Source organism: Mytilus trossulus, chromosome 7 (genome assembly GCF_036588685.1).
Source record: "Mytilus trossulus isolate FHL-02 chromosome 7, PNRI_Mtr1.1.1.hap1, whole genome shotgun sequence".
In the NCBI taxonomy this organism is placed as follows: Eukaryota; Metazoa; Mollusca; class Bivalvia; order Mytilida; family Mytilidae; genus Mytilus; species Mytilus trossulus.
Window position 1 is genome coordinate 49,244,501 of NC_086379.1, and position 144,179 is coordinate 49,388,679.

Consider the following 144,179-nt stretch of genomic DNA (forward strand, 5'->3'; position numbering starts at 1 on the left):
AATTATGGGGGGAGGAAATCACTGTACATAACAAAGGGTAATAATTATGGGGGGAGGAAATCACTGTACATAACAAAAGATAATAATTATGTGGGGAGGAAATCACTGTATATAACAAGATATAATAATTATTGGGGGAGGAAATCACTGTACATAACAAAAGATAATAATTCTGGGGGGAGGAAATTACTGTTTATAACAAGAGATAATAATTATTGGGGGAGGAAATCACTGTACATAACAAGGGGTAATAATTATTGTGGGACGAAATCACACTGTACATATCAAAGGGTAATCATTATGGGGGGAGGAAATCACTGTACATAACAAAGGGTAATTATTATGGGGGGTGGGGAAATCTCTGTTCATAACAAAAGATGATAATTAGGGAGAGGAAATCACTGTACATAATAAAAGATAATAATAATGGTGGGAGGAAATCACTGTACATAACAAAAATTAATAATTATGGTAGAAGGAAATCACTGTACATAAAAAAGGTAATGATAATTAGGGGAAGGAAATCACTGTACATAATAAAAAATAATAATAATGGGGGGAGGAAATCACTGTACATAACAAAAGATAATAATTATGGGGGGAGGAAATCACTGTACATAATAAAAGATAATAACTATGTTGAAAGATAACTGTACATAAAAAAGGTAATGATTATGGGGGGAGGAAATCACTATACATAATAAAAGATAATAATTATGTGAGGAGGAAATCACTGTACATAATAAAAGATAATAATTATGTGGGGAGGAAATCACTGTACATAATAAAAGATAATAACTATTTTGGGAGGAAATCACTGTACATAACAAAAGATAATAATTATGGGGAGAGGCAATCACTGTACATACCAAAAGATATTAATTATGGGGGGAGGATATCATTGTAATTGTTATTTCACCATTCGATATTTACCAATCTGTATCTACAGCATTTTAGAAAGATTTCATAAAGGATTATATGTAAAGGATTTTGATATTTGACCGGGTCATTTTGTTGAAATTAAACAACCTGATATTTTGATCCACTGATATAAAAGTTTGGTCTCGTCATACTTACATTTTCTTTTAAAGAATGGCAGAGATATATTCATTGTTGACGTAGATGCTCTAACAGATAGAGTATTAAGTGAAGTGATAGAAAATGGACTTTTAAAAGACATGCAACCGACCATCATTGTCAATTTCTAGATGTAAGTCAAGATATGAAGCTGACTTAACTGTATCTGTAGTATCCTGTATCTCCAATTCGATGGGATAGATGCGTTCCACATAGTCACCAAATTTTGAATTGTTTAGTGAAAGAACGTCATCTATATAGCGGAAAGTAGAGTTAAAGGATATTGCTAACTTCTTATCTTTCTTCCTAAGAAGTTCCTGCATGAAGTCAGCCTCATAATAATAAAGAAACAAGTCAGCAAGAAGAGGGGCACAGTTTGTTCCCATTGGGATGCCGACAGTCTGTTAAAAAACACGTCCTCCGAACGTAACAAATATGTTGTCAATCAAGAAACCAAGCATCTTGATAATATCGGTTTCAGATAATTTTTTGTTTGAATCAGAGTGATTCTTTACAAAGTAGGATTTATCCCTCCCTAAGACAAGATACTTGAAACTACGTTGGCCATTCTTTTTTATGAAGCAAAGTAATACCAACTCTTTTAATTTGTCTTAAGTTTGGAATGTGGAATACTTGTGTAAAGAGTAGAGAAGTCAAATGTTTTAATACTGTTACAAGATGAAAGAGAGTTAGATTGTATGTACTCTAAAAGATCTTTGGAATTTTTAAGTATCCACATCTGATTCACGCCACCTCTAGAATAGGCAGTTTCACAATAACTTTGAAGCCCGTCTTTGATTGCTGATAAAATGGATGTTAATAATTTAGAAAGAGGTTTTGTGGAGCACTTGGAAGACCCAGCAATATACCGCTGTTTGTAAGGACACTTATGTAGTTTAGGTATCCAATACAGTGATGGAAGATCCAGTTCTTCAACTTTGGTTGAAATATCAAAGGAACAAAGAACAGACCCATGATTATCCAGGATTTCCTCTTTGGTAAGTGTCGTGAGGGTATATGTTGAGTTTCCAAGTGAATTGTCTATACCTAATTCGTTTATCAAGCAATTAATGCATAGATTGAAAATAAACTGACAACGCCATGGCTAAAAAAAAAAGACAAGCGGACAAATAATATTAAGGAAGACCCAACAAAGAAAACTAAAAACTAAAGACATTTAGGATAATGCAAGTCCAAGACTTTTCAAACCAGTTCGCAATGGAAAAGATGAAAAAGAGAAAAAAAACTTTCCTTGCAAACAAAGGTCTCGATGGCGTCAACTTGGGCATTATCCTTCATCATATAGATGTGGAGAAAAAGGCTTACAAAGCATGATGAAACATTTGAAATATCTCGTTTTTATACGTCCGTCAAAGACGGGACGTATTATGGTATACAAATGTCCGGTGTCCGTCCTTCCGTCTGTCTGTCTGTCTGTCCGGCGTAAACATGTCGTACCGTAACTTGAGAACGACTTATCCAAATTAAATGAAACTTAATATAGTTGTTTCTTATGAAGGTCAAATGATCTGTATCTCATTCGCACAAAACTTTATTCATTACGCTTTCAAAGCTTCATTTTCTGTTCAATTTATGTTTGGAAACCACTGTTACAAACCCTCATTCAAACCAATACAAACTTACAGATATCATTTAGGATAATGCAAGTCCAAGACTTTTCAAACCAGTTCGCAATGGAAAAGATGAAAAAGAGAAAAAAAAACTTTCCTTGCAAACAAAGGTCTCGATGGCGTCAACTTCGGCATTATCCTTCATCATATATTTGTTCAATCGAAAAGACCGCCTTATGTTAAAAATCAGACTGCGATCGGACCACCCGGGATCACCCAGAGTTTTTGAAGGGACTCTTGTTGCTTAGTTTTTAGTTTTCTATGTTGGGTCTTCCTTAATATTATTTGTTTGCTTGTCTTTTTTTTTAGCCATGGCGTTGTCAGTTTATTTTCAATCTATGAGTTTAACTGTCCCTCTTGTATATCCCTGCATTACAGTACCAAAACAATTACATGCTATGTCTACATAATGTGCGATGATTAAAATATGGTACACAAATCTGTAAAACAATACCAATAATCTATATATGAAGTAACTTGATCACTTTTTGTTATGCTAATACATGCTTTTTTTTATTTTGTAGCTACTGTTTCAATAATTGTCGTATCTGCATTAGCTTTCTTATTGATTGCTGCTGTATTAGTTTCCATAGCTGTTTGCTACAGGAGAAAGAAAACAAGAAATTTGCAAACTTTTGATATCCAGCAAAATCAAATTATTGCTGAACACAATGTTTCTTCAGTCTATACCGAAGTAATGAAAAACGATATGACAGACGTTAGAATCATTAAGACAAAAGAAGACAAAGATGAAAACAAGACTATCAATCTTAAAACTGCAGCCTCCATTGATCAAGATAACAAATATGAATCAATATCAACCAATCGCAACTCAATTGAACATATTTATGAATCAGAATCTATACCCTCCAATCAATATGAATCATTAACAAAACAAATGGAATTAGATAAACATACCTACGCATCTACAGAACATGCATTACCACAAGACATTAACACTTCAGTTGAACAGGAATATGAAGGTTGCAACAATTATGAATCATTATCAACCAATCGAAACTCAGTTGAACATACGTACGAATCAGAAAGAATCCGCGCCAACCAATATGAACCATTAACACACAAACCGGAACTTGAAGAACATACCTATGATTCACCAGAACTTGCATCACATACATCGACGGAATCGGACGTCAACCAATACCAGTCCCTTACCAAACCTCTTGAATCGGATACCCACGTGTAAATGTGTCAACTGTTCCATACAGTGAAGAGTTATAAATGCAACAGAGTTTTGCCAGTTCATCATTAGCTTAACATGATTGTTAAGTTAGTTTAGAAGTAACTTACTGCTAGGTGAAAATCGTATTTATTTTTAAATTGGTATCATGATTGTATTCTTTCTTTAACATACTAATATATTCTTATGATAAAGATTTCAACTTTGATTTTTTTTTATAACGAAATGTTTAGCGGAATTTGCAATATGCTAGCACACGAGGTTCACTAAGCAATTATCATCTGGGAGTCATGTGATAAAAATTGGATAGATAATTTTACAGTGAGCTTTTCTGAACTTATTACTAAATCAATTCAATCCCCACTCATGATCTGGTATATTGGGAAACAATCAGCTTTCCCATGGCTACGAGGTGGTAGGTTTGAGCATCATAAGAAAGTACCGTGAAGGAAAACATTAATGCTTATCTATGAGTAATGCATTGGTCTTCTTCTTTATATTAATAATATAGGGTTATTGCATAAATATTGGGGAATCTTGTCCCAAGTCGAATTTGATATTGCATGAGCTTGCAGTGCAATATTTGTTCTACGACGGACAATATTCTCCAATATTCCAGCAATGACCCTTTTATGTTATAGCAATATAATATTTGAAAGAAAAAAATTGTTTAAACTAAGATTTTGTCGTTAATCACGTCATGAATTTTGAAGATTTATTGCACGCTAAGTTTTGGTTACTTTCTGTGGGAAATATTATATTGCTATGCAATAATATCATTTATATCTTACATATAGTTTTAAAGTTTGACAACTGCAACTTCGAAAAAATATTTAACTCTAATAAATGTTAATTAAAAAATACATTATCATTCAATCATGTAAATAGTTTTTTAGTTTAAATGCAGATTTACCTTATAGTCAATCTTTCATTTACATTGTACATATTGTATATGCATTTGAGATATAAACACACAGCAATCAATATGTCAATGGCATTTTTTAACCTGACCAATATGGTATATAGGAACATGTACATTTTGAAAGAAAGATAATCGGTTGAATTGGAGACTTTTGGGTATTGGATCAGCAAAACAAATGCCTTACTAGTAACTGCTGGGCATTCAATTGAAGATTTAATTCCACTGAATTATTTATTTAGATGTTTAACCTTTTCAATCAATAAAGACGCCCTGTCTATATCGCAAGTCGTGCACTATGTTATTATTATCATGTAATGCACACTGGTTTCACATCCATGGTTTCTCATCTGTACATCAGTTTTAAATACTTGTACATGAGAGTTGGTCACAACAGTACACTACATATACTAGTTCACTACATTGAATAGCATAAAATGCGTCTGTTTAGCTATTGGGCGACAACCAATCCTTATTAAAAAAAAGCAAAAGTGTAGTGACAGGCGGGGGATGGTACAAATTGTTCAACTACATTTCTTTTTAATCAAGATATATTAGTTTTAGGGGAGTCACGGAATGTGAGACATATCTTTGGTGCTATTGAAAATTAAGGAAGTTTGTGGAACATGTAGTTTTAAAATTGCCACTCTATGGTCATGATGTTATTGAAAACAGATTATTTGTTTTTGTAAATAGTAAATAATATATAATGATTTTTCCTCCTAAGATTAAGAAAATTTATATTGATTTGGAAAACTGAGATAATGACATGGAATGTGCTGGACAAAAGGATACCTTCGGTTCAATCAAAGAGTGGTCATAATGGTTTTTAAGTTGCATCAGAAGTCCTTCGGGACAATATTTCTATTTTTCATTCAACACTGGGGTGATTCTAGAAAATAAATATTTTTGACGGGTGCTAACTGTAAGAAAAAGAAGACTTTACCAAGACACGATTTAATATTAACATCATGCCTAAACAATGCAGGATTATGCAAGAAATGTATAAAAAAGTAATAATAAAAAATGTGGCTGCACTTAATGAATAAGCTGCATTTTTAACAGGACTGGTGTGACATTAATATTTCATCAGCCAAAAATCCCTCTTTTTACTGAAATCAAATGTTCCACAAAGGCTGTTTAAACTTACTCACATTTTAATATTGCAATATTTGAGTTTTTGTCATAAAGTTGAGAACGGAAATGGGAAATACATATAAATAGGTAAATAACAGAATTAATAATATTGTCATAATCTATTTTATTCAATATATATATTCCTAGCCTAAAATATTGATAATAAAACCCACGTTCTTCATCATGAGTTGTATGTTCTCATCTAATATCTTCTTTTGTGTAAAAAATTATGTTTTATTAATGGGAACGTAATGGAGTTTAGATAAATTGTTGTGTACACTGAAAAGTGACAACACACCGAGTTTACCTGAATTAAAGTAATATCAACAATTTTGCAGAAGCCACAAGTTTTATATACAGCATCATAGGTTTACAAATTTAAAGACCCTTCAAAATGTAAAAAAAAAGCTAAAGTGTAATGTTTATACATGTGTGAATATTTGTTTAAAACTTTATGTAAATGTATTAATAATGATGATGATATCGTACAATTTTCACATGTGCTTTTGAAGATTAAACGTTGTAAAAGTAGTTTTAGGTTATTTCAGAATTGGTAAAAACTGTCCTCGTTACTTTTCATACATCATACTCCACAAGAAGTACTGATTGTTCAGTCAATTACAAAGTTGTTCAAAAGACTGCCGTCTTCATACTCATCACCAATTGAATATTCATACATTGGTCGAATAATACACCCTATGTTGTACTTTCCACATGGTTACAAAACGTTAAAACAGACTACATGATGAATCAATTTGGTAATTCATGTTCAATGCACAATTCTGAAAACACACGTATTCAAAGGCATGAGTGCATGTTTAATCAAATCAAATACATTTGTGCACTAACAATATTAAAATTATTTGTAAATTGCTCGAAACAATTGCCTGAATTTACATTATTGGAAAATTAGATGTTTAAACTTCACATAACAAAAGGTATTCAGAATTGTACTTTCAAACATGTCTCAGACATTTAATAAGTTTGAATGATAAGAATTACGACACAACATTTTTCACTAAAAATATAACGATACGTATGATCGAGTGTTTGGTTGTGAGATTTCCCATTTCTTTTCATTCGAAGGACGTTCGGTGAATTTGAGTATCCTAAAGTGAAGATTAAGAAACTGAACGTTGATTTCATATACATATTGCAGGTCAAGGTCAAATACAAACTAAACGACCTTTGCATTCTAGTTCTTTTATAGATATATTATTCCATGTTACAAATTCCTATAGCCTATATAGGATGTTTACAGACAGTATGCTCTACTAATTGTTTTAAAGATTGTCAGACTGATTCCGACCAATGTAACAAATATGTATAAAATTACAAAAAAAACAACGGAGCAACGGCACATCAAACTATACTAAATCTGATCACGACTAACTAGGAAAACAGGACAACACAGTATTTGATCATACTAAGTACGCTCTATGCTTTAGAATCAGTAATAGATCATGACATCTTATATAATCTTATAGAAATTAAAAAATCATACTCCAATTTTCAAATTTTGTTTTGGAATCCTATGTATTGCGTCATGACAATGCATATCACTATTGTTGAGCAACAGCTTCTTTTACCAATATTTATATTAGCTAAACATCAATAATAAACTTCAGACAATATATACGGATCTTTGTTTTTTGTTTTATACACGTCTTATACAGATTAACTCTACGTTGTTGTGAAAAATGTACTACTCAAACTGGAGAAAAGTCAAGTGTTCGACTCCTTAGTCTGCTTGTCAACTTACTAGGACTAGTATTTATATTATCTTAGTTGTATACATTTTCTGTAATAAAAAAAAACCATCTGTCTAAATCAAGCTCTTTCCATGAGCTGTTAACTCACGAGCTAACATAATAAATATTGTCCTTTTATGTTAACTAGGTCTTATATATATTTATAATTTTGTTTTCTCGCATATTCCATGTATAGTCATGACGATATGCACGTTTTAGTTGCGCAGATATCATTGCATTCTGTTGTTTCATTTTGATATTTGTCCACAAATTGAACCATTAAAATATCTTTCAACTTCAGAAACATAATTTTCCCAATAAAAATCTTGTATTAATGGAAATGTTTTCAATGTATTGCATATTTCTAGTGAAGGCCTTATTCATGAAACTACCATTTTGAATTATAGCATGTATACACTCTTATAAATCATGGTTTTATTTGGTCTCTGGTTTAGCTGCTTATTTTGCAATTATATCACATGTCCGTATTTATATTTATTTTTATATAGAGGATGGTCTCGTGCTCCACATATTCGTACTTGTTGATTTATTTAAATAATAAATATTTGAAAATCATGACTTAACATTAAAAAATCAGTACTATGACTAGGACTTAAACATGTACGTATTAAGTTACTAAAATAAACCCTGATGAGGAAACTTCGACGGATATGTCATGCATAGTGAACTATTGTTGTTTTTAAAACACACCTTAATATAAGAGATACGTCTTAAGAACGTACTTTTATTTCGTTAAATATGATGTTTGTCTGGAATTATAACTATAGTATAATATTTATCTTGTGAACTATAGATTATTCTGTTGAATCTGTCTTTTTTAACCAATGACCTTTTAAATTTTGGAGAAAAAGTTTACAACTTGTAATTAGAATACAAACGAACATGGGAGATACTAGTGATGAAAGTGATACCAATGACGGTAAGATTATAACTTAAGGAAAATCCAAGTACTATGACTAAAACTTATACATCTACGTATAAAGTTACTAAAAATAAACACCGATGTGGAAACTTCGACGGACATGTCATGCATAGTGAACTATTGTTGTTTTAACATATCTAACTAAATACATGAACATACATGTTCTTCTTTTTTGTCAAATACATTGTTTGTGGAATTTTAGGTACTGTGTAATATTTATCTTGTGGACCCTAGGTTATTCTGTTTAATCTGTCTTTTTGAACCAATTAAATATTTAAATTTTGGAGGAAAAGTTAACAACTTGTTAGTAGATTACAAACGACCATGGGAGATACTAGTGATGAAAGTGATGCCAATGACGGTAAGATTATAACTAAAGGAATATATACAGTATTGTTTGTCAAGTTGATGATATATATCATATGCGATTTCAAATTGACTGCATTTCAATAATTCGATTGATTGATTGTTTGTTGCTGAGTGTGTTTCCACAATTTGTTGTCAATTAAAAATAGTGCAATGTTTTCTAGGTTTAGTAAAAGTAAAAGAAAAATAATTTTCGACTCATGAATTTATTAAAATGAAAAACATCTTCATTAAAGAAACATTATTTTGCAAAATATACATTCCTCAAATGAACACAGATTCCAAATTCTCGAATTGATTATAACATATGTGACTAAAACATAAGAAGATCATGGTAATCAGTAGGACACGCAGAATCTACGTTGTGATAAAACAAAAAAAATGATGTTCCTTAGCTGATCGCAGTTGTAGTCTAAAACTGCCTTGTATCATTGAGTGACTTTCATATACTTTTTCAACATTGTACTTGTTTGGCTTTATAAATATTTTGATATGAGCGTCACTGATGAGTCTTGTGTAGACGAAACGCGCGTCTGGCGTACTAAATTGTAATCCTGGTACCTTAGATAACTATTTACACCACTTGGTCGATGCCACTGCTGGTTGACGTTTCGTCCCCGAGGGTATCACCAGCCCAGTAGTCAACACCTCGATAACCTGATACCTTTAACAACTATTATGTCTTGAACATACAATTTTAGTCTAGTGACATATTACTTTTGGCGAGAAATTCAAAATGATATCAATCATCGGAATTCAACTCAAAGATGATATATTGGAATGTTGCTTTCTTTGTCTTATTTAAGATAAACATTTAACATTTAACATTTTGTAACGTACGTGTACAGATGTACAAATGTACATCACAACACTGAAAAAAGTAAAATCACAAAAATTCCGAACTCCGATATTCAATCGGAAAGTCCCTAATCACATGGCAAAATCAAATGACAAAACACATCAAACGAATGGACGACAACTGTCATATTCCTGACTTGGTACAGGCATTATTAAAATTGAGGATTGAACCTTGTTTTATAGCGCTTAAGCTCTCACTTTTAAAACAGTCTCATCTAATTCCGTTATATGTACAACGATGCGGGAACAAAACAGACATAATAAATAAAATAGTCAAAATATGGGTACAGCAGTCATCGCCGTGTTACAATTTTAAAACAAACAATTTACACAAAGCACATACTCATCTATCAAATTAAAAACATATTCATTGGTTCTCTGGCTGTATTTGGAAACATTGGTAGAATGGAAAATGAAGAATAGAAAAAAAATCTTTGACCTTAAACAACGAATTTCTTTACTTGAACAATTTGAAACTAAAACAATACTAATTAAAAAGTGATTTTGTTTTGAATACTGATGACAAAGACAAACATGTATTCAGTTATAAAAATAAACAATACTCGCGGATAAGGAAGCTGTTGCGGATACTAACGTTATGTATAATGACTGGTTTTTATTTTGTCAATCCTTAACTTCATCATTATCATATACATACGACTTGTAAACGTTTTCTTTCGTAAGATAATTGTTGATCTAGAAATAAAATATAAACATGTATTTCAGTTTGCAATAGATATATTTTAATATTTGATTTAATTTTCAACACAATTCGTTATCCTTTTTTACGCGTTAAATGAGAGATACCAGCAAAGATAGGGGGGACTTTACAATATACAACTTGATTGATAATTTCCTGTCAAATAGTCACATCTTTACGTCAAAACAATTATTCAACTAAATGTTAATTCAATGGTCAATAGATAACGGAAAATGAATCAAATAGATAGCAACCCGACCAAAGAGCAGAACACAGCTGAAGGCCACCTATGGGTTTTTAACACTGTTAAAAATCCCGCATCCGAAAATTTGGCTTTCAGTTGGCCCTAAGCAAATGTGTACCTGTTAAATGAAAATGGACTTTACTCTAAACTTCAAAACATTTAAACGAACTAAAACTGAAAACCATACAAGGCTAACACATTTTAACACAGGCCGGATGCTCCTAAAAGTACAGCGGGGTTAAACATGTTTTGTTATATCTCATACTCCATATATCTCTAGCCAAAGTAGAAAAACAAACATACAGAATATTCACAGTTACAGTTAATTTAAAACAAGTGCGTACATGAATAACCTGAACGAATAACATGTATAACAAGTTGATTTATATTTCTGACGTTGAAAGAATGATAATTTTTTTTTTACCAGTATATGATATCGAAAAAACACTGATAAAATGATGTTTCAGTCAAGTACGCTGTCACATACACGACAGACTCGAACAAGCTGAAACATGTAAACAATAACATGAAGCTGTATAATGGAACATATAATACAACCGGACTTTAAATTTCAATAACCGAAATTATACCATCTAATGTTTTCAAAATTGTATCATGGTTTTGTTGTATATGGTCTTCGAAAAGAAAACGATAGAGATTAGGACCTTTTAAAGTATTCTTTAATATGTTGGATTGTCCCCTTTCAGATTGAGAATCCTGGAAACAAGTCAGATTTGTTTAACACTGCTGACATCTAAACTTAACTAGGTTGCTAAAGTAATAACAATATTGTTGGACCGATAAAAGAGATAGAGGTGTCTGGCTTATCTATATGAAGCTTAACTTTTTGCATAAATTACCTTTAGTCAAGCTGTTCAATTATTATGATTATTTTAAAATCTCCTTTTATTGATGTACGACTTTAAAAGTTTCTATAACAAATAAAAACATGGAATGATTCATTCAAATTCTCAGAAAGATCCCTGTGAAATTAATTCCTTCAGATTTAAAAACTAATATTAAAGAAATAATCATTTCGCACATATAGATAACATCAAAACATAATAGTTCGTAATCTGGTATTCCAGAACGCTTCCAAATATCAGACAATCTTTGACTTATTTTGCGTCCATATCCAGAAAATGTTATTCCGTCAATATGTTTGTTTGCCTTTAATGTAATACACCACCAATGTAATGTACATCCATCGTTTCAAAAAAAATCAAGTCTAACTGTTTCAGATGACCGTGATTGAGATAGTACGTAGAACGTTATGTGTATAGCCCGAAAACGATTATTTGACTGGGTCTTATGAACATTCTTTTTTAAAAGTAAACAAACACAATTATATTAATTTTTCTATTTTAACATGTTTTAACAGAAACAGATGTGATAAAACAGATTTTTCTTATGTTTTGAATAATTTTTCGGGGTATCGTAAATTATTCTATACTTTTGTTGAAAACTCTTGGCAACTTCGCTCGACGTCGTAATGCCGTGGTTTTTAACAAAAGCTATCATTAATGGTAAAATTAACGGAGCAACGCAAATCAATCCATAAGATATAAAAACCTTAAACCTATAAGACGGTAAAAAAGGTACGCCACACATTGAAAGTGGATGATTAACAATAGGAAATAAATATTTACTTTATGCATCCTGCATTTTCTTTTCCTTTTTCAGATGAGTCATATAGTTATGCTGGTTGCTACGAGAACAACCGCAGTCAGAGGTTATTAAAAGATGGACCTCAGCATCGCAAAAAAATGTCTGCAGACATATGTTATGAACTTTGTAAAAAAAGAGTAATTCGAAACAGCTTTAATTATTTTGGAACACAGGTGAGTAAATTATGAGTAAGATTATAATACAATACTGACTGATGTACCAATATTTTCACATTTTACTTTATACATGTATGTCGTTTTGTTTTGTTCATGCATTGTCAATATACTTGATTTTTTTGCGATTGTCATACAAGTAAGAGCCAGCTATGAAACCGTGTGTAATCCACAATTTTCCTTCTAAAAATTGCCTATACCAATTCAGGAATATGATCTTTGTTAATCAGTCGATTGATGTGTTCGACATTTTGAATTTGTCATTTGATTAGAGTCTTTCCGTTTTGAATTTTCCTCGGATTTCGCTAGTTTGATTATGAAGTTCATACTTGTTTCTCCTTTCTCGTTTATATATCGATTAGCCCGTTACTTTTCCCGTTTAAATGGTTTTACACTAGTAATTGTTGGTGCCCTTTATAGCTTGCTGTCCGGTGTGAGCCAAGGCTCCGTGTTGAAGGCCGTACCTTCACCATTAATGGTACAGTCCTTGGATGGCGTAAACCTCCCACTAACACCATACATCATTACACCATACGTCATACACCATTACACCATACACCTGGTACCATTACACCATACACGTTACAATTTTGCACCATACACCTTACACATTACACCATACACCATTCCCCATTCTATCTACCTACACAATCCGAAATTACTCATAACGCAATTAAATTTCAAATATTAGGATTATTATTATTGTTTATGTTTACAATCCGAAAAATTAGAATAAAAAGAACTTCGTTTTCAACCAATGAATTGTTGGTATTTCAACCAAAGATGAAGAACTGGATCTTCCATCACTGTATTGGATACCTAAACTTCATAAGTGTCCTTACAAACAACGGTATGTTGCTGGGTCTTCCAAGTGCACCACGAAACCCCTTTCTAAATTATTAACATTATTTTTATCAGCCATCAAAGACGGGCTTCAAAGTTATTGTGAAACTGCCTATTCTAGAGGTGGCGTGAATCAGATGTGGATACTTAAAAATTCCAAAGACCTTTTAGAGTACATACAATCTAACTCTCTTTCATCTTGTAACAGTATTAAAACATTTGACTTTTCTACTCTTTACACAAGTATTCCACATTCCAAACTAAAAGAAAAATTAAAAGAGTTGGTATAACTTTGCTTCATAAAAAAAATTGGCAAACGTAGATACAAGTATCTTGTCTTAGGGAGGGATAAATCCTACTTTGTAAAGAATCATTCTGATTCAAACAAAAAATTCTCTGAAACCGATATTATCAAGATGCTTGATTTCTTGATTGACAACACATTTGTTACGTTCGGACGTTTTTCAACAGACTGTCGGCATCCCAATGGGAAAAAACTGTGCCCCTCTACTTGCTGACTTGTTTCTTTATTATTATGAGGCTGAATTCATGCAGGAACTTCTTAGGAAGAAAGATAAGAAGTTAGCAATATCCTTTAACTCTACTTTCCGCTATATGGATGACGTTCTTTCACTGAACAATTCAAAATTTGGTGACTATGTGGATCGCATCTATCCCATCGAATTGGAGATAAAGGATACTACATATACAGTTAAGTCGGCTTCATATCTTGACTTACATTTAGAAATTGACAATGAGGGTCGGTTGAAGACAAAACTTTACGACAAAAGAGATGATTTCAGCTTTCTAATTGTGAACTTTCCATTTCTAAGTAGCAACATTCCAGCAGCACCTGCATACGGGGTATTTATCTCCCAATTGATACGATATTCCCGTGCTTGCATTTCCTATCAGGATTTTCTTGATAGAGGGTTACTGCTTACAAGGAAGCTATTAAACCAAGAGTTCCAAATGGTGAAGTTGAAATCATCCCTTCGTAAATTTTACGGATGCCATCACGAGTTGGTTGACCGTTATGGAATAACCGTTTCACAAATGATATCGGATATGTTCCTTACGTCGTAACTACCATCCCCTTCCCTTTCATGAATTTGACAGACCGAATTAGACTATTTACCGGATTGTAATCACATAAGCAACACGACGGGTGACGCATGTGAAACAGGATCGGCTTACCCTTCCGGAGCATCTGAGATCACCCCTAGTTTTCGGTGGGGTTCGTGTTGTTTATTCTTTAGTTTTCTATGTTGTGTTATGTGTACTATTGTTTTTCTGTTTGTATTTTTCATTTTTAGTTATGGCGTTGTCAGCTTGTTTTAGATTTACGAGTTTGACTGTCCCTTTGGTATCTTTCGTCCCTCTTTTTGTACACCGTTCATTCACACCATTCCCAATCGCATGTTACACAATCACACCATTCCTCATACACCATTACACCATTTCCCTTACACCATACACCATAGCACCATACACCTTACACCATTGTACCATATGCCATACACCATTACACCATACACGTTCTTTTTTGGGAAGCCTACACTATCCAAGGGGTGTTCATGTAGTAGACATGTTGAAATAACAGTAAAAGTTGAAATAAAGACATGCAAACCTTTTCATCTTTTATATATGTTGTTATATGTACACGTGTGTTTTGTTTGACCTAATTGGTTGATACATGTTTTGATATCGGTGTATTGATCTGTCCTACGATTATATGATTGGTCTTAGTAATGAAATTTTCTTTGAAGAATGAACGTGATTGCTATTGTGGAGAAGTGGCAGATATTGAGCTCTTCAACAAAGGCGGGTATAAACATAACAAGTCCGAATGCAACAGCACTTGCAGGGGAAATGACGATGAAAAATGTGGTAGTAAATACAGTGTGTCCTTATACAACCTAAAGGGTATGAATACAAAACTTTTATTATGTTCTCTTTTTAATCTAAGATGAGCCGATTTTGTACATTGATGAAAGTTTTCAATAATTTTTACCAGACCATAGGTAAAAATAACATGTAGGTTTTATGGTTATAAGAAAAATATAAGAACTAACTTACAAATTATTTGTAAGACTAAGGTGACATGCATTATAACAAATATTTAAAAAAACAAACTACTAGAAAAACATTGATCCCTTTGATATTCAGAGCGTTGAATTGAACTGCCATTGACAAGTACTTACAAAACATTTTATTTAGAATAGCATTGTGTAGTTAATAAATTTCTTTGTACATACTAACAAAACATTTAGATGTGATTTGTAGGTAATGAGAATGAAAAATACAACTAATACATAACATATTTTCCTTGCTTCAAAATCTGGCATTAATTGTTGCAAATATACTAAGTACCAGTGATTGTAGACGATTGAATTGTGAAAATAAGCGTCGGCCCTTAAAATTCATAGAATGCAGAAAGTATATAATCAAAATTCGCTACACAATTTGCGAATAATGTGTTTTGAGATTAGATAAATATTTGTGACTAAAGCATTGTTGCGACCTTATTCTATTTTTGCACCCGTTCTTTATTTTGATGATTTGGCTATCATTTACCGGTAAGAAACCATAATGTTACCTCTAACTGTTCTATTTTTATTTAAGAATAACTCTTCTCTTTCTAAAATCTTAAAATGACAATTACACCAAAGTTACACAAAATCAATTTATTAAAGTCATCTTCGAGTGCAAAACTTGTGGTATTAACCAACACGATTTCTTGAGAAAGACAAATATTAGATTGATTTTTTACATTGCCTATACTGATTTCCCCAGCAGTTTTTTTTTTCATTTTTTAGTTGCTTTCTCCATCCCGAAATTGGTTGATAATGATCGTTGTAAGTTTGTGTTGCTTCTGGTATTTTTGTTTGTAGAACATGTATCCTAGTTCGTCTTTGGATATAATAAATCGACATCTGCTGTATCTGGTGTTACTCTTATTCCTTCTTACATATTTTTTAAGCTTCATTTAAAATGATTTTTTTTTAAATTCCTGTGAACGCTTGACAGATCATGCAGCAATACAAGGACCACAAGTTAAATAATTGAACTTTCATAATCGACAGAAAATCGTTCATCTGAAGTAAATGTTTTACCAAGTGTTAACGTGCAAGCCACATATTGTTCATTGGTGAAAATAGCTAATAAAGATTAACAACAAAAACCTATAAACGCTCTGTGTATAAAGTGCAAATCACAAACTAGGAGACTACAATAGCTTTTTATGGTGTTTGATTCGAGTCTTTCTTTGAAAATAAATTTGATATAAATTGCCTATCAACAACGAAGATAATGGGAAGCAGAATATAAGGACACGTTATCGTATGTTATCTGTTGAGCAAATCAATCATTTGCCGTTTCGCTCTTTGTTCGTAGTGATTATTTTTACACGTTGGGCAAGATTTATTCGTATGTTTGATTAATTCATTTTCGACAGTATGAGATTGTGTTATATTATTTTAAACATAAAGTCCTTTTTGTATTGAATTGATTGAAAAAAAGGTTGGTTACCATGGTTACATAAAAATATTTTTACCGTATAAAATAAATAAAACAACAACAGATACTGAAAATCAAATAATAGGTGAAGATTACATATCATATATATATATATATGCGAAAGCAAATTTACAGATCTAACATTGTTGGGTTGATGTTTAGACGAGTTGTATATATATATATCTTTTGGAAAATGTTGTTTGTGCTGTTTTTAGACCATTCTACAACGAAATTTGTTTGACATGCACACGTATAAAAATTGCGGTTTTTATCCAACGCAGTCATAGGTTTGAACGTAGTTTTCAATTTAGACTCGTGTATATATATATATATATATATATAAAACTTGCCATTATTAGCTGCTATAAACATATGCACTTCGTTTTCCTCACTTAAATCGAAAATTTATGAATACATATTCTATTTTAATCCAAAGCTTGAAACAAAGCAATCCCCTCATTACTAATTACGACATCATTTTTTCGTGTTTGCATTACAAATATACTCTCATCATCTATATCCATGTTGAGACTTCAAATGCATATGAAGTTTTTACGGTAATCACGAAAAACAAATAAAGTAACTCACGCAGTCTTGATGCACATGTAGTAGTGATGTTGCCATTGATTTTGTTTACCTTCAACTGTCCTGTATTTGCATCTAATTTTTAAGTTGAGCTCCTGTTCCACGGGACCAACATATACGATTCTGTAGATAACTTTTACCTACCAAACAATTTACAGACTTAATGAAAATATATCTTATCCCACATTTTTACTTGTTTGCTTTTTTCAATTTTTGTGACATTTTAAACAATATTTGAAGTAAGATATAAGCTTCTATTGAACAGTACATGCTGCGGCCTCAGGTCAGTTTAATATTTTACAGGAGTGTTATCGGTTTATATCAATAATGGAATTTGTATGTAGCATAATCTTTGTTTGAATATTTACTGTTGAACAATAAATATGTGATGTTAAATTTTTGTTTTTATACAAAGGGAACGGGACAACAACAGAAGAATTTCCAACTAGTTCAGCAAGCAATGTTTCACTGGCAGGTACGAGTTATATATCTTATAGGCGTTTTTGTTTTGTTATTTTTGTAATCTCGTTTAAAGAAATATACACATGAAAAAGTATTGCAACACCTTAATTTTTCAAAACTTGAAAATTCGGCCTCTTTTTTACTGGATGATATATAATAAGATATTTGTATAATATTATTGAAACATAGTTTATGATAACATTGGCATTGAAACAAACCAAAAAAAATTGAAAAAAAATAATTAATATAACCACAATTTTAATAACAAAATGAAGTGTTGTTTGTACAAAAAACTGCATTTTACAACTTTAACTGTAGTCGATCTTTACAATATCAGACATTTCAAAATTAATCTTCAGATGACTGTTCACAGTTATCAAAGGTACCAGTATTCACATCATGGTTGATCGTTATACGCCAAAGAATTAGTACTTTGTGCGCAGCCTCCATTCAAACGGAAAACCGAATCTTAACGTCTTCTGATTCCTGCCAAAAATCGACTAGTTTGTTGCTAAGGTAGCAGCAACCATTTCTGATGAAGGGCATTGTTTATTTCATGATGTGTTTGAACTGGGGTGTCCTTTCGCGCACTTTCCGCCCAATAGTGTCCCATATATGCTCGATATGGTTCAAATCTGGACTACGATCCGTCCAAGGAAGATGACCCGAATTCCATTGGAACAATGAATCTTCCTTCACGATGCTAATTTTCAACTTTAGCGAGCTCTGCACTACATTGGATACGGAAAACTGTGTGTTTGTTCGTATGTAAAGGTCTCCGAAATGGTCTTATCGCACGATAACCAGTAGCGATGAGTCGATCTCGAACAGTTCTTGCTAAAAGGCTCCAGCTGTATGCCCACCACTCTTTTTTTTTGGGGGGGGGGATTGTATTGTATGCAATAGGTTTCCTTCTGACCAACCTTTTTTACGCTTGATTTTCTCTAGCAAATGGTAAAGGGGGTCTTCCTTATCTCGGAAGGTCTTTAACATCGTTTAGTGCCATTTTTTATTCTCAAAACGACTTATTTTGGAATGGTGATGACCAACAATACGTGCAGTTGTTACAGCGACATCCCTGCTTCTCTCATGCTGATAATCTGTCATCTTGCTGCAGTTAAGAGTTGTCGAGGACCCATTACAAGGTGTCAATCACATAACTTTAAAAACTTCGTTTTTTAAAGTGTTGAAAACAATGAGGATGAAAACATCTGTTTTGCTGTTTACGGGTACAGTAGCTGCATGTGTTGATAAAAACTTACCGAGTCGATATTTATTGATTAAACTCAGGTGATTCTTAAATAATGTTTAAGTAGTTCTATTTTACCAAATTATATCACAAAAAAAAATAAAAAGTGTTTTTTCAATTTCAATTTCAATTTGGTGTTGCAATACTTTTTTCCATGTGTATACATTCATGTTTCTACATGATATGAACTGTCTTTCAAAAAAACACACAGAAAAACAGGACAAACAGATAAAACCTAGTACTAACACCCACAAAACCAAGATACACCAATACAAACAAAACGCTCATAAACGAAAATGAAAATATTAAAAAAGCAAGTATTACTCAAGGCGCATCATGTTCATTAACACCAATGACACCATACATCATGTTTACATCAATACTGATGTTGTTGCATAAATACGCTCATCGTGCTCCGTTAAAATTTCTGATTTACATGTTGGAATATGTTATGTAAATTGGCGGGTATTGGATATTAATTTCTACTGTTTCTTCCTTTTAACTAAGTGTATATTTTGTAACTTTATACTTTATAGGTATTGGAATTGGTGTCGCTTGTCTAATCCTTATTGTTATGTGCTGTGTCATTATATTGAGAAGAAGGTATATACATGTTCAAATGATATTTTCTTCTTTTGTCAAATACATATTTCAGAGATCACAAATAAAACAAATCTTCGAACGGATGTTTTCTCAATTTTATACCAGTAGTTGATATATTACTACCAAAATAAATTTCTCAAATACGTGACTTCCAGGTAGTCAAAGTGGTTGAGAACTTTATGGAAAGGTTCAAACTGCGAGCCATTTATCTCCATATAATTGATTTTCGTCTATAAAATCAACTGTCGTATTTTATTCAGTTATAATACGCTACTAACATCACATCACATCACATATACACCTTTTTGTACACCATAGCACAACATTATTGGTTAAAGTTATAATCTCATTATCAACACAAAATATCAAACTCAAGGAACTTGAATAACTTAAAATACTTAATATTTACTTTGTAACTTGCAACATTTGTAGCATTGAATATCATTAAGACTTGGTACTTTTTTGTCAAATGTCCCTTTACTATGTTTTCAACAATTACATGTAGCAATAAATAACTAATTGACTATAAGAAATCATATACATTAGTTAACTTAATTGTCTAAGATTTATCTGGACTTTTGACAGGTGCCTTAGTTTCGACCATATTTTATAAGAAAGTGATCAGCCTGTTCAAAACCATGTTCACATGTGTTTATTAACATGCATCACAGCTAAACATAGATGTAAGGATTTTGTAAGATTGTTCCAAGTGTTGAACAGATATTGTACAATTTAAGTAAATGTTTAACATTACATTTATCAATACTTATCTATACGTCTTATTTGTTCAGGTTTCTTGGAAAACAGAATACGGAAAGATCAAATACATATCGAAATGCCGCAGATATGAGCGTTACTAGTAACCAAAATGAACAAAGACAAGGAAATTCGTTTTCTTACACTGAATTAATAGTTTATAATCAAAACCATGCGTATGATGTGCTCCAGAATGAGACAAATGACACAATAAATGGTAAAGCAGATGTATTGGATAATGCAGAAGACGCTCAAGAGTCCAATGACAATTATACTGTATTAGTAGTACCAGAAGACCAAAACTCTACACTCGCGACAAACACTACTGGGTTTATTGAAAATACATCAGATAACAAAGCTTCAAACAAAACTACCCCTACAATTGGTGCTTATGCTATTCTAGACCCGACAGAAACAGGCTTTGACAGAACCAAACCAGAACAAGAACTCAAAGCTGATTCATATGCTGTTCTTGACCCTGCTGAGACTGGATTTGACCGGACGAAAGACAAAGATGAAGTACCGATTCAATTAGTAATTAGAGGCGCGCATTCAATTACCATGAAAACCAAAATTGAATCAATTGAAAATAAAGCAGATAAGAAAGCTTCGAAAAAGACTAACATTGGTATCGTTCCTTATGCCATTCTTGACCCGGATGCAACAGACTTTAACAGAACAAAACCAGAACCAAAAGTAAATGATGATTCTTATACTGTCCTTGACCCAGCTGAGACTGGATTTGACCGGACAAAATACAGAGACGACATGCCTTCTCAGTCTGTAAACATCAAAACCTCGGGTAAATCTATACATGGACATGACATTCAGAATGAAATAACAAATGGTGAAGGAAATCATAGCCTGAATATGGATGGTCAATATGACCATTTGAATCAAGTATTCAGACCAAAAGATGACAACGAACATACGTACAGTCATTCCGTTGATGAGGTTTATGATATAACAAATCAAAATCGCACACCAAGGACAGACGATTCATTAAATGCTTACGATTATCTTATTGATTCTAAGACTCCAGTTGACAACAACGACAAGACTGCTGTGAACAATAGATAAGGCTGTTATGGGCAACCATAATATGCTACTTTTGTACTTTTTTGGCAATGATGGATGATTTTTACATGTACTTGTTAACTGATGATTTATTTGACAATTTATTTATTTTGAAATTAAAAGACCGATGAAGTTCAGACTTTTGTGTATTGCAACAAAAAGTAAATATTCTTATATAAGAATTTGTGTTATATACCCGTCCTGATTATAAAAAAACTAATAATCAGGCAATGATATCCAATCATCATCCAATTAATTTGAAATAATAATTATTGGTAAACGAACTATTGAAACAATATCAAAATTATATTCTGCAGTAGAATAATAGAGATAAACACATTTCCTACACGGAATATATAAATTTTTAACTGAAGTTCATTTTTCCGTTTCATGTTGCAATAAAACTACTATTACAGTATAAGAAAACGGTAATTGCACACAGGCAGAAGATTAGAATCTTTAACTGCATTTTATCAAACTCACATCATGTGGATACCTACCACAGACGCGCGTTTTGTCTACAAAGTATTTATAATTCTCATACCAGCCTATTCATGAAGGACAAAAATAACGTACGGCATAGAAGAGTTTGATATTATACCACGCGTTGCGAGATTTATACAATATCTATCTCTGACATTCTGTTTTTCAATTTTCGTACACACGAGGTTACATATTCATACATTTAAAACGAAGATATATCGTGGTAGAATGAGTTTCTATAATGATTGTTGATATATATGAAAGCGTTTGATCTGTCTATTTCAATGAACTGTAAAAAGATACTTTGCATTACTGGGTTTGTATCATTTATACAAATAAAGGAAGACATCATGCCTGTTCCATTTATTCCATTGAACAAACGTTTTCAAAAGACATTTTCGGAAAAGAAAATCGGGGACTTCCGGTGTCATGTGTTGCGTATGATCTGCTGCAAACTCTTCCGAAGCACCTGAAGTTTCACCTGATTTTTGGTTGAGTCCATGAAGCTCATTCTACTTGTTTTCTTTTGTTTCTCGTAAACTGTTGTTTGTTGTTGTTTTTTGATGTTTGTCATGGCATTGTAATTTTGTGTTAACAGCGCAAGATTACTTTACCCTGATCCATTGGATGGATAGTAATGATTTGAAGTCTAGAATTACACTAAAGTTAAAACAATAATCATTATACATTTATAGTTTAAATAGGTTGCGCTTTATAAATGCAGTTGTTTCACAAAACATGCATCTTCTGGGGAGGTATACAATATTCATATTTTGTTTTGTTTACGTACAGGTTCCCAGATATGATCTCATTGTTTCACCTCATCAAATTGTATTATAGAAATTTTATCAATATGAATAAAAACAAAATTATAGACCAGCTTTGAAACACACCAAAGATGAGAGTACAGTTTAAGTTAAAACCCTTAAAAGTTCTTAGCATAAACATGTTTAAAATATCCTGCGCTGCCCTATATTTTAAATTTGGACATATATAATGGTGCATACTAGCTTTCCATTCTAGGATTTGATTTTTTTCGAAACGTAAAATTTAATAGCAAAAGTATTAAAGTATTAGCTGTAAAAGAAGTTTTTTTGAGAAACTAAATTGTTTTTATTTACAGAAATGCAATGTACAATTAACATTGGTTAATTTAATGGAAAAAGCAAGGTAAAATAACTATAGTATTAACCATTTGTTAACTGTTATCGAATAGTCATGTCATTTTCAACCACGGCACATGTTTCCCTTGTCGATCCCCAATTTCATTCTCTGCTCTTCGATTTTTAAATCGCCATTTATACTGTTTACCTTTCTGAAGAACCCGAGATCATTCTCATTCTAAAAGGGATTTGTGTTACTCTTCTTTTAACTTTGAAAGTAATTTTGTGCTTTTTAAAGAGGTAAGGCCAATTTGCCGGCAATTTGTTTCATTCGATAAGATAGGTAAATCATGTTTTAAATAGCCCGATAAATGCTAATTATAGTACATGAAAATACGTCACATCATCTATTTTCATACTTTGAACAGGTATTCCTACAAAAACAAGGCCAACCCTATTGATTTTTAATATTGATTTTATTTTATTATTAACATCCTTTATACAAGGTGCCATACCACGTAACTTTGCAAGGAGCCAAATGATATATCGAACAAATTCAAATCGTGATTTTCTCATACTGATTACATGTTTATCTGTATATTTGTCTTAAGTTTGTCTTTGTCTTTTAAGTTTTTATCGTTTATAAGGTAAGATAATACATTTATATATTTTAACCGGAGAACATCTTACATCAGTTGATCATAGATCACCCTGTGTTACTAACACATGTTATATTGACTTTTCTGTCATTTTAACAAATCGACCCTTCGTTTTGATACAGATGCAACAGCTTCTTGATGTTTTACCTACAATCACGATTTGTAGTGTAACTGATCTGTTCTGTTGTGTTGTTTTATTTTCTGATGACAAAGGTACCGGTGTAGGGACGGTGGTAAAAAGTTAAGTTCTAGTATCTAAACAATTTGTAAATTGGCGACAAAATTGTTGTTAACTGCATTTGTTACATATAATACCATGTTCAAAAAAGGTTCGGAACAATTGTTTTTTGTTGTTGTGAAACTTGTATACAAATGCCTTATTTTAAGTTGTGTGTATATTACACCCGCAACATCTAGGCTTCATGTCTATATAATTAATTCTCGTGTTATTGGTTATGTACAGGCACTTACATTAGTTTGACGGCAGTTGTCCCTTGAAAATATTTTTTTTATGTAATAAATGTATTTACACATGAATAGAAAATAAGTCAAGAGTATGGACAGTCATAGGATTGCACACAATAAGCGATACATTATTTTTTCTTTGATACACGTAAAATGATATACTAGTAAATTATATAGTCAAAATGAACCAGAATGACTCCATGAATTAAGCAAACATCCGAAAAATATGATAGAAACATTAAAATTTAATATAACAACACAAAAATGCAAATATCCTGAGCGAGATTCGAACACTTTCTTCAAAACCATTGTTTATTAGTAGTTATGTGCTCTACTGATAGAACTACGGCGATGCTTATCATTATATCACTTATTAGGAAGCTATATCAGTACAATTTATTGATGTTACATTTTTTTCTTTAAAAAGTTGTTTTTTATGTAATAAAGACACACTAAACCAATTTCATTTTTGAAGGAAAAATTAGTTCGAATAACAACAAGCATAACTTTTTTATGGTTTGAAATGTCCTTATCGGGGACTTCCCTGTTTTTTTACATATTGGACTTTCTTCCTATTGTAGGGTTAAATTAACTATTGATCATACATATCATAATAGTGATATGTAAATCGAGATATTGATCAAAAAGCATTTTTATTTTTTGTTTTTATAGTAAATTCCATTCTGTCGGCACTTTTTGAAATTGCCCTTCTGTGAAAAAAATCCCCGACAAATTGGCCCTACCTCTTTTTCAATGTGTTGTTTTTATTGGTAAATCTTGCGTCTTTTATTCGTCAAATTGTGTGCTAAACATGTCACTTTTTATGTAGGTTTACGAACAAACTCGACATATATACCAGGATTGAAATTTTATGTTTACGCCAGATGCGCGTTTCGTCTACAAAAGACTCATCAGCGACGCTTGAATTAACAAATATTGGAAGGGCCAAAACAAAGTACGACCTTGAAGAGCATTGATGATATTGCAGAGTAGGCTAACATATAATTCATTTACAATTCCGCTGTTGTAGAATGCTTAATAACTTGGTATTACTAAAAGCGTATTCCACAACAGTTACACTACGAGGCTAAGGGCATACAGGACAGTTTTGATCCCGTATTTACAGTCTTATGAACATTTCCATCTAGAATATGTTTTGCCTGATTAAATCAAATATGCAAAAAAACATATACCTTCATGTGTTACTTTTTTAGTTAAATCAGGTCGAAATTTTGTACATTTGCTCAAAATTCGAATTTGTGGCCGTATTTGTCATGTTTGTATATGTTCTTTTTAAAGAAAGACATAACATTTTTCGTATTAAAAGATAAACACAAACTGCTAGTTGTTAAATAATTTGTAAATTCTGTATTTTATAAGTATCGTAAACATTTATGCTTTTTTTTATTCAGAAATAACTCATATTTATCAAATGGTCATATATTGAGAAAAAAAAACGTAATTTTTTGTTGTATATTTATAAAAAAAAAAAAAAAATGCACTATTTACAATTGTGTAAAATTTGGTCCAAATAATCTCCCTGCTAAATGAAACAAAATGTCGTTTAAAAAATTGGGGGTCCTTGCACTCGTTTTCAAATTAAATCAGTTTAAATGATAAAAATCAGTCGAAAAATGCATCTTTTCCCGATATTTGTCACAGTTTTACGTCGTGAAAATAACAGTTTACGTTAGCAACGTCATTATATCCCCTGTTACTGTATCGTATGCCCTTAAATTTCATTAACAAATATTAAAAGATAATGACTGCAAAACATGTTTACATGGCGTTTTTAACCTCCATCGAAGAATCTAAACGCTTTATACATTGTAACAACCTGGTCAAACAATGATAAATAAAAAAAAAATTATCAACAAGGTATTTCTCCAGTTCTGTTTATTTTAAACAAAACAAATAACAAAGTGGACAAAATGAATAAACCACTCATTGATCAAGTTCAATGATTAAAATAAATGAGAACAAACAGTTGTCTTATTGGCACTCACACCACATCTTCCTATATCTATAAACAACAACGTACGAATGATATTACATGTACTAAGAATGTACTACATGAGTACATGTTTAGTCACCGAAATTAACACGGATGAGGAAGACGTGGCGGATACATTTTATACAATGACTTCACTTGTTTTGTTTTAAAGTTTGGAAGTATTCCACGTCCTGCATATATTTTTGAACGTTTGTTTTTCTTTCAAAAAATGTTTGTCAGTATAGAAATTATGCTATCATTTGTTTATTGATGAACAGCATTTAGTTCTTTTCATCTTATATTATTATAAAAAAATTAAAGAAACAAATATGTTCCATCAGGACAAATAAGTGAAATAGAATTTATATCAATGTGACATTCTGGATGGCAGATAATAGTAATGGTAAGCTGAATATCTAAATTAATTTTTATCCCAAAGGCGTTAAGTTGTTTTCATTCATTGTGTATATGTTAATTTCTCATATAATTAAACTAATATTAGGCATTAAAATGTCCCTACTATTATCATGATTATTGAATGAATACGTACTATAATTTTTAAAAAAAATGAATATTTATTGTTTTGTGTAATTCAGAACGTAGACACACGAGCTGATACTCGGCGTTCCTTTGTGAATAAGATAATAATCAATTATGATAGAGCTGTTTTGACTGCATTTCTTGCTTTCATACAGGTGCACTAGCATTAATTTAGACTTGTTTCTCATGTACACAAAAAAAGGTTGAATTTTCCTTCCAAAAGCAACTAAAACACAGCCCAAAAACTTAGTGTTTTATCGTCATGGACACTCAAAAAGACATGACTCGTGTAATACTTTTAATACATTCAATATTATCTTTAAATGTAAGATGGTTGTTTTTCATAAGCGCTAAAGTGTTCTTTTTGTGAACTTTCAGATAAGTTTTATAAGTTCGTCGGTTGCTATAAAAACGATGGTAGAGACAGGTTACTAAGTGATGACCTCGGTAAAGACAATGAAATGTCTCAACTATTATGTTTTAAATCTTGTACATTTGGAGAAAGACGTGGCCGGTTTAATCATTTTGGAACACAGGTAACGATATTTAGACATGATTATAACAGCTTTTAAGTTTCTTAATTTTTACAAAACCAAAACAGAACAAAAAAATAAAGATAAAATAAACAACATCAAGATGTCTGTCAAGTTTATTTACAAGTACAATTTATTATAATGTATTACATACTGGTGACTAATTGTAAAAAACACCTGTCTATTGTCGTTTGATTGGTCACTGTTCAATTAAACACACATGATACGATGCTTTTTGTCCACAATTTGCTTTTGGTCCGCTTTTGCTTTTTGTCAGATAATTTTGCATTTTGTCCGATAATTTAGCTTTTTGTCCGATAATTTTGCTTTTTGTCCGTTACTTTTGTTTTTTGTCCGTTGCTTTTTGTCCGTTTTGCTTTTTGTCCGACACTTTTGCTGTTTGTTCGTTGCTTTTGTCCGTTTTGCCTTTTGACCGATAATTTTGCTTTTTGTCCGTTGCTTTTGGTCCGTTTTGATTTTTGTCTGCTGATTTTGCTTTATGTTTGGCTTAAATGTGTATATTTTTGAAGGTTATATTTTGAACTTCGAAAAATCATCATTAGGATATCTTATTTAAAAAAAAAAGAATCTGATTACCTCGCCTACCAACCACGATGGCAAACATTACTGAAATTGATCATACGGGGTAAAATGTAAGTTTTGTCTATTATTTTGTAAACCATTAAACAGAGAGAACATCTGCAGGATGTTGAGCTCTACCAATTGTCAAAATTATCAGATGACGTCCAAACATTTGTTTCCATTCTCTAACTATAGTTCGCCCAAACCCAATGTTATGAAACTTAAATACAATGCTTATTACCACATAACCCAGATCAAGCTTCAATTGCGTCACTTTTACTTTTTTAGAGTTATGCCCTGTTGGTAATGTAAACACTGCTGATTTTTTTTTATATCCGTTCTTTAACTGTAATTTTCCTTAAAAATGGTATGAAGCTTATATATGTGAGTATACCACAAAACACAGGTCAAGTTTGAATTTTTCGTAGCCTCATTTTATACTGACTTTATCGTTTGTGTTTTCTTACTTTATATAAAAAAGAAGATCAGGTATGATTGCGAAAAGACAAACCTCCGCATGAGATTAAATGACACAGAAATTAACAAATATATGTCACTATCCGGTCTATAACAATCAGCAAAGCCCTCATCGCATAGTCAGCCCCGAAATGACAATGTAAAACAATTCAAACGAGAAAAACTAACGGCCTCATACACAATGCTTATTACAACTGAAGTAAGATCAAGTACAAAAGTGTGCACTAAAATGACTAACTGTTTTGCCTGCTATCTTGAAAATTATAATAGATACAGGAAAACTTTATGTTGATCAGCAAGATCGGTTCTACAACAGAGGATCGAAAAATACCCGAGGGATAGTTTAATTTTTAAATTGTTATTTGGATGGAGAGTTGTCTCATTGGCACTCACACCACATCTTCCTATATCTAATCATAGATTGAAAATAAAATGACAACTCCATGGCTAAAAATAAAAAGACAAACAGACAAAAAATAGTACAGAAGACACAACAAAAAACTAAAGACTGAGAAACACGAAAACCACTCAAACCTGGGGGTGATCGCAGGTGCTCCGATAGGATTAAGTAGATCCTGCTCCACATGTGGCACCCGTCGTGTTGCTTATGTTATTACACATCCGGTAAATAGTCTAATTCGGTAGGTCACATACGTAAAAAGGGAAGGGTATTGTGGTTACGACAAAAGGAACATATTCGATATCATCTGTGAAACTGTTATCTCATAACGGTCAATTAACTCGTGATGGCGTCCGTAAAATTAACGAAGGGACAATTTCAACTCCACCCTTTGGAACCCTTGATTAAATAGCTTCTTTGTGAGAAGCATTCCTATATCAAGGAAATCATGATAGAAACTACAAGCCTAGGAATATCGTATCAATTAGGAGACATATACTCTGTATGCAGGCGCTGCTGGAATGTTGCTAAATAGAAATGGAAAGTTCCCAATTAGTAAGTTGAAATCTTTAGTTTTCAACCGACCCTCATTGTCAATTTATAGATGTATGTCAATATATGAGGCAGACTTAACTGTATCTGTAGTATCCTGTTTTCTCTTGTTCGATGGGATAGATTCGTTCAACATAGTCACCAAATTTTGTATTTTTTAGTGAGAGAACATCATCTAATGTATATAGCGAATCATAAAGTTAAAGGATATTGCTAATAATAACTTTCTTCCTAAGAAGTTCCTGTATGAGGTCAGCCTCATAATAATAAAAAAACAATTCGGCAGGAAAAGGGGCACAATTAGTTCCTATTGGAATTCAGACAGTCTGTTGAGAAACACGTCCTCAAAATGTAACAAATATGTTATTGATTAAGAAATCAAGCACCTTGATAATGTCAGTTTTAGAGAATTTTTTGTTTGAATCAGAGTGATTCTTTACAAAGTAGGATTTATCTCTCCCCAAGACAAGATACTTGTATCTAATTTCGCCATTATTTTTAATGAAACAAAGTTATACATGTACCAACTTTTTTCAATTTATCGTTTAGTTTGTAATGGGGAATACTTGTGTAAAGTGTAGAAAAAGTTATATTTTTTACTACTATTGCAAGATGAGAGAGTCTTAGATTGTATGTATTTCTAAAGATATTTGGATTTTTTTAGTATCAACATCGAACTTGCGCCACCTCAGGAATAGGCAGTTTCACAATAACTTTGGGGCCTGGGTTTAATTGCTGATAAAATATATGCTAATAGTTTAGAAAGAGGTTTCATGAAACATTTGGAAGACCCAACAATATTCCGATGTTTGTAAGGACACTTATGTAGTTTAGGTATCCGCTAAAGTGTTACCTCTTCATCTTTGGTTGAAATCCAAAGGACCATAGAACCTATAAATATCCAGGATTTTCTTTTTGGCAAGTTCTTGAGGGTATAAATGTAGTGTCTTTCGCATTCTTGGATTGTAAATAATAAGAGAACCTAAGTTCCAATGTTTAATCTTTGTAGCAAAATTTGAAGCAAACATGCTGATAACTAAATTGTGATTTTTCATTTAAAAGAACAATTTTTAAGAATTGAACTTAAAAGTATTTTGATTATTTTTTGAAAGCGTAGATTTTATTTGTTCGAATGTTTTTAGGGGAGATATCTCTGATAAAGTGCATTTTCTGAAAGAATCTACATAAATTGTTGCTATGCTGAATTTAAGCAACAACAAAAAAAAAACACTCGGTGACCCTATTGTATCTATTAATATTCTCAAAGCATTTTCTAAAAGCCATCTTCTCGCATTTAGTTTAGCTTCTGTTCATATCACATAATGCTTTTTTCTCCGTATAATCCATACAAATTGAGTCATTTTGTCACAATCTGTAGCTTGCGAAAATGCTCGTTGTCCTATCACATTTATTAAATTTATTAAATGTTTTGAACATTTTACAGTATATACTACGTTTTTTCAAGTTTTATCATTTTTGTCGAGCCTTCGACTGTAGTTGAAAAAGCAAAGACATAGCGATCCTACATTCCGTCGTCGTCGTCGGTGGCTTTCACAAACATTCACTTTGTGGTTAAAGTTTTTGAAATATTAACAATTTTCTCAAACTATACTGGATTTCTACCAAACTTAGAAGGTGTTTATGATCATAAGATAATATCCAGAAGTAAATTTTGTAAAAAATTAAATCCATTTTTGCCGTATTTTACTTTTAAATGGACTTAGATTTTCTGCCATTAATCATCACATTCACTCTGTTGTTAAAGTTTTTAAAATTTTAATAACTTTCTTATACTATTTTTAGTTTGTACAAAACTTGGACAGAAACTTTTTATGATCAAAAGCTAGTGTCTAGAAGTTAAAATTTTGTACCTGTGTATCTGTATTTTACTAATAAATGGAAAGTTGTCTCATTGGCACTCGCACCACATCTTCCTATATCTATTAGTTTTTCTTCCAGTTAACATTGTAGTTAAAGCTTTTAAAACATGTTTAACAGTCATAAACTATTCTGTATTTTAACCAAACTTGGACAAAAGCTTCTTACAATTAAAAGATAGAACAAAAGGTATATTTTTATTGATTTTTTTTCATTTTTGGTTGAGCCTTCGATTAACTTCAGAAGTAGGCGAGACACTTGGTTCCATGGAACCCTTACGAACTTTTAATCTAAACTCCCATACCACCTTAAAGAAGATTTTCACCTATTGTTTTTAGTTTTGTTATATATTTGATTTTTTCTCATTTTTGTTGAGCCTGCGATTAACTGCAGAATTAGGCGATACACTGGGCTCCGCGGAACCCTTACGAATTTTTTGTGTATACTCCCATACCACCTTAAAGAAGATTTTCACCTAATGTCGAATACTTTTTCGCTTGATATATTTTTGGAACAGATGTGAAGTTCAGGGTTGTTTGGACGGACGTAATTCGAGTTCGAACGTTATCTAACTCAAGTATGACTTTTTTCTTGCTTTTACTTTCTACATGTTAAGTTTAGCAGATGTCATGATTGTCACGCCCTTTTTGTTAATAGTTATCAAAGGTACCAGGATTATAATTTAGTACGCAAGACGCGCGTTTCGTCTACATAAGACTCACCAGTGACGCTCAAATAAAAAATATGTATAAACCCAAACAAGTACAAAGTTGAAGAGCATTGAGGATTTTAAGATACTTCAATACACAGCAGACTATATGCCAGGTCTTTCTGATAACTAGTGACAGACAATTTAGAGGGTAATTTAAGGAGGCTTTTCCAAGGATGCAATTGCTTGTAGACTGTATATTTATCCTCTACAGTAGACCACATAATTCACAAATTTCTCAAAGGGATATTTTATTGATAGACCATTTCAATGGAGATATAAGTAACAAACGCCGAGAAGGATCGATGCATTTGTCTTAAACATCTCTGATATTGATTCCGCGTGGCTTTCAAATTCACACGAGTATTCAAAGATGTGCATGGTAAAACCTTTGGGGCTATATCAATTTCATGGAAATTAACAAAGAGCATGGCTACCTTTCCTAGGTAATGCTCTAATGGCTGTCCGGCGTAAAAAAAATATCTGTTAACCAATAAAATATCTTATGTGTACCAAAAGCCGTCAGCGATGGCCACACAGACAATTTGGTACCTAAGTGGACCAAAGTCAAACTGTTCGCGGGATCCATTTAAACATCTAGTGTTGTCACTACATGTTCATGTGCTGTAGAGATTTTGTTGCAACCCAAAAACGCGTTGTCTACTGTAACTGAAAAATTTCGGGAAGATAAATCTTGAGTCACGAGGAACTTTTTTATCCCAGGCTCTTAATGCGTTAGTTTCAGAGATAGAAGCCAAAATCTACATTTTACCACAATATTCTATTTTTAGACATGGCGGCCATCTTGATATTTAAGCGGGGTCATCGGATAATTTTTGAAACTAGATACCCGTAGGATGATTTGTCATGTTTGCTTTAAATTTGCCATTAGTTTCAGATTTTCTAAAAATTAACGACGACGACGGATGCCAAGACATGAGAAAAACACACTTAGCCCTCTGGTCCAGGTGTTTTAAAAAGGCAAAACGGACAAAAAGCAACGGACAAAGAGTAAAAATGTCGGACAAAAAGCAAAATTATCGGACAAAAAAGCAAAACGGACAAAAAGCAAGGGACAAAGAGCAAAAGTGTCTGACAAAATACAAAATTATCGCACAAATAGCGAAACGGACAAAAGCAACGGACAAAAAGCAAAAATATCGGACAAAAAGCAAAATTATTAGACAAAAAGCAAAAGCGGACATAACGAAAATTGCGGACAAAAATACAAACCTGACAAAACGGCATGCTACATATAAACATATCTGTTCATTGTGTAATTATTTTTAAAAAAGTGCATTTAACCGAAGAAAATGTTGAAAGTTGATTTTGACTGCTAATAACCTCACGTTAATAGTCCATTTTCATTTCATCGACTTTTTACTTCGAAATTAATAATTTTCAAAAAATTACGTTATATGTGGTAGAACATCCTTGTTCTCGGTCAATAGTTATGAAAGGTATCTGGATTATAATTTTATACGCCAGACGCGCGTTTCGTCTACACAAGACTCACCAGTGACGTAAATCCAATTGATGTCTCTTTGTCTAAACTAACTAAAGAAATTTTAACCATTTCTTAATATTTTGGTTTGCCATTTATGTCGTCTGGTATTTTAAATACCGATCATGACCTATTCCCTGCCTGTTTTGCTTAGTGTGAATTCGCTTTGATATCAGACATGTCACGGTTTTTATTATCTAACATTCATGTATTTGGATATGATGTTGTATTGAATTTGTACTTCGGATAGGAAATTGTTAAACGTCTTATCGTTTGTAGTTGTAGTTCTCTATGTGTATGTAAACGTTTAGATAATTAATCATACAGATTATTTGTAAAATTCTATTTAAGGACCTGAGACTCGTGGGTTTTTCAGTAAAAATTAAACATTTATTTTTCATCAAAAATTTTATTAACTGTCTTTAGTAGTTGTAACTTTATCTTAAGGTACAACCAGATGCTCCGCAGGGCGTAGCTTTATACGACCGCAGAGGTTGAACCCTGAACGGTTGGGGCAAGTATGGACACAACATTCAAGCTGGATTCCGCTCTAAATTTGGATTGTGATTAAATAGTTGACACAGCATAGGTTTCTGACACAGAATGAATGTATTCAAATGAACTTAAAATTTTTGTTTTCTCTTAGAGCAATTCACTATGCTGTTGAATATTAATCCTCTCAAAAAAATGTTTGAAGAAATTTTCTTTTAATTTATGAAATTTCAAATGAGAAAAATTTAACCCAATTTTTTATTCACATCCCCCTTTCCCTTATTCCAAAACTAATTTCAATTAAAATATTCTAATGGAGTTTGCAACAATTACTACTCATTTAAATACATCATAAAATATTAAGATGTAAAAAAACTGCTTGTTATCACTGAATGGTAAAGATTATTTAAATTTATCAGTTGGTAGTAAAAAGTGAATATACATTGTATATTGTATATAACAAAGATTTAAGTTGATTCTGGACAAAGAAAGATAACTCCAATTAAAAAAAATTCTTGCAGATATTTCTTGCTTACTATACTGGACAAAGAAAGATAACTCTTAATTAAAAAAAAAATTGCTATTTCACAATATTGTGAAATTAGATATTTCTTGCCATTGCACAATACTGTGCAATTGAAAAGACTTGCTATTGCACAATACTTAATATAATAATTTTAGATCCTGATTTGGACCAACTTGAAAACTGGGCCCATAATCAAAAATCTAAGTACATGTTTAGATTCAGCATATCAAAGAGGCCCAAGAATTTAATTTTTGTTAAAATCAAACTTAGTTTAATTTTGGACCCTTTGCACTTTAATTTAGACCAATTTTAAAACTGGACCAAAAATTAAGAATCTACATACACAGTTAGATTTGGCATATCAAAGAACCCCAATTATTCAATTTTTGATGAAATCAAACAATGTTTAATTTTGGACCCCGATTTGGGCCAACTTGAAAACTGGGCCAATAATCAAAAATCTAAGTAGATTTTTAGATTCAGCATATCAAAGAACCCCAAGGTTTCAATTTTTGTTAATTTCAAACTAAGTTTAATTTTGGACCCTTTGGACCTTAATGTAGACCAATTTGAAAACGGGACCAAAAATTAAGAATCTACATACACAGTTAGATTCGGCATATTAAAGAACCCCAATTATTCAATTTTGATGAAATCAAACAAAGTTTAATTTTGGACCCTTTGGGCCCCTTTTTCCTTAACTGTTGGGACCAAAACTTCCAAAATCAATACCAACCTTCCTTTTATAGTCATAAACCTTGTGTTTAAATTTCATAGATTTCTATTTACTTATACTAACGCTATGGTGCGAAAACCAAGAAAAATGCTTATTTGGGTCCCTTTTTGGCCCCTAATTCCTAAACTGTTGGGACCGAAACTCCCAAAATCAATACCAACCTCCCTTTTGTGGTCATAAACATTGTGTTTAAATTTCATTGATTTCTATTTACTCTAACTAAAGTTATTGTGCGAAAACCAAGAATAATGCTTATTTGGGCCCTTTTTTGGCCCCTAATTCCTAAACTGTTGAAAATAAAACTCCCAAAATCAATCCCAACCTTTATTTTGTGGTTATAAACCTTGTGTCAAAATTTCATAGATTTCTATTGACTTAAACTAAAGTTATAGTGCGAAAACCAAGAAAATGCTTATTTGGGCCCTTTTTGGCCCCTAATTCCTAAAATGTTGGGACCAAAACTCCCAAAATCAATACCAGCCTTCCTTTTATGGTCATTAACCTTGTGTTAAAATTTCATAGATTTCTATTCCATTTTACTAAAGTTAGAGTGCGAAAACTAAAAGTATTCGGACGACGACGACGACGACGACGCCAACGTGATAGCAATATACGACGAAAATTTTTTCAAAATTTGCGGTCGTATAAAAATCATTCAAATAAATCAAATTGAAAAGGATTTAAATTATCTCCCTTTGGTGAAAAAAATGCCATTTTTTGGCAGTAACATTGAAATATCTTTTTTAACTCATCGGAGACATATATTTTTATTGTTGTTTTCGAATAAGCTCTACATAAACTAAATAATTGTAAATTCAAGCCATTTCTGTAATTTATTTCTTTTTTGATTTCGATATTACCGCTATTTCTCCTATTAGTTCAACAGACAAGGACAGTAACAAAAATGTATGCTTCTTCTGAAGGCAGATTGTGACCGTAAATGAACAATGACCCTATTTCTTTTATTTCATTTTTCTACTAAGTATAAGATAAAGTTTATTTATAGAAAACATTGGCGAAATCTTATATTAGATAAAAAATTTGATTTAGACCCGCGAGTCCCTTAAAAGCAACTAAACGTTCACGATTTTTATATAATTACTTATTTCACAGTTTGATTCAGTAGAACTACCGCCATAGCTAGATCATACAATTAATCATCCAAGTACCACAATTCGATATTATTAGTCTTGTCATACAACAAATACGATACTTTCAAACCTTATCTTGAACTACATTTTGTATACCAAATATAAAGAAATTGATATGTGACGTCACTTTTGTAGCGTCGATCTAGTAATGCTAGTCGTGTTTCTGTTGTTATGTTTTTATGTGCTGCCGGAGGGTGTTTTACGTGTTCGCTTTTATTCTGTGGTTAGTCGGCACTTCGGTGTTGAATGAATACCAATTATATCGTCAATTTTTTTTTTAATTCACTGTTTGCAAAAGTATGAATTATTCTAAATACTACGGATTATTACGGAAGCCGATAAGGGCCATTCAAAAAAAATAATTATGTCGTAATTACGACATAGGATGTCGTAATTTCGACATAACATGTCGTTATTACGACATAGGATGTCGTAATTTCGACATAACATGTCGTTATTACGACATCGCTATGTCGTAATTTCGATAAACATGTTGTTATAACGACATCGCTATGTCGTAATTTCGACATATCATGTTGTAATAACGACATCACTATGTCGGTATAAATGACATAATAATACAGTGATAAATCAAGTTCATCGGTACTGGTGCAGCCTATAAAGTCCGCCCTAGTGATGAACTCTTCTAAAAGACTGTCATAACATTATTTATCGGTTCACTATGACTGTTAATCCGTTATCACTCGTCAGATGGACGGCATAATGTTGTTAATTGTGTTTATAGACTGGCGAAGAGTTGTAAATCCAGAAGCCGTGACAGGAGTTCTATGTTGAGGTTAAAAACAAGCAGAAATCTGTAAAATAAGACATAAAACAGCAGTATCGAAAAAGTATAAGAGGGGGATGGGTGGGTTTACATTAATTATGCGTACAATAAACTCAACAATCTGACCTTAGATATATATAGTTACTTCCTAGCAGACCGTGCATTCAAGATATTGTGAGGAGTGCTTTAGTTGGTAAAATTGATATGCCGTGTAATCGAATTAAGTCATGCGCGTTACATTGACCTGTGCATGAACTGTAGCAAGTCTTGTCTTCCTCTGATAACTAGATTTAACGGTCAAGCCCTTTAAATCGAATTATAAGAGAGAAGACGTTATTAAAGTCAAAATATATTTTATTGGCGAAGTAAGATCATGGCTTCTGTCGGTAACCAACCCACAAACAAAGGGTCATTCGGCAACCGTAAATAAAATGCAAATAAAATAGATAAATAAAATTCAAAATTAAAATAAAAACTAAAATGAAATGAAAATTTTGAAATAATGGGGTGCTGAATTGAACCCTGGCAACAGATGTCCAAAATCAACATGAGAAATTTCGTTTGAGGTGAAAACAAAGATAACATGGATTAATGTTCTAAATGAAATAATAATACAGTGATAAATCAAGTTCATCGGTACTGGTGCAGCCTATAGAGTCCGCCCTAGTGATGAACTCTTCTAAAAGACTGTCATAACATTATTTATCGGTTCACTATGACTGTTAATCCGTTATCACCCATCAGATGGACGGCATAATGTGGTTAATTGTGTTTATAGACTGGCGAAGAGTTGTAAATCCAGAAGCCGTGACAGGAGTTCTATGTTGAGGTTAAAAACAAGCAGAAATCTGTAAAATAAGACATAAAACAGCAGTATCGAAAAAGTATAAGAGGGGGATGGGTGGGTTTACATTAATTATGCGTACAATAAACTCAACAATCTGACCTTAGATATATATAGTTACTTCCTAGCAGACCGTGCATTCAAGATATTGTGAGGAGTGCTTTAGTTGGTAAAATTGATATGCCGTGTAATCGAATTAAGACATGCGCGTTACATTGACCTGTGCATGAACTGTAGCAAGTCTTGTCTTCCTCTGATAACTAGATTTAACGGTCAAGCCCTTTAAATCGAATTATAAGAGAGAAGACGTTATTAAAGTCAAAATATATGTTATTGGCGAAGTAAGATCATGGCTTTTGTCTGTAACCAACCCACAAACAAAGGGTCATTGGGCAACCGTAAATAAAATGCAAATAAAATAGATAAATAAAATTCAAAATTAAAATAAAAAATAAAATGAAATGAAAATTTTGAAATAATGGGGTGCTGAATTGAACCCTGGCAACAGATGTCCAAAATCAACATGAGAAATTTCGTTTGAGGTGAAAATAAAGATAACATGGATTAATGTTCTAAATGAGATAATAATACAGTGATAAATCAAGTTCATCGGTACTGGTGCAGCCTATAAAGTCCGCCACTAAACAAGTTCAAAAACACTCATTTCACAAAGAATGTTTTGGAACTTGTTACCGCCAACCAGTACCATACATTGAGAGTCGATATAACAGATAACTCTGATTGTTATATTGTGTAATAACAAGAATCTGACCGCAGTAACTACTAGCTAACAGATTACCGAAGCCAATAACCTACTTCGCCGTTCGATAGACAATACATAGATGAAAATAGATAATAGCATAAATCAAAATTGTAACTTGTATAAAATTAGATAGCTTTCAAATCTGACAAATAACATATTCCTTCTCACTGTAGTTTGGTTCAATCACTTATTTGGAATCTTGTGCTTGTATTGCAATCGTGGTAACATTTCAACAAAGCAAATTTGACTAAGGTAACAAATCTTGGAGAAAATCAATATCGCTTATAAGTTAGGACCTATCGTATAGAACGGTTGTCCGATGTCATGTTCATTTTAGTGGATTACTTAATATTGCAGGGCCCTTCAAAAATGAGCATACGATTATTTTATCTCTTTACTTAAAGTGCCCCATAACACTTTGACCTTGCTAAAAAATTGTGATACGAAAATGTATAAGAGAACACAACCATAAGTAACTACAAACTTCCGAGCAACAACGAAGTTTTGGTGATTGAAAACCCCACTTTCCAAGCACGCTTTTGGAAACATGAAATATCTTAAATTGACAATCAATCAATAATCAGCTCTAGATTGGTAATTTACAATATAGAAAAATAAATAAAATTGATATGATAACAGATAAAAATATTTGACTTGCCAACTGTTATATGTATGTTTGTAATCAGATATATGGTTGATACTTTTTATATTACCATTGGCTGAATTCTACTTTTACTATCATAAAATATATAAACTAGAAGATCTGACATGAACTATTTTTAAACTTAATAGCGTGGTCGTAAAGAGCTATATACCACCGTACAGCCTTCACCATTAAACATAGTCCATACAGTATAATAGCAATAAAGGGTCCCGGCAAACAAGAAAACAAAGCCTTATTTAAGTATAAATCAATTTAAACTTACAAGTATAAAAGACTGCGACACACAACAAGTTTGTGAGAATTTATCCCTACCGTAACCGGGGACATCGGTTAACAACACAAAATAAAACAAAGTTGAGGTAGGTTTGACTCATTAGCTAGACACAAAACACAATACACAACTAACAAATAGACTAAAGACATCAAGTACCCACCTAAGAGTACTCGCAGTTACTGAAAGCATGTTCAAAGTCAATTCAAACTAGTTAATGAATCGTGTTGCCCAGAAAAAAATATTTTAAAACTGAGGTGCAGTTAAGACCCCCCAAAATTTGACTCTAAAAATAGCCGATGGAATATTAGCCGTCTTAGGGGCGCTCGTCAATACGGCATTAAAACTGGTATCGTGTAATATTTTGTTTTGTTTGTTTAATTTTGTTTTTGTTTTTTGTTTTGTTTTTGTTTTGTTTTGTTTTGTTTTTGTTTTGTTTTGTTTTTGTTTTATTGCATATCATGAGTATGGCGTTCGACAAGAAATATTATGCCAAATCATTTATGACTGCTTACAAAAAATAGTATTCTCTAATAAACGTATATACATAAAATTCCATGTATAACTGTTCACAGTATTTAACCCAATTACGTTGTTTCTCTTTCAGATAACAAAATCGTACTAATTAGCAATTTTATAGTCTGAGATATACGCAACTTTAATATCTAAACTACAAAAGCAATAAAATCAATTCATCACCTAACTTATTTGGACTTTTCTTGACCTCTGTAATGATATAGATAAGATTAAAGAAAACCATTAACCCAGACAAAAACTCGCTTAAGTTGTAAATTTATATCAACAATTTTCAGACGATAATTTTATCAGAGATCTACGCATCTGGTAATAAAGTTTGTAAACGTAACTTGCAGAAGTGTATACTATTTCTTCTCTATTCGTTATTAGTGTTAATTAAAAGATTATAATTGCCAGTGACTGAGTGAGACAACTATCCACTTGAAAGTACAAATGAAGTAAATGTAAGCAAATATAGTCAACCTAACGGCTTTCAACAATGAGAAAAACCCATACCGTATAGTCTGCTATTAGAGGTCCCGACATGGAAAATATAAAACATTTCAATCGAGAAAACTAACGGCCTAATTTATAACAAAGCAGTTTACGAAAACAAATATGACAGACATAAACCAACGAAGCCTTTTTCCAAGTATAGTAGTAAAAATATCTTGCCTTGCTGATCAATTTTCAAAAATTTGAGGCTAATGGAAACTTTAAAGTTAAAAATGCGCAAGTGGATCCCGGATTAATAGCTACTAGTTCCACTCATATGAAAAATCCAAGAAAGCTAGTTTAAACAAACCCTGGAAAAACCAATAAAGATTCGTGACTTGAACGGCAAACACATGGCAATACTATTTTCAGCTTATGTAAATATTTGAAAATCAACATTTGATTATCTTGTCCATTACATGTAGCATTTTATTTTTCTGGGCACGATTAAAACGTGCGCAAAAAACAAAAAAAACTTCGTGAGTAATGACGGTTTACCCTTGTGCAAGACCTTAGTTTTGATCACATTATTTATACATAATACAGACAGGGCATGAATGATTTGTTGTGACCATGGTACATGAATAATATCCATAGATCTAAATCAACTGGTCACCAATTACAAGACTGTGAAATTGCTTTCCTTAACCAAAACAGCTCGTTTCCAACTTATGACCTGAACCCTGCTAGCTCCAAGTCTTCTTTGCTCTCTTGCCTAATTCAAATTGGTTGTCAAATAAATATCTGATATAAAAATGCATCAGTTAACTTACGATATCATTGATATTTTGTTGATGAATTTTTATATAGCTGCGAGATACCATTTATTTTTATATATATATATATTTATATTTCGCACAAGTAGTGCAGATTTAGTTTCTGAAATTAGTGAAATGATTCTCTCTTTTATAAAGATGTGTTGAAAATAAATCAAATTTAGGTATACTTGTGGTCAGAGTGATACAATGAGAAAAATGTAAAAATTCCTTCGTGATATGTACACATACTAAAAATATGCACTGAATATAAAATTACTTGCGGGACTATACCTTCTCAGTGTAATTATAAAATAAATCAATGTTGAAATGTTTTCTAATCGGGGTGAGATATATAGATAGAAAAAACTAAATCAATCTTATTCTTATTCGTGGTATGGTCTCTCATAGTAAAAAGCAATCCGGATCAATATAGTATCCGCCATTTAGAATCGTTTTCTTATTATGCTCGAAATGTTACTACTCAAATTAATGCTAAAGCTAAAAATGTCATGTACTGAATAAGTTACATTAAAATTAAAGAATAAAAGAAATACCTTTTTTATTGATGTATTTAGATAAGGCATACTGTCACTTCTCTGACTGACATGCATAAAAATGGTCCTGCTGATGAATGAAATAATCCTAGATAAAAAAAAAATCAGTTTCTGTTTCCGATGCGTAGCTATTTTGACCTCACAGGTGACTAAAGCCGTTTTCTTTACCCCAATTATAACACCTCTTTTAACGCCTTTACTTCTCAGGCATCATAAACCTTACAATAATTGAAATGTCAATATGAACAAATATAATTAAAATAATATACAACTATACAAATCCTTGATTTTATACACTAAATAAATATCAAAATGTGTGCAATGAAATTTGGATAACCGAAAAAACAATCGGTTATAAAGACATTACTTCAAAATATGAATGAATATTATTTGAAATAAATATTAAATATAAATATCAGAGACATATTGTATTATATGTCGCTGTATATGTGCAACGCAATTTGGCTGACTGAAAAACAATCGGTTATAAAGACATTACTGTAGCTGCCGTATCAAATTTTATCAACTAGTTTCTTTTAACGGATGCTCAACTTTGAAATATAATTTACGATTTACTGCTGTCCTTAACACGCTAAAGAACAATAAATGGTACCATAAATTAATTTATTGCATTTGATGGTGTTAAAGTCTCACAAGACAACCCCATTATTAAATAATAGTTAAACATACCTGATAATGGAACATTACCATTTTAATCCCTGGAACCTAGTTTTCATATTTTAATACCTCGATCAAAAGATACAAAAATATCAATATAACTGGAATTAAAAATTATGCGAATCAAAAATTTATTATACAATCATAAAAATAAATCAAAATAAATTCGCTCGTATTATAATAACTTTAGACAAAGATTTGTTTACTATATATAAATCCTTGCTTTAGTAAATTGTCCAATAATTTATAAATTATCAAATTGAATGTGACCGATTTGAAATTAATTAATCAATAATCAGTTGAAATTGAAAAAAATATTAAGATAAGTATTTACATTAATTATGCGTACAATAAACTCAACAATCTGACCTTAGATATATATAGTTACTTCCTAGCAGACCGTGCATTCAAAATATTGTGAGGAGTGCTTTAGCAGTTTAGTTGGTAAAATTGATATGCCGTGTAATCGAATTAAGACATGCGCGTTACATTGACCTGTGCATGAACTGTAGCAAGTCTTGTCTTCCTCTGATAACGTGATTTAACGGTCAAGCCCTTTAAATCGAATTATTTAACAATGAAATACATTAAATGTCAAATTTGGAGTTTAACCAAGGGAGCTAATAATTAATTAATAACAGCAATTCGGGGTCTTTACCTCTGGTATCTTTCCTCCCTCTTTTACAGCATAATGCGGTATTTTTTCTTATTATTAGGGGCAATTTCTGTGTCATTTAGGCTCTTGGCGATCATAATACATATTCTTTTAAATGTAGCGATGTCGTTATAACGACATAGCCATGTCGTTATAACGACATAATAAAACCACTATTTCGACATGATATGTCGAAATTACGACATAGCGATGTCGTTATAACGACATGTTATGTCGAAATTACGACATATCGATGTCGTAATAACAACATGTTATGTCGAAATTACGACATGCTATGTCGTAATTACGACATAATGTTTTTTTAATGGCCCTTATCGGCTTCCGTAGATTATCGTATCACAGGCATAGTTAACCTTGATCACATTTGGCACAACATTTTGGTATATTTGTTCGCCATGTGTGGCGTATTATATTACAAGCCTTATATCGTTGATAGGTATAAGCATGTCGAAATGTATTATTGTATTGTTTATGTGTGCATTTCTCTGTTATGAAAAATGGCAGTTGTCATCCTATAGTTCGTTTCTGTGTGTGCTACATTGCGGTTTGGTTTTTACGTTGCACTCTAGTGTTTCTGTTGTTTCGTTGTTTTTCTCTTATAGTTGTTGTGTGTCCCTCTGTTTTAGTTTGTAACCCGGATTTCTTTTCTCTCAATAGAATTATGACTTTTGAACAGCGGTATATTACTGTTGCCTTTATATATAACATGTACTTTTTTCAAGTGACGTCTTTTGAGCCGTCATTTAGAAGCCTGATCAGCTATTTTTAGTTTTTATAGATTTTAGACAATGTTTTGGGGTAAACGGTGCTAACAATTCGGTAAAATGGGAGGAATTTGTAAACTTTGCTACGATCACGAAACGTGTAGTTTGTATAAATCCATGCTACAATAAATTTAAATTTCTGATAACACATATTATTTTGAAGAAGGGCAATCGGTGCTATTGTGGACAGGTGGACAATATAAAGGCTGAAGTACAAGACCCGTCTAAATGTAATATAAAATGCAAAGGAAATAAGGATGAAAGTTGTGGTGGTAAGAAAGAAGCGTCTGTATACACCATTAAAAGTAAGTATAAAGATAGCTTTAATGTTTCATTTTTAAATTCAACATGATAATGTTAAAGACATATTATTTAATTTTCGATAATAGCAGATAAGAAAAAGGTTCATTTTATATATGCAGTTCAAGAAAAATGAAAATAAGTGCTAGAAAAACAATTAGTTAAAAACAACCCAAAGTCATAGCACTTTTATGTCCTTGCACTGTTCAATTTTTCAAACGAGAACACCTGTCAGTTGCCAACTTTGAACCTTCAGCAACTTTTCAAAGGATTTATCATTTATCACAGAAACAAATATAAAGCGCATGTATAGTTATAAATTTGGAACCAAATTTGCATATTTTGGAAAACTTTGCTTAGAAACCCAGAAAGGAGAGGAATTTAAATGATAAAGTAATATCATATAGGTATTTTCAGAGTTACCAATGAACATTTCTTCTACAACAATGACCGCAACGTCAGTGCTTCCTCCTGCAACAATGGCGGCCGCGTCAGACCTTCCATTTGAAACAATGAAGGCAACAGCAGGGCTTCCTCCTGTAACAAAAACCGCAATGTCAGACTTTCCTTCTTCAAATATTACCACCACGTTAGTGCTTCCTCCTGCAACAATGAGGACAACGTCAGTGTTTCCCCCTGCACAAATAACCACAACATTAAAGCTTCCTTCTATAACAATGACCAGAGCATCAGAAAGAGGTATACTGCTCAAAAGAATAATAACACTTAGTATACTATATCCTTTTGTTTCATTGGATATTTGATCGACAAAAGTAACATGTGATTGCATGTATCAGAATATATAGTTATAGTTAGCATTTTAGAGCTAAAACGATATGTCTTAGTGATGCATACTTCACGCTGGATATTTGAATGATTTTCTGTTTAACATATAATGGCAAATAAATAAGAAAAAAATCAACTACTAGGGAAAACTATTTAAATCATGGATATTGAAATTGATGAAAATAAATGTACTATACTAAAACTGTTTTGTGTTTCGTACCAATCTTTTTAAGTCACTGTTTAAACATTGTTTAACATTGTGTTGTTTATGTTTATGTGTTATATTAAGATAACCAGACAGAGACACCAAAAGGCACACAAGTCATTCTAGCGAAAAAAGGTTTACTTGCAGGTACAATAAATCTTTTGTTTTTATTTTCACTACAATGATTCTTATTTTACAAATTTGAACAAAATTACGAATTTTAAGAAGTGCAACCATGTTTCTAGAAGAATTCCACAAACAAATGTGTCTATTAAAAAGACAAAACAAAAACACAAGGAATCAAATAAATTTACAGTATTCGGACAAAATAACTGTTAATGGGATTTGTTTTAATTTATTCAAAAGCTCACCATATTTGTTTACTAAAAAAAATATCAAACAGCGTCTTGTCGGGAAGCTTGATATGTTAAAGCATTACATAGCTATTCCATAGTATGTATTTCTTTCTATGTCTTGATGTTTCACTATTATCTCAGGTTATGATGCATATTGGCGCCTTATAAAACGATTAAAACAGCTGCACAGCTGTGTGTGTTTGCGCCTGTTCTAAATCAAGAACCTGCTGTACAGTGGTTGTCGTTTGTGGTCTATAAATAAACTCATTATATATACCAGGATTAAAATTTTATATTAACGCCCAGACGCACGTTTCGTCTATAAAAGACTTATCAGTGACTCGAATAAAAAAATGTTAATAAAAGGCCAAAAAGATAAGTTTTTCTCGTTTCTCGTTCTTTATGTAAATTTAACCGTTGATTTTCCTGTTTGAATGGTTTTACACTTGTCATTGTGTGGGTCCTTATCTAGAGTCCTGTTCAGTATGAGCTAAAAACTCCGTGTTTTAGGCTGTAATTTGGCCTATAACTGTTTATTTTTACAAATTGTAACTTGAATGGATAGTTCTCTCATTGGCACTTATACCACATTTTACATTTCTTTATAAAAGTACTAAATTCAAGCTAGATTTATTTATAATGGTCAGTCCGATTGTGAAGAGTTTCCTGACAGTACTTGAAGACATTATATAATTGGGGGCCTCGGTGGCGAAGTTGGTTAAATAGTTGCTACTGTTTTCACTAGCCAGTCAACTTTGAGGTTGTGAGTTCAAACCCTGCTCGTGCGGGTGCACTTGATTCCAATATTAATTGACTAGGATTGTAAGATTTCCTATCGAAGGTCGGAGGTTTCTCCGGGCACCGGCTTCCTCTACCAATACAAACTTGCCGCCACAAAATAGCATAAATGCGGTGCTTTTAAGTGGCGTTAAAACGCCAAAAATTCAATTCAATTCAATTATTAAGTCACTATAATTGGTATCCTCAAGGGTTATCATGCAAAGGGGACTAACGTAGCACGATCTGTTTGAAATGAGCATGTGATTTTGATTTGTTTTATTTGTCTTCTAGTTTTAATTGGTGACTTCACGTTCAACTACTCTTACTTCTTTTTAACTGACTTGTATATTTTTCTACCTTTATATTTAAGGTATTGGAATTGGTGTGGTTGCTATAGTTTGTCTTCTCATTGTTGCAATTTGCTGTTTCATATTATGGAGAAGAAAGTATGTGTACATAATTTAGTTTTAAGATTTTTCAGGGGTATAGACAAAAAATTACAGAAATTCTTATACGTACTTTCCCAAAATGCAGATTTTACTATGCTTTTAAAAAAAAAAATGATAAAAGTATGGGTCACCGGGCTATTTTGAAATTAACGAGTCGTTCAGAATTGCTAAAATCTTATCAATTTTGTTCTCATGTTTTTATCCATTTGTCAGTCGAAAGGCAGGGTTCGGAAAAATAGAATACATGTTTACTGTATGATAGTTGTATATCTATTATATAGTTTTGCAATGTTCTATATTTTTTGTTGAAATTTGACACAATGCTTTTGAATTTACAAAGTGTAACTAAAATGAACGATATTAAATGACTAAGTTAAATCAAATCAGTTACATGTATGGTCCACATGTACCAAATCATATTTGTTTTAGCATATTTTAAAATCTCTTTAAGTAAAATGACATAGATCCCCAACAGCACCAGTTTTAAGAATTGAACAACAGCAAACTACATGTAATTAATTACCAAAAAAATCGTACAGGAAAGAAATTAAAAATTGATGAACTATTCTAACAACTTGTTAACTTATTTTTAAAAAAAATGTCATAATATGCATTAAGGTTTACCCATTTGTAGCAATATCTTCTTTCGATATTATACTATCACAATAATCTTCCTAAATACGTTGGTTCAAAATAGTCGGAGGACTTGATAATTTTAAGCTTAATAGTGTGGACATTTTACCTCCATGTCATCGATTATCACAATAATCCTCCTTAAAACGTTGGTTCAAAATAGTCGGAGGGTTGAGGATTTGAAGGTGAATTGTGTGTGTATTTTACTGCCATATCATTGGTTTTATCAACTGTCGTGTAACATTGAGTTTAAGAAGTTGTTTCAAGCGCTACTTACATAAGCATGGGAAGTGTTAATTTCGTATTTCTATTAAGTATGTAAAGCTTAAACCATTCAACAGGTTGGATGACTTAGTCTTTAGGAGTAACTAATGTTTACATTACATGAGTGAAATAGGTTGCAACATTATGGGAAGTTGAAAACAGATGGTTTTCTTGTTTTAAAACATTGATTTTAAATACGAATTTTAACAGTGTTTAGTCTTTTTGAGTTTTACGTCAAGAAATACTCCAATTGTGACACAAGAATTGGTAACCAGTGAAAATAAAGTTAACTATGAATCAATTAGTGTTGAACTTCAAGCTGCATTCAAACTTTCAACCATGAAATCCTCCACCATTCACATTCCGTGAAGAACACTATAATACAACCATGTCTGTGACAATTCGAATCTCTTAATCAACACCAAACAGAAAAATCACTGAAATTAAATCACCTTAGGCCTTAAACTTTGAAATTTGCAAATATTTTATGGCAGTAAATATCGGCCTGACTTGAAACTTGAAATGTCAACTATTCCTTTACAGCAGTTCCATGTAGTAATGTTTGAAATGTTTGAAGAATGATATTAATAAGCACTTTAGTTTGATAATAAAGAAAGTGTCCATCCTTTTTAAAGCATTCGAATTCACACGTGTGTATACACAGATGCACCGAGACGTTCAGAAAAAAAAACCACACAACATGTTCCATTGTGACGTTTTATAATACTTATCAGTATGTCTTATTTTTTCAGGTTACATAGAAACCAGAATAGGGAAAGGTTAAATACATATCGAAATGCCGAAGACATTAGCATAACCAGTAACCAAAATGTACAAATACAAGGCAATTTAGTTTCTTACACTGAATTAACAGTTTACAATCATAACCATGCGTATGATGAACTTCAGAAAGAGACAAAAAACACGTTAAATGAAAAGACTGAATTATTAGATAATTTTGATGGACTGTCAAATGACAATTATACTGTACTAGTAGTACCCGAAGACCGAAATGAAGGCATAAACTCTACACTCATGGCAAACACTACTTGGTTCATGGACAATACACCAGATAACAAGGATTTAAACCAAACTAATACTTCTACTGGTGCTTATGCCATTCTAGACCCAAGAGAAACAGGATTTGACAGACCTAAACCTGAACAAAAAGTAAAAGCTGATTCGTTTGCTGTTCTTGGCCCTGCTGAGACTGGATTTGACCGGACGAAATACAGAAATGACGTAACGATTCAATCCTTAAAACACGAAAACTTGGATAATTCTATGCAGGAACACGACAGTAAGAATAAAGAAACAGGTGATGAAATGGAAAACCAGAATGAAGGCCCACATTCAATAACCAAAACAAACAAAATTGAATCAATTGAAAATAAAGCTCCAAAGAAGACGAACATTAGTATCGGTGCTTATGTCATTCTTGACCCCGATGCAACAGGCTTTGACAGAACCAAACCAGAACCCGAAGGAAATGATGATTCTTATACTGTCCTTGACCCAGCTGAAACTGGATTTGACCGGACAAAAGACAGGGAACACATGCCTTCTCAATCAATAAAAGTCAAAAACTCTGGTAAATCTGTTCAAGAGCATGCTATTCAGAATCACGAAATAAGTCGTGAAGGGAAATACAGCCTAAATGAGATTGGTCAATATGACGTTTTGAATCAAGTACTCAGACCAAATAATGACAACGAACATACATACAGTCATTCCGTTGATGCTGTGTATGATACAACAAATCAAAATCGAACATCATGGGCAGAAGATTCATCGCATGCTTATGATCAATATTAGCTGTGTCAATCATGTCAATGATGATTATTGATTTTCTTGAGCGTGTTTATTGTGTATATGTCTCTACACATTTTGGTTAATATCAACCTGAACTGTCAATGAAAAAACAGATTTTGTGTTATAACAGTTACATGTAACTGTTACAAACTATTTGTAGTTCTCTAAAATTAAGGAATGTATCTCCCTCATGGACAGCTATGATTACTTGCTCGGATTTGGCTATACTTATTTGTCCTGTTCGGTTTATAGCTCTAATTACTTTTAATAAGATTTGGATGTTCAAATATTTTAGGTTTGAGCATGTATGCAGAGTCCTTTATTGTCGAACTGCTCATCTGTTGCAGAACAAATTGGTACCTTTTTTATCATTGGTTATAAGACTACAGTCGATTTTTTAAAGTTATATTAATTGATCCATAGAAAGATACTTTGCTATAAACTTTTTGTGTGACGTAATTATACATTGTTGCGTTCTTGGAAATATGAAAAAAGGATAATTTAGAGAACATTTTCATATTTAGCTTCTGTACTACATTAAATAATTCTTTATTCTTAGACATTTTTGAAAATTTATAGCAACCCATACACATTTTTTTGCTGTGTTGCTAAAACAAAAGAAGTAATGACACATGTCTTATACTTGATAATGTCTACTCAGTGTGTTGTTTTAATCCATTTTTCGTAATTTTTAAATTTGTTATGCAGGTCAACAAAGGGTATGTTATTCGATCACTTAAATAACCAAATGTCTATACTAGAAACAGAAAAAATCAAATTTGATTGAGACTACTTTAATAAATCACTGTGCTTAATCATTACTACTGTACTTTGGGAAAACTTTATCAATCAATTTCATACATGTATATACAATGCCCGATGTAGCTTTCTTTGGAATTTCTATTCAGCAAAATGTTTTAATAATGATTTTAATAATGACAGCAGTACTTGTTCAACAACAACGGTTAAATCAACGACTTTGTCGTGAAGTGATTATGCAAATTCAGAAGAAAATTTTGTATATTCCTATTTTACGTTTCACCTTATACATTACCGTGAAAAATGTCACTTTTCAACAACTCTTATTCAGATTATTTATACTTGCAAGACCTTTTTTGGTATATGCGATAAATTAAGTAAAACGTTAACTAATTTATGATCGACTCGTGATTTTAATATTTGAATCAATTGGCTTTTATTTCAATTCGCAAATTTTTAATTTACAACATTTATTTGCCGCACAAAATGCAAGTGAACAGTTGTAGTTTTCTTTTGTGCACACTTTTAGCAGCATTTCACATGTTAGTGTTTTCTAAACAAGAAGTACAATAAACGATAACAGAGTGTAGAACATAACTATGTCATGCTACTTCGAGTCATAATTTGTACCGCAAAATTCGTTCCAATTATCATGGCATCTCAATATGGACATTTTATTTTAAATGGTGTGCATTTAAAGCACATATCGGAAGAGACTATTTTGACCTTCAATCGTGTATTTTTGCTAAACTGTATATTAATTTAATCAGTAACAAACGATATTGTATCCACATGTTTATATTGACAATGAAGAGAACAATATGTTTTCACTATAATGTCAATTTATCGTCAATATATGACCATGAAAACCATGCTCTGTTTTTAACCCCCGAGAATTAGATACAAATATAAGAAGATGTGGTATGAGTGCCATTGCTTATAAACATGAAACAAGTCTGTTTTTGGTTTATTTAAATTTATCTTAAAACCTAAAAACGTGTAAAAGAAAAATCCGGTTAAGTTCTCGATTATAGAAAAAGCATTGACGAATACAGTTAAAATTACTAAGGGTATAAATATGGCATGGAACCAAGAAAGGCCTTTGTTGATCGTTGTCATACTGCCGATATACATGCAAATAGTATCTTGCATGTGCTTTAACTAAAACTTTAACATGCGTGATAGGAATATATCTACATTAGTATTACAGTGAAACAATGCTTACATTATTATCAATATGAAAAATGTTTAGTTGCCTCTTAATTGTTTTAAAAACATTTATTATTGTTATTGTCTTATAGTTTTCCTTTAAAAAGGCTCAAGGGTACAAATTGTTCGGCAAAATTTAAAACATTTTTTTTTCATTACAAATTTTATTTTTATGCGGTATTAGTTGTTACTTTATGATATGGTACAAATCAACCAAAGAAACCAGTTCGTTTTGGCCCCATGTGACCTTTAACATGTTAATTTATCAAGGTACCAGGATTATAATTTACTTCGCAAGACGCGCGTTTCGTCTACATCAGACTCATTAGTGACGCTCATATTAAAATATTTACTAAGCCAAACAAGTACAAAGTGGAAGAGCATTGAGGATTAAACATCCCAAAAAGTTGTTCCAAATACGGCTACAGTAATCTATTCCTGACATAAAAAAATCCTTAGTTTTTCGAAAAATTTTAAGTTTTGAAAACAGGAAATTTACAAAAATGACCACATAATTGATATGCATGTCAACACCGAAGTGCTGACTTCTGAGTTGATGTACCCTCGGAGACGAAACGTCCACAAGTAGGGGCATCGACCCAGTGGTTTAAATAGTTATCAAAGGTATGAGCCGTAAGCATAAAAATTAATAAAGAATTTGAATTTGAATATCATTGAAAAAGCTTTGAATTATCTCCCTTTAGTGAAAAGATGCCGGGTTTTTTTGGAATTGAAATTGAAATAACTTTTTTAAGTCATCGTCGAACTATATATTTTTTTTTCAAATGAATTGTACTTGATTAATATGCCTGATATTCATATGATGAAGACATAATCTTTCAATCAGCTTAATTGAAGTCTGGAGCTGGCATGTCAGTTAACTGCTAGTAGTCTGTTGTTATTTATGTATTATTGTCATTTTGTTTATTTTCTTTGCTAACATCTTCTGACATCAGACTCAGACTTCTCTTTAACTGAATTTTAATGTGCGTATTGCTATGCGTTTACTTTTCTACATTGGATAGAGGTATAGGGGAGGGTTGAAATCTAATAAACATGTTTAACCCCGCCACATTTTTGCGCCTGTTTCAGGTCAGGAGCCTCTGACTTTTGTCATTTTATCATTTTTAATTTTAGTTTCTTGTGTACAATTTGGAGTTTAGTATGGCGTTCATTATCACTGAACTAGTATATATTTGTTTAGGGGTCAGCTTAAGGACGCCTCCGGGTGCGGAAATTTTAGCTACATTGAAGACCTGTTGGTGACCTTCTGCTGTTTTTTTTCCTATGGTCGGGTTGTTGTCTCTTTGACACATTTCCCAATTCTATTCTCAAATTTATCATCAAAGATACCAGGCTGATACTGTTGTACGTCAGAGGCGTGTCGTCTACAAAAGACTCACCAGTGACGCTCGAAAAAAACATTAAAAAAAGCCAAATCATGTACAAAGTTGCAAGTTTTCTTCAGCTATTTCATATCATATTAAGTAGACATGTATCTTACACAGTTGGCTACCTACTATAAGTTATATGTTTTCCTACAGACCCCCTACGAATCCATAGAGGGTTAGTGAAATCAATAGAGGATGAGGCCGTAGGTCGAGTCCCGTCTGGATTTGAGTCACCCTTTACGGATTCGTAGGGGGGTTAGTCGTGAACCGTATAACAAGTTTTTCGCATGCAGAACTTTTCCTGCTTCGTTTTGTGGAAAAATAAGCAATGCAAGGCAACATCATTAATAGACGACGACTTTATTTACAGTAGGACGTGACGTCATGAACCCCCTATAAAATATACTAACCCCTATCCATAGGGGGTCAACACGTGACGGCGCTTAACCAATAAGAACGTGATATTGTATCAGTGGTGCGATAGTATACATATTTTGCAAATATGTTAGCTTTTTCCCTGTTTGTCACGTATGCCGTCGCTCATGTAAGGGATCTCAAAGGAAAATAATATACGTAGGGATTTAAATAGTACTTGAAGATTTGAAAAATGCTATGTTAAACTGAACATAAAATTTCAGTTACGTAATTCTATTTCCTTTTAATAACTAAAAAAATCGAAAGGGTTCCGCGCGGACCCAGTGTCTTGCTTACTTTTGCTGTTAATAGCAGCCTCAACTAAAAAGAGGAAAAAAATCAAAACAATATATACTTTTCAATACTATCTTTTGATTGTAAGAAGCTTCTCTCCATGAATGGTAAAAAATCAGGATAGTTTATGAATAAAATAATTGTTTTAAATCTTTAACTGTGGATTGTATGTAATGTTTAATGGAAGAAAAACTAAAGATCGTTATAAATAAAATACGGATACACAGAACACAATTTCCTTCTTTATACTAGCTTTTGGTCATAAAAACTTCTGTCCAAATTTGGTACAAATCAGGATAATTTTAAAAAGTTATCAAAATCTTAAAACATAAACCACAGAGTGAATGTAAAGGTTCCTGGCAGAAAAAAAAATCAATTTACAAGTAAAATATGAAAAAAATGAATTTTGTTTTACGAATTTACCTCTAGGAAATATCTTATGATCACAAAATAGCTTCTGTCTATGTTTGGTACAAATCCAGGATAGTTTAAGAAAGTATTTCAAATTTAAAAAATTTAAACGACAGAGTATCTATATATTTCTGACCGCCGCCGCCGCCGACCAAGACGACGGAATGTAATATCACTATGTCTTGCTTTTTCGACAAAGTCGAAGGCTCAACAAAAAGGTTTCCAATATTTTGTGTTTTTGCTTAATACATAGTTTGAAAAAAAAATCAAAAACGAGACTCAGTACATTTAAAAATAGAAATAGTTTTGTTTGTTTTTTTACGTATCGGAAGTGACCTTTGTTTAAATTTATGATGATAATAAGATTGATGTTTACATGTTTATAAGGAAACTGCAACGGATATTTTTCAAATTAAAGTTCGTAATTCATGTACCATATAACTAGTCTGTTTGCCTAATCATATTACAAATTTAGTGATATAACGCAGCGAAGACATACCACAATTAAAGTGAGTTAAAGTAATTCTATTTATTCATAGTTTGTCTTTCCTATGCTACTTAAATTAATGCCGCTTATTTATTATTTACATTTAATGCAGTAAAAATAGTAATTGACACGTTAAGAAAAATATATGTATATGTCAATTATCGATATCCATAAGAGACAACTACAGTATTTAAGCACATGGTATATTTATTTTAACGAATAATGCATTTACGGGTTTCTCGTTGTTCAATATAAAAACAAACACAAAATACAAAATACAAATCTTTATTTTCACTGATTACTATTTCAGCATTTCACAAAATGAATACGTACATTGGATGCTTCCAAGATGGACCAACAAGACTGTTTCCTGTAGGACCATACACTAAATGGAATAATGAAATGTCGACCAGCATCTGCTTTGACTATTGCAGTTCGAAAAACTATAAATATTTTGCAACCGAGGTACAATTTATAAATAATTATGTTACCTTATTATGATAAGTTTTCATTAATCTTTAATATATACATATATTTCAATACTGTACATTTATTCACGCACAGTTGATTATTTTAACTACATCTTAATAGTTAGCCATATGTATAATGATAGCGTCAAATGGATTCAAGGACTAAGATTTTTGAAAAAAGATTGAAGCAGAAATTTTATTCTTTATTGAAAGTCTGAGTTATCAGAAAAAAATAAGGTAACATATCAATGCTTACAGGTTGTCTTTCATGTTTTGTGCACACTGATGCAATATAATGCACTTTTACTGCTCGAGACGTTGTTTTATTTTTGAACTAGGTATATTACATCAAAATGATGACAATAATTCAAATATGTTGCGTAATGAAGACTCAAGTCAATGTGAATTTTTCACCATTGATTTGATTGTAAATAATCGGATTTGATAGCTGATGTATATGCATAATGTGTGCATATTGGCCTTCTTTACTGCATATCTGATGGGTACACTGACTGTTTGCTTTGTCTGAAGCCAAATATAGCTATTGTTTAACCAATTATTTACCAAAGTGAAATCTGTCACACAATATAAAATGTAGGATAATTGCACATATCAAGGGAATTGGTGTACGATAGTAACTATGACTAAGACATGTCTTCCGATGGTCTTTTAACTTGTCATAGTCGTAAAAGATCTTTTCAAAAATGTCCCAAATATTTTTTTTATCGTAAATGTAAGACCTTCACGACATGACTTACAATGTATTGTGATCTTATGATTATCATAAAAGTCACGACATTAATTTAATCGTATTTATCTTTGAATATGCGTTCATGCTCCCTTTATTTGTCACTTTGTGTAACAGTTGTTGTGTTACTTAGTCTGTAAAATAATAAAGAGGAATTATATAGTTAGTCAATAAAACAAACTTATCTCGCGGTGTTTAATTTGAACGCATTACTAGTGATTATTTAAGATAAATATACATAGTATGTGTTACTTATATAATAGTTTAATAACGTGTTTGCAGGGGCATTTTGTTTAGCGGGTACTCAATGTACCAAAGCATTCATGAATAAATAATACATAAACACAAGGTACTAGAATTATATATTACGCCCAACAGTGTCAGAATAAGAGTTTTATGCTGAAATATTTTTCAATAATTATTTAGAATGAATTAAAAAAAATGCACTAAAGATAGTCATTAGAGTATCAAAGGTATGACTATCTAAGGACATCTTATATTGAATATTAACGTGTAATTACAGTATGGAAGCCAATGTTTCTGTGGTAATGGGGAAAAGCTCAATTCCAGTCAATATCCATATAAAAAGAAAACAGATTGCAACATGGCATGCATAGGGAATGCAAAACAAATATGTGGTGGCAATTGGAGAGCTTCTGTTTATAGAATAAATCACAATGGTGAGTATAGACGTTGTTCTTTTAAATTGCTGTCGCTTCTTGGTGTTTGTTTGCCGTTTTAAGTATGCAATTCTCTATATTTTATAGCGACAAACAAACAAGCCCTTCAATTTATTTTTATGGAGAACATATTATGTAAATGTACAGTGGAGATCAGTTCTAACCTCTCATTAAATCTGTCAGAATCTGTCAGGAGAACTGTTCTAGGACAGTACGTAGAACTGTCAGCCTGACACCTTTTAGTCAGTTCTAGGTTAGAACAGTTCTAGCTAGAACTGATTTGGTCAGTTCTACCTAGAACTGATTTGGACAGTTCTAGCTAGAACTGATCCTGACAGTTCTACCCTAGAACTGATTTGGACAGTTCTACCTAGAACTGATCCTGACAGTTCTACCCTAGTTTTAGACAGTTCTACATAGAACTGACCAAATCTTTGGTCAGTTCTACTTCTAGAACAGTTCTACGGCTAGAATTGATTTATAAATTCTACGGCTAGAATTGATTTATAAATTCTACGGCTAGAATTGATTTATAAATCATACGGCTAAAATTGATTTATGAATTCTACGTCTAGAATTGATTTATAAGTTTCAATAAGAAATCTTTGTCTAAATTATAAAGGCTTCGGAAAAATAAGGATTTTACATAACAAAATTATCTGACCTTAATGACCTTAATGTAATACGTTATTTCGGCACAAACCACCAGGGACGGATCCAGCAGTTTTAAAGGGGGAGGGTCCCAACCCAGGAAAAAGGGGGGTCCAACTAAATTACCTCATTTCAAATGCATTGATCGTCAAAAAAAGGGGGGTCTCCACCCGCTCTGGATCTGCCATTGATCCACTATAAATTTAAACTGATCATATTTGATTTCATCATATAAATCTATATACATTTAGCTGCACACTGCAGGAATCCAGTTTATTTTTAGGCAAGGATACCAATTATATTGGAAAACATTAATGATTTCAAAATTTTATTTGCACTCAATTTATGTACTACAGTAGCACGTCCTCTTTTTTTTTTAAATATCGAATTGTAAACAAATGTGATATTTGTTTACGAATAGTTTTCATACCTCTGTCGTACCTGTTATACAAAAATCTTTTGACCGCATCAATCTAAACTGACCTTTTTTGCTCTTTCTTCCTGCAAATTAATCTATATAGCTGCACAGTAATTCAGTTATAATTTTTGGTCAAGAGGGACTGTAATATACAAGTTACAGCAATATTGGAAAACAATGACCTCAAAATTTTGTTCGCATGAATTTATAGTGCCAGCATGTCCTCTTTTCATTCAAAGTATTGAATGGTAAACAAATATCAGTAGTTTTCATACTTCAGACTGAGTCGTGTAATAAAATCTTTTGACCGCATCAATCTAAACTGACCTTATTTGCTCTTTCTTTCTGCATATCTATATAGCTGCACAGTAATTCAGTTATAATTTTTGGTCAAGAGGGACTGTAATATACAAGTTACAGCAATATTGGAAAACAGTGACCTCAAAATTTTGTTTGCATGAATTTATAGTGCCAGCATGTCCTCTTTTTATTCAAAGTATTGAATCGTAAACAAATATCAGTAGTTTTCATACTTCAGACTGAGTCTTGTAATAAAATCTTTTGACTGCATCAATCTAAACTGACCTTACTTGCTCTTTCTTTCTACAAATCTATATCGCTGCAAAGTAATTTAGTTATAATTTTAGGTCAAGAGGGACTATAATATACAAGTTACAGCAATATTGGAAAACAATGACCTCAAAATTTTGTTTGCGTGAATTTATAGTGCCAGCATGTCCTCTTTTTATTCAAAGTATTCAACCGTAAACAAATATCAGTAGTTTTCATACCTAAGACTGACTGGTATAACAAAATTGTTTGTCCACATCAACCAAAACTGATCATATGTGACAGCATCAACCAAAACTGACCATATTTACACTTTATTATGTAAATCTTAATATAGATAATTATATACATGTACATGTAGCTGCATACATGGCATAGAAGATCACTTATAAAATTGAGAAAGGAAATGGTGAATGAGTCAAAGCAACAACAACCCGACCATAGAGCAGACAACAACCGATCACGATGCATTGTATAATTCAAATGACAGTGTGTCCTCTTTTTATTCAAAATATTGAATTGCTAACAAATTTCAGTAGTTCCGATATATCAGACTGAGTCGTTTTAATAACAAAATTATTTGACCGCATCAACCAAAACTTAACATATATTCTTTATCATGTAAATATATATGACCTCATTGTAAACCAATAATATTTCTATGTCAGGACAGATATTGTATGATAAAGAGGACACCAAATTTTGTACACATCAATTTAGAGCGCCATTATTTCCTCTCTGTATCGATAATATTATTATTTAAGGAATGACTGTAATATTTTTTCTGTCTATGAAGAAATAACATAAAAAATTTGGTGCACACTGAAAATTGCGTGCAGTGGGTTTTTTAACAGCGTGCACCACATTTTTGAAACACAGAAAAAAATATTACAGTCATTTCTTATAATTTAAATCTAAATTCCATTTTAACAAAATGTTTAAACCTTGGCAAACCATGAAAAAACGTTGATGAAGTTACGGTCACATGACTAACTTATGTCATTGGGCGCTGATAACAAAATAACGTCGAAGACCCGTTACATCCAAACTTAAAATTATTGAATAATGAACCATCATGACCATCACAAAAGTGACTTTTAACATGTTTAAAGTCAGTAGTTCACCATGTTTTTTTTTAACAAAACTATTTAACGGCATAATCCAACACTCACTGACAGATTCATTTACTTTATTTTAAAAGGAAAAGTACATGTATGAGAAGTTCTCTTCTTGGAATAGTATACTAACTATACTGTTAAAATATAATTTGAAGAAGGACAATGCTTGGTTTTGTTTGTAGCCTCACGTCCAGTGGCAAATATTTCATTCATGTTCAGATCGAGTATATTTTTCTGACGTTCCAGACTCCCAGATATTATTCATAATCGTTATAGATAAGTTTGGCAACGAGTTAATGCAAATGTACATAGTTTTTTTACGTTTAACAACACTGTTTACATTTAATAATCCCATAATTCATCCACTGTACAATTTTCGTTTGAACGATGATTTGTCAAAACAGAATCCTAAATCATGAATGTAAATCCTAGGCAAACAAGGCAAATTAAGATTAAATTTCCTTGAATTAAATGCAGAGTTATATTTACGAAGAGACTGTCAAGAACGGGGAACGAAGAAACGTAAACAATGATGTTTCATTTGCAATCTTATAAAGATATTTCTCCGATGAGTTGGATAACCTCCTATCCACTTCGATATGTGTACATGTAACTTTTGATCAGTAAAAAATATATAGAAAAATATGCTATTATATATAGTAAAGTAATTGGAATTGATTTTTTCTTCTAAATTCTAAAGTGCCCTGTCTGCAGTGACGTCATTTAGAACTGTTCTTCAGTCCTGACTGATTTGGTCAGTTCTGCTGACAGTTCTACGGTTAGAACTGATTTGGTCAGTTCTACCTAGAACAGTTTTAGACAGTTCTACCCTAGAACTGATCCTGACAGTTCTACCTAGAACTGATTTAGTCAGTTCTACCTAGAACTGATCCTGACAGTTCTACCTAGAACAGTTCTAGGTTAGAACTGTTCTAGCTAGAACTGTTCTAGGACAGGTTAGAACAGTTCTATGACAGATTATTCTGACAGTTCTAATGAGAGGTTAGAACTGATCTCCACTGTACCTACTAAAAATGCTTTTAGGTTGTTTCCTTAGACTATTATACAAACTTTGTCTTTAGGTGTTGGTTTTTATAAATTCAATTTTAAACACAATTTGCGTTCATAATGTATTTCGGTAAGTAATTCACAGTTATTAACTAATAATTTAATTTTGGATATAACGCGTCTTCTGGTTGACTGACGTTGTTTTGTTTATCAGCTGATTTGGTCATGTGACAGTGACGTCATTAACGTATTTTCATGATTTACTCCAGATTAAAATGGAATTTAGAATTAAATTATATAGTATGACTGTAATACTTGTTCAGCATATTCAAAATAACATAAAAATTTGCGGTTCACACTTTAAAAAAAACCACGACGCGGGTTGTTCAGTGTGCACCAGATTTTTAATGTTATTTCTTCATAGACAGAACAAATATTACAGTCATTCCTTAATTGGATACAACCGTTTTAGTACAGTACCAATGACTATAGTGGTTGTTCTCTATGGTAAATTTTAAACAACGGACAATTTCTCCAACAAATCCGTAAGCTTACTAATGTTATCTATAAAATGTGTCTCCACCTCACTTGTTCAATATCGTTTTAGCATTAAATTTCTCTTCTCCATTTAGACTAATACGCCCATCTACGCGACATTGTAACTCGTTTATTATTAACATTTTTTTTAAACGTATGATAGCTAAATATTCCTCAGAAAATATGTCAGCTCTATCAGAATCCCCCCCCCCCCCCCCCCCATATTCATATGTTAACTCCCATGTTGAAGTCAATACATAATTTCTCAGGACAATACCATACTTTTGCAGGAATTCTGTCACAATGATATCACACATTATTTTTCTTTTAGGTCAAAATGGTTCGACAACATATCATACACCAACAAGTCAGAAACAGATAACATCTGATAAAGGTACTTGTGAATATTACGTTATCATATTCATCAATGAGTAATACTTCAGTTAATAGTTATCAAAGGTACCTGGATTATAATTCAGTACGCCAGATGCGCGTTTTGTCTACATAAGACTCATCAGTAGCGCTCACATCAAAAAATTATAAAGCCAAGTACAAAGTTGAGAAGCATGGAGGACCCAAAATTCCCACAAGTTGTGCCATATACTTCAGTTAAAACTATTGTTTTCTTGATTATCTTTATAACATACTGGTTGACGTTTTGTTTTATTTTATTGAGTTTCATCAAAATAGAAAAAAAAAACATTTTCACTCAAATGCATTTATTTTCAATTCATTTACCTCTACAGAAATTCTTTGTTATACACGCATTTTCATAATCGTTTTAAATATCTGACTCCTTAAGAATACTACGCAGTCATGTGTTTCTTACGAAAGCTTCAAATTGTCTAAACATATATCGTTAGAAAAAAGATTAGTTTCAATATTCATGGTGTGCTACAATTGGTTAGGACTATTTAAAAAATATAGTATTCAGTCTCCGAAAAACGATAAGTTCAAATTTTGCAAAGCTCTGATATCAAGCCCCACTTGCAATTATACATTTTTTCTTTTTTATATCTTATCATCTCTTAAGCTTCAATTTTTTAAAAAGTTTACAGAGTTTTGAATGTTTTAACATCTAGCGCCATTGCACTCACCGTAGAGACATTAAGTGTAGAATGCGCATCAGGTAAAGTAAAATTTGTACCGTTAATGATATTACTACCATCGGGTCGATACCTGTGCTAGTTGACTGTTAGTCACCGAAGGTATCACCAATCTAGAAAGCAGTACCCGGTACTAGCATGACAATATGGAAGTTATTGTATTGAAATTTGATCATATTGCTGTTACAAACTTTTCGGAATTATCTTAATTACGGAATGTCTTCTTGGTGTAAATCTAAGAGATCTTGCCCAGCTTTGGCTTTACTTTTTCTCCTTTTCAAATTTTGGATACGCTTTTCAAATATTTTTGCCTCGACCATTATTAATTGGCGAACTGCACATTACATGTATTAGGTATAGTGCCTTTAATGTTATTACTGCTATTTTCTACAATAAAAAAATAATTATCTTTAAGTTTTGTATTTTTTCTTCCATCTCTGAGCACAAACAGGACTACAATGTATGTATACCGTTGTAGGCATTGGTGTTGGAATATCCATTGTATTGCTTCTAATCATAGTTGCAGTTATCAGTGGTTTGTTCTGGAAAAGAAGGTACATTAGTTTCAAGATTTACTCTATTAATAAGTATGATTAATGATTCTCCATGTGTTCTGAGAAGTTTTGTTATTGCTCTAAAATTTTGAGCGATTTTGACATTTCTTGATCGACGTGAAAAAAATATCTTTAATTGGCAAATGATTGATCGAAATTTAATTACTAAGTATGACGTCAACATGTTCTTAGTTTCTACTGAGTTTTCCAATTGTGATGTTTTGATAAAAAGGCGACCATGTCTGATGACGTCGCATATAGAGAAAACATTTACTGCAAATATTTGAAAATGATGGAAAAAAATCATGCGAGAAACAGATTCCACCAATATAACTCATGTATTACGATATTTATCAACTCAAATCAATTATTCAAAAATCTCGACAAACAGAGCGCTTTAAATAGTAGAATTTAACCTTCTCAAATTGAAGTATTGTAACAAGCCTGTTGTAGTGTAGAGATCGACATGTCTTACATCGCTCCAATAGTATATGTTAATAGACAAGAAAACACACGGTGACCATGAATAACAAAAAAAAATTACAAACACAGAACAGACGAAAAAACGAAGACGGAATCGAAGTAATGGCAACACTAATATGAATGTCCGTTCGTGTCATTGGCGATATGAACATACCGTATGAAATTTTCTACGCGTTGATTTTTACTTTCAACGCGTTGGTAGTACTTTCAACGCGTTGGTAGTACTTTCAACGCGTTGGTTTTAAATTTCAACGAGTTGATCCGTAATTCATACGGTATATAAAATAAAAAAAACAATGCGTTGGTTTTCAGTTCCATACCGTAACTTTTTCATTCCATACTGTAAGTTTTGTACTTTTGTCAACCAACCAAATTGTTTGTTACAAAGTATTTTCTAAAACTATCTAGTCGTCATCTCGCTATTTGGAGAGCCTTCGGAGTTGTCTTACGATTGGTGGTATAAATATGGCTGAATTGTACGCAGCCCGTCTGCGAATGTTTACAAGTTGCTTTCTTTAAAAAAAAAATTGTCTGGCATTGTTTCACTCGCTTTTAAGATATTTTCCGAACGTCCCTTTTTATTTGAATGGTTTTTTTTATATTTTAAATTGTGAGTCATGAAAAAAGGCCTGCAAGTTTGATTATAATCGTATACAATTTGAATCGCACTGAATCCTCGTCACCCTAATGACCGAAACAAATTCACTAAGAAACCTATTTATAGCCTAGACAACAGCTTACACCCTGTACTTACAAATAAACAAAAAAATTGAAAACAACAACAAAAACTAACATGGTCAAACCTGAATTGCCACTGAATACCCATCACCTAGATATTATTTAAAAGCCACATTTATGAACTATTGTAAGATGCTCCTTTACTTTTTTAATCTAAACACGACTTTTTCAATACTTTTAAAGGGGCACTAGCTACGAGATATATGAAAAATCAAAAGTATGATTTTGTTTGTTCAATCATTTATGAAAGTGAAAAAGTGAAATAAGAATCGCTTTTATCATCTAAAATGGTTCAATTTTGTCAAATTAAGCTAATAAACATTGAGTATGACTTGTTCACTTGCAAGTGAATAACTTGATCTCATTAAATCCATACTCATGTGAACTCCAATTTAACCCCGTACTAATGTAGCTTTTTATGCTAGGTTGTTTAATAAAAGGACATCAATGATATTTGTCACCAAGACAGCCATCGTATTACATAAACATGAAAACACATATGAAAACTAAAAGTGCAAATTTTTTTGCCAGCTATTATCTCAGCGAATATTGCTTAATCGTTTGAAATAAGTATACCCTCATCTTATGTTGTTTTTATTTTCCGTGCATTGCATTCATTTTATTTAACATAAAGACAATACATATCTTGATGAGTTTATTCTTATTTGTAGAATGAAAATAATTTCTGTGTCTTTGCCTATGAACATATCATGAAATAAGAAGTTATCAACTGTATATTGTTGAAAGCGTTAAAAACTTCCTTTTGCTAAAAATCAAGCATCCTAAAATCTTAATTTACTTTTTCATTTTAGAAAACGAAACGCTCTTATAAAGGAACCGTCAATGATTGATCACGAGTATGATCGAAACCAGAATATAACCACTTCAGACAGTTCTCCTATCGAGCTACATGTCTATGAAAATGGCCATACACACGAAAATTCAAATACGAAAAATACAACAAGTATTTCAAATGGATACGTCAAACCCCGAACGTCCAATACGAACGTAAATCAAATGAACAATAAACTCGAAACAGACTCTGGGCATGCACATGATAAACTAGATAAAAGATCAATCCTTAAAAACATGTTGCCTTCCATGTTACACAATTATTTAAAGTTAGATAATGTGAAAACTGACAAAGAAGACGGGAACAACATACCGAACGTATCACAAACAGAGCTTGATTTGACAGCCGGTGGCAGCAACGGCGCATATGCTACGCTAGATTCAACGGAAACCGGTTTCAGCAAAGGTAAACGCGTCTTGGCTAGAAATAAACAAAACAGTGATCAAACAAAACATGAAAAGAAAAATCATGAGACTGAAAGTGAAAGAGATTATTGCTGTGTTGAAGGAGAATATAATACACTGAACAAAGTCCGGAGATTTTCGAATCATGACAGTTTATATAGTCATGCTGTTGATGGTGTGTATGACATATCCGGAAATAATAACCAGTCAAAAACAACAGATAATAATTACGATCATTTCACTGGAGTTCAAACAGCTGATTATGATAATGTAATAAAATATTAAGAGGTGAACTTAACATGTTAATTTGCATACATGTTCCGAATAAATTTATTTAATGTGAAAATTGATATGCATTCATTCTGTTGTTTGACTTTTATCCGTCCGTCATCTGTCAATGTCTATTTTAAGAACTATTTTAAGAATCTTCTCTCTGAAACTACTGAGTCAAGTACCTCTAAATTAAAACTGAAGGTTCCTTAGGGTATCAAGTTTATAGACTGTATTCAAAGTTTGGTCCATCATGAAACATGGCTGCCATGTGTTGAATAATAAAGGCAACAGCAGTATATTTTTTGTGCTACTAGTATTTATGCTGTTAGGCTACCGGACTGGTAGAATCCTCGGAGACAGATTGTCCACCAGCAGAGATTCCGGTCCGATGGTGATAAATTATAGAACATTAAATGCAGTGTTTTTGCTTTTGTTTAAAAAACTTTAGCAGGAAAAGTGACATAGAAAAGAATAAGTCAAAATATATATGTACTTTAATTTTTAGGCAAATGTAGGTTAACTGTCCAAAATAGTTTATTTTGATGAAATTTTACTGTTTTTGCTTATATTTTTTAATATTAAAATAAATAGAGAGAAGTGTATATGGCAAAACATAATTTGCTTAATAGGATCTACAAATAAGGCAAATGAGCAAAATAGTTAATGGCTTGCGAAGATGTAATACTTCTTAAAACAATTACTTTTTACATTTTTTTCTATTACTTTCCACAAATCTTCTATGAACTACTGGGCCACATACTGCCAAAACGTGATTGGTGATTGTTAATTTTGATCGACGTTTTGGTCCATCAACACACATGGCTACTAAAACATCGGAGACAAAAGTAGTGTTTGATGTATATCTAAAAGAAACCTACAGCAGTTAAAGCAAAAGTAAGACGAGTTAAAGTGATGAATGGGTCATGATCTATCTGATTTTAGACAAGTTTGACATCCCCCTGTTGGTTTACTGTTTGGAATAGTCTATTTTTGTTTATTTTTACTATTATTTTTGTTTATTTTTTTATATCATAATAAACAGAGAGAAAGAATGAATGACAATACATGAGATATAATGTCAACTATGGAACGCCAACACTGTCTTATTATGCCCATTTTTCATTATATATTGTGTATTTTCCTTCATATGATGTGCATTTACCCTTATATGATGTGCATTTACCTTTATTTGATGTGCATTTACCTTTATATGATGTGCATTAACCTTTATATGATGTGCAAATATCCTTATATGATGTGCAAACATCCTTATATGATATGCAAACATCATTATACGATGTGCAAACATCATTATAGTATGTGCAAACATACTTATATGATGTGCATATATACTCATATGATATGCAAACATACTTATATGATGTGCAAGTATACTTAAATGATGTGCAAACATTCTTATATGATGTGCAAACATTCTTATATGATGTGCAAACATTATGACATGTTGTGCAAATGTACTTATATTATGTGCAAAGATCCTTATATGATGTGCAAATATACTTATATGATGTGCAAATATCCTTATATGGTGTGTACATATCCTTATTTGATGTGCAGTTTCCCTTATATTGCGTGCAAACATCTTTATATGATGTGGTTGTGTCATTATATTATGTGCTTGTAACCTTATATTATGTGGTTAGGTTTACTTCATAATATGATGTCGAAAGGTCATTATATGATGTACTTTCATAGTCGTTATGGTCAATGAACATGATTACGATTAGAATGATTACTGTCTACGTCATAACTGATTCCGATCTGCTTCTGCGGAGTAACCGTTACTACTAATTAGGATCAAATATGTTGCTACCGTTTGGAAAATGGTTGAGACTTGAGATAAACCTTGGCATGTTAGTACCTCGTTTTAAGATGCAAAAAACTCACATTGTTGGAAAATTGTAAAAATATATATGAATTGCAAAGTTTTGTTTAAATCACAAATCTTTAATAATAAACATACGGTTAAGGTTATTGAATTGGATAAATAATTCTTTTATGTCATGCTATATGATCGTTTTAACGAGGGAAGGCATTACATTTGTCAATTTCGGTATACCTAACATTAGCAATTTTTTTATAAGAAGATAATACACGAAGTTTAGTATTATTAGTTATCAAGATAATAGCCAAATAAAACAACAAAACTCTGAAAAGCCAGAACTACCCAAAAAGTACCTTTAATATAGAGTATATTCAGACACATTGCACTATTTTTTTTTTTTTTAATCTATTATGTTTCCATGATAAACGCAAAATATTAAAAGCCGCTGCCGTAAATCTTCACTTTGAAAAATTCAAAACACCACTCTCTATCTGTAAGAGAACAACAGGTCTCAGTAAAAAAAAAAATGCAATGTTTTAAGTTCGTTTAGACACCAGATTTAAAACGCTCAATTCTCTGGTTTTGTAGGATTGATATGTCATTGGCTGATGTAATATATACAAGGACAGAAAATAAAATGACGTGTTGTCAGATCCTAATTGTATCCAAAGCTGAAACAGATGATCTGTACATTATATATTCATAAATAAATATGTTAGACACCGACTCTAGTTTGAGGGACAGAGCACGTGTATTTCCTTTTTCGAAATTAAAAAAAACAACAAAAAACATGGTTTATTTTTTTTAAGTTTCATCCTTGTTTTATTTTTTCCTCATTTTGAATAAAAACAAACTATTTCGCTTCCCTTCTGAAATAGATAAAATCTCTTTCAAGAAATTTAGAATCCAACATTTACAAAGCAACTTGCCCCCTACCCTCAAATAGCAATGGTCGGTACGTTAGCCATGTTAAGTGGTGGTACTTTCGTCGTAGCATGTTTGCCTTGAGTGAGAGAGGTCGTGGGTTTGAACCCCGGCCGGGGCAAAACCAAAGACTTTAAAATTCTTATTAACATGCTGCTTCCCAGCTAATTATATAAGCACGCGGGATTAAGGATTAAGAGCAAAAGCTGGTCGGCTCGGAATCAGAAAAATGTGTCTGGGTAAGGTGATAAACATGTCTTCCTTCGGAATGCTACCTTTTGAACTAGCATGTTAAAACAATCCGGCTCAGGGTGTCGGTCTTGTACAAAACAGGGTTAATATTCATACCACATTAACATGTTCTTGTACGAATATGCATATATCAATTTGCCGCTGGACCTCAATAATCCATCCATAATCATCTATAGTTGAAACTGTGAAATATATGCACAAAAACATGATAAAAAGCTGCACGTTAATGTAATTCACCGAGTTCAGGTTCATTCCATATCTCCTTTAATCCATTTCGGGTGAAAGTGATGGGCGCTCGGTGGTCGAGTGGTTACATTGTCATTTTGTGGCCTTTTATAGCTGAATATGCGGTATGGACTTTGATTATTGTTGTAGGCCGTACGGTGACCTATACTTGTTAATTTCTGTGTCATTTTGACCTCTTGTGGAGAGTTGTCTCTTTAGCAGTCATACCACTTCTTCGTTTTTATTAGTTGTCGAACTGCTGTATCACTAGCATGTCAACACTTAGGTGTGTGATTTCAAATCCCGCACGTGGCAGGTAAGCTCGAAGTCAATCTTAATTGACCAGAATTGTATGTTTTCCAAACGAAGGTCAGGGGGGTCTCTCCGGGCAGTTCTGCTTTCTCCACCAATATAAACTCACCGCCACGAAATAGCATGAAAGTGTTGAAAGTGGCGCTAAATAACAGTCAATCAATCATCCATACCGGTATACTTATGGCCACTAAATCTATACATTAGCAATGTCAATGTATGACATGAGTATACAGAGATAAAAATAATAACTATTTACAGTATATACAAAACAAGAGAGAGAGGTTTCAAAATTACTAAGCCAGCTTGAGGACAAACGAACGTGTTTATAATTTTTTTTATAAACGAACAAGCTGAAGTTGACATTTTACAGAAATTTTATACATTCTTCCTGTTTTCAAGTTTTCGTACATGGCTTAAAGCCTTATCGGATAAATGTTTTTTGTCCTTTTGAAATTTCCCGTTTTAGTAACAACAATTCCCAAATAGTTATATTGTTTTATCATCTCAATGTTAGTATCATTGTGAGTAAATCGGAGTTTTTTGGCTTCCGTCCAAAAAAAAACCTCACTAAGACTTTAATTTTGACAACTTTCCTTTCAAGTTCCAAGCCTTACAATAATCATGGAAAGCATTGAGTTGAGTCTGCAGGTCCTGTGCTGTTTCAGTCAACAACACCGTGTCATCTAGATCTGCAAACAATATAACAAAACACTTAAGATATATTTCTAATTCTCTTTCCAGATCTTCTGTTATAGTTCTGTTAAGTCATGTAATATTTCTAGTCACTAAGAAATTATTTTAGTCAATCAAAAGTAAATAAAATAGGAAAGGTGATAAGTTTTCTCCTTGTCAAACACCATTGTCACAAGCAAGCAAAGTATTCCGAATTATAATTACTATCGTGTATCATCGGTACAGCGGATATAGCCTTGTAGGTACTTCGAAGCATGAAAAACTATATACCGTACATTCATTCAACTATGCACCGTACAGAAGGATTCATGTAGTCAGCTATACACAACGCTTCTTGTCGGAATAAAATATCGAAAAATAACATATGTACAAAATATTTCAATGCCAATTATTGAAACAGCTATACTTATTACGCACAAACAGTGGCATTCTATCAGAAAAAGAGTTGCAATGAATATAGAATCATATCGGATGAGACGAGCGCCAACTTCTTTGACAAGTATTTGCACATGTTTTTAGTAAGGATTCTTGTTTTGGGCAAATAGTGAGACTTCTCTAATCACCAACCTACTACCAAATCATTTCTTAAAACAACAAATCTTTAGATTGAAGTACACATTGATATAATGTAAACAAAACAAAGATTTTCGTACCGTGTCAGAAGAAAAATCGATCACGACCCCTTGGTTAGTACCTATATCCGCTGTACCGATGATACAAGGAGACGCCAGCGAGTAGGCAAGTGTTGAAACAAAGAGTGATGACACAGTAATAAGGTGGACACAGTAATGACATAGTTTATTCTAAAAATAAAATAAAGAGACGAAAAAGAGGAACAAAATGCAAAAGACGGGCGTCTCCCCATTCATCTCAGTTGGAAAATAAAAATATTAAATACCCTAAATTGGAAAAAGTGTGGCAAAGTGTGATTTTCAGAGGTTTTTTTCCCCTTTTAATTCAATAACTGTATCGTCTACGTAAAATCCGTAGCCATTACCGAAAAGGATCAAAATAAGTACCACAAAGGTAAAATCCGATCTAATCGGACGAAAAATTAAATCTAAAACACTTCATCAGGAATCAACCCCTTATATCTCAGAAATCGTTGACGCTACTCCAAATCTGTTGACATACTAGTACTCATGTTTCAGAATTTTATTAGCAATTAAAAAAATCTCCATTAAAATAAGTTGAAAATAAGCAATCTGTATATGCCAATATGTGCTCATTGTTGAAGACCGTATGGTGACCTATAGTTATAAGTTTCTGTGTCATTTGTTCTGTTGTGGAGAGTTGTCTCATTAGCAAAGATACCACTTTTTCATTTTTTATAATTACCCACATAGCCATTTCGCATTTTGTGGGCACTACGTCGACTAAGCTTGCAGTCTTCGAAATTGGGTATTTTCTCACATAATTGGCGTTTTCTGTGGAAAAAAGATTGGTTCAAAGACAAATTAAAAGTCCTATCACACATATTTCTGACTTGGTATGGTTTTAGAGTAGTTGCGGCTCAATGAAATCGGTCTACTCCTTTAGTAGCATAGATTATATGATATACTAGATTTAATATCATTGTACATATTCAATACTACATTATACATCTTACCATTTACAGATTAATATTATTCAATAACATTTAATAAAACAAACCATCTCGCCATAGTATGCATCAGTAGATAATTTTATAGCTATTGTTATGAAATATTTTTGAAACAGACTGTGATTTCAATGGTGTCTTTTGCAATGAATAGAAATAAGCAGATGTGGTATGAGAGCCACTGAGACAACTCTCCATCCAAGTCATAATGTTTGCACATCATATAAGAATGTTTGCACATCATATAAGTATACTTGCACATCATATAAGCATGTTTGCACATTATATGAGTATATATGCACATCATATAAGTATGTTTGCACATACTATAATGATGTTTGCACATCATATAAGGATGTTTCCACATCATATAAGGATATTTGCACATCATATAAAGATAAAAGCACAGCATATAAAGGTAAATGCACATCATATAATGAAAATGGTCATAACAGTGTTGGCGTTCCATAGTCAACGTTTACACCAAATTATTATGTTATGAATTATGGTCACTTTTGCCCCTTTAGGAGTTATTGCCCTCAAAACATTTTTTTTACATTTTTTGTGAAAGTCTAATCATTTTTTCAAATATTCTTCTCTGAAACAACTTTGCCAAAATTTTACTTGACTGTTCTTTATTGTATCTTAGACTAGTTTATAGATTGTATTTGAGGATTTTTATCATTTAAAAGCATTACTGCAATTTTTCTCTAAAATGATTCTCTAAAATAGAGGTAGATGTCACATGAAATGTTTGGCTTTCATCTCAAACACTAAAAGCAGAAGGAGCAAAACTGACTTAGGTGTTAAACATATGTCGATCTACCGATCAAGTAATATTCAGACCAATAGGACAATTTATTGTTGAGTTACGGTTTAGAAATAGGAAATTTTGAGAACTTTTACAGATTTGGTTATGTATTAACGTTCATATTATTATAACAAGAGCGAAAGTGTAAATAACAAAACTGTACAGCAAGATAAGAATCTACAAATGCCTGAAACTGCCGTTGGGCGATGACAGGCTCTGATACATGTCTTGTTGCGAGTCCATTTTCAATTTCAAGGATTGGAGTTTTTCTACTTATAAAAACTGTTGCGTTTATTCCTCGAATGGAGTTCGACGGAACAGAGAATGAACGTTTGGTGGTGTATACACTTTCTATCTCAGACAATTGCAACTTCTCTTAGATCTGAATATTGAGTCTTAATAGTCATGACGGATCATGTATAAACTCTTTCTCTTAGATACATGTATGTACTTTGTGTTGTTTTTTTCCGTTGTGATAGATCGTGTATAAATAGATTATTTGCCAGAGTCGGTCTGTATGTTTGCTCGATGTTTTTCTGCTTGGTATCGATCTGATATGTATGTTAACAGTTCTTATGTTGTACTGTTATACCACAACTCAATCTACGATAGAATAGGGGCATTTTGTTTTCTGCTCTGTCACGGTATGTCCGTTCTTTTGTCCGTAAGTCCGATTGTTCGTTCTTTCCTGTGTTTGTCCCGCTTCTGGTTAAAGGTTTTGGTCGACGTAGTTTTTGGTGAAGTTGAAGTCCAATCAACTTGAAACTCACATGTTCACATGTTCCCTTTGATAGGATCTTTCTAACTTTATGGCCAAATTAGAGTTTTTATCCCAATTTCACGGTACACTGAACATAGAAAATGATAGTCCGAGTGGGACATCCGTGTACTTTGGACACATTCTTGTTGAAACATAATATTCTTTGATTATACCTAACGCCAAATTAATTCTCGTGTTTACAGAATGAAAATATTGTCTATGTCATGCCTATATACAATTAGAATTAATCAACTGTTTATACATAAATATTTATTTACTTTATCATTGATTGACAATTTAATATGTAATTTTTATTATAATCTCAAACAAAATTAAGTATTTTTATTTCAAACGTAAATCCAAATTCGAATATTACGATACGAATTTCAAATGGATGCATTGAACCGGAAACATGCCATACGACCGCAAACCACGTGCACAGTAAACCCGTAACAGACCCGGGGCATGCGCAATATAGACCAGATAAAAGAACAGTCCTCGAAAACAGGTTGCCTTCCAACTCGCACAACTACTTTAAGTTAGATGTAATTGTAGGTTCTCCCACTTATGCATATGGCTAATGGTATTGTATATGATTTGGTAGGTCATATTCGTGAAAATGGGACGGGATTGTAGCTACGACATTGTGAACATATATCCGCTATCATCTGTGAAACGGAATTACGGTCGACCACGGAGGTTACATGTATATCTCATATAACCTCCTTGGGTCAACCAACGTATGATGAATTAAGCAATTAGTTTTCCCGTATAAATTGTTTCTCATTGATATGCTTCATGTAATATACGACTGTTGATTTTTTCTCGTTGTTGAAGACCGTGGTGTGGACTATTATTGATTACATCGACTTCATTTAACCTCTGGTGGATAAATGTACATGTACAAACAAATGTAGTTGTCTTATTATAGTTTTTCCAATACATGTTTTCCCTTATTTTAATTAAATCGGTTTACAGGACGAACATGAAATGTGTTAAAATATGCCTCGCAGTGGTTTCCATGTACATATTTTGTGCTGTAATTACTTACTTATCGTATGCTTATTGTTATTGTGTAATAGTATACATTAATTATTAATCATAATAATTCATATCTTTTAATTATTTTATATCATAGGTCTTTTCTTTATCTAATACTCTAACATACCAGCGAACCTCTGAAGCTTTCATAGAGGGGAGATCTCCCTCTCAGCTAATGTTTTATTTCCTCATTCCGTTCTTATCATAATGTGAGTGTGTTTGTAAGATTGTTTGTTTGTTTACTTATGTTATTTTAAATAAAACTCGTTCAATTGTTGAATCATGATGATGTAAAACACCCTACTGTAGATAAAATAAAAGGTATGTAATTCTTCTGTTGTTACATATGATACGTCATAAAAACCACTTTTTCATGTCAATCGTGTTAATAGTGACATCAAATGTACAATATGATGACCTCTGTTATGTATTTAACAATGAAACAATGTAACCGGAAATTGTCATTAATATTATCGGTGTGTAACTTCCCTTGAAAAATCGCGACCCTACTTTACTTTTATGGTATACGCGCTAGATTGGGATAAATGGAGATATTACGGATTTTTGTTGGCATTTGTGTTGTAATCTTTTGTAATTGCGGTAAGTTTTGCAGTTTTAAATATTTGAAAGAAAAGTAATACTACAAAATACAACAAAGTAATATATTTCAAGATTAAAGTACATGTATATGTTTTTAATTGTATTTGAACAGCAATGTGCCGAATGTTTTCACTTTAAAATTATACATTTGGGTCCCTGGTGGAAATTTGTCTCACTTGCAATCATACCACATTTTCTTATCTTTGTAAAAATATATTATTTTAAACCAAATTATATCCTATAATTATAATCATATAATTTGTTGCATACACTATACTATAAAAGTTGAAATATACAAAAATAACAATATAATTTATTAACAAATGTAGTTTCTAAATATAAAAAAGGAGATGAGGTATGATTGCCAATGAGTCAACTCTCTAAAAGAGACCAAATGACACAAATTAACATCTTTATTTCACTTTACGGCCTTCAACAATGAGCAAAGCCTATACCGCATAATCAGTTATAAAAAGGCTGTTTAACCAGAGACATCATCAAGAGCATGACTTCTTATTTTGTATAATGTATATCAGTCTAAAATGTATGTATGAACTGTATTACTTTTAAACCATTTAGCACAACAATGTAAATACGAAGAATGCTACTCAAAGAGAGATAAACGGCATGTCACGTGTGTGGTTGAAGATATACCAGAAGATGGGAAGATTGTCTCCCTTGAAATCGTAGAAGAGAAAAAGAAAAATAAGTGTACAGAAAATGAAAATTATGGATTTACTTCAAAATCAATTTGGGTGTCTGACAAATGCAGTGCAGAGTTCAAAGTCTGCTTCATCAAAGGTAAAGCAAAACAAGTCCTTATAGACGACTATTAAGATCTATTAAGAGTGACTGCATTTTAATTGGTTATTCTCTAATTACATCACCAGATGCATATGATAATTTAAAAAAAATCGTCTTATGTGACTTGTACATTTTAATGTAAATGTTGTTTACAGTGTACGTTTTTAACACTACAGAAAACACAAGACCCTTGATTTGGTTCTGAATGTGCCGAATTCATTGCATTTATATTTCAATTTCTAAATTTAGGGACGTACGGCGATATTTTACATTGCAGGATTAAACAGACATACGATGCAATTGTAAATTTCTATGTCTCTAAAAAAAACTATAACCAGGTTATTATGTCTGTGATACTATGAAATAATTGAGTAGTATTATTGTTCTTGTCAATTCTTACATTGTTAAATCCGAGTAATGTCATCGCGCAAAATATCACATAGTAGCAATAATGGCTGATCTAAGGCTCGGCGTACTAGGTCCTCTAAAACCAAAGGACGATAACTGTCCAATTGTTCAAAATCTTCTTTTTAGTGCCATATTTTGCACGGGAAATTGTAACAACATGTAAAACACGCATTTCTTTAGATTTCATTGGAAATACCTTGAACATTTGTCCTTTTGTGTCTTCTATTTTTTTTTTTTTTTTTTTTGTCCATGTTGAATGATATTCCGTCCATGCAAACTCTAAAAAATCATATTCAGAGTCTATATATTGAAATTTAAAACACAAGTTTACGTTTCAAATGAAATATTTTTTATAAGCCAACACTATACTTTTATTTTTGGTTGATTGTATATTCATAATAAGACAGTGTATATTCTTTTAATGTCTCCTAGGTTGGTTTTACATAATCATCCGTATACAATATATTGTCTTGACGTTCACAACATGTTTAAAAAAATGAGTTAAAGCAAAGCTTTATTTGCATCGAGTTCGCTTTATTGTGTAGTTCACAGTTTGAAATGTACTTTATCATTGATATGTATTTCTCTGTCCTGAGTGTTCTTGCATTGATTTGTACTTCTTTAACATGTATATTCCTGTTGGTTAATGTTATTATTTTAGCGATATATTTAACATTTCATTATAAGCAGGAGGTTTGGCCAGCCATAAAACCAGGTTCAACCGATATTTTATTCATTGGCCAATTCCGGAACATGATAGTTGTTATCACATGGTCCGACTTTGTATGTTGGCGTTTGTTTTTGTAGCAGTTCAGTATTTCTGTTGTTCCTGTTTTTTTTCTTTCTCATAGTTGATGTGTGTCCCTAAGTTTGGGTTTGTGACCCGGATTTGTTTCAGTGAAATAGATGTATGACTGAATACTAATATTGCTTTTATTTTAGGCACATGTAGTTTCTCTGGACTAAATATTGCCTGTTGGTCAGTTGTCGATTACTGGGACTTAGATGCTTTGAATAAAAAGAGATGTAGAAATACTTGATGTGTGAAAACTTTGACATTTGTTTGAACCTCCAGTAATATTCTTTTATCTTTAGACATAGATGACGACTTCTCTACTACAACTGCCAAGATAACTAGCACAAGCGACACAAGTAAAAAATCTACACGGTTTCCAGGATATTTTTCAAAAACCACACAAGGTAAATATTTCACTTTCAAAATAATAACATAAACGATACCAATTTTCAGCACAGATGCGCATTTCGACAACCAATGTCTCTTCGGTGGTGCTCGAGTCCAAAATACTTGAAAATCCATAGCTTATGAAAAGGACGAAGAGCTATAAACCATCGTGGTGAAAAAAGGAGAACAAATCATTTGGCATTCCATCTTCGCTGTTGTGATTTAAGACTAGTCAATAGTTTGTACTGACATTAGGGTTTTACAGAATTCGAAGATACTTTTTTCATTTACTATAATCATCATGACGGTTATTTTTACAAGACGTTTTTTTCTGTCATTTTGTTGATATGAAATTGAAAAATATAATAACCAACATTTTTTTTATCAAACATATAAATATTTTTTAATTAATGACTTAGGTAGGATACCAACGAGTACAAAGTCAACTAAAGAGACTACAGATAAAGTCAAATATGGTATGTTGATTTTTTTTATTTATGGTCGAGAACATAAAAAATGCACAACTGTTCGAGTCGATTATATTTTAACTCACCAAATTATATTTTCTAAAATATAAAGTATTGTTCAATATTTGCTGGATCTTTTCCTAGTTTATACTGAAGGTTCAGTGACAAATATGTATGTTAAAGAATTTAAATTACGTCGACTGGGTTTAGGGACCCCCGAGGTTTAAATTGGCGATAACACAGAATATTTTGTTGTTGTTGTTTCTTTCGATAGGGATAAACATTTGCCTTGCTTTCTTATGATACCCTCAGAGAACCTGTAAGGACGACCATGGTGCTACATGTATATGAGGCATCGGATATAACTGAAGATTCCGACCGAACGGAGCTATGTATTTATGCATCCTGCAGAACGAACATCAGTTTAGTATTTGATTTGAGAAGTCCGTTTAGACCATACTTTTTTATCCCTTGTACATGTATTCTTCATTTTTATTCGAAACTTTTAAAAAACAAATGTACTTGAAAAAAAAAGCGAAAACAGTATATTGGTTATTTTGTTTTCTAAAAGATTCTTTGTGTTTCTGTGTGACAAGTTTTGTGTTGCGTATTCTTTATTGAGAAGAAATTAAACAATAATATGAATGGTATATGAACATATTAACCGGAAATGTCCACTATATTATAATTGTATTTAAGTAATATGAACTTTATAAGTAAGCATGTCAACAATATATCAGAAATATTCAGAAGTCGATTACATGTATGAGGGCGATATCATACTTGACATATTTATGACCAGTGTCGATTTCCTATTGTCTTATTTACAACCTTATTGCGTGTACTTGTGTCAAGTGGTCAATTGTTATTGTTGATACATGTATGAAGTATTTGATGTGGCTTACAGAATAGACCAATCCTATAGAAAAGAGGGTAAAAAAGTAAAGAATAGAGACTAATGACAGGGTTTAAAATAAAGAATGGAGAATTATAGAAAAAATGGCAAAAGCAAAGATTAAGAATACAGAATTGAGACCCCCCTTTTTTCCCTTGAAGCTCCTCGAATGTAGTCAGTTTACATGTACTTACAAATCTTTTAAGTCAAATACAACGTTAAGTGCATACCGTGCTACATGTATAACACGAATTAATTCATTTCAACATCATTGTTTTGAAGTTGTCAGTTCAGATAACCTCCAAAAAGTCATTGTTTATCAGAATAAGTGCATTGTTTGTTTTTATTTTTTTGAAATTACATCACGGGGTCATATACTATAGATAGAACAGTGGTGTCAGATCACCATTCCACCATAGTGACTTGACTACAGGTCAGACATGATATATAGCCCGTTAATAATCTACGTGCATTTAAAAATAAATGTATACTCCTTCTATCTGACTTGTTAAAAAAGATGTAAAAGAAGCCCTTCTCTGTTGATGTCATTGGTTACTTAATTTAACTGGTAAACATTTACAGAAATGAAACTTTTGATGATACATGTGTTTAATACATGTAGAACATTTTGGGGCAAAATATAATTGTCCATGATTTCGCATTACAAATTGATGATTGCATTGTAAGACTTTAAACTTTAAAAAAAATGGTTGAAAATTGGCATATAAAAAGGTGATAATTATACAATCATGTATTCAGAATATTCCTGGTTTCCGTAAAAGAAAAAAAAGGCTTATTAATAAGATAACCAGATTTTGTTTTTTTTGTACCAAAGCTAACCTTTGTAATTTCCGCACACAATGATCTGGAATAGAGGCTTAAGGTAAAAAAGTACATTAAAAGGGGGAAATAATAAACCAAAACAAAATACAAAGTATGGAGAACCATGGTTATCGTAACAATAAGTTAACTTTAGGATAGTGAAAAATGGTTCTAAAAAAATGAAGAAAAAGAAAATGATTTACCCCCAATCCAGAATCTCATAAAAATTATGTAAATTGTTCAATCAAAATGTTGAAACTAAAATAAATAATAATAATAAAAATAAATAATAATAAATGTTAATTTTTAGCAACACCTACATACCCAACCAATAGTACAAATGGAAACAGAACTTCTCAAGTCGATAAAATTCTAACAGCTGGTAAGTTATTTTATTATATTCTGATACATGTACAGTTTTGGTCAACAGTCGCTGTGTTTTACCTTTCGGAAATTCTCCTATTTTTTCATATAAAACACATGTTAAAAATAATAATCTACTATTAAAAGACATTTCTAGTCCAAATTGAATGATTTGTTATTTATAAAATGCAACATTATTTGCAGTTTTTACTGACTTTTATGGTTTATTCTTTTAGGATAATTACAGTTAATAGAAAAAAAAATATGGAATTCTGCACGAAAACTTAACATGGCTATATTAAAAAATAAATGACACGTACTTTCAATATTTATATAAAAATTATAATAATTTTTCAGTATCAAATGGCATGTTATATAAAAATATCTCATACCAATGCATAACGATTTAAAACTGTATACGTTTTGTTTGTGAGTTTAAGGTAGTTGAAAAAAAAGACAGAATTGTTCTTATACTTTGCCAAAATGAAGATTTTACTATGCTTTTTTTTCAAATTTTTTTTATAAAAAGTATGGATCACTGCACTACTTTTCAAGGTACATTTACGGGTCGTTCAAAATTACCCAAAATTGTTAAGATTATTCATGAAAAAACACATTGCAAAGGTGTGCATAAAAAAAATTCTATGAAATATTGGGCGGGGTGGGGTGGGGGGTATTTGTCATGACTACAAAATAAATCTACCGTGGTTAACACATTATGTATTACATGTATGTACATTTACGTGCACGGCAAATGAAAAAAATGGGAATTCAACTTGCAATAAGCCTCTAATTAGTAAGCTTAAAACAAAATAAAGAATATAAAAAAGAAGATGTGGTATGATTGCCAATGAGACAACTATCCACAAAAGACCAAAATGACACAAACATTAACAATTAAAGGTCACCGTACGGCCTTCAACAAGAAGTTTTGTTTCAAATGTAAGCACTTTATATTATGAGTCGACATGTAAAGTTCATGTATACATACATATGTATCTAAATATGTACACCAAAGGTTTTTTCGTTAATTTCTAAATATTTTTTTTTATTATGTTATAGGTATTCTTGGAGGTGTAGTTGGTGGACTGATATTCCTGTTGTTAGTATTGATATTGTGTGTTGTTGTCTTGAGGAGGTAAGCATACGAACATTACACTATGCGATATTATTTCACTGACTTTATGTTTGCTACTTCTTGCGAAAAGCAGAGTAAGTTATAAGTTAAATTCAACAAATCGATCAATCTAATTAAAATATTGATCTCTGATTACGTTATACTGCATATGAGCAATCTAATTAAAATATTGATCTCTGATTACGTTATACTGCATATGAGCAATCTAATTAAAATATTGATCTCTGATTACGTTATACTGCATATGAGCAATCTAATTAAAATATTGATCTCTGATTACGTTATACTGCATATGCACATGCAGTAAAACGTAATCAGAGATCAATATTTCAATTAGATTACAAATCGATTGAAATTGATCAGTTCAGTGACTTCAATAACATAGGTCCAAAGAAACCAGGACAGCATAGACTATTTAAATCATAATTCCGAATTTGAGCTCCAGAGTATATTATTTTCAACAGGTTAACCTACTCCGTTGTAAGCTATGCTGGTACTCGGTCATGTAAGAACAAGTACAATGTACAAGAAGTAAAACCAAGCTTAAAATCGTTGCTATTAGGTTTTTTTTTCCGGAGTAGATAAAACCGTACCAATGGTGTTGACAAAGTAAAAAAATCGGTTGATAAACATTATGATAATTTAAACATTTTTAGTCTATGATTTTGATGAATTGTGACTTCATTCCGCGTTTCCACGTTCTATTTCTTGATTTTTTATTTTACAGATTTTCATGTTTTAAGAAACGAAAATACGATCAACATTATAATAATAATAATGGACACAGGAATGTAACCTCAACTGATTCTCAAGTGACAACCGTAACCAATGGTGACAATGAAGAATACGACACTCTCGAAATTTATAGCGAAGGGAGAAATCATCAGTATGATGAATTCTCACAAGTTCGTTTTGATCAACCACATAATTATATGACAGTATACGATTCGTTGACACCTCCGAAGTTACCGCCCTATAACAACCGTCCTACTGACATTGGGAACAATGCACGTGTGCATGTAAGACAATCTCCGATTAGTAAGAAAGACATGAAAATCGGAGATTATATCGATTTGACTTCAACCGATGATGGATCTGATCGATCAAAGATCTTTAAAGTGTCGATTAAAAATAAATATAAAAGTGATGAATTTTGTGAAACCAAAGATTTAAACCTGACAAACTACGAACTTGCAAAACCAGTTCCAGATACTACGTCATATGAACCCCAACAGTACGAACTTGCAAAACCAGCCGACAGTGAAAAAGAGGCTCCTAATCGTGTATTGAACAGTGATAAAGCCTGTAGTGACGATGCCTACGATATTTCGGGGGAAAGTAATAACACATGTGCTAAAAGTGAAAACAATCTTTGTAGCCATTCTGAAGATTTGTACTATGTTACACCTCAGCAATACGGAGGGCCAAGAATAACAGATCATGCTAATTATGAACTATGCAGAGAAAATAGGACTTCAGATGATTATGACTTATTTCAAAAGAAAATAAATGTATAGTTCAATAATGAAAAACATTTCTACATTTTAAAACTTGACCACTGAGTGGAAAATGGTGCTGTCGGTGCAACTTAATAGTATTGTCTTAGCTTACAAATGGTTTAACTAATATTTAGTTTGATGAGACTTCTTTTTTGTATTTGCTTGTTTGTGCGCACTTGGTATGGTTAGGTTGGTTCCCCTTCTTAAATGTTTAGATTTATTTGAAAACACTTTAATGTAATAAACTGAGTGTACCCTGTTTTAGCTTCATCTATTAAATATTTTGCGTTAATTCAATACCGACAGGGAAACTTTTAAATTATCCAAATAAAAGTCAAACTACAGAAAATTTTACGACCCTTTTTATGGAAAGTTCAATAAAATTACGAGCGTTCTTTGTTTACTCAGACATAATGTGATTAAAAGTAATGTCTTTAATAATGGTAATAAAAATGATGTTGTTTTATTTAATTTGATAAATACCATAAAAGTTCACTACATTTGTACATGAACATGTCATTTTAAATAACGCACACAGTTTGTTTTCTTCATGGCATCTTATACGATTGGGTATTTTCATTATGGTTTTCTATATACGTTCTTTGGGAATTTATATTTAGGGGAATGTAATATTATTTCTTCAAACAGTAAGTATGAAAGAATGTACACTTTTTTACTAAAGGAGTAGGTCCAGTATAAGGGCCGATTTTGGCCTCAAATTTCAGGTTTATCTGACAAACGATTTTGGATACTTTTAAACACATTTTAAGTGTCTTTTTCAGTTGATTCAGTTAGTTTATGTGAAAGATTTTACCAGTGATTAACTCATTAAAAAAGCTCCGATTCCAGTTTAAAGATGAAAAATCTATCAAATAAGCTAAAAATTGTCACTTTCTAGAATATTTTTTTGTCAAAAATGAAAGTTGTGCATTAAAATAAACTGTTTTTTTACGGCGAACAAACTGCAGAATGACGCTGGTACCACAATTTCAATTGTGTTCAAGCACGTTTGTTATTTGTTACCAGTGAAAATCAATGTCGTTGAAAGAAAAAAAGTCTGAATAATTACTCTTTCCCAATTTCGACCAAAATAAAGCCATTCTAAATATGGCATAATCTATTCAAACGCACAATACTTACTCCTGTTCCATGTTTAATCAAATACTAATTAAAAGACCAGTGCAAAAACTATTTTTATTTTTACCGGAAGTGAGACATACATGTATTTTTCAAATGCCTCCCTATCTGAAATAAAAGAGAAATAGTTGAGGAATGTCTATGCCAAATTTCATGCTTGTAGCAGGATGTGCACAATCCCTCTGAAATATGCTTGTAGCCGCCGGACTAATTCCTTAAGCATGCTTGCAACCGAAAAGGTATCATTTCACAAATTTATCTAAGACTTGCATGTATCTATAAACAAGTTGTGTCTTCTAAGCCTAGTAGTTGAATAAAGTAGCGCTTTGTGTTATCTGTATATCTGTACAGTATACCAATGCACGCGATTGCCAGTCCTTTTAAACTAGTATTAATAATCATGATAGTTATATATCATAAGTCGTGCATATCGTCGAAATTATATTGTTATCCAGTGGCGGATCCAGAACTATCCTAAAAAGGGGGGGGGGGGGGGGGGGGGGGGGCTGCTCCAGTCATGCTTCAGTGATTCCCTATATAATCAACCATTTTTTCACACAAAAGGGGGGCCCCTGATACCGCCTATGTCATCATGTTTGGTTTTAGCAGTGTTATGTACGTAAACCCGTTTTCGTGCCTTATGCATACATTTTTGTAAGTGTGACTTTCATTGACGTCTAATGTTATATGTACACACTTTATGTAATCAAGGCAATGCCTTTGCAGGGAACACAACAACTTCAGCCTTGTCTGACGAAACATCTAGCATTGACAACAACAGTAAGTACACAATCATACGTACTACATTTTCTCTCTGTCCGATACTTTGGAGTCCATACATGGAATTTTATTCAAAACTTCAAACCAACTATCATAAGTTTTATGTTCTTCTTGTGAACTTGAAGCTGTTTAACATGTATAAATATAAAAAAAGAAAATGTGATATAATTGCCAACGAGACAACTCTCCACAAGAGACCAAAATGACAGACACAGAAATTAACAACTAGAGGTCACTGTACGGTCGTCAGCAATAATTTAAAGTACATGTAATGTAGTTAGAGATAAAAGATACCATAAAATGACACACAAAAAAAATAACAAATATTGAACGAAACACATGAACACCAACCAAAAATATCTGGTCCCTTAACAAAATAAGAGGGGTCAACAGCATATGCATCTTAAAAACCAATATTATCAATCATTATTCTCCCTCGTTTGTCAAATCTAAAATGAACCAGCCCTAGTGTTAAAACATATTGAGCGATCATGGTACTTTTCATTGAAACATTGATAAATGTAGCTAGTTCAAAGCCAATACCATCTAAAAATCCGAATACAATGGTTAGAGTTTTTTTGTTTTGTTGCTCAGTCCTCAGTTTTATAATAATATGTAAATTATTGTTTAAAACGACTGTTGTAAGTCTTTTTGTCGATTAAGATGGTTTGCCACCGTGCTTTTCTTCGATTTATGAAATTTGATTGTCTTTCGGAACTATATACACGTATATGTACCTCTGTGTTTGTTGATTTATTAATTGACTATACATTTACATGTACACACATTGTGTCTAGAACGTCTACATGTATATACAGGTATTAAACTATAAATTGACCTAACTTTATCGTATATTTACAATAAGAAAAGACCGTAACGGTTGAAATATTTCTATACACGACATACGCCCAAATCTAACGGGACGTGGCTGTGCCGTTTTGCATCTCATGCACCTAAACGGTCTGCCCGCGTGTTTTTTGGAATTTACTCTCTATCTAGGGATGAACATATTTTTGTTCATCAGTCAACCCTTGAAAATTGATAAACTTCAATCAATCTATATGTAGTTTTCTGTTGATAAAGTAAATTACCGGTTTGTCAATAAAACAAAATTTATTTTTAACAGTTATATTACTGATCAGTGTGATTGGTGGAGCAGTAGCGATAGTGTCCTTTACACTGTTTGTATTCTTAGCAACAAGGTAATATAATATTGGTTCTAAAAACAATATAAATGTAGGCTTTAAAGTGTTTTAAAATAGTGTAGAACGATACCAAAGCTACATTCAAACCAATATGTCGAATATAAAATGATTACATAGTTAAAATAGAAAACAGACAAACATTTAAACTTGCTGCATTTATATGCACCTGTCCAAAGTCAAGAATCTGATGTTCAGTAGTAACTCATTTGTTGATGTGGTTCATAATATTTAGTGTTTCTCATTTCTCGTTTCTCGATTTTATAAAGACTTAATAATATATAGTTGGTTTTCCTGTTTGAATGGTTTAGTTTGGTAGCTCTAGGCTAATTCTTATAATTAATATTCTAGAATGGTAAAAGCTGATAATTCATTTATTTTTTTGTAGATATTTTACTTCTCACGCCACAGTTGAACAAAAGAAAGATAATACATGTACAACACATGGAATGGTGAAGTCAGAATCGTACACATATTGTGGCCATCAAAATATTGCATTCTCAGAAATAAAAAATGGCGAAGTTCATAACGTGCCATCATCTAGTTATTTCATAATCGATCAGCTTGAAACCGGAGCATTCCGAACAGTCAATGAACCAATCAACAAACGCGATATACCCCATGTGACACCAGCTGTTTATTTCACCCTTGATCCGGCAGAAACTGGACACGATAGAAGCAATCAAACCACAGCTACTGCAAATAACTATGAATTAGCATCGCCAATATGTAATGACGCCATAGATGATGATCCGTATATTGATACTGTGGATGATATTTATGATCATGCGCATCGCAGCAAACATAAGAGTATCACCTCTGACGATGTGTACGACCATTCAGTTGATGACACCTATGACGTAGCTGATCACAACAGTAAAATAGAAAACGAACAAACAATACCTTATATAGTAGAGCATACATATGAAAACCTGTGAAACAGAAACATTATGTCTTTGAAAACTCACATTATAGAATAATGTGAATTATAGTGTACTTGTTGATGTGGTTCAATCGTGTTTCTCTTTTCTCGTTTTTTTTTAATATAGATTAGGCCCTTTATAAATGTAGCTTGCTGTTCGGTATGATACCTATAACGGTTTACCCTTTTTTTTTAAATCGTGACTTGGATGGCAAATTTGTCTCATTTGCACTCATACCACTTCTTCTTATATCTAATAAATTTGATCGGAATCGGATAATCGTTTTGAGCACTCGGATCGCAAAAACAAAAAAAAAACAAAAAAACATCACTTCTGCTGTTTAAAATCTCATTCAGTTTTCGTCATCAGTTTAAGTAGATCTAAATATAACAAAATGTGGTATGGTTGTCAGTGAGACACATCGATCTTCGACAAAGGCCAATTGACATAGAGAGTAAGTAACTAAAGGGGATAGTACGACCTTCAACTATGAGCTCTACTCCTATCACGTAGCAAGATATAAAAGATCTTGCATTGACAAATTTAAAACAATTCAAATGAAGGTATGAAAAAAATAATTAACGAACCACAATAGGAAAAACACCAACACAACACCATCAGTGAATTATATGTGCCTCGGGACTCGCATATACAGAGTGTGGCCGGATTTAAATGTTTGCAGACATTTAAACATTCTCATGACCTGGAACAGTGGTGTCATAGCACAAAAGTCCTAATGGTATTGTAAGAAAAATAATAAAATTCAGTTTAAAAGAGTTATACTATATAGTTCGTATACACATTGTAATATAGATTTGTATACGGTAACAGTGTCTGCACAAGCAGATGATTTACAAAACACGTTTTTGATATCTTTTGAATATGAGGTTAAGGGTAAATATCGTTAAGTTCGTAATGAAATGTTTCTGAAAAGTCAAGTTGTTGCGATCCCGGGGGGTTACTGACTATCCGTTTGGTTATAACTGTGCTGTCCAATCACACCCTGTTCTAACCAGAAAAACTGAAAAAACATACCTTGTTTTTCACACGCTGAGAACATGTGCACCCTGTTCCAGACCGTATAAAATAGATGCAGTTCTAGATCCGGGTTCTAGACTGTATCTTAAACAGTTAAATAAGCTATCCTGTTATAAACAAAAAGATATAGGAAGATGTGGTGTGAGTTCCAATGAGACAACTCTCCATCCAAATAACAATTTAATTAAAAAATTAAATCATTATAGGTCAATGTACGGCCTTCAACACGGAGCCTTCAGTGGCTCACACCGAACAACAAGCTATAAAGAGCCCCAACATTACTAGTGTAAAATACTCTGTTAAAAAAAACCTGTTCTCACCAGCAGGGCATAAAAACATCCTGTTTTAATCAGCAAGACATGGAAAAGGGACTCTGTTTAAAAAAACAACACTATTTTACGACACACTCGTACCACTAAAAATATAGGAGGTGAATCAACCCTTCCCCCCCTACACACACATCCGGAGTTCCGATGTACACTTACATGACCTTACATGTACTAGTATATGGATGTTTGGTTGACAGTTACATATGTGCGTAAACGGGCCGGCCACCAAGCGGTCAACAGACATATACATGACTTTTTTTTTTATTAAGTTAATACAACTACATGTTTTCTGAATTTCATATTTTTGAATACTAATGGAACAGTTTAGTTTTGTTTCATGATGGAACTGCACTGTCGTATGGAGGTGGTTTAGGTCCATTATTTATTGGTTGGTTGTCTCCATAGTTCCCAGCAGGCATAGCGTTCCCACCATGGTATCCAGTTGGATCAGCATTGCCAGGATGGTATCCAGTAGGAACCGGATTTCCGCCGTAGTACCCAGCAGCAGGTGGATTACCTCCAGGATATAAAGCTTATGTAAAAAAAATTACACGTGATGCGTATTAATTAGAATTGCTATTTTAATGATATTTAAAAGTTAATAATATGATTTCCGGAGACAATCGATGTTCAAAGTATATCAATTCACTTAAAAAGGAATATAGGCGCCGTATGTAAAAGCATGTTGTATAGTTTAATGATAATTTTCTATTCTGGGAACTATTTTGATCCATGTATTTGCTTCAGTAATGCGTCCTTAGAATTAGAAATACATTTGAAGATACAGTTAATAGGCCGGTGACCAGCGTCGGTAAATTATGAAATTTTTAATCGTCAAATGATGTGAAATATATAATTATATAAACATTTTAAATTTAGTTTTATCATCAATCTAGCTACTCCTCTAGATCTGGAGTCGATTTAAAAAAACACTTTAATACGACTTATATATTTCCCGTTTGAATGGTTTTACACTTGTAATTTTGGGGCCCTTTATAGCTTGTTGTTCGGTGTGAGCCAAGGCTCCGTGTTGAAGGCCGTACTTTAACCTATAATGGTTTACTTTTTAAATTGTTATTTGGATGGAGAGTTGTCTCATTGGCACTCACACCACATCTTCCTATATCTATTATAAGTACAATGTAAGTATACTGAATTGTTCATGATCCATGACTTACAACATGTACAATCAATGTTTTGCTATGTTGACAACAGATTTTCCCCCCTCACAAGAACCTTTACTTGAAGTTTGTATCTTTTCATGCATGTATAAAATATAAAAAGTAAAATAAAAGAACAGCTTTTAAGAGAGTTAAGTATAATTAGCACTCATTCAATGTACCACATCTTCCTATATTTATGAAATAACTTACTGTTTGGATTGGTTGGATAGATATAACCTGTCGTTGGCTGGGCGGTATTTCCGCTTACAACCACGCCTGTTGATCGACGACCACGTCTGCAGCATACACACACCAGTATTGTAATGAAAATGCCTAGTCCAACAAGGGCCCCAAGGGCTATTACCACAATTATTGGAGCTGATCTGAAAAAGATATATAAATTCACCATTTAACTATCATGAATTGTCGATAATTTAGTAATTTTAGGTGTTTCGGAGTATAATTAATCATTATGCCCGCGTCACACTGTCCCGATTTTAACGCCGATGACAATACGATTATGGAAATTTTCAAAATCGGGACTGATCGTATCCAGATCGGGCTATTCGTAATGCCATCTTTAACCATCGTAGAACCATCGGCCGCTTTTTCTAGCCTTCGGGGCTAACTTCGGAAAGGGTTCTTAATTTTTTAACATGTTAAAAAATCCCCGAAGGTGCGTCCGATGTTGAGGGATCGTATTGAGTTCGTATCACCATCCTCACCATCGTAATGTCACCGGGAATGCATCTTTGAACATCGTATTGCATTCAAGTTTCCATCGTTTCCATCGGGCAGTTTTGACATTACGATGTCTACACGAATGAATCACGAAGCTACCCGAAGGTCTTACGATGGCAACACGACTTCGTGAAGACCTCGTAATCCCGTCGTGTTGCCATCAAATAAAAGTACGAAGGCGACAAGATGGAACTACGACGGCAATAAATCCAGCTAAATGTAAGTTATTTTCGCGCTAAAATACATTTAAATAGCCATGCGCGATATGCACTGGTCAGTCTAATACGACAGTTAAGAAAGACGTTCACAAAACATGGAGCTCATATAATATGATTCTATGAGAACAAGAACGACGACAGCGTTGTTTCTATTAATTCAAATGGAACAAAAAGAACAGCTATTACAGGCTCAGGATTTACTTTTACAAGTAAAATATTATTTTTTGTCAATTTTTCATATCAAGTAACATAATGAAAATCATGAAGGCGCCTCGTACACCAACACTGCAGGTACACGTATAGGGAAACCAACTTTATCTTCATTATTCTGATTTTTTATGTATCGTCTGAGTCGTTGTCACACGAATGTTTACTCCATAACCATTATTTTTTTCTATATGTCATATTTTGCCGCGTTTGTTGCTTTCCCCACATCCTTCCTTTTGTCTACTAGTATATTTTATGATCTTCCTGGAACGAGTTCTTTTTAAATAAAAGGGATCAAAGAACCAAATACCTTACCTTTAAGATAGATCAGTAAACATTGGCATAATAATGGGTGATTATTCAGACTAGTACACGCATTTTTCAGTTCAAACAGGGCAATGTAGAGCGTGGCATCCCCTCTTATGTAACATATTGGGGACAAATATGGACACTATATTTGTATATGACACATGCAGAAAATGGTAAATTAAATATGCATATTTGATACATATTTTTTTTTTTTTAGAAATCAGCAAAAACATTCAGTAACTGGAAATACCTTTAATATTGTCTTAAGAACGAGCAGGTAAAAAAATGAGCAACCAATTTCCTGTGTATTATGCTATATCAAGGAGAAAAAACAAGTCCGTCTGCAAGACCTTGACATTTGGCCTTGAACGTTAAAATGTCAGATCATTTATACAAGGAAGAACAATATATCAAATGTGGTTAAAATCTTTTGAAGCATATTGGTTTTAGAGTGTCCACAAGGGTGACATTGCCTTGTATTACAACTGCCACTGTGACCTTGAGCTTTGAACTTTAAAATCAATAGCGTTTAAGATATTCATAACGAGTAACACCATACAAAATTTTGAGCATTTTGGTTCTAGAGTGTCCATAACAATTTTATCTACACGCAACTTACATGTTGTAGGCGAGGGGATAATAAACTAAGTTTTATAAGAATTAGACAAAAAGATCACTTGTCCGCCATGCATGGCAGACTTGTACAAAAACTATATGTTGTCGAAATTCTGTTCGTATCATAAAAAAGTTCAAAACAGGAAGAACGCATTTTTAGGTCGTTTGTATACTTGTATTAATATGTACATAGTACATGTATTTTACCTTTGTTTATCCTGTTTAAAACGCTTGATGCCTTCGGCATATAATTTAAATGCATCGTAATCTGTACACGACGTCTTTTAGACATCGTATGGCCATCGCGCCATCATCGTTAGCCTTCGTAATCCATCGTGAAGCCTTTGTGATCCATCGTATAGGCTTCGGCTGAGATATGAAGCTTAAATACCCGTCTTCGGTTAACATTCGTATGTTCATCTTTTGCTATCGTATATAATTTTGGCACCATCGTATAGACTTCGTTATTCATCGTACTTGCTTCGGTCACTTTTTGGTATTTTAACGAGGTCGGGACCAACTTCGTGCGAACTTACAAATTTCGCATTCGGGTGTCCATCGTATATAAAAATCGGGACAGTGTGACGCGGGCATTACGCGCATACCTATATGTGTTCGATTCATGAACGGACAATTTCAACTCTAGAATTTTATTGACACTTCAGATACATTTTGTACATACATGTATAACATTTTATTTGTGAACTACAAAAAAGTAAAGGTACATGCAGTACCATGTCTATGCTTCTTTCAATGAGAGATTCATTGTGTGTACGCTACTATCCTTCTAGTTAGGGTAAATGTTTAGAAAAATCTCTAAACTGAATTCTAATGAATTTTGAAGTATTAGAAGGGAAACGATGTGTTTCTATTTGCGCAGGGTGGATGGCATCATGCATGTAAACTGAAATATGTATTTGACAATAACATCCAAATTATGAATGTTTTCTTTCTTTGTAGATACATCACCTTCTTGTACTTTCATAAATAAAATTTCATTTTGGAGAGCTGACATGATATGTGTACAATCAAGTATGCACAAAAAAACCCGGAAAAGACAGGGGAGGGGTAAACTATGATGTTATTGTACTGTGTACCTCCTTATAAATGACAAGTCTCCTTGTAGTGGAAAATAAAATTATGTTTCACCCCAAAACCTCAAAAAGGTTGCAAAGTTAGAATGCGGAAAACATGTGACAAACGGGAAGACAGAAATAAAAAAAATAAAAAATTTCAGACTTTACATTTTTTTGTGGTAAAAGTTTAGTTTCAAAAATGTGAAATGATATACCATTCTGAAAACAAACATCATAAACAACATCACATTGCTTTTTAAAGTCGAAAACAAATGATATTTTAAATTGATAAATTATGCATTGAAACAAACAGCAAGTGAACACAAAAACTAAAATATACTTTCGGAATTGAATATAGAATTTAATCTAATGGTTGTAATAGTGAATTTAATAATAATGAGTGAATGAGTAAACTATTTTTTTTGTAATCAAAGGCATTCATGGTCAGTTTTACAAATAACTTATGTATAAATAGTGTCATAAATAAATTATAATATACTTACATTGAGTACACACGGCTATAGACGTAATAACTATTGCTATAATAAGTACAGGAACTCCCGACCTGATCATAGCTGTAACTATAGTAGTATGTACAGTCGCTATAGGCATCCAAAACACCTACTAAAACATAAAAGTATAGTTATTTTAATTGTTAAAGTTTATTATGTTATGTTTTTACCTTTTGCCTTGGTGTTTTCAGATAGACCTAAGCAGTTTGGGTTCTGCTCATTGTTAAAGGCCGTACGTGGACTCTGTAAATACAGCTGTTTCTCAAACCACGCCTGTTTTGGGGAGATATGTAATATTCATGGACGACGTTTATCATTGATCAACACAAAACCGTTATATTATTATGTTTTTCACGATTTATATGATTTTCTAGCACAACATAGTTCCAAAAGTTTTAGCCTCTTTTCATTCGGCAGTAAAACTATAATCAATAATTTTCATGGAATCAAAATATATATCCTGGACCTACATTATAAAAAGCCTATAACTTGTTTTTTAGGATTGAAATTATTAAACAGAACAATATCAAGTCACATGTGTTGTATTACTAGTGTCAGTTAAAGCATTGTCTGAAAAGGATAACCGATTTGTTACGAAGTGCTTTCAATATTCCTTTCAACAGGTCAATATAACTGCACCTTACAACTAACTACAACAAATAATCTCATCTGTTTCCTAAAATAAACCAATACAACAACGAACAACTCATGGTGAAGAAAATCGGATTTGGAACAGGTTTCCGTGCATTTAAGACCTAAGTATCCAAGTTTTGTCTATCTAGAAAATATGTTGAACAACTAAGACACACACTAAAATAAACCACACAGTCCAGCTACAAAATGTACATGTACTTATAAATGATCACTAAATTGAACTAGGAAAAAAGACCTGCACCTTAATATAAAGTATGGTACAAATGTGATCATAGCTTCTACAAACAAAAGTCTACATATGTTTTCGTGTTTATGTGAACTCCATAAAATGCGTAGAAGATAGAAAACTCTATATATAGTTAAGAGAGTATTATAATATTCAAGTAAATATATAAATTTTCATATCAAAAGATTTAAAAGTGTAAGATACTACGCATTCAGTAAAATAAATAAAACATACAATGTACTAACCAAAAGACTGTAATATAACAAAGAATAGTAACATTTTCGTCCAACTTGATGGTTTAGTGTCCTTCAAAGTTAATTAATTAAAACAGATACTTGTTATAAGTGTACTTGTACGATAATAACACTTCCGATTTGGGTTTTTGAAAAATAAAGCGTATAATTATGTAGATATTATGTATCATCAATTTGTTTACTTTCCTGTTAAAAAATGACGTATTTAAACATGGAGACATAGAGGATATCGAGTCGGTGGGGTGTCATGCATGTGTGATATCTTTTACGGATGCCAACACGAGTTGGTTGTCCGTTATGAAGTATTCGTATTACAGATCTATGCTATCGTATATGTTCCGTATGTCGTAACCCATCCCGTTCCCTTTTCACAAATGTGACCTACTGAACTATACACCGGGTTTGTAATAACTTGAGTAACACGACGGGTGGCACACGTGTAACAGGATCTGCTAACACGAATTACAGAGAACCTGATACCACCCCCAATTTTTGATTGTGTTCGTGCTGCTTAGTCTTTAGTTTTCTATGGTGTGTCTTGTGTACTTTAATTTGTCTATAATATGTCTTTTTCTGTTTTAGTTATGTCAGTTTATTTTCAGTTTTACTGTTCCTATGGTATCTTTCGCCCCTCTTCAATGTATGTTTAATTTGGTAACGCAAAAGTTTTTTTTTACATTGACTTCTAAGGGACCGGGCAATATTTATTTGGGGGGGGGGGGGACCGGTGCAATTCATATTTCTCCCTTTATAAAAGTTTCTGTCCTTGCCTCTGGATATACCAAAAAAGTTTCTGTCCTATATGAACAATCTACTAAATAAGTATATGTCCTACCTAATCCATGAATAAATCAAACAGACTTTAACTTCATTTTTATCAGATTAACACAGATCAAATATATTAGTCTTGGAATTTGTCTGGAAATTTTAACTAATCTACTCCTTAAAGAAGGCAAATAATGGACTGTTCAATAATTATCAGATGGATTGGCCGGTGCATTTTTAATATTGTTTCATCAAAAAAGTTAATGCCCATCCTTTTTAAATTCTGAAAAAAAGAACTTGCCCATCTGAAAAAATCTATAATAAAGTCCTTTTCCCTCTAATACTATAAGACAATAAAAAATGATTTAGGTTCTAATTCTATTTTAAATTTTTAAATTTTTTATGTCTTGAAATCAAATAATTGACTTAGGTGTTAATACAAATTTTAAATCTGCTAGTTAGTTCCATATATATTGCGTGTATCAGAATCATACATTTTATTGTTTTTTTTTTAACCAGTAAGAATATACATGTACAGATATGATTTTATATGTGCAGCCTTAAATACAATATTGATTTAGAATAAAGGAAATAATTTAAATCAAGGGACAATAACTCTTGGACTAATAAACATATTCAATTTATCATTTGATGAATTACTAATTATTGTCCTAATAACAACTAGAGCATGTTTATAGTTCAAATACCAATGTCCCTTTATCTATTCTGCTTTTCAAAAAAGAAATTATGGTCTTTTTAAGCAAATATGGACAGACATGTTTTTTACTTTGATGCAGCATAATGCCATTGTTTGACTATTAATTAATCCCTTAGTTTTACAGCTAAACACCAAACTATCAAACATCTTAACATTCTGTAAGATTAATATATTATAAATGACATAGCTCTACAGTTATATGAAATCTAAGTTGATTTAAAAAGTTATAAAAAAATTCAAAGGTGACCATCTGAATTTTTAGCCATGGCGGCCATCTTGGTTGGTTTGGCGGGTCACGCCACACATTTTTTAAACTAGATACCCCAATGATGATTGTGGCCAAGTTTGGATTAATTTGGCCCAGTAGTTTCAGAGGAGAAGATTTTTGTAAAAGTTAACGACGACGACGACGACGACGACGACGACGGCGACGGACGACGAACGACGGACGCCAAGTGATGAGAAAAGCTCACTATGTTATATTAAGGTATATAGGAATTATTTTTTTGTGACAAGTGCCTGTGGGAAATCAGCAAAATACCAGCAACATAATCAAGGTATAAAAAAAAATTATAGATGAGAGCTGACCTACTTATTTGATTTTTCTAAAGAAGGAAAGCCTAAATTCACATGTTTAGTGTGTATTTCTTTACTACGCAGAAACTGTTTTCTTCCCTTCGTGTATGACCACATCCGACTGATTATGATCCCTCTTCCTGAATGTTAAAATGGAGTTATTATTTGTTTTGATAATTTTTTTATGTTACAGTGTTGATTTGTTTTATATAAATACGCAAGCAAAAGGTAGGAAATTATTTCGCAATGCAAAAGAGTCAGTTAGATTATATGCTATAACAATATCTTACAATACATATAGTTATAACGCAAACATCTTTATTTCAATTATTCATTAAGTTTTGTATATATGTCCGTCTGTCATTCATTTCGGATGTGATTTACTAGTAGATAAAAAAAGAAACATACATACAAGGCCAAATCATTATAATAAATATGCATAGGAATAATGGAATAATTGAAGTGCAATTATACATAAATTAAGACTGATTTGTGCATCAGAAAAGTATATAATTTAACAAGAAAATAGATATAGTATATAGTCATATTAAAATTGAAAGATAAAAAATAATGTCATACAATTGTGAAACCTCCAAGTCAAATAGACAAAATGATCTTTCTGCTTTAAAATGAATTATCAATAAGGAAACATTTTTTTTAAATCTCAGAATATGATCAAGATTCTTTGATAGAAAGTCATTCAATTTTCATTTCAATATAATGAAGTATTTTTAAGATGCTTGGGTAGCAATTTGAATAGAGAGAACATAATTTTATTAATGAAACATCTTCATTCTATACATTTATTGCCAAAGGGTAGCTTGTTTGAATGTAACCTACTTTACACAGTTCTCAAACGAGAGCTTACTTTGGAAGTATATTTATATTCGGTTATAGCTATATTAGCAGGGTTGATTTTTTTCTTAGGTATAACCTCAATTTACTCAATTTTCTTTGTAATATATATACTAGTAGTAACTTGGATATCGTTTTTGGGGACCTTATAGTTTGTTGTTTAGTGTGAGCCAATGCTCCGTGTTGAAGACCGTAATTCGGCCTATGATGGTTTACTTTTACGAAGAGTGACTTAGATGGAGAGTTTTCTTATTGGCACTCATACCACATCTTCTTATAATATTATGCTCATTATTAGTCATTGATATGATCTAATTATTCAAGTAGTTTACTTTGCAATTGCTACAAAGGTGATAAATTTTATTATATCCAGCCTCCTCCATTAATAACTACTGTTTCCTTTGAATCTTAAATAAGAAATAAGATAAAACAAAAGGTTTGCGTTATAACGCAAAGGTTTGCGTTATAACGCAAACATAGGAAGAAAAAAAAAAAAAAAAAATGTGTGGCGCTAATACGCTTCCGTATTAACATGAGGTAGAAACGGAATATGTAATATTCATTCAGTATAAAGATAAGCAGAAGTAACACAATGTAAAAGTGCACATTTATCAAGATTTAAGATGTAGTTGTTAAACGGAAATATTGTGGTAAATAAATGCAATATTACATGACTTAATTTAATTATATCCTAGTTTTCGTTTGAAGATGCCTAACGTCGCATCTATGACTGTTCGGTTCTGAGATAGAATAGTGAACAGAGTATGATGACATGTTTATCTTTGAATTTCTGTGAACAAGAAAGTAAATGGTGTCGGTCCAGCATTCATATCACATTAAAAAAGCCACGTTCCCGTTTTATTAAATTTTCTGAAAAACGTCTTCTCTGACGAAGACCATGGATTTTTTTCTGGACAAATTTTGTTGGCAACAAGTCGAAAACAATTTTTTTATTTCAATTTTAGTATTACACATAGTGGCAGCTGAGGGTCAAACAAACATTTTTCTTCCCTCGGGGTCAAAAACAAATTATTTTTTTCTGCAAAAACTGGAAACAAACTTTTTTTCCAAAAAAATCCATAGCCCCAAATTGGAATTATTAAATAGTTCCGTTTCTATTTTGAATTTTCTTTTTACTTATCACTCAAAAGATACCAGACATAAAGCAATGTTTCACATGTTCACACCTTTCTGCCAAAATCTTGAAATTGGTATTGTCAAAACTGTATGCAGTTACTAAAATTGACTGAAAGAGATTTCTTTATGATTTTTAATATTTTCTTGCTTGTCTTTTAGAGTCACAGGACATTATCTGTCAAATAAAATCCATATTCCGCTTGTTCTTGGCTACCTCCAGACTCAGTATGCTTGAATATGTTTACGTGAAACCTTACATATTTGACATTGTTGGTATTTTAAAAATAACATACTTTTCATATTATTTTGTACCTACATTTTTTTCAAGAGTTATTGAACTTTTCACGTTTTTAATATTGTCTCATTTTATGAAACATGTCTGAATCAAGCCATCTAAAAACAGATAGAAATATATCATGTTTGCAGATTTTCAAGAAAATGTGAGCAACGCAAGTGTTATCAACTACAACTATGACGGAAACACAACAATCACAAAAGTTGTATTAGGTGGACAGCATAATTTAATATTATGCACTGAATACATGTCATTGTGCAATGCTACGGAAGAACAGAAACATGCAATTAAAAGGAATTGTCATAAAGAAAATACCACGTGCACAATCTCAATGATCTTTCCAAACTCTAGTAGCTGTTTGTTTCATGATTTTGGAAATATATCGAATTCATATTCATGCACAGGTAAACAAATTTCATTTTGTTAATTTCAGCATGATATATGTGACCAAAAATATAATTCTGTTCTAATAGATCACTAGAACTGTAGCATGATAGTGCAATAATAGTACATCCAAAAGACATGATAGCAGATAAAGGAGTAATGCTGATATCGATCACCAAGCTCAAAATATGGTGCATTCAATCAAAGCTTTCAACATTTTTAGTTACACAGTGTTCAATTGTCCTAATACTTGAATTTATCGGATCAATTAACGTTCGCCTCACCCGATATGAATTTTATTGACCCGATAGATTCGGTATTAGGACAATTGAACACTGTATAACGAATTCATCCTGATTTACAAATACTATCTAATATATTTTCAACATCAAATTGAATTATTGTCAATAGCATTTTTCGATCTTATTTCAGTTGAAACACACATTGAATATATTTTTAACAGTTGTTGTTATTATTTCAAAATGATACTGTATTTTTTATTCAAAGATAGGTTGAGGACTTGTAAATTGTATATGCAGTCTCTCTTTTTAGCTCACCTGTCCAAAAAGGGCAAAGTGAGCTTATCTCATCACTTGGCGTCCGTCGTCCGTCGTCCGTCGTCGTCGTCGTCGTTAACTTTAACACAAATCTTCTCCTCTGAAACTACTGAGCCAAATTAAACCAAACTTGGCCACAATCATCATTGGGTTATTCAGTTTAAACAATGTGTGGCGTGACCCACAAAACCAACCAAGATGGCCACCATGGCTAAAAATAGAACATAGGGGTAAAATGCAGTTTTTGGCTTATAACTCAAAAACCAAAGCATATAGAGCAAATCTGACATTTAGTACTGTAAATTTGTTTATCAAGTCAAAATCTATCTGCCCTGAAATTTTCAGATAAATTGGACAACCAGTTGTTCGGTTGCTGCCCCTGAATTGGTAATTTCAAGGAAATTTTGCTGTTTTTGGTCATTATCTTGAATATTATTATAGATAGAGATAAACTGTAAACAGCAGTAATGGTCAGCAAAGTAACTTAAAGATTTACAAATAGGTCAACATGACCAAAATGGTCAGTTGACCCCTTTAGGAGTTATTGCCCTTTAAAGCCAATTTTAAACCATTTTTCGTAAATTTTATAAATCTTTTACAAAAATCTTCTCCTCTGAAACTGCTAGGCCAAATTAATCCAAACTTGGCCACAATCATAATTTGGGTATCTAGTTAACAAAAATGTGTGACGTGACCTGCCAAACCTACCAAGATGGCCGCCATGGCTAAAAAAAGAACATAAGAGTAAAATGCAGTTTTTGGCTTATAACTCAAAAACCAAAGCATATAGAGCAAATCTGAGAGCGGTAAATTTGTTTATCATGTCAAATTTTATCTGCCCTGAAATTTTCAGATGAATCAGACAACCCGTTGTTGGGTTCAGCCTCTGAATTGGTAATTTTAGGGAAATTTTGCTGTTTTTGGTTATTATCTTGAATATTATTATAGATAGAGATAAACTGTTTACAGCAATAATGTTCAGCAAAGTAACATTTACAAATAAGTCAACATGACCAAAATGGTCAGTTAACCACTTTAGGAGTAATTGCCCTTTAAAGTCAATTTTTAACCATTTTTCGTAAATTTTATAAATCTTTTCCAAAAATCTTCTCCTCTAAAACTGCTAGGCCAAATTAATCCAAACTTGGCCACAATCATCTTTGGGGTATCTTGTTTGAAAAATGTGTGGCGTGACCTGCCGAACCTACCAAGATGGCCGCCATGGCTAAAAATAGAACATATGGGGTAAAACGCAGTTTTTGGTTTATAACTGAAAAACCAATTTGAAAGCATTTAGAGCAAATCTGACAGGTCTAAATTGTTTGTTAGTTCATAATCTATCTGCCCCTGAAATTTTCAGATGAATCGGACAACCCGTTGTTGGGTTGCTGCCCCTGAATTGGTAATTTTAGGGAAATTTTGCTGTTTTTGGTCATTATCTTGAATATTATTATAGATAGAGATAAACTGTAACCAGCGATAATGTTCAACAAAGTAAGATTTACAAATAAGTCAACATGACCAAAATGGTCTGTTGACCCCCTAAGGAGTTATTGTCCTTTATAGTCAATTTTAAACAATTTTCATAAAATTTGTAAATTTTTACTAATATTTTCCACTGAAACTACTGGGCCAAGTTTATTATAGATAGTGATAATTGTAAGCAGCAAGAATGTTCAGTAAAGTAAGATGTACAAACACATCACCATCACCAAAACACAATTTTGTCATGAAACCATCTGCTTCCTTTGTTTAATATTCATATAGACCAAGGTGAGCGACACAGGCTCTTTAGAGCCTCAAGTTTGTTTATCTATGCTTTCATGTTATTCATATAATGATTATGACAATTTCTAGAATTTTAAGCTGAATCCATCAATAAACAGACTTTGTATTTGTAGGTTTTAATAATTATTTTCAGGTATGTACTTCAACTGACAAATCTATACGGCTTCATGGATGCTCAAAGATTTACCCACAATTCAACCTAACTAGGATAATGTTGGATCGAAAGTTCTACAATTGTTCAACTGTAAACTATGATTCACAAACCTCAAATATAACTATATTTATCATTATTGACAACTTAGACATTTGCACCTTCAATATTTCTGGGATGGTTTGGAAGGATCTAAAATGTGTTCAATCAAACATACTTATGGTTGAGTTTATATGTGAAGGTAATGAAATGAAAACACTAGTATTATAGTACTTTTAACATTGTTTATTTGTTGAATTGTTTTAAAAGAATCATTTCATCTTTGTAATTGCACATTGATGTATTTATTTATGATATATGTTTTCTGTAAACAATAGACAATTTGAATATTCGCTCATCAGAACATAATTGTTGGTCAAACTGAAGAGTACATCTCAAGAATATTCTAATTTGAAAACTTCGTCAAACTGCAAAAGACCTGTGTAGGTAAGAGTTATACACCGAGGGAAAGGTATGTCTTGATAATAAACCCCGTCGGCCGGAGGCCGTAGGGGTTTCTTATCCAGACATGCCGTATCCCGAGTTGTATAACTAACTTACACCCCATTCTAAACTCTATATTGTTAACATTGATTATCAAATGAAAAAAAAAACGATAGCATATATTTTATTGACAATATCAAACCATGATTTATAAGATTTTTTTGTTAATACATGAAAACCCACTAGTAACCTTTTTTGATTATCTTCGTTCACACTTTGACAAGTGAGTATGTTTTACCAATGTCAAGGTTGTTTTGCGTATTCCAAATAAATCCTTGGGTTGATATGGATCAGCAGTTCAAGGTTGACCGTATCGTGTATTCATATTAAAAACAAAAAATACGGCATGCTCCTTGTATGCAGTTGTCAATATGGAAGGGTATGAGACGGACGACATTTCTTAGTAAGCGTTGGATTTGGTAGATGAAACTAATTTAAAAGATAAAGGCAATATCATAACCCAAAGAACTTACCTGTATCAGTTTAATAAAGGTATTCATATTAACTATATTTTCTATCTTACGGTTTTATGGGGGGGGGGGGGGGGGGGGGGAGCCCCCTCTTCTCGAGAATGAATAATCATTCATATTCGGATCTACAAAGGGATACAAGTGTGTCTGCAATAGAAACCCGACTTCCAGGCACGCTCAGCATACAAAGATACAGATTTAATATTTCGTAACTCTCTTTTGCGGAAGAGGGGCTGATCCAGCTGGGGTTCCCAACTCAAAAGAAAGGAGTGGGGTTCAAATAAGTCAAATACATTGACTTTTTAAAGCTGGGCCAACCTGCGGAACCCCTACCCCGGATTGGCCACTGGATAACGGGGGGGGGGGGGGGGGTCGAGAGTTAGAATCCCCCCTTTTTTTTTATAATAGAAACATATGACTGGGATAAAAAAATATTACACTCAGCAAAGAAGTAATTGAAGGAATTTTTAAATTTAAAATAAATGCTTAATTTTTTTTCGCTATTGGAATTTCCTTAAATGTTTTTTTTAATATCTTGAAACAATTTGTAGTGAACACTAAGGAATTTCTTGTGTTCATGCTATTTAAAGAATAATCAATTTCGAATAACAATGGACTTTGTTTGCGGGATGTAGAAGCAGGGGTTTCCAGCGCTTGTCACAGCCTGTGGTCAAAATCCATTGTTATTCGTAACAATAGATCTTTTCAATTTACACGTGTTTCAAAAATAGAAACTATGAAGTATAACAATAGAGCTGGGGTGTAAACATAAATACTCCACTAGACAAAATAAGTGTCACCCCTTAAAACAAGAAATAAAAAATCATGCATAGTTTTACCAGACAAACAAAGGAGTTAAGTACAAATATATGTACATATGTATTGATGAAATAGTATTGAGTTTTAATATAATTAAACATTATTGCAATAATTTTAATGGAATTGAGAATGGAAATTGGTTATGTGTCAAAGGGACGACGACACGACCAAAAAGCTGATAATAACATAAGGCCACACATGAGTCTTCAACACAGTTAGGAAATACCGCATCCAGAGCCAGGCTTCATTTAATACCTACACAGAAATGTGTACAAAATGGACGTCTCATTGACACTCATATCAAATCTTCCTAAATATAGTCACACTTAAATCCAAAATATAAATAAACTGAAAAAAAAACCAAACAAACAAACAAGACTAACAAACGACATAGGTTCTTGAATTGGGAGAAGCACAACATGTGACTGAGTTAATCATGTTCAGCTAGTTGTTAACCCTCCCCTTTACATCTAGCTAATGTAGAATGAATAAACATAAATCAAAACACACAGTTACAATCAGTTTAAAATAAGTCCGAATCAGATGTTAGGATAGGTAACAAATAAAACTATGTAAAAAGGCAGTTTCTGACATGCCAGCTCAAGACATCAATTAAACTAATAGAAAGGTTGTAATTCATTCTTGTTCATATTGTAACATTGAAAAGAGGATTAATTATTATGAGTAGTATACAAGACATTGTTATTTTCACATATATAAATTTGGGGGAAAAAAGAAATGACTTTTTATTGGCTTATTGCAGGATTTGTGACAATTAACTGATTTTCCCAATGATTTCAGAGAGGGTTCCAGCTGTTTTATCAGATATTACACAGAAGAAAAAGGTTTCCATTGACATAGGTATACATAAAAAAACGGATAAACAAGTTACCGTCATATATTTATATGAAAATATATATGCGTTGACATATATTACTGTATTCAATTAATGTGGAAAGGATGTAATATTTTAATTTAATAGTATGGAAATTCAATTTTTTTTTTCATTATACACATACGATAAAGAAAAACAAATGCTAGTACATAATTTTAACAAATCTATTTCAGTGACCAGCATAAAGCATATTAAGTAATCCCAGGTATTGGAACATGAATATTTTAACAGATTCAGATTCAATATTTTATTAAAGTCTCACCACTTGTTTAACATTATACATTCCAATAAACATATAAAACATTTCATATACCATGACAAATTATATAAAATTGATAAAACATATTGTATATTAAAATAAACTGTAAAATATCATTAGCTTAAATACTAAGACATATACAAGTGCCTTTCTATTAAGTATTATAAGAGACTTATATTAAAGGAGTTATTATATACAAAAAATATACATTTTTAAACTACACATATCTAACATTTAAAATACATTTGTACATCATCAGCTATCTACAAATAAAAAAATTGCTCTTCTACATAAAATATTATAGCAGGTTTAGCAAATACCTGACATAGTTCTTCGTTTCTGAATAAAAATATAAACTTTTCGTCAATAGACATGTTAAAACATTGATCGTTATGTTTTACTGCTTCACTATACACTATATGTCGAAGCTCTGTATGTAAAGGACATAAAGTAAATACATGTTTTTCGTCTTCAATTTCATTTTTACACATAAAACAACATCTTTCATTTAATATTTTTTTCTCATAACGTCCAGTTTCTATTCTGAGTGGTGCAACACCACATCTAAATTTTGCATAATCACTTCTAAATTTTATAGACATATTTTGTTTTAAATATAACTCTGTACACTATTGAGATTTATATAGCTTAAAAGTATGAAGCTTGTCACCATTACTCTGTAACAAAATTTTTGTTTGCCATTCTACAATACATTTATTAAATAAAACATTTTCAATTTCTGGAACAATATTCTTATGCAGCACACAATCAATACTGGTATACCAATCAAGATTACAATCTTTTAGGTTTTTTTTTATGGCTCTATTAAACCAGTTTTCTTATTGCTTCCAGCATTTTTATGTGACCATTTGAACACTTTATAATTTATTCTGTCATTGGTCATCTTGACCAGTGCATGAAGACACATGCCCATTGCTTTACACTAGGTTGTCTCCAGCCTATGTCCTCGTTTATTGCATCATTTGGCGTACACTTGCCTACACCCATAAAAAAACCTGATAGCTCTGTTCTGGACAGAAAAGGAAATATACGCAAATTAATTGTTATCAAATTATAAAAGGAGGTCGACATTTACACAGATAATTGTACTTATTTAATGAATTGTTTTACAGGTGCAATCGTTGGTATGGTCGTCGATGTCGTGCTATTAGCTTGTCTGGTATTGATTAGTTGCCTAATCAGAAGGTAATTTCTTTTTGAATATTTTAAAGTTTTTAAATATCACGGTTCCAAGCATATCTCCATAATGCATATAGCTCTGAACTATTGTCCCGGTTTGATAGCACATTTGGTCGATGACATCATGGTCAGCTCTTCAAAGTGTCTATTCAACTTCAGTTTTTTAATATTCCATTATATCAAAAAACTGATTATACATTTATATTCCACCTGCGCTTCTGTTGGCCAGTAATTGTGATTACCAAATTGAAATAATGTGTATTTTTATAGAAAGGAGATATCACAAGGCGATACAGCCACAGTGTTTGTTTAGATATAATCTACACCATGCGTTTATATTAAGGGAACTATCACTTTGACAAAATCACATGAAATCAGCAAAAAAGCTTCTGAAATTTGTCTTATAGTAATCAAATCTTTCATTTCTACTACATACTAGGTTTTTCTTTAAAAATCATGCATGTTGTTGATACACAAAACTTATTTGAATTCTGATGATTTCTTTTGTTGCAGGTCAGGTTCGTGCAGAAAAGGTACAGAAAACCAAGAACCTGTCCCCAACAATAGGGATAATATTGTAAAACAAGGTGAAACTTTACCCAGTGTTAGTGATTGCAAAAATCAACGAAATATTAATTGCAATGGAACAAACAATAATAAAAATTCGAACATTTATGGCCGTGCAATAGAAGAGGTATGATATGGCAGTTTTGTTACCCCTTTGATTAAAAACATTGCAAAATATCATATATATTTATCACAAAATTTAAATGTTCAAATATTATCGTCATTTTCCATTATATATATATTTTACATTGCATTGTATCTTGCATTGCAATAATGTTTTAGATTTGTTGCTTGCAACATTTAAATATAAAAACCAATCCTTTTAAATCAACAATCAATTATAACTTGTAGTTAAGTCTTTCATAAGACCAAATTAAATCGAAAACTATGTGTAAAGTTATAAATTTTGTTTATAATGTCAATAGCAAAATGTTAATTAAGGTTTTACTGTCAACAGCTGTTGGTATATCTATAATAAAATGTCTTTATTACAACTATGTTATATTCATTTGCAATTTGACAAACTTTGAAAAAATACACCAATGATTCACACGTTATACAGTTATGTCTGCCTAATTTCTTGACCTACATCTAGAATTTGACAGAAAACTCTTTTCAAGCAAGACTAGTACAAAACCTTTCGAAAGATTTTTGTTCATCCTCAGAATGCATATGCATGTATAAGCGGTATATCGTTATATTATAGTATTGATAAACTATATCACGCATGCATATCGTCAATGATGAACACATTTCAAATATAAAATATTAAATTACTACAAAAGATACCACTTCCACATCGCACCTTGAAAAAGAATGATACAATTGTATATTTCCACGCTGTGTGAATTGAGACTAATCACCGGGGGATTTGTTTTAGCTACACGACGGGTGTCGTTTGTAAAGCAATTTTCATATTCATTCCTTTAACGAAAGTAACTTTCCTTAAGTCGCCATGTTTCGATACATAAAGTCAGCATAACGGTCACAAATACCATATTCGATTATTTATACGACTGCTAGTCTGTAGCAAAATGTTTGTGAATAATTTTTATATGTTTAGTTCATCACTTCGATTTATTAATGACACGATCTTTTACCAGACATTTGTGTAACGCATGGTTTGATTTGGTTAGTTTCTAATCTTAAAATACGTCATGTGAGACCTAGACACAGCTGCATACATTTGAAATGACGTTTTTACAGATGAAAAAAAGACATCCTTCTTATCTGGGACAGAGATGTACCTTTTTAAAGTAAAATATTAAAACTAACTGTAACATTCAGTAATTGTCAAAATGACCTGTTATTTTCAAGTTAACGTTGTGTACAATTTTGAAATTATTTATCCAATATCAACGAAAAAACATCTATCAAATTCAAAATATTGTAGTGATGCACACGAAAAACATAAAAAAATGTCAAGAGTTACATTTAAAATTACTGCAATTGTATTTACCGTAATGGCGATGAATACAATCAATAATTGTAAAGAGCAGACAATTCTGACGTGTCAGCCTGAATAAAGGTATTTGAAAAAGAAAGGCGACAGATACCAAAGAGACTTTAAACTATAAGGCGAAACTAAACCGACAATGCCATGGCTAAAAAAGAAAAGAGAAATAGACAAACAAAATTACGCAAAAAATAACATAGAAAACTAAGGAAATTTTTGTTTGCCATTCTACAATACATTTATTAAATAAAACATTTTCAATTTATCGAACAATATTCTTATGCAGCACACAATCTATACTCGTATTCAAAATTACAATCTTTAAGTTTTTTCATGGCTCTCTTACACCAGTTTTTTTATTGCTTACAGCATTTGCATGTGACCATTTGAACACTTTATTATTTATTCTGTCATTGGTCATGGCACTACATCTTGTCCAGTGCCTGAAGACATATGTTCATTGCTTTACACTAGGTCGTCTCCAACCCATTATTGCATCATTTGGCGTATACTTGCCCACACCCATAAAACAAATTCTGACAGCTCTGTTCTGGACAACGTTGATAAAAGAAAAAGGAACATACGCAAATTATTTGTTATCCAATTATAAAAGAAGGTCGGCATGACATTTACACAGATACTTGTACTTATTTAATGAATTGTTTTACAGGTGCAATCGTTGGTATGGTCGTCGATGTCGTGCTGTTAGCTTGTCTGGTATTAATTACTGCATAATGACAGTAAATTAAAAAAGACATGGCATATTTTTATAAACTGACATGGAAGATATAAACATGACTATTTGTGTTACTACGTATATACGTAGAAATTGAAAGTTGACTATTTGCAACCTTCCGTAATTGTCAATTACGAGATGGAGGTCAAGATAACAGGCAGATCCAACTGTATCATATGTGTATTTTTAACCCCGCCGCATTTTTGCGCCTGTCCCAAGTCAGAAGCCTCTGGCCTTTGTTAGTCTTGTATTATCTTAATTTTAGTTTCTTATGTACAATTTGGAAATTAGTATGGCGTTCATTATCACTTAACTAGTATATATTTGTTTAGTGGCTAGCTGAAGGACGCCTCTGGGTGCGGGAGTTTTTCGCTACATTGAAGACCTGTCGTTGGCCTTCTGCTGTTTTTTGTCTATGGTCGGGTTGTTGTCTCTTTGACACATTCCCCATTTCCATTCTCAATTTTATCATGTGTGTATCCTTTATCTCAAGTTCGATTAGATAGAATCGTTAGATATAGTTACCAATTTTTGAATTATAAAAAGATGATCCTCCATATAGTAGAAAGTAAAAACCTTGTATTAAAATGTTATTTCTGTCATTGAGTATTTTAGTTGGCATAAAGGTTTTGACCGACGAATTAGTATCTAGCTTCTTTCCCTAATTGTTAAAACTCATAACCATTCGATGTCTTGAGATTTCTTATTTGGTCTTTAGGTTGTTGTTAAATTGTTTTTTATGTTTATATTTTTACTAGTAAGCCCTATATCCTGTTTTGGTCATGCCGTTGGTTTTTTTCTTTTCTCTCTTTCTCGCAAAATTTGAATACCATTCTCAAATTTACATAGAAATAGTTATCAAAGGTACCAGGATTATAATTTAGTACGGAATACGTTTCGTCTGCATGACACTCATTAGTGACGGTTATATCAGAATATTTATAAAGCCAAAAAGCTGTAACTCAATTTACAAATTGAAATGCATACTTTCGTCAGTAGAATGCGTATCTTAATTTGCAACTGTCTTACATTTATTAATAAAAAAAATTACAACACAGGTCAAAATATTCACAGTATTTCCAGACATATTTCAATTATTATCTTTAGATACATATATTGCGGTAGGCTAAACTTGCATCTTCGTACATTTGTATTTGTACAAGCAATTTATGTCAACAATATATTGTGAAGTAAAATGTTCCTTCCTCCAAGCATATCTTGGATGTGCAGGATGAAGGTCATTCTTAGAATATGAGCCTGAGGCTCGAAAGTAATGAATTAGCTTAACTTCTCTTTGAGGGGTGAAGCTTACATATAATATCTCTGTTTAAAGAAACAAACTATACCTGGCCAGTGACCTTGACCCTAGTATATAAGCACCTGTTCCATAATAACTTGTCATAATTTAAAGCAAGTTTGTGTCGACCAAATATAAAACCCAGTGGAAAAGGGTGGGTCTGACTGATAATCCCTAGGGTGGGAATTAATTACTTTCGAGCCTCAGGCTCATATTCTAAGAATGACCTTCATCCTGCACATCCAAGATATGCTTGGATGAAGGAACATTCTTATTCATATTTCGCCTTCGGTCTCAAGTAATGAATTAGCTTGTTTAAAGTGTAGACACAAACTAAAAACAATTTTTATATAAATGCCAACATTTAATAAAGGATAAAAATCACAAGATCATCCAGTAACTACAACTGAAGAAAAGTGTTTTAGTACTGATATTATTTACTTTCCTGTTATAGAACTTGAAAAAGTTTTACCATATGTCCAGACAAAACTGTTGCCATAATGTCCCTAATAGAACACCCTGAAGCTAAATGCACTTAAGAAGAGGTTCCTCTAAATGAGTTAACCTTAAAACCTCGGATAAAATTAGAACTCTCTCTAACTATCTAAACTTTACGAAAAGACTTAGATGAATTCTTTCACCTATTTTGTACACAAAACATGATAAATCATTGTCTTAACAACACAAAGTTTTGGTTTATCAAAACCTTTGATCACCTCAAAAGGTAAACTAACTAACAGATCTAGTATTTTTCAAAAACTCATGTATATGAAAAAATAAAGTGCCATGTCTCTGAATGAAAGACATAGAATGTAAATCTACAGCTGATAAAGATTACTAAGTACTTTAAGGCAGATGTAGTCAAGGCAAATAAAGACACAAGTATAAAAGACAGTCTTCAATGTTAAATACTCCAATGAATATTAAGAACCTAAAAAAGATAGCACTAAATTCATCTCCCAAGTGAAAGAGTATCTAACTCTTCAATTGCAGATTCAGGTTTCAGCAACCTTACACAAATACATGTAGTAAACAAACAAATTAAGTAACATCTTGTTCTTAAAGGATAAAGTCTGTTTCAACATAGAACAAGGAAAATTCACATTAAACATGCTGTCACACCACATCTTCCTATATCTGAATATGAAAAGCTTGAGTTTTACAAAAAAATCAATAATCAATAACATCCTTTTTAGATGGTGATAAGGAATTGATCACACCAAATAATGAAATTTCTCAAAAAATATTGATAATGCTTGATTATAGATGCAAGGTCTCCAAGATGAAGTGTAAATATATTTTACAAATGATTCTGAAATCTCCTGTTTATATTAGAGTGATTTCTGAGTATAATACACACGTTTTTACCCTACTGCACAATCAACTCTTCAGGTGTTGGTTCACTTATATTTTTTACAATATACAGTTAAATTAAGTCTCTTCCTGATCGACGGAAAGACATTATCTTCAGTATACAACATTGTTACTAATTTTTATGCTTAGCAGTTTAACTGGCAAATAAATTAAAATTGGCTTTAGCAAAGAAACCCAACTCTGAGCAAGCCAAAAAGGAGAATCAAAAGAGCCTTCTGAACTTTATCACTAATAATTTTCTTTAAAATTATCCCCAACAATGAAAAAGATGGGAAAATATAAGGTCTTAATTCTGATCATGAAAAATACAAACATCTCTGAAAGGAGCTTGTTGGTCTAAAGACAATGAAGTAATTATCTACAGATTTGAAAATGAAAATGTAATAATAACAAAACCAATACATCTTCTTTCAATTGCCATCCTTTTGAATCTGTAAATTTTTTAGACATATGATAAGCATCAAAATTTTCTTACCAGGAATAAAAAGAGCTGTGATAAAAATGTTCTTTCTTGAACACCAAGCCCAAATAATGAAAAATTTGTAGTAAGTTTGTTAAGTTACAAAGAGGTTATACCTCCTATTGCATAATAAAAACTACTGAAATAGTATTTTCTGATTGTATAACTAATATCTGTGACTAAAACTTTTTCTCCAAAAGAAAAATATAGCCAACAATACTATGAAATCTATATTAAATGAGTGCATACTCTTAAAGAAGCTCCAATAAATTCTACCAACAGAAACATTTTCTTCAAATTTGGATCCCAAATCCTTCTTTTGTCAGAGGAATCTGGTTCAATCCAAAAACTTATTTGGATGGGTCTATAAATCAAATTTTTTATTTCTGATTTTAAATTGTTAAAAATTTTCACCTATCATGCCTATTGATGATAATAAACTTTGTAACAACTATACAGTGTTTCAACATTATTTCTTGCCATGTTTCTGCAATGTAACATTCCCACAGATACTACATTAAAAGCATTCGTCACAAGACCAATATATGATGTAAATCATCTAAAATACAGTTACACAATTCTATTTAAGAAAAATTTCCCAAGGGAGATAATTTTACCATTTCTCATCTGTCAGAAAAAACTTAAATAGCTCATGCAGTATCAATAATGAGACAAAGGAAAACAAGGTGCTTCCAAGGAATGAGTACCAACTTCTCAAAATTTATTCCGAAGCACAGCTTATCAAGCATTTGCACCACTTCTTCTGTATTCACAATACAATCATCTAAACTCTGATCCATAATAAAAGAATCATCAATGTATAAACTATAGCATGTATATACTTCAAGTGACATTATTTCATAAATACATAAGACAGGTTTTAAAACCTTAGTAAAAACTCTTGATGCAGAAGCCAATCCAAAACAAAAAACATAAATATCATATCAATGTCTTTTCCACATGAATCAGGAAATTGTGATATAATCATAAATGATACCTAAATATGCATCTGTGAGATCTATAGATGTTAGCTCTCTCTCTATATATATATAGATAATTATTCTAAAAAGAATTACATCTAAACAAAAGATAAATGGTCCTGCTCCAAATGCTGATTAGCCACAAACTAAGTTTGTTTGAATTTTTCAAATAGATACAAGCCTTGAAGACCAATCTTTCTTAGGAACTAAGAAAATATAGGAAATACACTGATTTTCCAATGATTGATCAACCTCTTAAATAGCTCCCTTAGCTATCAATTTTTGGACTTATGAAAATAATTCATCCTTATGAAAGGTGAAATGTATTTAATTCAAAAATGATAAACCTTGTGGTACATCATTAAAAATAATTTTATAACCATTTCTTAATATATCTAATATCAATAGATCATTAGAAACATTTTCCAAATCATAATATTAAGTTATCTACTGTATATATAGCAACTGGTTGAGAAAAGTGACTTCTTCGAAATTCTCTGTTCCCTTTTGGAAACCTCTCCCTCTCAATGAAGGGAATTGCCTACTAGTATAGTACACTAGTTGACCAACAGAGCATCTGCAGTTAAAAAACTGATATTGCCTTTCCCATAACAGCTGGGAGTAAATTAATTGCTAGACCTGGAACCTCTTCCAAGGAATCTATAATTTGCTTTAAAATCTTTGTATAAACACAAGTTGCTTTTTGCAATCATAACTAGAAATGTGATAAAGCAACTATCACAACAGAATTACAAAAAAGTTTTATCATCTAAATATTTCTGAGCATCTCCTATGGGTTTAACCAGAAACCCATGGTCAAACAAACAAATAGAATTTTACAATAAAATCCTTGTATTATCAAGATCCAATGGCTCATTCTTACAACAAGAAATAGCCAACTCGACAATAGGGGTAATGATCAACCCCTTAAGAAAATATCTCTGGGTTCCCTGCATCTTTGAAACCACAGAGTGGGCATGTCTAGGCAGTGCCATTTCGATTTTAATTTATCCCCGACACACTAGGATTGTCACAGTTCTCAGTGTGATAGTATTATTTCCTCTATGAACTTTATATTTTCCTGATTTTATCAAAATCATGATTTAACTAATCAACAAACAGGATGAGATAATGGACCATTAATCTCACTAAAAGAAGCCTTAAAGGCTTCTGAAAACCTTAATGCAGGATCAAAAGACGTATCAAAATCAACTCCGGCTGGACTATCATCAGCCATGGCACAAACTCCAAAAAGAGGTACATACACCGTATCATTTCAGTAGATCAGATCAAAAATTAGAACTAAATCTTCATAAAAGTAAGCCTCTAATGGCAAAATTTAAATAAAGCAGCAGGTTTCTCTACAAACTCTGCTAGAGTTGAAGGCAGTGAAACTGTCTCAAACCTCATGATTCATACAGGTTCTTTACTACATTAATAATAATGAGTAAATGTATCAATATACATGCCTATCTTAAATCTCAACAGCACTTTCGTGAGAAACATTCACAAATCAAGTAGAATTTGAAGTTATACAAGTAACACTAGATTTTAAAACTTACTTTTACAGGTTCTGTTGCTTTGTCAATTATTTCCAATTGCCATGCCATTATGGCCTATTATAAAACTACTAGGTTTTATAACTGTTAAGAAGAGGATTTATTCAAAATACCTCTTGATTTCCTATCAAATTTATCATCTTTAATTTCTAAAACATTCCAGAGGTGATGAAAATCATAACCATCACCCTAGTAAGTGTAAACATCATTCTAAACATCTTGCAAAAACAATACATTTGCATAAACAAATTCAGCCATTGTAATACAAAATGTGTACCTGTGCAGGTAAAACACGTGTAAATTGAGAAGAGTACTCACGACCTTCAGGTGAATAGAAATACTTTTAATATCTACCTGTTTAACAAACAGGAGTATGAATTAAGTAACACATGTACATGTGCCGTACATCGTACTAATGCAAAAACTTAATGAATATATAAAATTGTCATACATCGTAGACAATAAAATATTTAATTAATTTCCATGAACACTTGTCATACATCGTAGACTAGAAATTTTTAAATTCATTTCCATCAACACTTGTCATACATCGTAGACAATTGAGGAATTATTATTTGTAAATAACAAAATAACATTAGAACTTGTCGTACTTCGTAGACAAGTTAATGTAACTTTAATAACTTTCTCCCAAATTTAAGATAAAAATTAAATAATTAAAAAGAACGCACGTGAAGTGTCCACTTCACCCTCAAGAAAAATAATGACAAGTTATTATGGAACAGGTGCTTATATACTAGGGTCAAGGTCACTGGCCAGGTATAGTTTGTTTCTTTAAACAGAGATATTATATGTAAGCTTCACCCCTCAAAGAGAAGTTAAGCTAATTCATTACTTGAGACCGAAGGCGAAATATGAATAAGAACTTATATGAACTGATATGGTAAAATAACCGGAAATTATATACTTTTAACGGAACTACTAGTACTTGAAGCACTTCAAATATACCTTGTACGTTTATACTTCCTCATTACATATTTGATCAGTAAATATGGATTCAAATAAGAAAGTCGTCGTTTTAATTTATATACAGTATATCAATTTATTTTCTGAAAGAGTCTATGTAACAGGTAAATACTATTTTGATTACTTTTAATACATTGTACCTATACCAATACCAACTTGTTTATTATAGTGACATGAGTTTTATAACAGGATGCAATATTTCATCGATATGGTTTATACATTTTACAAAATAAAATTGATTATGACATAAATTAAAAATTTTGATAATTTGTTTCGAAATACAAATACAGTATATTTTTTGGCAAATTATACTGTCATTATTGCAACACATAAAAAAAGAAATTTACCACCAAAAAACATACATGTAACACAAAAAACATAAAAAATAAACTCATTATAGATTGAAAGTTTGACTGTCACTTGGAAAACAGGCCGACCCGTACACATTAGTTCGATACCGTTTATAATGTAAATAGAAACAATTAATTCAAATGTTGTCCTTTTTTAATAGTGTGTTCTTAATACTATAGTAATGAACATGCACTTCAAAACTGTTGATATGATTTGCATGTTTTACAGTAATGTGAACATTGATAGATCTTGTCCTAAATAATGTTTTCTTTTTCAATTAAATATTGTAGCAGGAATTAGGTTAGAGGGATTTATAAAATCTTTAATCTTAAGTTTATACCGAAACACACAGTAAAACATCAGTAATTTTCATATGTGTATGACATATCTACAAGGCATCTGTAATGTAATAAAAACTACATTTTATACATGTTATATTTAAAAGTTAATTGTTAGATGTTTTCCATTCAAGTATGACCACATCCGAGACGACCTTTTAATGTTTATCAATTGATATTCGACTGATACAAAACCGTCTTTCTTGATTGTTTAAAATGTATACAATATTTCATTTAATCTGTTGTTATTGTATTTTTTTTTTATATAAATGTCCTAACAAAAGGCGGGCAATAGTGCACAAAATATGTTAAAAAGAAAACGGGTTCTTAACTTTTATTTTCCTGAAAGAGTAAAAGGATTCTATGTCTATCATTTATAATATCTTTGGAGGTAGAGTAATGGTTATACTTACGAAAGGTAGCAATTTAATATGTTCTTCATCAATACTAAAACATAACTCAACTTTCAATAATGATTTTTTGATACACCTCCAGCATATTAAATGATAAATATGTTACTAATAACAATCAAGAAATCTGTTTCTTCATATGGACTAATGCAAACTTGACAGTTATCTCGTTTATTATCATACCACTTTCGCTTTTATCGTTATGGCGTCAAAATGACAAAAGAAGATGCTATGTAAACTATAATGTACCATTATGAATTCAAGTCTATAATTGGTGATTTTCACATACCAACAATAATTCAATGCTATAAGAAAGAAATGCCTTGATTGAATTTAATTTAGTGATTAATTCAATCAAATGGTATGCATTTTTAAATTTTTAATGAATAAATGGATTTTACTTACAAATTCAATTTTAAACAAATTTATTTTTGAATGTTCATTGTCGATATTGTCTTCGACTATGGTTTATAACTTCAACATGTTAAAAGTAATATCGAAATAAACTTTTTAACAAGAAGTCAACTATTTATACCATAGGCACTAAAGGCATAGCACCCTTGTTTTTCATCCTCATCTTTATTCTGGTGTTTTGATTGGTATTTTTAGTAAAAGAATACTGTTTCTTAACTCTGCAGAGTGTTTGAGTTATTTCATATTTTCATGCTCATAGTCATACTATTGCACAATACCTGTAGTTTATATTTAAATAAATAATAATAGTTCGCATACACTTTAGTATTGTTATTGTAAGTATGTACAAATCGGGCCAAGAACACTTCAAATAAGTGAGAGAATATAAGTAGAAATAAGACGAAATTAAAAAACAATCTGAACACCATGGAAAGAATAACAGCATAAAGGTTTATCAAATTTACTCTAGAAAATGCATGTTGAAATAGCAGATACGACAAGATTCAGACAACATGTACAAGATAATGAAATTCAGAATGCAATTTATGTAATTCATGCCGATTTTGGTCAGAGAACGAACTGTGAGTTCATGCGAAGGATATAAAGATTGGCCTCAAGTGAATTGTTTTCTGTTTAGTATTAAATTTATATTAAGATTCATTTTGTTACATCTTGTGGTCAATTTTATTTGGCAATCGCCAATGCCAGTCAGTAGGGTTAAAGAACATCAGTTGTTCGACCTGTTAGTCAAATGCGTTTTGTTTAAATGTACTTTTTCACTTTTTTGGTCTTTTTGAAAATGTTGTTTGTGCTGTATTTAGACCCTTCTACAACGCAATTTGTTTTACATGCACACGTATACAAATTGCGGTTTTTATCCAACACAATCATAGGTTTGAACGTAGTTTTCAATTTAGACTTGTATATATGTTTATAGTGCTATAGAATAAACAAATAGGAGCCTCATTCACACATCTTTCAAAAAATGCATCATGAACGGGTAGATTAACATAACCGAATTTTCGTTACTGTATCAAAAATGCCTCTCGACAATTTTTGTTACTTTAATGAGGCTGTAACTCAAAGTTTCTCTGAATCTTGCACACAAATCAAACAGCAATGTATACCTTATTTTCTTTCCGCAGGTTTTCAAGAACATTCATTTTTTAGCAACTCAAGTATAATCAGCTGTGACGGGAACACAAGTATCAAGATAATTGATTTACTGGTAAAGCAACACACAACCTCATGTCCTGAAACCAACAATTGTAATTTGACAGAGGCGCAGACGAATTCCATTATGAGGCATTGTAATAAAGGAAGAATATGTGTCATATCAAAGCATATTTCAAACAGCTGCTTATTTAATGATTATGGACGTGTATCCATTTCATATTCATGCACAGGTAAATGCATCCAATGTATTCAATACATAAGGACGTGGATATATTGATTCTGGGACATAAAATACCATGCAATTCAATATCATTGTTCAATTTTAAATTAACAAAAATAAAGTAAAAAAATGGATCAACAAGTCACTACTAACGAGGCAAGCTCTGTAAATAACAATGTATATCATTTCGTGGTGTCAATTACATTGATTTATTGTTTTGGGGTATCGCCACTAATTTGGGTCTGAAAGAACATACCAGAATGCTGTACAAATTGTCAAGTTAGAAACAAAATATTTCCTATGCATTATTGTAACTTCCAAAATATGTAAGATAAAAAAAAAATTGATTATTTTGCTATTCTAAAGAAACGCTGAATGAGTGGTCATAATGAAGGTACTGTTTTGACTTATACCCACACTTTAAAATAGTTTGCCTCGTATCTTTTGTAGACGAAACGCGCGTCTGGCGTATAAAATTATAATCCTGGTACTTTTGATAACAATTACATGAACTACTTATTTACATAACGAAGATTTCTCTAATTTGTTTTCAGGGTTTATATGTGTCAGCTATATATTCAATCACAATCATTGTGATGTGTTTTCTCAAATTTACAACTAACAATTTCCTGTTCACCTAACACTTATATCATTTTTAACATGAACCGAAGTTGAAAAGTTTCGTCGCATTTTCTAAAAAAAACTTCATAACAAGCATTTCTCAAATTTGGTTAGAATGTTTATATGATTTAGATAAACCGTACGATTCGGTTTCAGATTGATCACTCGACAAAACATGAAACATAAATTGGAAATTTTCGTCGCAATTTTCTAAGGAACAATATCACTCAGTAACTTCCTGTTCAACAAAGACTCATATCATGTTACACATAATATCCATGTATAAACATCTCGTCACATTTTTCTCAAGAAACTACATTTAAAAGATTTCTAAGATTTGGTTTCAGAATTTATATAAGTGTTTGGATTTTTCAGCTTTATCACTCTATACAATTATGTGTACTTATTACTTACACTATTTTAAGGATATTTTAAAAATACATGAAATTTTACCAAAGGAATAAATTACCGTAGCTGTATTTAAAAAAACCTTTAATAAGTTTTGGTCCTCAATGTTCTAAACTTCATAATTTATATTTTGCCTGTTTAACTTTCTTTTATTCGAGCTTCACTGATGAGTCTTTTGTAGACGAAACGTGCGATGACGCAAATACAAAAGTTCATTCATCAGTTTATTAAAATATGATCATGACATCAAAGTTGAAAATTTTCGTCACATATTTTACAATTACTACAGTACATGGATTTGTGAAATTTGTTTTAAGGGTTCACTTCAGGCAGCTTATCTCTGTGATGATTTATTAGGTTCATTACTCTTTAACTTCTTGTCTACCATCAAATATTTGGGCAGAGTATAATCAGTGAGCAGTAGCTCACAGTTTCAGTTATTGTGATGAAAAATTAAAACAAATAATTTGAAAATAAGGTTCCTTTCCCGGGTTAAATGAATATGAAGTGCCAGTTTTGATTTTTTGCAGTACAGAATAGTAGATGGTGCTGCAGTGACATGGAATCCAATTTAACATTGTCGTTATTTATACTAATTAATACTAATATAGAATTAAACGAAACTACAAGCTTTTCAATTGTTTTGGATACAAATATTCAATGTATCCGATTATATATCTTATAACAATAAACGGAAAAAATACATAAAACAAAAGCATCTGATATCCACACTTATCGTCTGATGGTTTTAAATAAAGTTCATCTTGACAGGACATTCAAACAGTAGTTGTACTTTCGAAAATGAAGGTCTCCCTGTTCATTGTGATTGGTATAGAAGGGGTTCTTCAGTATACAAGTGGAAACTACGTAAAGGAAAAACTCCATCATATTTTACAGGACCCGACAGTGATCACACGACTTCGTCTGGTAAATATAATGTTTAGACGTTACATCATTAATGAAGTTAGTAATAAAATTATCTCGCCAAGACTGAAATTTGTTCCGTTCGACTTAAGATTTATGATTTTATGGTAGAATATTCACACAGGGAGAGTATTATAATTAGATTGATCTTCTAAATCTATCTTTTACTTTGTATGATGGAGAAGAAATACTATATTTGTTTAGATAAATTTAATGCACCAAATTTTAATGAACAATCAGAAAAGCATTATATATAGAGTTAAGTGACTAAATTTAACACCATGAATACAATGTCAAAATCACTTATAAAATTCACACGGTTTTTGATATCCATGTACTGTTGTTCACATACTAATATTAAGTATAAATTAATTTCAATACTTTTTACAGACAATTAAAATGATTAGACAATGAATAACAAATATGTTTATATATTTATTTAACAAAATTTGCTTATTTAAAAATGGCTCTACAAAAGGATAATCTAATGATGAGGTTTTTATGTCTGTCAGTATATATATATAACAATTGTAGCATTTCCATGAGGTCAATACAAGATACATCGCTCCAAAAATGTATATCGAACGCAGATTTCGTCCTTAGTCAATATATTGCTGTTTGCACCTCATACAAAGGCTATACGTATCTAATATAATGTTTAATTATGTATCTTTTTTTAGCAAATGGTGTTTACGCTTACACAGAATCACTGGATAGTTCGGCATTTAATGACGAAAGCTCTCTCATGAGTGGTGTTATAGAACCAAGTACAAATCAGTGTTTGTCATTTTGGTATCACATGTATGGGAGAGATATTAACACCTTAAAAGTATTTCAATCCAACAGAGAACACAACATTGAACTGTGGAAAAAATCTGGCAATCAAGGGGACAAATGGTATTTTCAATCACTTCCATTGAAACATATTGGGCCATATCAAATTATTTTTAAGGCGATTCGTGGTCATGGTGACAAAAGTGATATTGCTGTTGATGATATATTTATTAATAACACTGCTTGCAATTCAGGTAGGACATGAACCTCGCCTTTAACAATGTTTAAATAACTGCAAACTTATCTATTCTCATGATAGAACTAATAGTTGCTTGCTTATTTTTGTCTTTGATTAATTAAGAGGTCAGATAAAGACGTTGCATTCACTATACAATACAAGTCGGCAATTTATGGATAAACGTAATTGTACATGTAACATTAATTTCGTGTTTCAGAAAATATTTGATTACTTGGTTTAAAATACCAAGGTAACGTCTAGGACTGCGGCAACATATTTGTATGATGAGTTTTCAAATTAAATTTTAAGGATGAACTGCAAATACGATGTTTATTCAGTTTTATATTAGAAGACTCGTATTACAGCATGCGTTGTCTACTCACAGAAAAAGCAAGTTTAAATGATGTTCTGTATTGTATTATTATGGAAATCTGACATATTGAATTTAAATCGTCGTATGCAATCTCGAACCATAGGGTATACAGACAGCAGACGTACGACTATGTTTATGTTTTAATTTAATTCAAACAACATTACTATCAATTAATGTTAAATTGATTGTTGTTTTATTTGTGACTTCTCAATTCTTTGATAGTAAGTCAATTGCATTATGATTATGGTCAGTTAAACTTGAAATTATAGGTTTTAATTTTTGTAGGTTTAACGGACTATACAGAGTCATGCCGTAAAATGAATGAACCCATACCGCTGTATGGGTGCTCAGAGTATTATCTTAAGCTTGACAAAGCACGGCTTACTTTCGATCAAGAGTTGGACAACTGTTCAGCAGTATACCAAAACATGCAAGCGTCTCTCAGCACACTATGTAACCATATGAACAATTCAGACATTTGCACTTTAGATATGTCTGAAAAAGTACAGAAAGACTCTGGATGTTTTCTTTCAAATAGTCTTCTGATTGAGTATAAATGTGAAGGTAATGTTTTACAATTTATACTGCACTCGTTCTATTTGAGCAGTCAAAATTTGTTGACCGTATATTTCTATGTCATATACAGTCACTGACCTGCTATCACTTTTCCTCATGAATATTTAAATGGAAATTGTCGAAATTTATATTCAATTATTCATACGACCTCTTCAACCTGTTTTTGTTTCCAATGTAAACAACGATGCGTTTAACGACTCAAACTTGTTTCTTTTACAATTTTTGGGAAAACACAATTTCACTGATTAATGTTTTTTGTTTGCAACCTACAAATCATGATGTTTTATGTTTATTGTTGATATTTTGGTCTGTAAACAAACGAATTCGTTCACCATTGATTGCGGTCAACAGGTGATGATGTACATTTCATCGTATTGTATATTTCTCCGCCTGTGTGATATGAGGCCTTTTTAAAGGAGGATTTTTCCCAACTTTTAAATCAAATAAATAACATTAACACACTAAACAACAATTTAAAATGTGTTTTTTTAGATTGCAGTATAAAGACAATAATAGTGCATTGACTTGACATATCAACGATATAAGGATTCGGCCCGAAACGGGGAAAATGCTCGGCACAGCCTCGCATTTCCCCGTTTCTAAGCCTCGTCCTTATACCGTTGATATGTCAAGTCAATGCACTATTATTGTCCCTATATTATATTTATTTGATTATAGATAACAAAATGATCCATACAAGTTGGTGTGTACCATTATCATATTTTTAGGATAATCAATAAATTATATAAATCTATTGATTTTGGGGTTACCTATAAAAATGGACAAATCAAGAGAATGAACAAGAAATATGTGGTAATTAACCCAACAATAAACCCAACAATAATTGAGTTTAACAACGTACAAAAATGTATGTTCATCTTTTATAATATTATAACAAGGGTAAAGTTAAACTGGAAATTCTCGTTTCCCTTTTGAGCTACAAAATGTAGGTATCCAAACGGTTATTTTGTTAAAAGTAAAATTTGTCATTTAGTTGTAGTGAAAAATGGTTTATATCAAACGAAGGCCGTCACTCTCTCGTATGTCTTACTATTTCAAATCAGCGTAACTTATTTTAAAAAGAATACGCGTATCGTTTCATTTTCGACATGATTAAATAAAAGACACGACTAATACATATAGTCGGAATTTTTTATTTTTTGCTAGCTCATATCTTACTCAAAAGTAAAAAAAACGAATATTTAAACAAGTGTAACTAGGAGAAGAAAATAGCAAGTTACTACCCATGCATAAGAAGCGTAAGGAGATATTCCATTATTGAAACATTACACTTTTATTATGCTTGGTAAACTTTGAACAATTTCCGAAACACCTGATAACAGATTTACATATTAATTTGGTGCTTTGTTCGCTGCTCAGTATGTATCATTAATAGCGATGAAATTGTTAATCCGTCGGTCTATTTGTTTGTCCTTCTATTCAACGTTTGTATCTGTAACTCCTCAAGTAGCACCGCGTGATATAAGTTTGTGGATTTTTCACAAAATCTTACGCATATGAAAAGCGTTTGCCTCTCTTAATTTGTTTCTTATTTTATGAACGATATGCATGTAACTAGTAAAACATTTAAAACCACTGCATTTGTGTGAACCTGTCAGGAATCCGATGTGCATTAGTTGTCGTTTGCTAATGAGAATCATAAGTGTTTCTCGTTTTCTAAATATACACATGGAAAAGTATTGCAACACCAAATTGAAATTGAAATTAAAAAAACACTCTTTATTTTTTGTGATATAATTTGGTTAAATAGAACTAGTTAAACATTATTTAACTATCACATGAGTTTAATAAATGAATATCGACCCGAGAGGTTTTTATCTGCACATGCAGCTACTGTACCCGTAAACAGCAAAACAGATGTTTTTATCCTCGTTGTTTTCAACACTTTAAACAAGTTTTTAAAGTTATGTGATTCACACCTTGTAATGGCTCCTTGACAACTCTTAACTGCAGCAAGATGGCAGATTATCAGCATAAGAGAAGCAGGGATGTCGCTGTAACAACTGCACGTATTGTTGGTCATCACCATTCCACTATAAGTCGTTTTGAGAGAAAAAATCAGGCAATAAACGCTCTTAAAGAACTTCCGAGATAATGAAGACCTCCTAAACTATTTGCTAGGGAAAATGAAGCATAGTGAAGGTAATTCGGTTAATCTTCCTTGGCCCGATCGTAGCCCGGCTTTGAACCATATCGAGCATATTTTGGACACTATTGGGCGGAAAGTGCACGAAATGACACCCCATTTCAAACACATCATGAAATAAACAATTACCTTCATCAGAAATGGTTGCTGCTACCTTAGCAACAAATTATTCGATTCATGGCAGGAACCAGAAGACGTTTAGATGCGGTTATCCGTTTGAACGGAGGCTGCGCACAAAGTACTTATTATTTTGCGTGATGTAAACAGTCATCTGGAGATTAATTTTGAAATGTCTGACATTGTAAAGTTTGACAAAAGTAAAAGTTGTAAAATGCATTTCTTTGTACAAAAAACACTTCATTTTGTTATCAAAATTGTGGTTATATAAATCATTTTTTTCAAACATTGTTTGTTCGTTCCAATGCCAATGTTATCATAAACTATGTTTCAATAGCATTATACACATATTTTATTATATTTCATCTAAAAATAGAGGCAGATTTTTCAAGTTTTAAAAAATTAAGGTGTTGCAATACGTTTTTCCATGTGTATAAATTAGACCGTTTGTTTTCCAGTTTGAATGTTTTTACACCTGTCATTTTTGGGGCCCGTTATAGCTTTCGGTGTGAGCCAAGACCCCGCGTTGAATACCGTACTTTGCTCTGTAGTTGTTCATTTAAAAAATTGTAAAATGGATGAGACTGTTGTCTCATTGGCACTCATACCAACCTCTTATATCGATCAACCTCAAACGTCATCTAGGCCAATGATTAGATCTTATCAGCTGATTTTTGAATTATAAATGTGCTAATTCAACATATTGAATGATGTATATATTTACGGTACATGCACTACTTTTATGTTGGATACCTACACAACCTATGTTGTGTTTGGTTTGTTGGTTACGTTATCTCTATAAATGTCATATTGTTATTGGCTTTTGACATGTTTGATACGCTAACATAGCGAATAAAAACAAGATGTATAATGGTCATTTGAAACATGTCTATATACAAATAGTCCGTTAAGTAAAATAACATAAATAAGTTATGCTGGTGTTTCATTTCAATTGCAGGCGAGGCTCGTTCAGAGAAACTAAGAAAAATCAGAAAAACGGATTTCACACGAATAATTCTGCTGACATTCAAAATGCATCTTTAGCGAATATCAATTCTGACATTATTAATCTAAATAGTCAACTTACTACGACACAAATCAATCATTGTGATAACGTCTATGCCAACACAGAGTTTAAAGATGATATTATCGAGCCCGATTGTGAGTACTCAAATATAGCCAACACTAACTCTGTGATTCATGAAAAAGGAACAGCTGTTTCTAAATATAGAACTTATCAAGGGGATGTACCAAGTTATAATATCTCATCAAAACACGATGACAATGATGTTGAAGACCTCACCAATAAGACAAACTTTAATAAGGGGCCAATACACCAGACAGATTCCACGAAATCCAATATGGTTATTGAACCTCAAGAAAATATTTTTGAAGGTTCTGAATTTTATAATCTTACAAAGCCTACATGCTCCAACGTCGAAAATTATCAATTAAATTCTGAAAATAATGACGTGTATTGTTCGTCTGAAGAGGAAACCTATAATTTTGCCGGATGTGATTGTCACAAGGAAGCTGAGAGGAATATATATAGTCATACCGTTGATGATGTGTATGATTCAACAACTCATAAAAGACATGATGATGACGGAGAAGATAAATATGATCATTTTCTTGGACAGTTAACAGAAGATGTTTATGATACATCAAACTGATACAAATCGATAATTTAATTTTACGTTTGTCTTTCGATTTTATACCATGTTTTACTTCTGTAATTATTGTCAAGTTACTTTTTATTAGCAGCTTTCGGCACCACTGTATAGATAATTTTGGCGTACAAGATATAAGACAGGAATATAGTACATTTTATAATAAGATAAAAAGCTTTCTACATTTATTAACATCCATTTACAATGTATTAAAACATACCCTTTTCATTTACTGAGTTATATCCTATACCAGGTTGTTCTTATTATTACCCATACTGATTCGAATTAAGCATTAGTTGCTATATGTACAGAAAAAGTAAACGCATCTAAATCCAACCAACTGATAGCTTACAGGAGTTATATGCCATACTTTTTTATAGAACCGTTTCGTTTTGAATATGTTCTATGTTATAGAATGTTCTTTCTGACTGATATTAGATGAGCAGGAATCTGGAAAGTTTTAAAATATATTGACTTCTATTGATGTTCAATTTTGCTTTATTTGGGTCAGTATCCATAATGCGCCTTTAATTGAGGTATTCCAAATAGTAAATTAACAACAAATCTCATTCATGTTTATTAAATATCTTTTTATTGTTTAACAAAAAAAATGTGATTTAGTACAACTATAAGGAAAGGATAAAAGATCACTGTTCGTATTAACTAAAACTTACATGTAGATCTTGCATTACTGATATGTCTTAAATGTATATAGCCTGAAATTTGATTTTTTGAATAATTCTAAAACGAATGGGCGACCGATAACTTCTAAATTAGCCAAACAATCATTATCTTCTATGGGCAATACTTGTTACGCCTCTTAAGAGTCGTCTGTCACATTTGATTGTAGCGTAAAGTAGGCAGATTTTTAAACTTCTGCTTTTGCTTGCTACAACCTGATTTTTTTATCATAATGGTTTGTTTGAGAAATAAGACGATGACTTGTTTTCCTTATATTTAATGTTAAACATGATGACGCTGTTTAGTGTCGACAGAAACAACAAAAGCAAACAAACTTAAGGCAAAATTGTAAAAAAAAACGAAAAAAAAAACCCCAATCTATTTTTAATTGCTACCCTAAGAACATCGATGGTTAAAATTAGTCCTGTTGCCCACGAGAAGGAAGTTTTTTTAAAATACAAAGTACGTCATCTACCACTTCAATAGTGTGGTAATGCTTGAAACACTGGTAAATATTATCAACAGAAATTACAAGCTTTTGTTGTAAACTATTTATGATATGACGAACAGTATTTAGTACAAACGGGAATATTAAAGTCCGTAAAACTATCTGACTATTTTAACAGGACCAATACAGAAACAGCCAGTTCATAACACTTTTATCAAATTATTTAATGAAATTATAAACCGGAATTGAACTTAGGCCAATACGGCTTTTTTTCCCATATGGGTTCTGTTTTGTCACCTCAAGATTTTATGACGCTACAAAACATTGCACATCACTTAATCTGTTTATTTTATGATGTTAATATAAAAAATATAATTCACATGTTTTTAGCATAACGATGCCACCACCGTTAAGTAAAGGCGTAAGAAAAATTGAAACCGAAAGTGAATGGCACTGTTCAAAAATCAAAAGTAACCTTTGCTTTATATCGACAGTGGAATGTTTTCAGTATTGCACATGCTAATTTATCCGTATTAGGGCTGATTTGCTCATATCACAAAATAGTTCTCGATTTACCAGTAATCTGTGGTATAAGGATCCGTATTGACTTATAATAGTTTACTATTATATATCTTTATTTGAATGAAGAGTTGTCTCATTGGCACTCTTACCACATCTCCTTATATCTATGTATAGTAATGTCAGGAACCAGAGAGATGATACTTATAGCTGCAGTCATTTATAATAGTTGATTATGGTATTATTTCATCTTAATTTAAACTCTTTTATTCAGACTCATATATAATTTAAAAAAAAAGTTAAAAAACAATCAGTAAGTTTAAAAAAGTAAATAAAAATGAATATTGTATGTATATACAATTATATTCATTAGCATATTTTGTGTTGTGCTTATCGTCAAACGGAAATCCATTATTTTAAACTACTTGATTAGCACTTCAGAATACATTGACCTTCCTCGTTTTATTTTCAAACATGAATAACATGCCTCGGGTCATTGTTTATTTTCTGTTACTGGATTTGATTTTTGTAACTTTGCAAATAGCAGGTAAAGAACATTTCGTATTTTAGTACTATAATTGTTAAATTAAGGTTACAATTTGCTTATAGAATAGATACTAAAAGTAATCGCATAAGTAGGAATACATTGAAGTCCTGTTAGTGACCTTCTGCTGTTGTTTTTTCTATGGTCGGGTCTCTTTGAAACATTCCTTATTTCCATTTTTCAATTTTATTCTGGCATAAAAAAACGAATACATGAATAAAAAAAAATGTTATTTATCACTGGGAATATGAACACTTAAAGATGTGTTCAAGCTTGAAAGGAAATGGACAATTCGACAAAAAGGAGATTGAACATGTCATATATTTTCGTGTCTATCCCCAGTCTAAACCCCTGACCTTGGTTGTTTTATGTTACTTTCATGTATTGATGCGCTTGTATTTTGGAATCATATATTGAAACCTGATCGTCACAGTTCGATATACTCAAATGCTTAGGAACTATTCAAATCTTGAATTAGCGGATTGTTTAAACACCGGTCTACGGTTAAATATGTCGTCTCTATATGTCTTCTGTGTTTTTGTTCATGCTAGGTAGTTGTCTTTTTTATACATACCTCATACTTTCTTTTGTTTTAACTGTTTAATGCATTATACTTTTTTTACTTGACTGTTCTGCTAGGATTAAATTTGTATCCAGGAGTTAAGTTTAATTATATGTATAAGCATTATGTCTCTTCGAAATATTCTACACATTCATACTCATCAATATTTTAGGTATCAACATCGTTAGTAATACTTATGTATTAGATATGTCGTATGATTGCCATTTTCACCAAAGTTGAAATGACAAAGACGTAAGCTAAAACGTAAGGTATGCAATCGTGAATAAAATTCATACAGCACAATTATTCAGCTGTAAATGCCCCAAGCATAACAGAAATATATTTTTTAGTTCATATGCGAGCTCTCGTTGTCTCCCGATATTGTTATGTTAATCTGTTCTGTTTGATCAACACATTTCGAGCTTTTTTTCTTTACATTTGCAGTTCAGTTTTCTGTTTTGTTGTCATAATGTGTTTACCGTAGGGTCGCTAAGAAGGTATGCGCATGAACAAACGGGAAATAACATCGCAATTAATATATCTTGAATGTGAAGGACAAGTCAAAAATATTATCACACATTTCTTTTTAATCAAGCTATGTAACTGCTATTGATGGAGAAACATTCTCTGAAACCAAAAAAATCTACCAGAAACATCACTAACCTGATTGCAAAAAAAATGGACTTTAATTTATAAACGAAAAAAAACTAGTTCATTAACGCGTTTTATGATAAATTCAAGATTTCATCATAAAATCATCGAAAAAAGAAAACCGAAAAATTTGTCAATTGTTACTTTATTTTTTAAACCTGAATATCTTGATTGCACAAGGAAACAAACAAAAGTACAAGATCAGACGTGAGTAATTTTAAGGAAAAACAGATTTTATCATGGATTTGTCGGAAACAGGAAAGCGGAAAAATTTAAAATGTAATTCAAGATTTAGATGATGTGAAACAAATTTTGAATATTAAATAAAGAATACATTTTGTTTGTATAACGAATTAAGACATATATTGTATTTGAAGCTTTTGCAGACTTCCATTGGTAATTTCACCGTCGCAAAATCAAGTGTTTACTTTTCATTAAACAAACTCTTTCGGCGTCAAACGTGAACACCGTGCGTTCTCTGCGTTCTTTGCCGCTTCAACATGTAATACAATATGATAAAAAGAAGGTTATAGGTGCAACATGCGAGTTGTTTTGCTAATTTTTGTAGAAATAAAATGTCGATACATTCATCAATTCAAAATATCGGCTTCCTTAGTTACAGACAAGGAGATAAATAATTTGAATGAGTGAAACAGGAAAGCTTGTAAAGAGAAAAAGAAAATTATAGCAGTTTAATCTATTTTGTCGTGAATTGATTGAGTATTGGTTGTCCAATGTGACAAATACATCATGCATGTATAATATCCACTTGACTACCTATTGGTACATACAAGGAGCAGATTCTTTCCATTTTCAAAAGGGGTTCTAAACCAAGACAAAAGGGGTCAACTGTATGTCCTTATTCAAAAGCATTGATCATCACAAAATAGGCGTTTTCCCTCGCTCAAAATTCCCCATCCCCCTGCAAACTATATATGTTTGAAAATTTATTATATTTTTGGTTTTTATATGAAATTGATAACTGTTTTCAAAAATGCAAAGTTCCACTGGAGTTTAATTATTGACTGCTTTTGGTCAATTTATTTTGTCATCTTGCCATGTAAAGAAGTACATGTATAATAAAAAAAACACCGCTTTATATCGATAAAGGTTGCAGTCTTGTAATTGACTGCTCCATAGGCTTACATGCAAAACAGCTTATTTGAAAAAAAATGCTACATAGAAACAAAATTGCATGTTCACATCATGTATGTACGATAATGTATAATGTATTTTCATTTCATGTATTCTTTATAAAGCACAAGTGTGTCAGTATTCACCTCAGAAACTAACAAATCATTTGAATATACTTATTAAGAAGGGATATAGTTACGATACTGTTGTCAGGTCATTAAAGATTGCATAATTTGGCGTTAATATTGATTCACTTATAGGGTCTTTGCGTCGGAACTAAACACATTTATTAAAAAAAAACAGTCGTTAGCATGACACGGGTCATGTTCGTCTCATATATGTTATGATGGTATGATACTAAACCCCTAACGCGAAGGATTGTGTCTGATGTTCATATGATGAAATCATAATCTTTCAGTCAGTTTAATTGAAGTCTGAAGCTGGCATGTCAGTTAACTGCTAGTAATATATTGTTATTTATGTATTATTGTCATTTTGTTTATTTTCTTTGGTTACATCTTCTGACATCAGACTCGGAATTCTCTCGAATTGAATTTTAATGTGCGTATTGTTATGCGTTTACTTTTCTACATTGGCTAGAGGTATAGGTGGAGGGTTGAGATCTCACAAACATGTTTAACCCCGCCGCATTTATGCGCCTGTCCTAAGTCAGGAGCCTCTGGCCTTTGTTTTCTGGTCTTGTATCATTCTAATTTAAGTTTCTTGTGTACAATTTGGAAATTAGTATGACGTTCATTATCACTGAACTAGTATATATTTGTTTAGGGGCTAGCCGAAGGACGCCTCCGGGTGCGGGAATTTTTCGCTACATTTAAGACCTGTTGGTGACCTTCTGCTGTTGTTTTTTTCTACGGTCGGGTTGTTGTCTCTTTGACACATTCCCCGTTTCCATTCTCAATTTTACATTATCTTCAGACATTAAGAGCATGCTTTTTGATATTCACATCGGTCTAACCATGCATGGATTGTTTGCAATTGATCATTAATCAATCAATAATCATTCAATTATTGTCGAAATATATCAAGTTGACAAAATTTTCCTTCACAAGGTTTAGTAGTATATACTTTTTTGTGTATGTGCATGGATGATACACGATTACAATTTGAGATAGTGTTGTATTCTAATCAAGGCATAAACTACCATATTTGTAACTCATTATTTAAATAGTAGGACATTTAAAATTGATGTCAGAACTAATTATAAATTATTTAATATGAAAGACAGCATTTTATTTCAAAATGGCCAATGGCAATTTGTATTATAATATCTTGATTGCGATTCAAATGAAATCTTATCATTGTAGTCATTCGTGCGTAGTTACTTAGTACACAGAAAAGTATTTACTATGAAAAATGGAATGCAAATTCAAGTAATTTGATTGGGCGAGAAGTTGTCAGTATGTGCTAATTGTTATTAGAACATACTCACCCTTTCTTGTCCAATGAAAAGTCAGTTTTTTCCCCTCTAATTTTTATAGTATATGGTTTTCCATGCACTATGAAATGCTATACATGAATGACTTTTCATTGTAGATTAATTATGAAAGTGAACTCTTAATAACTGCACTAACGAAGTATAGAATCCCCTGAGGCATTTTCCTTAGAAAAATAGCCTACTGATTAAAGATGAAAGAGAAAATAATAAAAGCAAAAAACGTAAAGTTCATTCATTTCGTAATGGTACACATATATCGAATAAACAAAAAAAGAAATGGGGGAGGGGTGGGGTGTTAAAGATGTAGGTTAAATAATATATTAATGTATATGCCTCACATTTGAGAAAATTAATAATTTTTTTTCTCAAGAAAACAATGCCAGACAAAAAAGGAAAGGATTTTTTTTTTTTCGAAAAAGACAATACATTTACATTTATGAATAAAAGCATCTAATATTGAATGGTTTGAATTCAAATATTTATACAGTGAGTTTTATAATTATAAAAAAAAATCAAATTTCAAAAAGCGGAATTATATAACATTCAGACTTGGGGTCAATTACATTGGAATGTAATTAATTAAATTACATATTACATTGCAAAAATGATCAATTACATCAATTACACATAACATAGTTTTTGAAATGTAATTAATTAAATTACAATTACTTTACTAATGTAATTAATTAAATTACACATTACATTTCATCATGATGTTTTTTAACAATATTTTACATGTATATAATGCATGTGTAAAATATTAATGTAAGCATAGTTTAAGCGTTGCATTTGATAATCATTTAATTTAGTTTTTTTAATGTTTTGTCCTTTAGTCTGAATCTGTCTGTTCTGAAAACAGCATTTATAAATAGTCTTTCGACAGGGGCTAATGTGCTAGATATTGCTCGATCAAAACACGGAAGTTTTATGATTAGAAGATCATCATGTTGATAGGAGAGGATATGTGTTCCTATTAACTTGCCAATACGTCAAGGGGTATTTTGACATCTCAGAAAGGAACTCATTTGAATTAAACATAATATGAATAAACAAAATATAAAGGAATTTTTTTTATTTTTTTATTTTACTTTAAAAATATTAAAAAGTGGATTGTCACAATATTGAAAATAATTTTTAGTACAAACAATGTATATTATGTCTAAATATTAGCAATATTTTGTTAATTAGATACTATACATGTAATAGTGGCATTGCCCCTGGACATTTTAACCTGATTAATTGCTGATTGTTTTTACAACTGTTAATTTTTGTTTCTATAATTACTTTGTGTATACATGTACTAATTTGATAAAAATGATTGTATGCAGTGATTTTAAATCTAAATGAACTGTCTAAGAAAGATTTTTCACAGTGACACATTTTTGTTTTGTTTAACAAGGTGATCAATTACTTATCAATCTATATAGTTAAAAGATCTTTTTTAAAAACTGAAAAACCCCTATACATTGTCACATTTTTTCAAATTATAAGACTATCAAAAAATATCTGTAGGTGAAATGAATGATATTAAAACTTCAGAATAGATTGCAGACTTCATATATTAAAAAAGCATGTGATATCAATATTTGAAAAAATACATATAATTTTACAGTTCATATTGTTAATCACAAATCATAATCTTTAAAAGTACATGTAATTGAAATGTAATTCAAAAATAGTTGAGCATTACATGCTTTTTTCAATGTAATTAATTAAATTACCATTACATGTAATTAAAAAAAAAGCTCAATTACACATTACATTCAATTACATGGAAAATTGTAATGCATTACACTAAATTACCATTACATATTTAATTACCCCATCCCTGATATTAACATTTTTTGTGCTTTTTAAAATAAAAATTAAAAAAAAGTTATAAACGAATTAAATTTTACCTGAAGCAGAAGAAAACAATTTATTTTGTCCTCACAAACTATGTCAGTGCTATTTCTTTTCATCCATTGAAATTATGACTACCTATGTTTTACATTCACTTCATTATAAAAAGTGAACTCTTACTTAGGTTTGAATATTACAATGGGAAAGGATAATTATGTAAGGTCACTCGAAAGTGTGAATATGTTCTAAATTGGTCAGACAATACTTGGTCATATTTTATGAAGATTTTAGCCCTCGGCTTCGCCTTGGGCTTAAATCTTCATAAAACATGACCAAGTATTGTCTTACCTATAAAAAGCCTTCACTTGTAATCATCATGATCATACCTCTTCGTAGAATGCATTAAAATATCGACGAAACCTCTCGGATAACAATGGGTTACAATTTGAAGTAGTACAATTCAAACAAAAATCTGCTATTGACTTTTATAATCTATGTAATAATAGAAATTTATACCTGATTTACCTTTAAAAATTAGATTATATATTATTCATAAAATTACAAATGCAGTCCTATCTTTTGCAACAGTTAACACTTTCTAGGGTCATGCAGCATTTTTTGCATTCAGATAGCCTTGATTACAAACACTGTAGAATTGCACTAAATAATCAAATTGAGAATGGAAATGGGGAATGTGTCAAAGAGACAACAACCCGACCATAGAAAAAACAACAGCAGAAGTCACCAATAGATTTTCAATGTAGCGAGAAATTCCCGCACCCGGAGGCGTCCTTCAGCTGGCCCCTAAACAAATATATACTAGTTGAGTGATAATGAACGCCATATTAATTTCAAAATTGTACACAAGAAACTAGAATTAAAATAACACAAGACTAATAAAGGACAGAGGCTCCGGACTTGGGACGGGCGCAAAAAATGCGGCGGGGTTAAACATGTTTATGAGATCTCAATCCTCCCCCTATACCTCTAGCCAATGTAGAAAAGTAAACTCATAACAATACGCACATTAAAATTCAGTTCAAGAGAAGGACGAATCTGATGTCAGAAGATGTAACCAAAGATAATGAACAAAATGACAATAATACATAAATAACAGCAGACTACAAGCAGTTAACTGACATGCCAGCTTCAGACTTCAATAAAACTGATTGAAAGATTATGATTTCATCATTTGAATATCAGACACAATCCTTCCCGTTAGGGGTTTAGTATCATACCATCATAAAATATCTAATACGAACATAACCCGTGTCATGCCAACAACTGGTTTTTGAATAAATATGTTTAGTTCCGATGCAAAGACCCTATAAGTGAATCAATATTAACGCCAACATATGCAATCTTTAATGACCTGACAACAGTATCGTAACTATATCCCTTCTTAATAAGTCTATTTAAAGGTTTTGTTAGTTTCTGAGGTGAATACTGACATTTTTGTGCTTTATAAAGAATATTTTCATGAAAAATTGGATGTGAATTCCTGAACGTATAAGAAGTCTTGAGCTACATTTACGAATGATGTGCTTATACCGATGATAAAATTTAGTAAATGTTTTGACTAGTTTGTGATATCGAAAACCCTGGGTGTAATAATTTTTCAGTAATACATATATTTCTCTCGTTAAAATTTAAAACATTGTTACATACACGAGCGAATCGTACAAGTTGAGATATATAAACACCGTAATATGGTGACAAGGGAACGTCACCATCTAAAAATGGATAATTAACGATGGGAATTGAAAAATCATCTCTTTTATCATAAATTTTAGTATTAGGCTGTCCGTTAGTTATATAGATATCAAGATCGAGGAAAGGGCAGTGGTCATTGTTAAAAGTAGATTTATTTAATATAAGTTCAACAGGAAAAATTTCTTTAGTAAACATACTGAAGTCGTCATTATTGAGAGCCAAAATATCATCCAAATATCTAAAAGTAATATCAAATTTGTTCATTATTAACATTATCTACCAATCAGAAGAGCACAGGACTACATTTTTATATAGAAAGCTCTCTTTAAAATATGCGTGCCATAACGGCGTATATTTATTTACTAAATTTACCCCTATAAGAGACTTTTTAACTTCTTTTCTACTTTTTTTGTATTAATTTGGTAATTTTTATAATTTAATAGTTCTAGCTATATGTAGTTTCAATACAAAATTCATCAATGCAAAATTTGCAAAGATAGAGGAAAACATAAGCTACAGCCCATACTGCAATCATTGTATATTAAGTATATATAGTTGCACCAAGAAAAAACAACACGAAAAGACTTTTCAAAAGCTTTTTAAGCAGTTTCGAATTCATATATATAAAAAAAAAAAACTTTGATTCATTTTTACTAAATCTGTGTTTTAGTTATTAGTGAAGTTCACAAAATGTCAGGGAAAATCACTCTGTAAACTTTCCTGTTAACCCAAAATCAGGATAGTTTCTTTGCGAAAACAAGACAGGCAAAACTGAAGTAGAAAAAAAGTGGGAATATAAAAAAATTAGACTGGGTATGACCAATATTACATTTGGAAGATTAGAGTAACAATTTAGAATATAATATCTATCACTGGTATTAAAGAGATAATAGTAACTGCAATTACGATTATCCCAATATGGCGACGGCAGATATAGGTAAAATATTTACAGTCATTTTACTCAAATGTAGCATGTTTTTGTCACTAGTTACTCAGCTGCAAGGTTTTTCTATACCATTACATCATATTTGAATCATAACGGTGCACTGGAATTGTCTAAGCGCTTTGAAAATTGCCGTTGAAAAATTCGGAATGATAATCGTAACTCGGAAAAAAAGATAATCGTAATTATGGTATTAAAAAATGCGAAAATAATCGTAGCTGGATAGTGTTTTATTGATATTGACACTAAAAACGTATATCTGATAGCTCATGATGAAATTATGGTGATGAATTAATCACGTTTCAACATCTCATGACATATCTTTTTGTGCATATATTATTAATGGTTCTAATGAAAACAGCTACATACTATCATAAAATTGGAAGGGTGAACAAGCTTGAAGAAATTTAGATATGGGAAAAACACGAACTATGTTAAAATACAGAAAACTCCAAAGAACTAGGAATGTCACAAAATATGGGAATGAGCGATGAGGCAATTGCATAGGAAGTTATCGGATATATGGAAATACTTGTCAGGGGAAACGCATGTGTCACCCTACATCCGATTTGTGATTAATAAAATTGAGAATGGAAATGGGGAATGTATCACAGAGACAACAACCCGACTATCGAAAAAACAACAACAGAAGGTCACCAATAGGTCTTCAATGTCGCGAGAAATTCTAGCACCCGGAGGCGTCCTTCAGCTGGCCCTACGACTGTTAAAGAACATTGATTTATCCTGAATAAAAACATAGTAAATATTGTAATTATTGTTTTAAATCATTTAAAGCAGGTGGCTATGTGTGCTATTTCTTTCCCCGGGAAGCGACTGCTGGTTCAATTCTAGTCCATACCCGTTATGCCATAATGAAGTAGGAAAGACGTTTAGTATTCGCCAGAGACAGTTTGACGAGAAATTAAGAACAACAGTTTTGCACTTTTGGGATATGGGATATTGCTTATCCCCCTCTATTTTCTCCCCCCAAAAAACCACCTTAAACGCGCACATAACATTGAAACTTTGAAAATGATTAGAATATCTACTTACCACAATACCTGACCCGACAGTTGCTTCATTGTCAATATATTGAACAGGTACATAGATATAGGAAGATGCGGTGCATGTGAGTGCCAATGAGACAACTCTCCATCCAAATAACGATTTTAAAAAAGTAAACCATTATAGGTTACAATATGTAATGTACGGCCTTCAACATGTATACATTAAAAGGTAATGCATATTGTTGTGTGTTATAAGGGCATTTTTCAATAAAAGTGTGAATTTCAGACCTAAAAAAATTAAAAATCAACTTATCGAAATTTTTATTTCTAGAGTTATTTTGAATTCCTCTATTGTAGACCTGTTTGTAAATAAAAAGTGCAATCGTAAATACTCTTTAAAATGATATCATTTTCATAATGTATGTACTGTTTCGCAGGGGACATTTGTCCACTACGAAACTGCTTTTAAACGCACATCTTATTGCATTTTAATGTCTCCTATAGACATTCTAATTTGTTTTACTTTATAAACTAGAAAGATCTCATTTTTTTTTTTCTGAATGTGAGAACCAGTTTTTATCGATAAATATTAGACAGTACCTAACATATGAACGTACAACTTATGTTACGTAGTGGTCATTTTCATGAGTGTCGAGTGGACAAAACCGCTTGGATCGTAGTGGACAACAAGTTTCGTAGTTGACATCAACCCTATACTATGTTGATAACATACTGAAAGTTACTTGAAAAGAACTCTTGCTATTTGTTTTGCACGAATAGAATTGAAAAAAACAAATCAATACTTGTACCGTAGGTGACCGTTTTGTAGTGGACATATTTACATGTTTACAATCTCCATATTGCAATAGTAACCAGAATGATTATATTTATCAAAACACGTATCAAGCTGTACACTGATTTTGTTTCATAATTTTAAAACCAGATACTGAAGGAGATTTGAACCGTTTCGAAGGGGACATTAACAAAAATACGGTATCACTCTGGTCCATTTGATGTGCTCTTTTTTGTCAACAATTTAAGTGCCGTTATTAAAACTTTATTTCTTTTGTAAGACCCTTATGTTTATATCTCTTGCAAACATTGAGCATAAATGTTAAATAGGGCGTCTAGGGAAATGCCAGGAATCCGTATCTTATTAGTCCCTCTAAAAATAGTATATTTTTTTGCTTAAAAAATGTTAAATCTAACTCCATGTACTGACTGCACAAAATTATTTTTTTAAAGAGGCTGTGACAAGAAATCAAGGTTTTGTAAAAAAACAACGCCAAAAAATCGAGAGATAAATAAGTAAATTTGACTTAAATATTAACCTATTAGTTTATTCATTTTTTTTTAATTTTCCGTTAATGTCATCAATTAACTGTACATTTCATTTTAATACACACAATACCATTGAAATCTGAAAGAAACATTTTATTTTTCAGTTACTATTATCCGATAAAGAAATAACGATTATCAAACAAGAAAAATTCCATAGAGTTACGATTATCATCCCGAATTTTTCAACGGCCATTTTCAAAGCGCTTAGACAATTCCAGTGCACCGTTATGATTCAAATATGATGCAATGGTATAGAAAAACCTTGCAGCTGAGTAACTATTGACAAAAACATGCTACATTTAAGTAAATTGACTGTAAAGATTTTACCTATATTTGCCGTCGCCATATTGGGATAATCGTAATTGCAGTTACTATTATCTCTTTAATACCAGTGATCTATAGTGTTTTCACTTCTCCAACACTATCTTTGGCTAAAAAAAAACATTGTTTTATAGTACAGGTGCACAGCTGTCCTGCTAAACGAAAAAAAACGCAATGAATTATGTAAAATAAATGAATATCTTCACACAGTCAGATAATTCGAGTATTAAAAAAATTGAAAGGTGTTTATTTGCATCTTGATCTGCATCTTAACATGGGGAACACAGTAAAAAAAAAAACACTATGTAAAAGAACGGTAATTCTGATTTTCAATATACTTTATTATGACAATGTATGAGAACAATGTGATTTAAGATGGGGCGACTTATAGCTGTTAATTCCTGTGTCATCTAATCTTTTGTGGAGAGTTCTTATTGGCACTGTTGCCACATTTTCTTTTTTTTGTGTATAAGTTTGTAGTATTGTGTTGAGGAAAACTAAAGTTGAGAGAAGGGAACCCTTTTTTTGGGAACGTTAAGGGCGAACGGATTAGAGTAACTCGGATGCCTCTTTACTATGGTACAAACACAGAAGTTATGACTATTGTGCTTGTGCTACTCATCCCACTAGCACTGTCATTAACACACACACAATTTTATTATAAAAATATTCAATCTTAATTTTGATTTGATTATTTTGGGCCTATACTGATTATATGCATGCCTTAAATTAGATTTCACAAGTAGTATCAAATTTGACAAATTTATTGGTCATATACATTTTTGTTATATTTTATAACTTTTTTTTCAATTAAATAAAGCTAACAAACCTAAATTGATCATCACCTTCTGTTTTTATGTGTTTTTGTATGTCACCAAACAGCTACGTTGTTTGTTAAAGTTATTAAATCTGCACTCTAGGAGTGAGAACTATGCAATCTTTGTGTTTAATTTGTGTGTCCGCCTGTCAAATTAGTCCAACAGATATTTCCCAGAATATGATTAACAAAATGACATAATATTTGGTTGACTGTCTCATAGGGATGAGTTAACCTAACATGTACATTTAAGATCTGTACAACACATTGTGTCAATTTGCCCATTTGATTTGTAATGCTTAGCCTCAACAACATGTGCATACTCATTTTTAATAGTTGGCTAAACATGTTGAATATTGTATTTGGTGAAATTTTGTAAAGGAATACTGCTTTTTGATGACATTCTAAATTAATATGCATTGTTTTTCATTATTATATAACTTTATATGCCACCGAGATCACCCCAGATTTTGGTGGGGATTGTGTTGCTTAATCTTTAGTTTTCTATGTTGTGACTTGTGTATTTTTATTTGTTTGTTTGTCTTTTTATTTTAGCCATGGTGTTGTCAGTTTGTTTTCGATCTTTGATTTTTTGTCCCTCTGGTATCTTTCGCCCCTCTTTGGTAAAATATTCAATACTTTTCGTAGGTAATAGAACATAACTAGCTTGTCTTTTTTCTCCCTTAGGATCTTCTTCCCCATCACATTTTTTTCTAATCTCCCATAGGAATTTTTTCTCCGGTATTATTGTGTTCTCTCCCTTAGGATTGTGGTCTTTTTCCCTTAGGTTTTTTCTTTCTCCCTTAGGATTTTTTATTTTCCCTTAGGATTTTTATTCTCCTTTATATTTTTTTCTCCCATAGGATTTTTTTTTCTCCATTAGGACTTTTTTCCCTTAAAGTTTTATCTTCTTTTCTGAAATCCCTTAGGATTTTTATTAATCCTGTAAGATTTTTTTTATCCTACAGGATTTGTCTTTAGTCAAAATATCCTATAATTTTATAAATATGTTAGATATTCTACGGGATTATGATTTTATCTTATACATTGCCATAGGATTTTTCAATATCTTGTAGGATTTTTTAAAATCCTAAGGAAAAGAAAAATCCTATGGGATATTAACACTAATTTCACTCGTACTGCCGAACTGGGCGAGACGTATTAATATTTTTTTTTAAATTGCTTTACCTATGGGTATAGGTATATTATTGCCAAGTTTGATAATTCTACCTTAAAAAAAAAATTGTGGTTCCAATTTGCATTACGAGAAGTTTTTTATGAACATAACTATTCACAATTTGTGTCTTTTATTTCAAGTTAAATCTTACTTTGATCTTTTAAAACATCTAATAACTTACTTATCGATTTCTTAATTTGCCTTTGCTTTTCAAGTCCCCAAAAATACGCACTATTTTCAAATTCAACCTATTTTTCGCCTACTCTGATTTGTGCACCACTGGTTTTATCATCATACACTTATTTAGTAATATTTCCAAACTTAAAATATGATAATTCAAATTAGAGTAAAACACAACTAAATGGTCTCCTTCAACCATCTGTTCTTGTTATTTTTTTCTAAGGAATGTGTGACTTCTCTTTTAGTTTAAGCATTTAATCATCAATATTTTAGAGTAGCTTCTTTTTTTCAAGTTATTATATATCCCAAATAATCCAACAGGCTATGCATGTATCTATATGTTGGTATTGATTAAATAAGTTAGTTATCACATTGTAAATCAAACTTTGTCATTTACATTAAGGCTGCTAACGATAAATTTTCATTTTTGATCTCGTACTATGAACTACAAAACTATTTTGTTGAAAATATTCCCGTGAATTATCTCATTTAAAGCTATCATTTGTACGTTATTTAATGCCATTTTGTTCCTGGTTATAGTTGTTTTTTTACAACGTTTTACATATTTCGTTTATATTGTGTCATAGATCGAATGTATTATATTGATCACTTGTTTTGTGAATATTTCTAAATGATAGAGTAACGCCATTTCAGTAGTTATCAATGCTCTTCAACGTTGGACTTGTTTGGCTTTTTAAATATTGTAATATGAACGTTACTGACGAGTCTTATGAAGACGAAACGCGCGTCTGGCGTACTTAATTATAATCCTGGTATCTTTGATAACTTATTATATAATATGTAGTTTGTCTTTCTGTGTTGTAATGTTATAATACTGTTTCAGATTAGAGGGAAGGTTGGTGCCTGTTTAAATGTTTAGATAAGGCTTATTTTTTTTTTGCATCTCTCCTAATATAAGTCGGGAACCTGTTGGGTAGTGGGTGTCGTGTGCTGATGTGGTTCATAAGATCGTTGGATGTACTGCTTAAATGGTTTCACATTGTTTTGGAGGCTTTTTATAGCTTGCTCTTCGATGTGAGCCAATTTTTGAGTTGAGAGACGTACTTTGACCATTACAAATTGGATAGTTGTCTCATTTGCATTCATAGCATATCTTTTTATATCTATATCTAAGCATTGTATTCGAATACATCAAGGAGATCCAGCATATATATACGACAGTACAAAGTAAAAAGTTTTACACAGCATATAGATACAACAGAAACTACTTTGTATTTCAGACTTTTTGTGTCCATGATGTTATAACATATTCTAAATTTTGAATGTTTTTTTTATTTAAAAAAATTATTAAAACTAACGGGATTTAAATTATTATGTTTTTTGTAAACTCACTACTTTAACAACTGTTATAAAAACACCAGAAATGTTATTGTTCCAGGAAATTGACAATATTTACTAGAGTTTCTAGTACTAGAAAGTAGTAAATTGTGGCAGAAACTAAGATTTTATCATAAATCTCCGAAAACAGGAAGCAGGAAAATTTTCTAATATAACTCTATTTTAGACTTAACAAATTTCATTGTATAAGGAAACAGAAAATATGTCATGGCCAAACATTATTGATATTAAAGCAAATTGTATAGTAAGATCGTATAACGAAATCTCAGAAAACTGGAAACTGGAAAAATGAAAATATTTGAATATTCATGACGAACACTATTTATGATGTATGACTTATTATCAGATGAAAAATGTCATAAAAAATTTGAAAAGTAAATAAAATGTATATTAGGATATATTTGAAAAATCAACTACAAAAATGTTAATTGAAAAACCTCATCATTTCGTTTAGTTATGTATAATTTGATCAAGATCTGGAGTTTGAGAAGAAACTAAAAGAAAATATTGCTGATGCAGATTGCATTGAGTTACTGTATCTGTATTTATTTTACTACATATAAAACGGATGATATCTAATCTGATTGAAAATACGACCACTTTCTGATTATGAATGTGTATATATATATATATATATATATATATATACATTGAAATAAGTAGACTTGGTATGACTACCACCTTACGAGGCCCTACAACAATCAGTAATATACATAGCAAAGTCAGCATTATAAATCGTCGACTTGATTAAAGGCAATCAATTCAAAAGTTAAATGCAACAGCTTGATTTATTACAAATAATTACAATAAAACACGTATGACTAACAACCTTCGACGAAAAGGACTGATTTCAATGCCCCTGTATAGTTTTATCAGTTCAAACATTGTTTTTGTTTCTGAAAATGAAACCATAACTAATTATATAAGTACAGCTATGAGAACTCACAATCTAAAAACTGTCTACACTGTTTTAATTTACCACTAGATAATGCCATGCGTTTCAATGTCGTCACTACATTAGTTTGTTGAGAACTATCTGCTACTTAAGTTTTGGAGAACATGATTCATTGAGGAGCTAAAATTGGCTTTGAACGACTTGGTTTCAGTAATTGAGATCACTCTTACATCAGTGTTTTGTGTGTATTGTTTTTATGTCAAGTGTGTTTTGTGTTTCGTACCAATATATCGAGCAATTCGATTTGTCACCGTTATTTACAATGTTATCCAATATTGTTTTGTAACAATATTGTCCAAGTTAACCTCTGTCTTTGCATACAAATTCATATTGGGGTAATTTTAGACATTGAGCTTTTTTTTTTGTTTCAAAAATAGTAAATAATTTTATTTAGTAAATCTTTGTGATATTTATTTTTACAATATATCAGCGACTTTTAATATTTGCATGTGAAAGTCCTATGCTATTTTTGATTTGTATGAATGACTTATCAAATTTGATATGAATTCAATAGTTATGATTGTATTTACAAAATAATTAATCTGTTACAAATAATGTTATATAAAATGTATATACAAAAATGATGCATTTACAAATTTATTAATGCAAATATTAACATGATTTAGAACTATGGTATACATTTGAATACATATATGATAAACCTAAATGAAAGTATACTTACACTGACCTAAATTATTATTAACTTCCTTAATTATATTAAGAAGTAATAAAACGGTCACGATTCGTTATGTTGTTGTTAACATTGGAGCTACTTATACTTTTAGTGATTGATGCAAATGCAATTTCGGGTAAGTGCTTGTTTGATATGTTCAGTATCAAAATCAATCAGGCAATTCAATTTTCATGGTAATCAAGGCAATGTGTTATACGAAGCACCAACATAACGTTAATCACCTGAAAAGTCAACCAAACCTTTAAACAAACGTAATCACATGGAATAGATTCATTAACGATGGTATCTAAATAAAACCAAATTATTTTGATTCAATCACTGGATGTGGTTGCATTGGGGAAATAGTTATAAAAGGTACCAGTATTATAATTTAGTACGCCAGAGGGACGTTTCGTCTTCATAACACTCATCAGTGACACTCATATCAAAATATGTATTTAACCAAACAAGTACAGTGTTGAAGAGCATTGAGGATCCAAAATTCCAAAAAGGTGTGCAAAATACCGCTATGGTAATCTATGCCTTGGATACGAAAGTCCTTAGTTTTTTTTGGAAAAATTCAAAGTTTTGTAAACAGGAAATTTGTAAAAATGACCTCATAATTGGAAATCATGTCAACACTGAACACAGAAGTGTTGACCACTGGGCTGATAATAAACACATTTAATCTTAATAAAGTTATTGTCTTGATACGAGCTATGACCTTCTCCAATAATTCATGAGGGCA

General features: G+C 31.8%; 7 protein-coding genes across 10 annotated transcripts; 6 read left to right on the plus strand and 1 right to left on the minus strand.

Annotated features, from left to right (window-relative positions):
- The first annotated feature begins 8,491 nt into the window (after window positions 1-8,491).
- Window positions 8,492-21,765, plus strand: LOC134726481 (uncharacterized). The gene is made up of 6 exons (XM_063590887.1): window positions 8,492-8,656; window positions 12,511-12,668; window positions 15,281-15,437; window positions 18,031-18,090; window positions 19,863-19,929; window positions 20,721-21,765. The coding sequence occupies exons 1-6, from the start codon at window positions 8,620-8,622 to the stop codon at window positions 21,763-21,765; spliced, it is 1,524 nt and encodes a 507-aa protein (XP_063446957.1). The 5' UTR covers window positions 8,492-8,619.
- Window positions 21,766-45,094: 23,329 nt separating this feature from the next.
- Window positions 45,095-49,903, plus strand: LOC134726482 (uncharacterized). Its single transcript, XM_063590888.1, has 3 exons — window positions 45,095-45,314; window positions 47,113-47,188; window positions 48,841-49,903. The coding sequence occupies exons 1-3, from the start codon at window positions 45,095-45,097 to the stop codon at window positions 49,901-49,903; spliced, it is 1,359 nt and encodes a 452-aa protein (XP_063446958.1).
- A 5,280-nt stretch (window positions 49,904-55,183) lies between these two features.
- LOC134726483 (xylosyltransferase oxt-like) lies at window positions 55,184-61,500 on the plus strand. Its single transcript, XM_063590889.1, has 3 exons — window positions 55,184-55,330; window positions 56,607-56,763; window positions 61,397-61,500. The coding sequence occupies exons 1-3, from the start codon at window positions 55,187-55,189 to the stop codon at window positions 61,498-61,500; spliced, it is 405 nt and encodes a 134-aa protein (XP_063446959.1). The 5' UTR covers window positions 55,184-55,186.
- Window positions 61,501-74,314: 12,814 nt separating this feature from the next.
- Window positions 74,315-82,588, plus strand: LOC134725215 (uncharacterized). Of its 3 annotated transcripts, XM_063588857.1 has the most exons (7): window positions 74,327-74,543; window positions 75,123-75,344; window positions 76,851-76,955; window positions 77,358-77,414; window positions 79,433-79,504; window positions 80,548-80,623; window positions 81,351-82,588. In XM_063588857.1, exons 1-7 carry the CDS (start codon window positions 74,489-74,491, stop codon window positions 82,138-82,140), a joined length of 1,377 nt encoding a protein of 458 aa, XP_063444927.1. In that variant the 5' UTR covers window positions 74,327-74,488; the 3' UTR covers window positions 82,141-82,588. The 3 variants fall into 3 exon arrangements, with proteins under 3 accessions (XP_063444929.1, XP_063444930.1, XP_063444927.1); XM_063588859.1 differs by lacking the exon at window positions 77,358-77,414 and having other exon boundaries at window positions 74,315-74,543; XM_063588860.1 differs by lacking the exon at window positions 79,433-79,504 and having other exon boundaries at window positions 74,323-74,543.
- A 1,288-nt stretch (window positions 82,589-83,876) lies between these two features.
- Window positions 83,877-86,245, plus strand: LOC134727102 (uncharacterized). Its single transcript, XM_063591487.1, has 3 exons — window positions 83,877-84,039; window positions 85,166-85,241; window positions 85,630-86,245. The coding sequence occupies exons 1-3, from the start codon at window positions 83,940-83,942 to the stop codon at window positions 86,177-86,179; spliced, it is 726 nt and encodes a 241-aa protein (XP_063447557.1). The 5' UTR covers window positions 83,877-83,939; the 3' UTR covers window positions 86,180-86,245.
- A 2,600-nt stretch (window positions 86,246-88,845) lies between these two features.
- On the minus strand, window positions 88,846-93,654 carry LOC134725216 (uncharacterized). Of its 2 annotated transcripts, none has more exons than XM_063588861.1 (3): window positions 93,498-93,654; window positions 92,364-92,484; window positions 88,846-89,077 (listed from the first exon to the last, which is right to left on the minus strand). In XM_063588861.1, the coding sequence occupies exons 1-3, from the start codon at window positions 93,529-93,531 to the stop codon at window positions 88,861-88,863; spliced, it is 372 nt and encodes a 123-aa protein (XP_063444931.1). In that variant the 5' UTR covers window positions 93,532-93,654; the 3' UTR covers window positions 88,846-88,860. The 2 variants fall into 2 exon arrangements, with proteins under 2 accessions (XP_063444931.1, XP_063444932.1); XM_063588862.1 differs by having other exon boundaries at window positions 92,364-92,481; window positions 93,498-93,653.
- A 7,073-nt stretch (window positions 93,655-100,727) lies between these two features.
- LOC134727104 (uncharacterized) lies at window positions 100,728-105,623 on the plus strand. Its single transcript, XM_063591488.1, has 4 exons — window positions 100,728-100,973; window positions 103,366-103,425; window positions 104,852-104,924; window positions 105,432-105,623. Exons 1-4 carry the CDS (start codon window positions 100,793-100,795, stop codon window positions 105,616-105,618), a joined length of 501 nt encoding a protein of 166 aa, XP_063447558.1. The 5' UTR covers window positions 100,728-100,792; the 3' UTR covers window positions 105,619-105,623.
- The last annotated feature ends 38,556 nt before the right edge of the window (window positions 105,624-144,179 follow it).

Bases quoted from the DNA above. Each gene is read 5' to 3' on its own strand.
- LOC134726481 (XM_063590887.1), top strand. From the start codon at position 8,620: ATGGGAGATACTAGTGATGAAAGTGATACCAATGACG. The intron at 12,669-15,280 runs GTGAGTAAATTA...TTTTCTTTGAAG, and splicing joins TTAATTATTTTGGAACACAG to AATGAACGTGATTGCTATTG. The intron at 19,930-20,720 runs GTATATACATGT...TTATTTGTTCAG, and splicing joins GTCATTATATTGAGAAGAAG to GTTTCTTGGAAAACAGAATA.
- LOC134726482 (XM_063590888.1), top strand. From the start codon at position 45,095: ATGGCGGCCGCGTCAGACCTTCCATTTGAAACAATGAAGGCAACAGCA. The intron at 45,315-47,112 runs GTATACTGCTCA...TTTATATTTAAG, and splicing joins GACCAGAGCATCAGAAAGAG to GTATTGGAATTGGTGTGGTT. The intron at 47,189-48,840 runs GTATGTGTACAT...TTATTTTTTCAG, and splicing joins TTCATATTATGGAGAAGAAA to GTTACATAGAAACCAGAATA.
- LOC134726483 (XM_063590889.1), top strand. From the start codon at position 55,187: ATGAATACGTACATTGGATGCTTCCAAGATGGACCAACAAGACTGTTT. The intron at 55,331-56,606 runs GTACAATTTATA...GTGTAATTACAG, and splicing joins ATAAATATTTTGCAACCGAG to TATGGAAGCCAATGTTTCTG. The intron at 56,764-61,396 runs GTGAGTATAGAC...TTTTTCTTTTAG, and splicing joins TTATAGAATAAATCACAATG to GTCAAAATGGTTCGACAACA.
- LOC134725215 (XM_063588857.1), top strand. From the start codon at position 74,489: ATGGAGATATTACGGATTTTTGTTGGCATTTGTGTTGTAATCTTTTGT. The intron at 74,544-75,122 runs GTAAGTTTTGCA...TAAACCATTTAG, and splicing joins TGTAATCTTTTGTAATTGCG to CACAACAATGTAAATACGAA. The intron at 76,956-77,357 runs GTAAATATTTCA...TTAATGACTTAG, and splicing joins TTTTTCAAAAACCACACAAG to GTAGGATACCAACGAGTACA.
- LOC134727102 (XM_063591487.1), top strand. From the start codon at position 83,940: ATGTTATATGTACACACTTTATGTAATCAAGGCAATGCCTTTGCAGGG. The intron at 84,040-85,165 runs GTAAGTACACAA...TATTTTTAACAG, and splicing joins ATCTAGCATTGACAACAACA to TTATATTACTGATCAGTGTG. The intron at 85,242-85,629 runs GTAATATAATAT...ATTTTTTTGTAG, and splicing joins TTTGTATTCTTAGCAACAAG to ATATTTTACTTCTCACGCCA.
- LOC134725216 (XM_063588861.1), bottom strand. From the start codon at position 93,531: ATGTTACTATTCTTTGTTATATTACAGTCTTTTG. The intron at 92,485-93,497 runs GTTAGTACATTG...TTTATGTTTTAG, and splicing joins TGTTATATTACAGTCTTTTG to TAGGTGTTTTGGATGCCTAT. The intron at 89,078-92,363 runs GTAAGTATATTA...TATCTTTTTCAG, and splicing joins TATAGCCGTGTGTACTCAAT to ATCAGCTCCAATAATTGTGG.
- LOC134727104 (XM_063591488.1), top strand. From the start codon at position 100,793: ATGTTGGATCGAAAGTTCTACAATTGTTCAACTGTAAACTATGATTCA. The intron at 100,974-103,365 runs GTAATGAAATGA...CAATGATTTCAG, and splicing joins GGTTGAGTTTATATGTGAAG to AGAGGGTTCCAGCTGTTTTA. The intron at 104,925-105,431 runs GTAATTTCTTTT...CTTTTGTTGCAG, and splicing joins ATTAGTTGCCTAATCAGAAG to GTCAGGTTCGTGCAGAAAAG.